Here is a 144,179-nt window from a genome sequence, read left to right on the forward strand (position 1 = left end):
TTATTTTCAGCCTGCTCTGGTATATCTGTGCTGAGTGAAAAGGGATAGCATCAAAACATATCCACTCCTCATTCTAACTTGGTGCCAACATTGCTAACAAGGGACAAGTTGGCTTCTGGAAGCCTTGTTAGCTTTCCCCAAAGAAGCCCACTACCTTAAAATAACTAGCTTTTTTTTAATTCCCCTTAAATAAGTCATTTTTATCTCCATAGTATGATCAGTTCCTCTTCAAAATTTGATGCAACCCTTAGTATTTTCCATCGCTTTCTAGCTGTGTCATATTTCCCTAGAAGACAGAAATGAAAGTGATGACTAACAAGATTGCACTTAAATTCAAATTTTTGACCTACACATTGATTCCCTCACCCACCCCTCCCATTCCTGACTCCTTGCCTTCCAAAGGGGGGAAATTACCATTTTTACACAGTGTAAAACCTTCAACTTGCACCATTACATGTAGACTTGTAATCTGTAAGTCCAAATTTAGTTCATTTAGTTGGAACTATACAAAGCAGAACCTACTCATAGAATTCAAACTTTTTTTTTCATTTCTGTGACAATCTTCTAAAAAGACAGGGTTACTTGCTGGAAGTGTACCAGTGATTGTCTATTTCCCCTCTGCCACTTAGAAACAATAAGGCATTTACTTATCCCCTCACATTGGCTCATATTCTACATCCCAATCTTACACCCATGTCAAATTATTTAAAGCACCATGGCTGGAATGGAGAAAAACATTAGGAAAAAAAGAAAAATAGTACAAGGGGAAAAAAATAACAATAATGTGGATTCTCTCTCCAAGCTATCTTAACTTGGTGTTATTAAACAGTTCCCTTATAGAGACAGGATGAGATTTCTCAACTGTGTTTTTTTTAATACCCCAAACTTGAGTAATACAGCCTGTACTTTGATGGATATGTAAGATAATTAAATGGTCACAGTGATGTGCTAACGTGGCTCATTTTCCAGGGCAGTCTGTTCCAGATATGCTCACTTTAAGGTCAAAATCACCTAGAGTTTAGCAGGCATTTTAGCCCCAATCTCATCCAAAAGGCAGATTCTCTAGCTTGCAAAGCTAGCAAAAAGGACCTGATTAGATGGCCTAAACTATCACTGATGGATATTTTACAAGGACATTGTAACTCTGGTGCAGTTCAGAGCATCCTGCAGAAATTCTATACTTCCTCAATGTATTTATTAAAAGCCAGACATACAAACTACAAAACTGATCGAAACTATCCCTAAGCAGAAAAAGTTCATGGTCTCAGGATGACCCATTAGCAGATAATTCTCATACAAGTCAGGTAATGACAGACATACAGGGATAGTGGCCAAGGGTAGAGTAGTGGTTACGATAGGAACTACCTGACCATATCTTAAAGATAAGCAGGAATTGGACAGGAAAAGGGAAGGAAAAAGGACAATCCAGGCAAAGAGAACAACATGAACAAAGAATCAAGACAAAAGAATGCCCTGTGCAGAGAAGCAGCAAACATTTTTATCCCATATGTATTTTTGGATTTTATTTTGTTTTTTTTTTTTTTTTGGTATCATCCATATGTGTTTTTTATGTGCAGCTACCATTCTGTGGAGTTGAGCTTTGTTCCTCTCTTGCTCCGGAGCCCCAGGTGAGGTTAGCCTATAAAGCACTACCTCTAACACCCACTGTGGGGCCACCTCCCTGAAGGCACTACTGCCTCAGTGACACCCCCATCACTGATCCCAAGGAACAGAGGTGCTAACACTGTGGGGGATCTTGGGTGAGCTGAGGAAGGAGGCGCTCATCTTATCCCGGCCTGCTGAAAAGAGAGGGTCCCCAAGCAGTTCTCAATGTCTTCCAGAGCATTCAAAGAAATAGCCCTTGCAGGCTTTACCTCAGCCTACTGGGTTCCCTTCAAACCAAAGGACTCAGAAATTACTCCATGGGGGGCTCTGCCATGTGAGTTGAGGAAATCACCACTTCTTCCTCAGAATCCTTTTCCCCACAAAGCCTAAATGTGGGGCCAAGCTCCTTCTCCCTCAGGCATTCATCTCCCCCAGATAACTCCACCCACCCTCTGACTTCTGAGTGGATGCCCAGCCAGTTTGCCAGATAGCCCAGATGTGACTTGATCCTGACAGAGGACACAGCTGAGGCCAGAGCTGGGGCTCCTGCTACATCATATCTTTCTACTTTAAGCACAAATGAGAAAGTAAACCTCCAAACATCATGTGTATGGATTGCCTATTCAAGAAGTGTGATTCTCTAGAAAATTACTTTAGAAAGAAAAGTACTTTTTTGAAACCCAGAGTTTTCAAAATATTTTCTAAAATTCAGTTTTCAGAATATTTCCTAAAATGCAATATTGAGGCCTTTCCTATGTACTTCAATGGCTTAATAATCTTACAGATAAAAAGTCAGGTTAAAAATAAAACGTGGTGATTGAGAAGACAGACCTCGGTGGGGGTAGGTGGGGGGGAAACTAAGGCAGAGTAGGAAGACAAGGTGGAAACCTCCTCCCCCCACATACCAAGGAAGCAACTGCAGTAAATATAACCAAATATAAAGACAATTGAAGACTGCAGAACAGATCATCTACACCCAGGGAAGAAGAGAAGACCACACAGAAAAGGGTAAATGGCAGAGCCAGGATCAATCAGGATCCCAGCCCTTCCCCACATCCCAACCCACAGGCTGGAGGAAGAGGAATGGAGTGGGGAGGGGATAAGGACTCAGGACCTCTGCAAACCTTGCTCTGGGGATTGGGAATACAAGTCCAGTTTGCACAGGGCTTTGGTGATAGCAGGGCTTGAACCAGGAGAGTTGGAGCATGCTGGGAGGCTGAGACTCCTGCTGCTTCTGTAGGACAGGAATGCTCTGTCAGTCCCCCTGGGGCCCCACAGAGAGGCAGCAGTTTGAAAGACTTACCAGCAGCAGAAAGGGAGCCAAAGGGGAGAGGGTTGGATGGAGCTCTCTCTGCAGGAGAAACAGCAGGTGGAAGACACTTCCCCAGCCCTCCCTTAGCCCACCTGATGGGGTGCTTGCAAGAACCCCAAATGCTCCATCCCTCACTGGCTCAGCCACAAGGCACTTCCCTGCACACCAACCCACTAGCCCAGCCTGCCCAGCACAGCAGTGTCAGACTTTGCTGCCTGGCAGGCAGAGGGTGGCTTTCACAGCTTTCTCAGCCCTATATCAGCTCAACTTGGGAGGCACATGCAGGAGCCAGCTCCAAGCCCTCCTTCCTCCTTGTGGGTGGCCCAGCCCAGTGCCATGCACTGACCCCAGAGCTACACAACCGCCCTGCCCACCCTGTTATCCCAACAGCATCACCGTTGCTGCATGGCAGGCAGAGGGCAGCCCCACTCACAGTGATCCCAGCAGAAGCACTGCTGCTTGGTTCACAAAGGCCCAGCTAAGGCAAACTGCCATTAGTGGCAGACTGAGATAGACTGTTATGTTACAAACAAAACTACAGGATAAAATGCCAGAAAGAGAGCTAAATGAAACAGAGATCACCAGTCTTCTTGTTAAAGATTTCAAAGTAACAGTCATAAATATGATCACTGATCTGTGGAAAAGTATTTACAATTTCAGGGAGGACTGCAGCAAAGAGAAGACTTGAGAAAGAGCCACTCAGAGCTGAAGAATACAATAACTAAAATGAAATATACAATGGAGGGAATGAACAATAGATCACTGCACATAGAGGAAACAGTGAGATGGAAATCAGAGAGCAGGAAGACAGTGAAGCTGAGGAAAGAGAGAAAAAAAGAATCTCTAGAAATGAGAGGATGCTAAGAGAGCTGTGATAACTCAAATGAAACAAAATTCACATAATAAGGGTACAGATGGAGAAGAGAGAGACAAACGGGTAGAAAGTCTCTTTAAGAAATAATTGCTGAAAACTTCCCCAATATGGGGAAGGAAATAGACACCTATGTCCTGGAAGTGCAGAAAGGAACAAAAGGAACCCCAGGAAGATACCACCAAGACATATAATAATTAAAATGACAAATTATAAGGATAAGGAAAGGGTATTGAAAGCAGCCAGAGAAAAAAATAATTATTTATAAGAGAAATCCCACAAGGCTATCAGAAGATTTCTCAGCAGTAATTTTACAGGTGAGAAGGGAAAGGCATGAAATATTTAAGGTATTGAAACAGAAGAACCTTCAACCAAGAATCCTCTACCCAGCAAGACTGTCATTCAAATTTGAAGTAGAGATTAAAAATTTCCCAGATAAACAAAGGCTGAAGGAATTTACCACCACTAAACCAGCATTACAGGATATGTTAAAGGGACTTGTATAGATGGAAATGTCCTTAAGCCTAAATAGTTTTCACCAGCAAAAATAAACCCACAGTAAAGGCAGTAGATCAATTACTTACAAAGCAAGTATGAAGTTAAAACAAAAGTAGTAAAACCATACAGAACACCCTACTCAAAAGCAGCAGGATACACATATTTCTCAAGTGCACATGGAATATTCCCCAGAATAGATCACATACTAGGCCAAAAAAAGAGCCTCAATAAATTAAAACAGACTGAAATTGCATCAGGTAGTTTCTCAGACCACAATGATATGAAAACACATGGAGGCTAAACAACATGCCTCTAAATAATCAATGGATCTATGATCAAATTAAAACAGAAATCAAGCAACACATGGAGAAAAATGAAAACAAAAATTCAACAGTCCAAAATGTGTGGGATGCCACAAAAGCAGTTCTAAGAGGAAGTACATATTCATGCAGGTCTACCTCAAGAAACAAGAATAATTTCAAATAAACAGTCTAAACACACAATACAAGAAACTAGAAAAAGAAGAACAAATGAAACCCAAAGTTAGTAGGAAGAGGGACATAATATAGATCAAAGCAGAAGTAAATAAAATAGAGAAGAATAAAACAATAGAAAAAAATCAATGAAAGCAGGAGCTGGTTCTTTGAGAAAATAAACAAAATAGATAAACCTCCTAGCCAGACTTATCAGGAAAAAAGAGAGACTACACAAATAAGCAAAATCAGAAATTAAAAAGGAACACTACAGAAATACAAAGAATTGTCAGAGGATTCTATGAAAAATTATATGCCAATAAATTGGGACAACCAAGAAAAAATGGACAAATTCCTAGAAAAGTACAATCTTCCAAGATTGACCCAGGAAGGAATATGAAATCTGAGCAGATCAATTACCATTAATGAAATTTAATCGGTAATTTAAAAACTCCCAACAAACAAAATTCCATAACCAGATACCTTCACAGATGAATTCTACCAAACATTTAAAGAAGAGCTAATACCCATCCCTCTTAAAGTATTCCAAAAAGTAGAACAGAAAATACTACCAAACTCATTCTATGAGGCCATCATCACTCTAATACCAAAACCAGACAAAGACACTACAGAAAAGGAAAATTATAGACCAATATCCCTGATGAACATAGGTGCAAAAATCCTCAACAAAATATTAGCAAACCAAATTCAAAAATATGTCAAAAGGATCATCCATCATGACCAAGTGGGATTTATTCCAGGGATGCAAGGATAATAGAATATTTGTAAATCAATCAGCGTGATATACCACATTAACAAAAAGAGGGACAAAACACATGATCATTTCAATAGATGCTGAAAAAGCATTTGACAAAATTCAACATCCATTCATGATAAAAAACTTTCAACAAAATTGCTATAGAGGGAACATACCTCAACATAATAAAGGCTACTATGACAAACCCATAGCTAACATCATACTCAGAGGCAAAAAGCTGAAACCTTTCCCTCAAAGATCAGGAACAAGACAAGGATATCCACTTTCACCACTTCTATTCAACATAGTACTGGAAGTCTTAGCCACGGCAATCAGACAAGATTAATAAATGAATGGTATCCAAATTGATAAGGAAAATATAAAACTCACTATTTGCAGATGGCATATTATATATAGAAAAACCTAAAGACTCCACCAAAAAATATTAGAACTAATAACTGTATTCAGCAAAGTTGCAGGATATGAAATTAATACACAGAAGCCTGCTACATTCCTATATACTAACAATGACCTAGCAGAGAGACAAATCAGGAAATCAATTCCATTTATAATTGCATCAAAAAGAATAAAATATTGAGGAATAAGCCTAACCAAGGAGGTGAAAGAACTGTACTGAGACACTGATGTAAGAAATTAGAGAAGACACAAATAAATGGAAATCTATCCCCTGCTCATATATAGGAAGAATTAATATTGTCAAAAATGCCATCCTGCCCAATTTACAAATCCAGTGCAATCCCTATCAAAATGCCAATGCATTTCTCAATGAACTAGAGCAAATGATTCCAAAATTCATATGGAACCACAAATAGACAAAGTCATCCTGAGAAAGAAGAACAAAGCTGGGGAAATCACACTCCCTTAGTCTCCCTAACTTCAAGCTATACTACAAATCTCCAGTGATCAAAACAGTATGGTACTGGCATATTGGCACAAGACCAGACCCATAGATCAATGGAACAGAGGAGTGAACCCAGATATAAACCCACACATGTATGGACAATTAATATATGATAAAGGAGCCATAAATAGACATGGAGAAAGACAGTCTTCTCCACAGTTATTCTTCAATAACTGGTGTTGGGAAAACTAGACAGGTACACGCAAGGGAATGAAACAGGATTAATGTCAAACTCTATACACAAAAGTAAACTTGAAATGGATCAAAGGCCTGAATATAAGACATGAAACCATAAAACTCTTAGAAGAAAACATAGGCAAAAATCTCTTGAACATAAGCAAGAGCAATTTTTTCCTGGACACATCTCCTTGGGCAAGGGAAACAAAATAAAAAATGAAGTAGGACTACATCAAACTAAAAAGCTTCTGTACAGCAATGGACACCATCAATAGAACAAGGCAACCTACAGTATGGGAAAATATATTCTTAAACAATTTATCTGATAAGGGGTTAACATCCAAAATAAAAAAAGATCTCATGCACCTCAACATCAAAAAAACACAAATAACCAGATTAAAAATAACCCAAATAGACATTTCTCCAAAGAAGAAATACAGATAGCCAACAGGCACATGAAAAGATGCTCCACATAGCTAATCATCAGGGAATTAAAAATCAAAACCACAATGAGATACCACCTCACAGCAGTTAGAATGGCCACTATCCAAAAGACAAGTAATAATGAATGTTGGTGATGATGTGGAGAAAAGGGAAGCCTCCTACACTGTTGGTGGGAATGTCAATTGGGAAGCATTATGGAGTTTCTTCCAAAAACTAAAAATAGAAATACAATATGACCCACTAATCTCACTTCTAGGAATTTATCTAAATAAAATAAATACCCTGATTTTAAAAGATGTATGCACCCTAGTTTATTGATGCATTATTTATTATAGTCAAGATAATGAAGCAACCAAAGTATCCATCAATAAACGAATGGATACAGATGTGGTGCATATATATAAAAGAATATTATTCATCCATAAAAAATAAAGAAATCCTGCCATTTGTGACAACATACCTAGGGAGTATTATGCTCAGTGAAATAATCCAGGTGGAGAAAGACAAATACCATACAATTTCACATATTTGCGGAATCTAAAACCAAAACAAAACAAAATGAACAAAATAACAGTAGACTCATAGACACTGAGAAGTGCCTGGTGGTTATCCTGGGGGAGGGGTTGGTATTGGTGGTTGGGGAGGAAGAGGTGGATAAAAGGGTGCAAAAATTCTCAATCATAGTATAAGTTGGTCATGGGGATAGTAGTATAGCATGGAGAATATAGCCAGTGATTCTGTAACATCTTTCTATGTTGACAGATAGCAACTGCACCAGTGGGGGTGAGGATTTAATCATGTGGCTAACTGTTGAACCACTGTGCCGTATACTTGAAACCAATATAAGATTGTTTATCAATGATACTTTAATTAAAAAAAAAAAAGACAGACCTCAGGTAATAAAGCTGCTGTGAGACCTTAATTTTCTTTATTACTCTGTGCCTCAGTTTCCACACCTGTGAAGTGAGGACCATTATAGTACTTATCTCACAGAGTTAGTGTGAGATTAAACAAACTAATGTATATGGAGCACTTGGTGTCTGCCACATAGTAAATGCTGTGTAATTGATTGCTAACACTCATTATCCTTATAGGTTGCTGCTCACCTGTCACCTGCTACAGTATGTGGTAAGGAAAGTCCAGAGAAGGCATGCTTTAGCATGCCTCTGAGAAGGATGACCCATAGACTGATGATTTAAAATGAAATTTGAGTACTTTCAAAATCCCTGGCACACTTCACTATATGTCTCCAGACTGCTGGAGAAACATTTCTTTCTTTGCAGCCCCCTATGGTACACAGTATAGTATCTGGGTCAGGGACCCAGGTTCAAGCCATTGTTCTTCCACTAACATGCTGTGGACTCTTAGGCAAACCAAGAAGTCTCAGTTTCCTCACAACAGTGTCATGGAGCCAAGCAAGCTAGTGTTTGTGAAAGGGATTTGTAATGGGTGCAGTTACTTCAAAAATACACAATTGATTGCCTATTAAATGGGATAGCTGAGTTAAATAGGATGAGTGTGCAGGAATTGGAATGACCCAGAAATTTCTACACCTCCATAAGAAGTTTACTTTTTGCTAAAACTCTACAATGGGTAAATCAACTGTAGAAGGAACAGCCCCCTCCCAGAATGCTCTTCTTGTAGGTTTGCTGGTACCCTCTCTTCCACCACGACCCCAGGGTAGAAAAGCCCTGAGACTCTGAGGGGTCCCTTTGTCTTCCAGATGCTTCCTCTAGGATCCACACTCTGGATCCTTTTCCTTCTCTGGAAATAACTTGTCCCCTTCAAATCCAAGGCACTAAAACACACTGCAGGTTGCTATAGATCAATCCACAACTACATGTAATCAATTCAAAGAAATCTCAGAGAACCAAGTTCACCAATTCTGTGACTTTAAAGTAAGTCAGTTAATCTTTCTAGGCCACAGCTTCCTTACCAGGAAAGGATTTCAGATTCTAAGAATCACATGAGCTTGGCACAGTGTAAACTTAGTTTCCTATCTCTCTTCTCTTCTGGTTAGTTCCATACCTTCCACTCCTAGACCCAGGCTGAAATCCCTCTCACTCTCAGCTCCCTCAGGTATTGAAGAGGGTGGGTCCTGGCTTGTTTGAGTTCTCAGGTGTAGAGGGTAGCTCTCCTGCCAGCCTGGCACACCTGGCCAGTGTTCTCACACAGCCTTGGCTTAATAAAGAGACAAAAGAAAGAATGCAGGGATGAATGGATTAGCTTGTTCATTCATTCACCAAATATTTACTGAGTGTCTATCATATACCACAGAGAGCAGTTCAGTGAAAACCTGGCTCATCTGTCGGAGAGGTGGAGGTGAAGGCACTGGGGAGGCTTCCCTGAGGAAGTGAAGTTTGGCTGAGATCTGAAGGAAGACTAGGAGGTAATGCTACAAGGAGCATTCAAGACACCAAAGGCCCTGCAGTAGGAAAAGAGGGAGAAATGGATGGCTGGATGGATGCATGAGTGATTTACTGAATGAACTAACAGAACGAGCCACCCTGTCTTACCCTGGGTTACTGGGCTCTGCCTCACACTACATGTTTTTTTGAGTTAGCATATTCCTGTTGCCAGTCACCTGTGGTTAAATTCCATCAGTGTACAAAGCACGGGTGAGCCCTGGACACCTACTCCCGTGGTTAGAAAAGAATTTTGCTGTATTTATATAAACATTTCCTTGGTTTCTACTGTGTGGAATTCGTCACCCAAATGGAGGGCTGAGAAATTTCATACTTTCAACTACGAAAGGATTCAGTCCTTTCAACTCTCCACTAATTTACCCCAATTTTTTGCAGTTAATAGCTCCCATTTAGCCCTTTCCATTATCAACATAATTGAAACACCTCTCCAAGTTGGCTAGGGCAATTCAGAATTTTTTATTTTGCAATAAAATCCAATAAATCCAGTATAGAATTTAACCAAAGGTGAAAATCCTCAAGGGAGATAAGTTTACTAAGCAGAAAGGAGAAAAACTTTTGTCATTCCTGAGAAGAGGGAGGGAGGACCAAAAACCCTGTAAATGTCACCACTGACTAATCTCACCTATCTTTGGAAGGCCCTGGGGGGTTTCAGGGTTTTCCATGTAGTAAATTCAACAGTGACATTCCTCTGAAAAGGAATGTGCAGCCTCTGCTCCCTGGAGCACTCAACTGCAGCAGCTGTAATTAAGATTAGGAGACTGAAAGGTGAATGGGAATTTGGGACACAAGTGCAGTTTCCAACTGTACCTTCATCTGCTCTTGGGTACTCCTGGTTACTGGCATTTTCAAAGCTCATTAATCAAGCATGTCCCTCACCTGGTAGCTTTGTCCAGGCCACTGTGGACTTGTGACGGTGCCTTTTCAGCACTTACCTCTCCTGCTGTGTTTATTACAATTGACTCCATTCACACTTGACTTCGGACAGTGAATGGTAAGGTCAGATGCCCAGATGCATTCCCATGAACATGCCCTGAGCTCTAGCAAATTGGTGTGAGTCCTAAGAAGTACGTCACTGTCAAAAGTGCAGAAAGCATTTTTGTTGTTAAAAAGCAGCATTTACATGATGCTGATATTCACTGAGAAGGAGTAGGCCTGGGCAGCGGAGGAAATACTCCTTTGCCTTGGTTATCAAGCTCCATGATGTTTGTGAGGACTTCTTATATTTGCCACTTTTTTCCCCAATATTAAGTGGAAGGCATTAGAGTAAAAATAAATTTTTGCAAGTGGTTAATGAACCATGGTTCACTTTGCAATGGCTAATGAACCATGATAAATGGTTACAAAAAGAAAAATAAATTAGCACAGCATTTCACATGCTCTGGGATCCTTGCTACTTTACTTTCTCCTCTCTGCCTCACCAAAGATGTCCACAGCTAGGGACCCTCTATCTGAGCTTTGGCCTGCACAAGTCTGCCCGGAGTTCCAGCTCAATTTGCTTAGTTGCTGAGAAGTGGGGCTCATTTTTTTTGTGTAGCTTTCATCCCTTAACTTCCATAAAGGAATTTTGTCTCACCTTAGTTAAAATTAAAGGTTCGTTCTTCTGAGAAGGAAATTACATATTAATAGGCATCCTGGTGTTATTCTTACCTTTTATTTAAAAGGTAAAAGTTCTAAGGACATTAATAATTGCAATACTATTTATTGGGAGTAAATCTTATTCCTATGTCTAGAAAACATATTAGCAAGCTATGATGTCATAGTAGTTGAATTTGGCAATACAAAAACAATTGAGGATTTTCTGACTACGTAAGTATAAACTATAGCACAGATAAGTAAAACATTAAAAATGAATTCTATAAATACCATTGCTACAAAAAAGTCCATTGAACATTTATGAAGTTAATAATAATAAACAGCATGCTTGCGGATAATCATGGGGTAAAAGTGCATGGCTTCCTAGGAACTGTTATAAAAACTCCACATGCCACCTACGCAACTTGTGGGTCACAAGTATTTTATTCCCAAATGAAAACCATTCTCTTAGCAGATGTTTTTTTTTTGCCAAGTCCAGGGTATATCAACATTCCCTTCCCTTCTGCCCTGTAGATGGAGACTGGTGGACACATGAGGGAGACAGGGCACAGACCTGAGTACTCGCTGCCAGCCTTGCCCAGGCATTATTCCCGCCCCACCCCACAACACCCGAGCTTTGCCCTGACAACAAACCAGCCTCCTGGGCTCTAGATGAGAACAACAAATTCTTCGTGCTCCATTAAAGCATCCACTTGTTATTCAAAAGAAAACCCTAGACCTGACAATATGGATCACTTTGAACCAGCAGGATGATGACCAGTCTGAATTAGTAAAAACCTCCTCTACACTTTAATATGATTTATAGGACAGTTTTTTAAAAGTTGTTTTATTACTCTCAAAATCATGATGTCACTGTAAGGTAGGCTAACAAAGGGTATCTCTTGCTTGGTGACTAGTTAAGAAAGATTTTCCACATAGTCATTCACTGAGTTCCAGAATGGCCAAATAGACCTTGTAAACTATTTGTGCTTTAAGCTTTTTATTTGTCTGTTTTTGAGATTTTTTAATAGAATTCTATCCCCATTCCCACAAACAGCAACGGCAGTTTGAATTGCCAGATTGCCTATTGTCCCCACTATCTTAAGTAGGTTATGAATTCTTGTTAAACCATCAGTTGCATGCAAGTTTTAAGAAGGAAAAGTTGCACCACCTCTGCTTTCTTCAGAAACCCTCCCTAGGACAAAGGGGAACCTGGCAACCTGTAACCGCAAATGCAGAGCATAGCATAAAGCCACGGAGACATCACAGCTATCCAAAGGCACACACCCGGTGCCAGGGGCCCCCAGCTGAAGATGAGCGTGTGCCGTGTGAGTTCAGCAGACACATGAGTTGAGGCCCCACCACATCCGCTGTGGCTGCACACACACAGCATGCACGCTTGCTGCTTCTGCCAATCCCCTTTCTCTTGCCCATAACTATCCTGAGGAAGTTAGCATATTGATCCAGAATCCTAAGGGAGCCTAGCCCAACACCTGAGCACTCTCATTCTTATATTAAATGGCAGAATCAAAATCCCATATGCCCTTTCAGATTGAACAAGATGCAGGGGAGTAACTTTCCACGTAAGCAATTACACAAGTTCTGGAAGAAGACATGGTTTAGCCAGAGTAGGTAAAAATAAACATAAAGGCAGAACTCTATTTCTACTTAAAAGAATTAAAGATTTGTGTTTATTTCCCAAAACCTATTAAAATGACATTACAAAAAAATTATTAAGGAAAAAAGAATCTAAGCAGCCAAGCGAGGCTGCAGGTGGGACCTCAGTCACAGGTGCGGGCAGAGTGACATGCCAACAGAAAACAGGGAGTTAGGGGAAAGGGTCATAGTAGATGATGAGAGACTCATGCAGGTGCACACACTCCCACACACATCGCCCCTTTTGCCAACCTTTCCAAGTCTCAGCTATCAGAATACCTGCCAGGCAGGTTTATGTCCTCCAGGCAAGAGAGTGGACAACTCCTCTCTGGGGAAACTGAATATACCAAAAGAAACCTGCCCCCACCCCCTACAGTATGACATTTAAAGGTCCTCCAATGGAAAAAATCAAGAGCACTGCCAGATCTCTCTTCAGAAAAGCCTACCAACCAATAAGCCCTACCTACATAAAATTTCCAACCAGCATTTCAGCACTTCTCCCTTAAAAATAAGTGAAATTTAAATATAAGATATTTGAAAAAAGGTACACCTTTGAGAGAAATAGACTAAAACAAACTAACAGAAAGAAGAAATGAAGGCGAAATGAAAAAATAAGGGGTAGAGAAAATGCTTTAAAGTAGTATTAGTTTCCTCAGAGCGATCAAAGAAGATATCATATCCATGCAATAAGACACTATTTTGAAAAAGAGTGCTCTTGGGAATTCTAAATATGATGGCAGAGATGAAAAGCTCAATAGAAGGGTTGAGTAGTAAAGCTGAGTAAATCTCCCAGGAAGAATAGAAGGAATAGAAGAAAGAGAAAGAGGTTCAAAAGAGGGAAAAAAAGGTGTTTTTTTTCTTTTAAATTAAAGGCCAATAAATTAAAGATCAATCCAGAAAGGCCAATATCCAGAGAGAAAATAAAGAAAACAGAGAGAGAGAGGAAGGGAGGGAGAGGAAGAAATATAATCCTACTTAATGTGGTGAGCATTTCCTAATGTATGTAATTGTCAAATTACCATGTTGTACATCTGAGACTCATGTAATATTGTATGTCAACTATACTTCAGTTAAAGAAAAAAAGAAATGCAATCCTGGTGTATAATGCAGCCTATATATAGTTAGGGCTGAAGTAACTTAGCACATCATAGAATGTTGAGTTCTAAGCCAACAATGGCAAAACTGAAAACCATTGAAATTTACAGTACAAAGTCCTCAAAGACTCAGAAACTGGCAGTCTCAGATACTGCAGAAAATGAGCATTAAGGTGAACAAACCTAAGAAGAGCTAAGTGAAGGCAGTTTGAGAAGCAATTAGAGCCTTGTATCCTACCCCTGCTCTGTATCTGCTCTTCCCCACCCCAGAGAAGATAGCAGGTTTATTTTTTGAAGAAACTCTTGATGGTTCAGAGATCATTTGGCCCAGTTGTTGGTTGGGGAACAATACCACAAACAAGGGCATTTAGTCATCACAAAATGCTGAGACTCCAAGCCCTATTTCCTTAATTGGCTACCATTACACTGGCAGCATACTTGTAACCTTGACAAAAGATAAGAAAAGTTTCTTTCTGAAAAATGTTACCAGCCCAAGAAAAAAGACCAGAAAAAACTGAATCAGAGATTTCCTAAAATAAACAGTGCTTCCAGATCATGTTACAGTGAAGCTCAGTCAACAAGCCCCATCTACAAGCTCTTTGGTCCTCTAATCTTGAACAGACATCCAAGGGTTACCAGATATGTAAGGAAGGCCCAGAAAGAGAAAACTAGGGAACAAAACAAATAGATAAAAGAAATTCTGAGGAAACAAAATATACAGGAATTAAACAAATTAAAAAGTGTCATTCAATACCTTCAGGGAAATAATAGACAATCATATACCCTTAAAATAAGGATAGGAAACTATAAAAAGGAGCAATCAGGTTATGGAAAAAAGAGGTATTGGAAATTAATAAAAATGATGGTAATATTGAAAAACTCAAAAGAAGGGTCAGAAAATAAAGTTGAGGCATTCTCCTAAAAAGAAAAGTAAAATGCAGAGAGAAAAGACAGAAAAAAAATGAAGGCATTACAGGACCAATCCTGGAGTTCATTAACTGATTAATATGAGTTTCAGAAAAAGGGAACAGAAAATAAGGGTTTCAGAAATAGGGAGAAAATCATCAATAAAATAATTCAAGAGAATTTCTTAGAAGTGAAAAATATGAGTTTCCAAATTTCCTCAAAGGGTCACTGAGGGTCCAGCACAATGTCCAGAAACATTATTGTGAATTTCAGAACACTGGGGACAAAGGGAAGATCTTTTTTTTGCCTGACTACTAGAGGATGTTCTCCACCAAAACAAAATCATAAACCAAGAAAGAGGAAGAAATGAGGAATCCAACTTGGGAGAAAAACAGGAAATTCCAAGGTTGATAGTGAAGGGAAGCCCCAGGATGACATTTCTGTCAACAGCATGGAGAGCACTGAACCCAGGTAGATAGGGTTGGAGGAAGGTGGGAATGGGGGGTCTATTCAAGAAAAAAGAGACTGGTAGATTGCCTAATGTTGGTTGACCTTGTGTCTATTAGGAGGTAGGTATAAAGACAATTAAGCAAATGGGGGGGTAAATGCAACAATTTCAGGAAATGCAAGAAAAAGAGAAATAGTCATAGTGCACAATGCTCAAATGTGGACTGTGTTTGCATAGACAAGTCACGTTAAGCACATAAGTTGATTTAATCAAAACATATTATCTGGAGCATGGAGCACAGAACAAAGGGGAATATAGTATATAAGTAGAATGCCTATCTACCAAATAGAAAGCATCTAAAAAGCCAGTATAATATAGGCATATTATTTGGAAGTGCCAAGATGTATACTCCAGAAAAAATGGCCTAAAGAATCAAAAGTGGTTGCCTTTAGAAAGGAGCACTGAAGGAGTGTGAGGAGGGCTGCAGGGAAAGACTGTGTGTTGCTATAAGCTTTTTAATATTATTTAACTTTCTAGACAATGTGTATATATACCTTTGATAAAATAATTCATTTTTCAACTGTTATGCTTTTTCTAAAATGAAAAAATAACAAGTGTAAAGGACTTTAGTTCCTAATTAACACAGTAAATCAACACGGTGATAGACTATGGGCTCCTTCATAGAGGGGGCTGGTCTTACTCTCCTCATTCCCAGCATCTAGCACAGAGCAGGTACTCAGTAAATATGTTGTTTGTTTGCTCTATTAATAGCTTTCTTGGGCTACACTGAGAGAACAATTCTAAGGAACAAGTTAATAGCTAACATTCACTGAATACCTACTATATGTCCGTCTTTGTTCTAAGTTCTGGGCATGTATCACATCATTTAATTTTCACAACACTGTGAGGCAGATACTGTATTGTCCCCATTTTACAGACGAGGGCAAATGAAGGACAGAGGAGGTTATATTACTCATTCCAAGTCACACAGGTAGGAGTGTCAAAGCTGGACCTAACCCACTAGCTGGCTCTATAGTCTCCATTCTTACCCACTAAGCTCTACAGCCAGGAAGAGGCATCCTGGGGTCAAGCCGCAGTTGGAATATTCTGTTCTGTTCTGCATGTGCAAGAACACACATACTCTTTAGAAGGAATGTAATCACAGGGAGTTGAACAGGATGTGAGAAGACCAAAAATCATGCAAATGGGTGTGTGAAATAGGAATAGTTTGTCATGCTGACAATCTACTAATTTTTCGGGGAGGCAATAAAGAAGTGGGGTTGGACTTGTCTTTTGTGTCCCAAGTAGTAAAACTAGAACCAACAGTAGAGATTATCTGCAGCCATATTTCAGCTTAAGGTAGAACTTTTCCCCAGATCAATGGGAAATAAATGGCTGCACAACTGAAAATCATTAGCTTGTCAAACTCCAGGCAGGAAGAAAATCTAAGGAAATTTCATCTAATCACCCTCAGGATGCCTGGGTCACATTTATGTCACTTTCCTAAAAGGTTTTCACCATTTCAGAGATAAAGAAGACTTCTGAGGCAGCATACTCTTTAAAAAAATTTTTTAATCAGTTATACATGCACACAATTTAAGGAATTGAATAGTTCCACAAGATAGCTAAGAAGAGTAGAAGTTCCTCACTGGAGGCATCCACTTTCAATTTTTTTTTAAAGATAATTCTTTTAGAAAACTTTACTTCTGTGTCTATGACTAACCTTATATTATCATTTCTTGATTTTTTCAGTATTTGGCATTCTCCATTAACTATCCACAATGTTAGATGGTTTTGTTCCCTTATTTCCTACCCAAAATATACACTTTTCATCTCATTATTCCAATATAGCTTATGTAGTGATTTTGGTTAGATCATCACTTTTTAGTGTTTAACTAAACACTATCCAGAGTTGAGGCATGAGGTAAACCATGGTTGCTTTTCCTTTCCTACACATCCTCTGGAATGAATAAAAAGTCTCGGCTTTTGCCTTTTAATGTATATACATACATATTTTAATGTATGTATCAGTACTTAACTGATTTTCTGTCAAATGTCTGAATTTCCTCTAAAGATATTCATACACATAAGATATTCTAGCCATTTCACCTCTTTAAATAAGCCTCTTCTAGAGCCTCCTGGCTCAGTCTAACATGAACTGGTTAGCCTCCCTGCCGATACACAGCTGCCGTCTAGGAACTTCCTTCAGCATCATCTGGAGATTCCCTTCATCTTTCTCCCGTTTCCTACATCTCCTGTCTCACTCTTGGTTTTCTCCACTGTTTTAGCGGTGCTCATTTCATAGTAGCTTCTTGAGAAAGGTTACGTGGGTGGTAAAATCTTTGAATGTTTTCAAGACTAAATATATCTTTATTCTACTTCACACTTGATTCTAAAAGTATTCTAGCATCTAGTGTTGCTACTGAGAAGTCTAGGGTCATTCTGACAGCTGTTCTTTGTATGTGAACTCTTTCGTCTCCCTTGAAACTTTAAAGATTGCCTCCTTGTCTCAGATGTCCTGAAATTTCACAATGCTGTGCCTTGGGGTGTGGGTCTATCTCCTTGCATTGTGCTGGGCACTCAACAGGCAATTTCAGGCTGGGAATTTATGTCCCAGTTCTGGGAAATGTGCTTGAATTACCTTGTTGATGATTCCCTCTCCTCTGTTTCTTCTGTTCCGTCTTTCAGACACTCTTATTCAGAAACTGCACTTTCCAGGCTGATCTTCTAATTATCTTTATGTCTTCTCCCCCATTTTCTGTATCATTTCTTCCTATTCTAATTTCTGTGATGTTTCCTCAACATTATCTTACAACCCTTCAATTGAAATAATCACTTTTGGTGTCATTTTATTAATTTCTGAGCTATTTTTGTTCTATTAATTGCTTTTTCCAGTATCTTATTTTCATCTTATGGTTAAAATATTTTCTTTCTCTAAAAACATTAATAGTAGTTTTTTTCCTTGAAGGATTCTTCTCCTTCCATAAATATATTTTTTTCCTCCTTTCTGAGTTAGCCTTCTCCAGTTGTTTATTTGACTATTTTGGTCTCTTTCATTAAAGGCTGTTCTCAGAAGTCTGGTATTCCTTGGTTTCTGCTCATACTAACTAGGGATTAAAAAACTGACTAAAATTGGTAAGATAGGTGAGGGGGAAAAAAGAAAAAGCATAGTGAGAATGTTTAATATCTCGATCTAGGTGAGGGTTATATAAGTTTATACACACATCAAAACTCATTGAACTATGCAACTGAGACTTGTGTGCTTTATTATAAGTACCTTAGTAATATAAAGAGAAAAAAAAATTTAAAAAATTGACTGGAAGCTCTGGCCTTTGAGGTATTTGTTCAATTTTGGTTTTATTGCAGTGTAATCTAGCTGGGTTGTTTGTTGAGAGTCTCCAACATTAGAAACATCAGGTATTTCTTCTTGGGCTGGTCAGACACGCCAAAGTACACTCTTCTGTTCTGTTTGGGCTGGTCAGATACGCCAAAGTACACTCTTCTGTTCTGTTTGGAAGCTGGGGTTCTGGATGACAGAATTCTAAGAGCCCCAGGGAGTCTTTGGACAATATCTCTACAACTGCCTTTAACTATGCTTGAGTCCTTGTCCAAAGACTGTGCTTTTATCATCTCCAGAGAAAAAAACTAGGCTTCTGCTAAGGTTGGAGTAGGGATGAGGCAATGACCTAGAATCACTGAATTGTTGGAAGGGTCCAGGACTCTAACTATGTCTCAGCTTTTCTATCAGTCACCTGATTTTAGGAGTCCCCCTTCATTCTAGTTCCATAGATATATGGTGCTGCCAATTCCAAAGTCTTTAGGGGATTCTGAAGTTTAGATAAGGGAATTCTCAACTTTTCCCACTACCAGCCTAGGTTTCACCTTTCCCAGGTCTGCTAAGTCAGCAACTACTTGTCCATCTGCTTTTCACCTTCAAAATATTTTTGCTTAGCCTCCTCTTTCATTCTCCCATGCTTGTAGGTTTGTGCCTTAAAAAAAATTTTTTTTTGTTAAGTGGTTTGGGGAGGAAGAAAGAACTGGAAATGTGGGTTCATTTGTCATCTTTGCCCAAAAACCTCCCTATTCCAGTTTTGGGCAGTTCTGACAGAAAGTTTTCCCCTATTGGTATGATCTTTTTAGGAGGAAAACTGGCCATTCTATCAAAATTTTAAATACAAATAATCTTTAGTCCAGTAATTCTACCAATAAGGATTATTTTAAAGATATATTCATAAAAGTGGGCAAAAATTGTAGGTGTTCATTACAGCATATCTTTCATTCAAATACACAAATAAAAAAAACACACAAACAGGAAATAATCTAAATGTCTATCAATAGGAATATGGATAAATAAATTATAGTTTATCCATATGATGTAAGACCTTCCAGTTGATTAAAGAATAAGACAGTTCTGTGTAGAGGCAGACCAGCAAAGTGATTCTGCCAGGGTTCATATACCAATCTTGCCATACATGACCTTAGGCAAGTAATTTAGCTCCTCTGTGCCTTTGCTTCTTCATCTGTAAAACAGGGTTGGATTATATTCCTCTGCTCTATAAGAAATTATCACAAACTTAGAGGCTTAAAAGAGTACACATCTATTATCCCAGTTTCTACAGGCCAGGCGTTTAGGCATGACTTAGTTGGGCTTTCTGCTCAGAGTCCCATACAATTACAATCAAGGTGCCATCTGGGCTGTGTTCTCATCTGGAGGCCTAAATGGGGGAGAATCTGTTTTCAAGCTCACTCAAGTTGTTCGCAGAATTCATTTCCTTATGTCTGCAGGACTGAGGACTCCTGCTTCTTACTGTTTGTAAGCTAGGAGACACCCTCAGATCCTAGAGGTTGTCCTCAGTTTGCAGAAAGTGGCTTCAGTTCCAAGCAACAAAGCCACTTTCTTCAATGAGCCAGCAAAGAGTCTCCAAAGCTAGTCTCCTAGCACGATTGAGCCTTATATAACATTATGTGATCATGAGAATGACATCCATCACCTTTGCCATATTCTATTTGTTAGAAGCAAGCTACAGATCCCACCCACACTCAAGAGGAAGAGATTATACAAGGGTGTGATCACAAGGAGGCAGGGATCATGGGAGAGGGGACACTCTGGGATCAGTCTACCACTGAGGTTAATAGCAGTACCTATCTCAGAGGGGTTGTTGCGAGAATTAAATGAGTTATAATATATAAAGCAATTAGGCAGTGCCCGGTTTATAGTGAGCATTGAATAAATACTAGCAATTGTTATTTTTATCACTATTATTATTATTACATCTGATGATATAGGAATATATCCAAGGAATATTGTAAAGTAAAAAAGCAAGTTGCAGAACAATGGACAAAGTGAGCTTTTTTGTTCAAAAATGTTTAAATGTGCAAATATATATAGAACTTATCTGTTAACTGTTAATATTTATATGGGGAAAATAAGGCTACAAAAAGAAAAAGAGAAAGTGTCTCTCTATATTGAATTGAAATGTATCTCATGTAAACATTATTCACTGGTGACCATCATCCAGTTACTCTTCCTATATGAGCGCCAGTTGTCAGTATTTGTCAAAGGGACAACTATTGGCATTTGAAATGACAATTTTTCATTGTGCACAACTTTCCTTTGCTTTGAAATCATTTAGAATCCATGGCCCCTGCCCACTAAGTGCCATAGATGTCCCCCACTCATGTGACAACACAAAATGCCCCAATGCCCCTACCACATTTCCAGATACCTCTGGGAAAAAGGCAGCAGTTTACTGTCCCTGATTGACAATCAATATGACCTGTTTAAAAGATGCCCAGAACTGCTGCACAGATGGGAAAGTGGGGTGCCCTTCTAACCCTGAAAGTGTAAGAAATTACTGATCCAGCCCAACTGTACTTTGGCTGGTCTCAGTTCAATGGTGTCCATAGGAACTAGAAATTTCTCCTAAATCCACACTTCTAAGCTAGATACTAATTTCTACCTATTCAATTGAACTCAGCAACTATTTATTGAGAATACTTTATGCACAAAGCAGTGGATTTCATGCTATGGAGAATAAAGCACTGGAAGATGTGGGCTCTGCCCTCAGAGAGTTTATAGCACAGTAGGAGTAGACAAGATGAACCCACCAGAAACAGTAGAAACAGTACAAGGCAGGGTATAATTAAGGCCCAAACTTCTAACACCAGTGAGGCCAATTGCTAACATTTCTTTATATTCCCAGAGCTCCTTCACAGTTTCCCATCTTGGAAGGCAGTTCCATATGGGTAAGAGTACATCCACCCCTCACTGTGGCAAAGGGGAAAGCTTACCCTGATTGACTTGGACCCATCAGGACCCAGTCTGTGGTCAAAGTGAATCTATCCCACTAAATGTCAGTAGTGTACCCCTCCAGTCACTGTGACAATCAAGAATGTCCTACATATTTTCAAAGACCTCTGGGGAATAACACCCATGGTTGAGAACTACTCTGACTCTCTTTTCTAACATAGCTGTGACACAGTGGAGGAGGAGCAGGAAAGAATTGGCGATAATAGTACAATACTCAGTATAGTATTATCATTCCTACTGTAGAGGTAAGAAAACTGGGGCTCAGGAAGTTTAAGTAACTTGTCCAAAATTACTCTTTGATCAAAGGCAAGTCACTTAACCTGTCTGGTGCTCAATTACTTTTATTACAGGAAGCTAATAATGCCATCAGCAAGTTTGCCAACTTTGTGCTTTACACAAGCTGAACATACATACACATGAATGTGAGCTGCACTTACACAAATTGTAATTTTTCACATCCAGAGGATGATAATGAACATCAGAGATGACATCAAATAATTTCCCAAAGTTTTCTCAGATACTGTGATTTCACATTCTTTCTCAGTTGAAATACTTTTGTGAATGAGTAAGCGTGTGTACACACACACACACACACACATATATATATATATAGTGGGAAGTGGGCAGAGTAAGCTTTTCCTGACTTCATTTCTGTCCTCAGTGGTGAAAGGAACTAGACACAAGAAATCTCCTCACAGTGTGCCCTGAATTATCTCGCCATCCCATTGCTTATCTGACTCTTGTGCTGCCCATCCTGCCTCTGCTTAGGCAAATCTGCTTTAACTGCCTTCCTCACAACATTCTACTCATGCAAAGGAGCCTCTTCCAAAAACATACCCAGTGCCTGGAACCCCCCCACCCCCACCCCAAAGAGGCTCCCTCATACCACCCCAGCCCCAGGGCCTGAAGGCCCAGCCGCTCCAATTGCGAAGTCTCCACAGAAAAAGGAGGTAATTTCCTGGAGTCTCTCCTATCACATACTAACTTAAAAGGCTCTTAATCTATTATTCAAAACCCCAAGGTTACTATTTCCCAAGGAATAGCTGTTTATTGCTTAATATTTTACCTTTCCAGTCTTCATTATTTTTTCCACAGACAAGTCCAAAGAGAGTAGAAATGATGCCCAACTTATTTGCAAAGTCCCCAGCACAATGCTACACTCTTTATTCATTCAACAAATGATTCTGAGCATCATGTTTTAGTAAGGCTGAACAAGAAACACTCTCCCTGTAGAAATTTGTATATGGGAAGGAGAAAGAGAATGGAGATAATTACAACACAGGAAAATGCTTGCCTCCATGGAGCTGCTACAGCTCATTCAAATTGTTTGCAGAATTCTTTTCCTTGTGTCTGTAGGACTGAGAACCCTATGCTTAAGGGATAGGGAATTAGGGAAGCTTTCACAAAGTAGACAACATTGAGGCTGCCCTACTCTTTCCATGTGGACGATAGGAAGAGAACATTTCAGGAAAAGTGAACCACAGCACAAAGACATTAGCATGTAGTATGGTCAGAGAATTTCTGACAGTTCAGCATCACCGGAGCTCCAAGTTTGAAGGGAGAGTGATAAGTCCAGGCAGGGACCAAATCAGGAAAGTCTTGCCTACAAAATTAAGAGGTTGAAATGGGATGTCACTGTAGCATTTTGAATAAGAGAGGGATATGATTGGATATGGTGTTGGAAAGATCCCCCTGGCAGTAGAAGCAGGGCAGGTGAAGGGAACAGAACAGGGAGGCCTTAAGGCATGATCTGGCAGGAGATGGTGGGCCCTGAACTAGAGAAGTAGCAGTACAAGCAGAGAGGAAGGGACAGATCAAGGAGAACTTAATGAGGCAGAACTCACAAGCAAGGGTATGGGGAAACTCCGTTTATCAGTACATAGACTACAGTAGGGTGAACAGATTTGGAGGAGAGGAGGGTCTGTGTCCAGTTGGGACCAGTTTGGAACAGGCTTTCAGATGCCATGGGACATGCATGTGGAGATATCCAGAAAGGGTAAATTAGGGTCAAGGGCTCAGTCCAAGATTGTATTGAGATGAACATATGTGGGGGTCACACCCATAGAGATGATGGCTGAATCCACAGCAATGATGAAATACCCCAGGGAGAATGTGTGGAGGAAGGAGAAAAGAGAACAAAGGGTGGATTTCTGGGAGCACATAAAAAGTCTTCTGGAGACTACAAACAAATTGAGATAAACAAGAAATGTGGTTGACTCCTCTGGATCCTGACATTGTATTTCTCTTTCATACAACATAGGCCCTAGACAAGTTGGACAATGATACCTTGTGCATTATTATATTGAAAGGCTTAAAGGAATATGCACAGTCGAAATTACTGTGCTTCCTTCTCTGCTCAAATCAAGGTATTACTATGCTTACCCTGCAGCTATGTAACCCTGTTTGCATTGGAGCTTGGCTCCCCACAAGCATCTTTTGTCCATAACCAAAGGCGTTTGTGTTTTGGCCCAGTTGCATTCCTCTTAAGCAGGGAGTCAGAGAAGTAAAGACACAGAAGGACTATTTTCCTTTTCTGGGATGCACCTGAGAACCAAGACACCAAGCCAAATGACACAAGATGCCAAGAGTGATAGAGGAGGGTCTCCAAGGACAGACAACTCTGAGGAAGGTCAAAAACCTCAGTAACATATGGAGAAAAGGATTTTTTCCCCTCTCTATTATTAGCTGTGAGTGTTTGTGTGTGTGTGTGTGTGTGTATGAAGCTAATGGAACACATTAAAAATCCAATGCTCACTATATGGGGACCAGTAGCAATTTATTTTAATCTTGATTTCTATGAAGCAGACACTTCTCCATTTATAGAAATCTTAAGAATAAGCAAAACTGATCTCTGCTAATTAAAGGCCATGATACTGATTACAGCTAGACAGTGGTTATTAACTGGAAAGGAGGTGGACAGAATTCTATGGGGTAATGGAAACGCTCTTTATTTGATCTGGGTGGTGGTTACATAGGTGATAGATACATATACAAAAATTTTTCAGGTTTTACATCTAAGATATGTGCATTTTACTGCATATACATTTTGTATCAGTAAAAACAGATAATCTGAAATAGAATAGATAGAGCATACATGCTAACACACAACACACACCAGATGGATACACAGTAAGGTCTATGTTGCCCAGGAAAGAAAGTGAAATCAAAAGAGGACTGAAACACTTGAAGCGGAAGGACTTGAAGGACCCAGTGAGATCCAAGAGCTGGCAGAATGAAGAAGTGATGGGGCAGGGAGGTCAGAAGCTGCAATCACAGAGGGTGTCGGCCATGAAGACTTCATGAGTGAAGCAGCCTTGCTGGACAGCGTAATCCAAAGTGGGGCCAGAAAAGCTGAAATGGAGATGGTGAGAGGATCACTGGACCTGAGGAGGTCTCCAAGAGAAGGAACACTGGAAGGATCAGCCATGTGATCACTAAGGCTCCCCAAAGAGAATGGCTGGGATAGGGATTCCAGGTGTCAAAGACCTCAGAACGTTTAGGGAAGTGGCCCAGATGAGTAGATGACAGCTTGAGGTGACAGCAAAACACTCAAGTGATTCATGAATTTTGTTTTATTGTGATAATAAAGGGGCAAAAAACAAGTGACTCATTTAGGGCAGGCTACTCTTCGAGAAATGGGATTTTTTATTTGAAAATGAGCTTAAAGGTTAGTGTTCTATTCTCAGGAGGGAAGAATTGTTGGTATTTAACAGCCCTCTGTGCTATGCAACCCTAAAAAACTGGCTAAGACTCTCCTCCAAATCCCCATTCCACTGAGTTCCTTAAGGACAGTGCAGGAGATGCAATGAAGTTTTAGTGAATGAACGAAGAAAGGAAACAAAGGAGGGAAGAAAGGAAGGAAGATACGGAAGGACTTAAATTCTAAAGGAAACCTCAGGTGACAATTTTTTTAAGTGCAATAAGCTACACCATAGTGGAATAAGCATGGTTTAAAAATTTTAATGCTGCAACTTACAGAGTTAGGATAATGAAAGGTTATTTAGAAACTAATACTTTAAAATGTTTTAATATTTAAAAACTTTCAAGCATTTTTATTTATTTGATGTGTAGACAACTGACTAATGAACTGACCAAGTGTCAACTGATCAGTAGGAAGTCATTTCCTAGCTCTTCCCCAAAAGATAAGTACTGTAATGAGCCCATCTGCCAAAAAGCAGAGTTGAAAGGAGGGTGGGAGCCATTTAGCAATTGCATTATATTCGATGACATGTTATTGTGGGTGGAGTGTCCTCAAATTTTCTTGGATCAGAGTGACCTAAAAAACAGCAGAAGCATTACCATTACACTCACTCCCCTGCAAAGAACAATCCTCAAAATTTCCAGGTGAGAACAAGTGGCAATCAGAATTTACATATGCCCAAAAAGGAAACAAAAGCTTAATTAGCCTGGAAGGATTTCTTCCAGGACTTGAGAAAACCTCTCAGAAATGACCATCTGGCTCAGGGAACACAGAATGGCAGAGTCAAGAGAAACAAGCAGCGGAGACATCAATTCCTAAAAGGCTGGCTCACAGAAACTAGGCAGGCTCCAGCACGGGTTTTTTCATACTTTTTCTAGGATCTTTCCCCTCATCAGTTCATCTTTCCCTACCTTCCTCCCTGATGGTCCCATCAAGGCAGAAGTCATTCTGATAAATCAAGAAATCAGAGACTAATTAAACCATCTACCCAAGGAACTGCAAAAAGAGGACTATCTTATCAGGAAAAATAATCTCTAATGGTGAATTTTAGACTCCAGGACATCTGGGCACCTACTGTGTAGAGTATCTGGATCAGCTCATCAGTACGGGAGGGTCTCATAAAGAGCTCAGTCATAATTGTTCAACCTCTTGAAAGCTGGGAACTGTGCTAGGGCAATTGCCAAGCCTCCTTTTCTACCAGGTACCTCCTGCTTTCCAGCCCCTGTGAATTAAGGTACATTGTGGTCAGAGATTTTTTCAAAATAAGATATCCTTTGAAGTAAATGAAAACAATCTCTCAGTGAACCCCACCAGGTGAAAAACTTTTGCTGTCACCGTCTCCTTGGGTATGCATTCCAAAAACCATAATAAAATCAATTCCCATCCATAATTTTAGAAATTGTGATTGCTTTTATTTAATGTTTGAAATTATGGGACATGTATGAGGAAGAGAGACCTGACCTAACATGTATATAAAATCTCATCTCTAACAGGAAAATTGTAGTACAAAGTAACACAGGCAAATTTGAGTAATTAATTATGATCAGGTAGTTAATAATTTCCACATGTACTCAGTCTGTATCTGTGTATGCCACTAGAGTATACGTGTCCTAGATATACATGCAAGGCATTTCTTCCTGATTAGACTGAGGGTTTAGTGGTTAGTTTATAATCATAATCTAATAATGAAAAATTACTTAACTTCTTTTAAAAGCTCCCAAATTTACAGGCTTAAATCATGTGTAAAAGGGAGAATCCCAGAAAAGAACTTGAAGTGGCAATAGACGAAGAACAAACAAATTTGAGAAACTCTTAAATTATTTTTGGATAAAATGAGGGTCCTAGCAAAAGATGCTTCAGAAAATCATTCCCTCAACATAATAGATAGTTAGCAAAATTTTATTCAATAAAATACTTACTTTTCACACAACTCAGCCAGGACAAGGGGTTTCTTCTTCCTCAATTTAAACAAACTAAGTAGGCTTGATGATTGATCTAGGAGAACTTTACTGTATAAGAATAGACCCTTAGTTTGTTTGTGTCTTTATAGAGGATCAAAGCCTAATTTGGCTACCCAGAAAGCGAATTAAGATATGATATGAAGAAGAACTTCCAACATCAACATCCTCTGGAAGAGTCATTCCAGAAGATGACCATGAAAAAGCTTCAACAAAGATCCTGGCGCTGTTGCAGTTGTAGTTGCATTCATCCCGCCAGTTCCTGACTAGTTGTATATTGTCGGAACTCAACCAAGAATTCAGAGAAGTGTGAGTTGCAGTGCTTCAAAATCGTGCTACTATAGACTATCTATTGTTAAAAGAACATATGGGATGTGAACAGTTTCCAGGAATGTGTTGTTTTAATTTGTCTGATTTTTCTCAAACTATTCAAAATCAGTTAGACAATATCCATCATATTATTGATAAGTTTTCATACATGCCTGGGTTACCTAACTGGTTTTCTTGGTTTCACTGGATATGGCCAGTAATTGTAGGTCTGCTTTTGTTATGTATCTGTATTCCTATTCTGTTAATGTGTGTATGCAATCTAATAACTAGTTTGTTAAAACCTATACATGCTTATGTTACTCTACAAGAAGTTATGTCAAAGAAATAATCAATCTTCTCATGTTTTCTTCTGTCTGCTACTTCTGTAGCTTTTCTTCTTCCTTCCTAATTACAGCCCTTTAGTAGAATTCGTGCCTCATATTTAAAATTACCGAGTATCATAATTCTTCCAAGCGGTAAAGATACCTCAAGACAAGTGCTGGGCATAGAAGCCACAGGGCATAAATCTGCAAAGAAGTAAAAAGCTAACCTTTTCAAAGAATATTGCTTCTCTCTCACTTACCAACTTTACATTTCCCTGTATGGCCCCGGAAGACAGCTGGTTAGCCGGAGACGGGTAAGATTCCTCAAGGGAGGAACAACCTAAGACAGGCACAGTCGCAGGGGGGCCATCAGGTGAGAAATTGGGGGTCAACAGAGGTGAGGCTTAGAACCTCATCCCCTCTGTTTTGAGAGAAATCTTCTGCATCTGTGGATGTTTTGTTGCCCTTGTCTAGCTTGGATTAATACTTAGTCTATAGGCACAGACCTGATCATCTACACTTGCCTTCTTACAGCACTAACTTATGCTTTCTATCTTTATCTTGCATCTACCTAGCACTTCAGCATTTTATTTAAAAAAATAATAATAAAATAAGGGAGAAATGTGGGATTCACATATAAATCAAGTATAAAAATAAAATGAATAATCATATCTGACTTGTTTATAGTTCATGATGCGTAATCAAAAACGAAAGTTTCTGTGATATGACTGCCCTTGCACTGTTCACTATGTAAGAACTTATTCACTATGTAAGAACTTATTCACCATGTAAGAACTTGTTCGTTATGCTTCAGAAGATTGGAGACTGTTGAGAGTTAGGCTTGGGGTTGATTAATGATTGTGCATTGAGTCCCCTATACAGAATTTTATTGTTGTAAACAACCATTTGATCAATAAATATGAGAGGTGCCCTCTCAAAAATTAAAAATTAAAAAAAAAAGAATAGACCCTTAGAAGAACTGGCAGGCCGTGCCTTATTATATTACATTAGGTCTGGGCATATGCAGATTCTGATTGCCACTTGTTCTCACCAAAGAGTTACAAGATATGATTGATTGACTGACACAATAGCCCTAATTACACAGCTATATTGTTTTTTAGAGGATGGTTTGTGGACTTCCTCTTTCAAAACTGCAAACCCCTGGGCTCCAAGCCCAGCCCCTAGCAACTGGAATTTCTGAAAGTAGGGCCCCAGAATCCATATTTGTAATGCTCTCCAGGTGTTTCTCATGAACAGTAAAATTTGAGAGCTACTGAGTTAAGACTACATATTTCTTTATATTCCTTTTGGATTTCACAAAGTGGTGCAATTTGTTTATAAATTCATTTATAAAACACTGGGAAGAAAACAAGTAGAATTACCTCAAAAGCCACTGTTGCCATATGGTAGCTGCATGACTGGGGATTAAGCAACTTGTATATTCTTCTGAATTTTGGCTTCCTCATCTGAAAATAGGGATAACAATATCTTCCTCATAAGGCCTTTAGGAGAATTAGATCATATAATACATGCAGATTAAGCCATGCTGGACACAAAAGGGTAAAAGAGTTCCACCCTTGAATAATTGCAACCACAAGGAATGTGAAATGATTTTATCACGGATATAATAGGCCTTCATGACTTTGCCAAGTGAAAAATCTATTCTTAGTCATGACACCAAACACGGCCTTACCTTCAATGAACAGCCAATATTCTCAGTAAAAACTGGAGACAAAAATGTTCATAGTCACTGCAAGGTTTTAGAAGTTTACATAGTAATGAGACCAGAAAAAAATGTGTCACAGAAGGGGCCACAAAAATATAATTCAAAGGATATGATTGTTAGTAAAAAACATCTCAAATAACAACATCTATCAGTATAAAGAGGACAGTTTGGTAAGACAACCAGTTGCAAAATACACAAAGAAAAGGTTCCCCTATACACAGTGTAAATTTTAAAAATCACAGATTTTATATATAGTGGGAAAATATTCTATTCTCAAGGTACAACAAAAACATAATGCATGTAGGAATTAATCTAAAATGAAATACAGAGGACTACATTTTTTTAAAAAAACCGAAACTTTTGTTATGTGAGCTTTGGTGGAAAAACAAAACAAAATGTTAGTGAAATTTGTAAAATATGTGTTAAATAGATGTAAATTAGCTTATTGAATGAGAAAAGTCAACATTGCAAAGATGTCAATTCATTTCACAATAATTACATGTTTAATCAAATTTCTGTTAAAAAAGATGTTTGAAATGTGAAAAATATTGTTCCAAAGGTATTGAGATGTACTAGCTTAAAAAATTAAAAGAAGTAATAACAAAGGAGGCACCTTCATTGCCAGACAATAAGATAATTTTAAAGCTACAATAATTTGTCATTGGTAATAGGAGAGATAGCAAGCTCAGTGAAATGGAGTACAAAGTCCAGAAACTCACAAGTACATATAAGTATTCACCATATAATAAAAGTGGTGTTTCAAATAAATAGGAAAATTAGAGATTATTCAATAAATAGTACCAGGATTTTTAAAAGCATTAATATTGGTATCTGATCTCACTCTATTTACCAAAATTAATTCCATGTTGGTTGAATAATTTAAAAAAGTTTAATGAAACAAACAAATGAGGAAGTAAACAAAACACTGGATGAAAATATGGTGACATTTACATAATACTGGAATAAGAAAGGGCTTAATATATATATTACATCATGGTAGAACTTAGAAAATATGGAAAATTTGATTTTGTAGGTAAAAAGTAATACACAAAGTTAAGAAAAATTGGGGAAAGTATTTGCAACATGTGTAATAAAGGGGCAGTATCCTTAATATATAGGTTATCTTAAGCATTTATAATAACTCACACATATTTAGCAATTACTGTGTTCCGGTTTGTTAATTGCTTTGCATATATTATTTAATCCTCACAATAACCCTCTAAGGTAGATGAGAAAATTGAGGCTCAGAGAGGCTAAGTAATTTACCCAGGGTTACACAGCCAATAAGAGATAGAATGGGATTTGGGTCCAGACAGTCTAGCTCCAGGCTAACAGCCACTCATGTTGCCAGTAAGTTACTGTTTATGTCTCAACACAAAGTTTATGTGGCAAAACAAAGAAATCAGAAGATGAACAAAAGAAAGAATAAAGAAGCAAATCACAAAAAAAGTTTATCTGACCAAGAAACGTGTAAGTATATTCAGACTCATAATCAAAGAAATCCCATATTAAAAACTGAGATACCATTTTATACCTATTGAAATGAAAAAGATTAAAAAGCTAAGTGCCCTCTCTTGACTACAATCTTGAGAAATGGCTACTTCCATACACTGTTCCAGGGCAGCAAACTGGTACCACCTTTATGAAGGGAAACATGGCAATACTTGTCAAAAGCCTCTAAAATGTGCATGCCCTTTGACTCTACAATTTCACTTCTAGGATTTATTTGGAAGAAAATGTCAAATGAGTGCAAAGTTGTTTGTGCAATCATGTTCATTGTAATATATTATATGTGACAGAAAAGTGGGAATGATTAATCTGTGCCCATAAAATTGAAACAATAAAATCTATTAATCAAAAATGTTGTAAAATATATTTTGATATAAATAATATGGGGAGATGAAAATAACATATTGCCAAATTTTTAAATATTATAACACAGGAAGCATAGTATAGCTCTTTTGTAATAAAAATTAAAATGCATATATATGTGTATATATTTCTAAAATACTTATATATAAACATAATATAGACATTAATACTCTAAAATATTAACAATGATGATTTCTGGGTAGTGGAATTACGAATAGTTTTTCTCTCGTGATTTTTGGTGTTTTCTAAATTTTCTTTATTGAACATGTTCTGTAACTAAGGGGACAACATCTATTCCTAAGAAAAAGGGAGAAAAAAAAGCAGGGAGTAATTTTTCCAGCCAAAGTGGGACAGAGCACAGTGTCAGATAGCCAGAGGAAAAGAGAATAGAGCAGAACAGGGCATACATAAAGAGAAAAGGACAAGCTATTTCTCAGTAATAAGTGACAAGCAACAGGCTTACCATGCACTCATTTGGTGAGAGGCTAAGCCTCCTTAGCCATGCAGTTGGCAAAACCTCTAGAACAAACTTGGGAAGAGGATGAGAATAAAATTCTTCAAGAATTTGGCCACCCAACCCTGACTAGCATAGCACAGTAACATAGACGAGAGATCTAAGCCAGAATGGAAAGAAGGCAATTCTCATGACCATCCTTGGATTAGCGCTTGATTCACTAACCTTAGGCAGGAGGAACAATGCCTAGTGCAAATCATTGATAATGTGTTGTACATAATTGTGCTGGAGTTAACTGCATAGTAAGTTATATCAAGCTCTGATTCCATGGTATACACTCCTTCAGTCTCTAATGACTTTTCATTTGTCTTCAGAATTTAGAGAGGATCCTCCGAGTGTCTGGATGAGCCCTACCAGATTTCCTAACAAATTTCTGGTGCCTGGACCAGCAGACTTTCACAGAGGGCTGTTGTAACAATGGATTGTTCTGTTTTGGAGTGTTCCACTAGAAAAAAAAACTTCTGGAACAATGAATGTTTGTTGAATTGATATTATAAACCCTGGAAAAAGGTTGTTGTTAAGGAGGCTGGAGCTGGAGGTTGGAGGGTAGGAGCAGAAGAGAAAAGGGTGAGGCTTTCAGCAATGACAAAAGAAGACCATATCTTTCTTTTTATCACTATTTACATTAAAATAATTAAACACTCAGTTGCAAATCTCAACACTCAAAGGAGAATAATTTTAGTGTCATATGAAAAGATAAGTCAGAAAGGAGCTTAAAGTCATTCAAAGATGTTGAGAAAAAAATGCATTACAAAGGATGATTCTTTTAGTTTGAAGAAGCCAGGTTAGAAGTGATAAAAGAAGCCTGTGGAAGATTATTAGGTTATAAATAGTGTTCTGGTCTGTTTGCATAAAGAATAGAAGAGGAAATGACCTTAACCAAGTGAAGCAAGACCCTCTGACTTGCAAGAGGGTTTGATACACAATGGTTTTCTGAGGACAGTCACGGAGCCCTCCCTGAGGCAGAGATATTTAAGAGCGGGAGGATCCAACCTGCTATCCGGGGTGACTGAGGAGGGACCTCCCTAGTGACAAAGCACGTATTCTCTGACATCATAGGAGGCTTTTGGTCCTGTTTGTCTACAAACAATGGAAAGAGATATTTCTTTTTAGATTGTATACTATTACTTTTCTGTGTTAACAAAGAGTAACATAATACTGGAATAAGAAAGGACTTAATATACATATTACATCATGGTAGAACTTAGAAAAAATGGAAACTTTGATTTTGTACGTTTACAAAATTTGGTTTTGTAGTACCTTACACAAGCATCCCATACTCTCCACCCCATGACACATTTTTCATCTTTATTTTTATGCAGACATATTACTATTAAATTGGGGGAAAGAGAAGTTATTTAGGTAAGTTATCCCTAGCTGCTGCCATGTCAGAAATAGCTTTTTTCCCCTGGCAGGATGATGATGACTCTTAACACCTGCATGTGTCCTTCTACCTTAACTCAGTAGACCATGCATATCTTCAAGTGCCTGAACCCCTGCAGCAACTGCTGCTCCTGAAGGCTGTCTGCTAGGGAAGAAAGGGGAAGAATAATGTGGAGGAGGAAAGCCATTTCAAAGTTTCTTATAAAAGCAGAATATGTGGGTGTGTAGATACTCAGACTGGATGAAACAGTACTTTAATAAGGTTAGGGCTGAAGACAAATTATGAAAATAGAATGAAATTAAAGTGTTCAGGAAAGAGGTAGTGCAGATCTAAAAACTAAAAATCAATTTGTTTCTTGCCACACAATTACTTTCCCTTTCAGAATCATCTTTTTGACCCTAATAATCAATCATGATTCTAGAAGGGTTGTTTGGTTGTTTGTGTTCCTGGGACCCCTGTGGTTCTATTTATTTTAATGACTTTTTTTTGCCAATTATAAAATGTCACCAACAGAAACATTCTTATGTGTTCCCTCATCAGACACTTCTGGACTTTTCTTTTAGGAGGACAAACATCTTTCCCATTTACAACAGCCCTCAGAATCCATCAAGAAAGTAGCTATCCATTCTTAAAAATCATGTAAGAAAAGAAAACCCAAAAGTGAGCATAGACATGAACAGAGTGAGGACAAATGGCCAATAAAACATGCACATGATGCTCAACATCTTAAATAATAACAAAAGAGTGAGGGCTAAAAAAATTTGATATTTCCATTTTGTCCAAAGTGTGTAGAAGCGGGTATTGTTTGTGTAAACTGGTGTAATTTCTCAGAAGAGAAATTTCATAGGTCTATCAAAACTTTAAATGCACATACCCTTTGTCTCAGAAGCCCACTTCTGGATATTTGTCTTACAGATATAATATGGGAAAGATCTATGTTAGAGAGATTCATTAAAGGGACATTTGAAATAGTAAAATAAACAAAGAATCTGGAAACAGTATAAGTATATATAAAAAAATAAAGAACTAATTATAACAATTACAGTGATTTTATATAATGGAATATTATACAGTTCCTAAAAGATCAGGTAAACTATATGGACTAACAGGGGAAACTGTCCAAATATACATACATGTATTAATTAAATTGTATTCAATAGTCATATATGCACAAATTTTAAAAGTCAAATGATATTAGAGGCTTAGAATAAATAACAGCAATCCCTGCTCCACCCCTCCACAATCTCCCAGTTCCTTCCCCAAAGACAACCACTTCTCACCATATCAGCTGTTTCTTCTGGCATCTATATTTCACCTTATTTCTAAACCAGTGCTGTCCAAAAAAATACAATGCAAGCCACATATGCAATTTTAAATTCCTTAGTACTACATTAAAAGAGTAAAAGAAGTGAAATGAATTTTTATATCTTTTATTTAACCCAATACATTCAAAATATTATCATTATAATATGTAATCAACATAAAATTCTTAATGAGATATTTTACATTCTCTTTTTGTACTAAGTCTTCAAAATTCAGTGTTGTTCTCAATAACAACATATCTAAGTTTGGGCCAGTCACATTTCCAGTGCTCAGTGGCACATGTGGCTAGTGACTATCATATTGGATAGCATGGCTCTAAACAATCAAAGAATACTGGTGTCTTTTGACTCATTATGGACTTCCTATTATGGGCAAATGAAGGTCTGTCTCTACTAACACTGCTTTTTCTTTCACAATGTTATACACATTATACTTTTTGCTTAACTATTCAATATTTATACCATATAAATGTTAATCACAGCCAATTATAACAAACATGTAATCATGTTTTCCTTCTTGGCTTATTTTTTGTTTTTCCTTAATTTAATAATCACCTTGTTTTTATTAGCTTGAATATCTTTTTACCTGTTATACTAACTCTTTCACATGGCCCACTTGCCTTTCAGTACAGTGTTCCACTGGTCAATCCCATCAGCTAACTTATCTGTTCGCAGGGGTCTCCCATTTTCCACTTCCTTACTTTATACCCTCATTTTGGTAAAATTCATCTTCTAGGGGTTTTATACAGTTAAAAAATATGGGTTTGATGTTCAAACTACCCAAAGCAATCTATGGATTCAATGCAATCTCCATCAAATCCCACTGCATTTTTACAGAATTAGAAAAACTCATCTAAAAATTCATATGGAATCTCATGGGACCCCAGGAGATTTTTTTAAAATAACAAATTTGGAGGACTCACACTTCCTTATCTCAAAACATAAATCTATAGTAATCAAAACAATATGGTGCTGGCATATAGACAGGTATATAGATCAATGGGATAGAACACAGAGCCCCAAAATAAACTCTCATTATATAATCAAATGATTTTTGACTAGAGTGGCAAAATTCCTCAAAGAGGATCCTTATATATACCTCATAAACATTTTCCAAAGACAATATACAAATGGCCAATAAGCATATGAAAAGATGCTCAGCATCACTAATCATCAGAGAAATGCAAATCAAACCACAATGAGTCATCACCTCATATGCACTCCGATGGCTACTATCAAATCAAAAAACAAAAACAAAACAACAAAAAATAACAATTGTTAGCAAGGATATGGAGAGATTAGAATCTTTGTGCACTGTTTATGGGAATGTTAAATGATACAGTTGCTATGGAAAAATAGTTTGCCAGCTCCTTTAAAATTTCAAAATAGAACTGTATGATCCAGCAATCACACTTCTGTATTATCCAAAAGAATTGAAAGCAGGGTCTCAAAGAGATATTTGTACACCCATGCTTATAGCAATTCCATTCATAAGAGCCAAGAGGTGAAAGCAACCCAAATGTCTATTGACAGATGAATGAAAACACCAAATGTGGTATGCACATACAACTGAATATTATTCAGCCTTTGAAAGGCAGGAAATCTTGTCACATACTAAAACATGGATGGACCTTGAAGTCATTAGCTAAGTGACCTAAGCCAGTCACAGAAGACAAATACTCTATGAGTACACCTACGTGAGGTATCAAAAGTAGTTGAATTCACAGAAACAGAAAGTGGAATGCTGAGGGAAGAGTAAGAGGGGGGTTGTAGTTTAATGGGGACACTCTCTCAGTAAGTAACATGAAAAAGACTTGGAGATCTATTTCCCAACAATGTGAAATACTAACACTACTGAACTGAACACTTAAAAACAGTCAAGACAGTAAATTTTAGGTCATGTGTTTTTTTACCACACTATAACACTTAAAAACATTTTTTTAAAGATACAGCGGCAGAAGAATTGGTGCTGAGAGTTTCCAGCCCACCTCCTGAGCCATGCCGTTCCAGTCTGGACTGGCCGCCCTCTGTATCCGCGGCATGCCTACCATCCTGGGGTCTCCCTTCCCCTCTCTCCAGATTCCCTTCCCACCCCTGCCTTGATGGGCCTTGTCTGTTCCACATCTTCCTCTCTCTTGGCTTATTCACTCACCTACATGGGGTGTATCCTCCAGGAGTTTCCTGAGAAGGGGGACTTTTTGCAATTTTTTTAGATGTGTCTGTCTGAAAGTAACTTTTTCACCTTCTAACTTAACTCATATTTTGACTTGCTATAGAAATTTTGGTTGGAAATTAATGTCCTTTGTATTTTTGAAAGTAGTGCCCAGGAACTCCTAGCCTCCAGTGCTGCTGTTGAGAAGATCAAAGCCCTTCTGATCGCTGATCATTTGTATATGATTTGTGTTTTCTCTCTGGGAGCTTGTAGAATCTTCCCAATGTAACAAAATTTCACAATTGTGCAAGGAGGTATCTTTTTCTTCCATTGCACTGGGCAATCATTGAGCTCCTTAATCTCAAAATTCATGTCCTTTGTTTCTGAAAAATGTTCTCCCATCTATTATCTCTGCTCTTCTTTCATTCTGGGACTTCTGTTGTTAGGTTGTTGGATCTCCTGGACTCATCCTCTCTTTTTTTTTTTTTTTGTTCTATTTCAACTCTCCTTTTTGCTCTACTTTCTGGGAATTTCATCAAGTTTTTATCTAGCCCTTCTCTTTAAGTTTTTCACTTCTGATATGTTTACAATATCCAAGGATTATTTTTGTTTCCAAATATTACTTTGATAGCATGCTGTTCTTCTTTCATGGAAGAAATACCTTCCGTGATGATATAATGGCAGGTATCTTCCAACTGCATCATCTGTTTATTCCAGGTTGCTTTCCTGTTGATTTTGGACTTTTTCATGTTAGATGCTGTCCTCACATGGCTGGTTGTCTGCTTGTGTTTTAAAGAAGGGGCAGAAAAGGCTGACTGGGAGCTTTAAGCTTGAGCATGGGGCTTACTGACTTTGAGCTTCACTGTAGAGTAATCTAGGCAATGCAGTGTCCGTATCTTTATGTCTCCCTGTTTGTACAAGTCAGAGTCCTAGGGTGTACTCTTCCAGCCACTACCTGGAGGATGAAGGCCTGACTACTGAACTCAGGGAGCCAAATGGAAAACAATTCTCAGTATTCTTATGCAATAGTGTACATAAAATCCCCCCATTTTCAGTACAGAATCCATACCTTCCACCTGTGCCTTGCATTCCCAGTCCAGATACCCTGATCCCTGCCTCCCTTACTATCCCCCAACCCCACCACCCTAATGTTCATGGTTTTGTCAGCTGCTGAGCCTTTGGGCATCCTGAATTAGAGAAGGTGGCTCTCAGCTTTCTCCATGGCCAGTTTAGGATTCAGTTTTCCTGGGTCTACTACATCACTTGCCAATCTTCTAACTGCCTTTCTGCTTCTAAAATGTTAAGAGCTTTTGGCTCTTCTCTTCTTTGCTTTATTTTTATAAATTTTTGTCTTAAAAGGAAATCCCTTTCTGTAGTTGTAGTGAAATTTTGGAGACAGAAAAAATTATGTGTTCAATCTACCGTATTAACCTAGAAGTCCCCCAAATAAATCTGTTTTTAAAAAGAAAAAAAAAAATTGCAACACATAATATGTATGTTCTCAATTATGTAAGAGACAAAAAAAGAGGGGACTATATGCAGACTGACAGAAACATAAGAGACTTCTGGATAAAAGTTCTCTCAGTTTTCACTTTGTGCCTTTCCATACTGGTTGTTTCCTTTTTTTAAAACTATAAACATAAATAATTCATAAAGAACTTGTTTAAAACTACATTTTGAAGACAAGCTCTACAAATTAAAGTCACCTTTAAGAGTGAGAAGCATGTCACAAGGCCAACATGAACCTCCCTGGACCCGCTGCCAGCTCTGCTTGTCGATGGTTGCAGAGAAGGATAGAAGCAATTAGGCAGCTAGAAAGTAGACAAGCTCTATGTTTGGCTTCAGTAATCTTGGAAAATACTTCCCCCACTTAGGCTGTTCTACTTCCAAGTGTAGAAATAATCCAGATCTTGACTTCCAATCCAGAAAAAGAAGAGTATAATGGAACAGAACAGAACAGACCACCTTGGCTCCTGGAGTACTCTGACCGTGCTTGCCTACACCCCTTACCACACCCTCACCTGTCCCCTTCCACACCCCGCACCCCAGCTCAGGCACATATCTAGGCCTTCCCAGCTAACTGAAACCTGAACATGTCTGTCTGAGTGATTTATATATCATATAGCCAAAGTTACACCGAATCTGCTCCCATAGAGCTTTCATTCTTTCAACAAACACTTATTTGTGGCAGATCATAAGGATTAATCCATTCAGACTGACTTTGTTCTACTTCAGACTTTGTTACCAGCAGGTAAATTACTAAACCTCTTTGGACCACTGCTTCTTTGTTTATAAATAAGGATGAGCTTTGTAGGCTCCTAGCAGGTCTAAGGTGAACTGATATTTGTAAATGGTTACTGAACACCTACCTTATACCATACAGATAGAAGGAAAAGATTCCTGCTCCCACAGAGCTTAAGATCTACTAGGAACAACACAACTCAGTTAAAAAAAAAAGACACAAATAACAAACAATAACACATTGTAAGAAGGTCCATTAAGAAAGAATAAAAGTGTGGTAAAGTTAAAACAGGGGACCTGTTTTACTAATTCTACTTAGGATTGCATTTTAAAAGAAAGGACCCTTTTTTGAAGTGTGACACCCACTGGAGTGTCTTAATAAACAAGGAGGCAGATTTCAGTGTGTCTATGCATTGGAGAAAAGGAGAGCCATGCACGTTATTTCTTTCCCCCAACTAAAGCATTTGTTCTCTATAGTAAAAAAAGAATTGTCAACATTTTCTAAGCACTAACTGCACAGGCACCATGTACTTTATCTCACATGGTACCTAGTTTTATAATGCCAACTTTCTGGTTCTTGGAGATACTCCCAAATGCCCCAGGGAAGATCTCAGAGCCTCAGGTAGATAGTTTGTTTGGCCTGTTAAACACACACTTGATGAGGTGCACCACACCATGGAACCCAACTACCTACCAATCTTAGATGCTATCTATGTATAAGTTATAGTTTAAAGCAATTTGCAACAGTGATTTATAATAGTATGAAATCATTTCATATAATCACATGAAATGATAGGATACAATACTAAAGGATCTATTCCCATCACCTCTCTCCTCAGGAACAGCCTAATGTTATTATTCCCACAAGTAAAGGAATTCAGTGGATTATGAATAACCACAGACTTTCATCTTCTTTTCTTGAGTTTTATCTAGGGATCAAGCTTGAGGCAAACCATGACAGTCTGTGGCCTTCAGCCTGACTCTGTCCCTGGCTTTCATGTTCAAAGGGATTTCCCTAGCAGTTCACTGAAAGAGAGAGAGGGAAGGTAATTTACCAAATACTTCCCTTCCCTATAGTCACAAGGCCTCTGTTATTTCCTATCTGAGACACTCAGATTAGAAGGTAGTGATGAAGATGTCTGAGATGAAAAGTACAAGTTACTTTATCATGAAAGATATACACATATACGTGTGCCAACTAAATGTAAATATATGAAAGATAGGCCTTGGGTGGTTGGAGCCAGATGAGATGGATCAAGGGGAAATTTAAGGAAGAAGTAAACATAAGTTTCCTTCATTTGTCACAAAAATTTTTATTGAGGACCTACTATGTGCAAGAACTGTGCTACATACTGGGGGACAATAGTGAGCAAAATTAGTCATATTATCTGCTCTCATGGAACATACAATAGGTTGGAAAAGGTTGAAATTAACCAAGTAGTTATTAGACAAATGAATGTATAAATTACAGACTGTGATAAATATACACACAGGGAAGAAAAGTGGTTCTAGGAGTACCTATAGCCGGAAACCGACAAACTGGAAGCAGTTAGGAGAGGCTTTCTTAGGAGAGTAAGCCTTGAGCCAAGATCTGAAAGATGAGTAGCTGACTGGGCACAGGAAGGAAAAGAGAGGGAAGAGTATTCTCCAGGCCAAAAAGCAGCATGCACAAATGCCCTATGGCAGGGAGGAGCCGACATGTTCAGGGCCCTGGAATAAGCAACACAAAAAGGAGAAGAAACGTTACAAGATAAACTGAAGAGCTGGACCCGGCAGGCACTGGAGGTCTTGCCATGTTGTACCTCCAGCCTAACAGCCATGGGGTGTCATTGAAGGTTTCTAAATCAGGTGAGAGACAGAAAATAAAATCTCAATGAACAGTTCAGTCTGAAACCAGACAGAAATTATGGTCCACTTGGGAAATGATGGAAACTTAGAGTGGGGTGGTCACAGTGGAGATAAGTCTGAAAGTTACGTACAAGGAAAAACTGACAGGACTTTCAGATGATCTCTTATGGGGTGAGGGAAAGGAAGGTATCTGCAATGACTCCTAGGTTTTTACCTGGAGTTTGAGAAAAAGGGAAATACAAGTGGGAAAAGCAGGGAGGAAGGAGAAGCAGGTAAGGTGGTGCACCTTGGAGCTGAATGGGTGAGTCTGTCTAAGGTCTGTTTTTCTGAAGAGAAACCCATGAGAGACACTTTATGATAGGATACAATACTAAAGGATCTATTCCCACACCTCACTACTCGGTAGGCCCTGCTTTTACAGACAAAATGCTGACACTTTGGATCAATTTGGGACTTTGGTCTTAGGCAGGTCACTTCTCTCCAGACATCAGTTACCTGAAAGATTGTCATCCCTCCCTCCTGAAGGGCTTCTGAGAATGCATACTTATGGACATTTGTCCCCATTGGACTATGAGAAATCGTAGATTGTTAAGAGCTCCCTGAGGAACAGAATAAGGGCTCAAACCCAGGTGTGACTCACCTGAAAGCTGTAAGAGATGAGTAATACAGGCGAGAATGGAGAAGGTCCCAAACAATGTTTCTACACTCTCGCTAGTGATATGTCGTAATGTAATAGGGCCAGACTTGGGGAAAAGTTGTAGCTGGCCTTCTATCCCCTGGTTGGACACAGCTAGAGTTCAGTTTCATTATTTCATCATTTCATCATTTCTTCTATTGACCCAGGGTGGGCACCACCACACTCTCAACCAGAGACACATACAAGACTCTGATATTTCATGAAATAATCCTAAAAAGAAGCTGAGATTTTCCCTTTGAAATCCAGTGAAAGAACCAAATCTACTTCAGCTTTACACTGAAGCTGTTTTTCAACCCAAATACCAGTAACATTTTTGTTTAAATTTCAGGATGTTGACTCTATAGAAACCATGACTACATAATTCAACTTTTGAAAAATGAGGAACCAATATGTCATATGACTTATAGGATGCCCTCAAGAGAGTCGTGTGAAATTAAGGAGAGCTCTCCAAAAGCATCAAACTGCCAAGAAGAAATTATTTCACTGGAACTGATTCTTTAAAAATTCTCTAAGTAAATTTTCAACATAAATAATCTCCAGGGTAGATCTAAATTTCTAGGGCACTCAGAGCTTTTGAAGGCTTCATTGTTTCCTAAACGTTTCCAGTGGACTTGCTGTATACTTCCAACTAGTCTGGAATAAATTCCAGTACTTGCTTTTGCATTTCCACCAATGCCTAGCACATAGTAAACATCAAGCTTAGTACCAGGCACATAATAATAGTACTGTGTGAATAAGCATTTATTGAATACTAAATGCTCTACATGAATTATCTGATTTGATCTTCACAACAACCCATGTAAATGGGGAAACTGAGGTCACACAGAAAATGGCAGAGCTGGAATTCCCACCCAGATCTATATGATTCCCAACATCCATTAATGAACTTTCCAGTCTCATATCCAAACCAAAAGGGACTCAAACTCTTTGAGAGTCCAAACACATTTAAATCCCATTGATACAGCAGTATCAGATTAAGAAAAAATTCCCTAAATGAGAGGCTTATACTTATGAAAGATTCATCTGTTCATTCATTCATTAAATAATTTTTTGAGAGCTTTTTATGTACTGAACACTTTTATAGGGACACAGTGATACAGTGATACACAAAACAGTGATACATAAAACATTGATAAATAAAACAATCCCACCTTGCAGAAGCTTCCATTCTAGGAGAGATGGACAATGAACATGTATGCAAATATATGAACTGATAGATATTTAAACAGATAATATGCCTCAGCTAGTGCTAAATGCTATAATAAAAATAAATCAGGGAGAAGCTATTGACCTATGAAAAGACATGGAGGAAACTTAAATGCATATTACCAAGGGAAAGAAGCCAATCTGAACAGACTACATACTGTCTGATGCCAATAACATGACATTCTGGAAAAGACGAAATTGTGGAAACAGTAGAAGGATCAATAGTTGCGATAGTTTGGGGGAAGGAAGGGATGAAAAGGTGGAAGACTTTTAGGGCAGTGAAACTATACTATGTATATACTATAATGGCAGGTACACATCACAAAACCCATAGAATGTACAACACCTAGAGTGAACCCTAATGTAAATTATTGACTTTGGGTGATAATAATGTATCAATGAAGGTTCACTGATTGTAACAAATGTACAACTTTGGTGCCAGGTGTTGATAGTGGGGGAGGGGCTATACCTGTGAGGGGGTAAGGATTACATGGGAAATCTCTCTATTTTACACTCAGTTTTGCTGGGAACCTAAAACTGCTCTAAAAACCTTTTTTTTTTTTTAGTTTTTCTTAAAAACAAATCAGGGTAAGAAAAACAGTGAAAAGGGGTGTGGATAGTTTGGAACTGAATTCTCACGGGACTCAGCAAAAAACTATTATTTAAAAATGTTTTCAGAAGGTAAAATACTCCACTTCCAGCCCTTTGTCTTTAAATGTTTTTCAACAGCACAAAATTGCAAAATAGAAGGAATGTGAACATGAGCCCTATAGAAGATTAACAAATAGTATAAATTATGGGGACATAAGGCACATTAGGAGTAACAGTTGATTTTGTGTCAACTTGACTGGGCCATGGGGTGCCCAGATATTTGGTAAACCATTATTCTGGATGTGTCTGTGAGGGTGCTCCTGGAAGAGGTTAACATTTGAATTGGTAGACTGAATAAAGCAGATTGTTCTCCCTAAGTGGGTGAGCTTCATCCAATCCACTGAAGGCCTGGATACAGCAAAAAGGCTGAGCACAGCAGGAGCTGCTTGCTTGAGGGGGAACGCTGGTCTCCTCTCAGACGGGAACTTACGGACATCCTGCTTGTCAGGGCTTTTGACTGTGGAACTATAACACTGGCTCTCCTGGGTCCCCCAGCTTGCTAATTACAGATCTTGGGATTTCTTAGCCCCCACAGTCATGTGAGCCAATTCCTCATACCCACATATATATGTGTATATATAAAATGATATATAAGTATTGCATATATTTTACATATATATATATATATATATATATATATATATATATATATATATACATTTCATATGTTTTATGTATATGTATTTATCCTAGTCGTCCTGTTTTCTAGAGAATGCTGATCAGTAGAGTACTTACCGGAGGTTCTGTTGGAATTTTGAATCAATGGAGCACAAAGTTAGCAATTACAGTTAGGTGAGTATTCTTAGAGTCTGTTATTTCTAAGATAAAGAAAGAGAGGCTCAGGGGTCCAGTGATGGGGGAAAGACAGAAGAGATGTGGCAGAACTGGGACTCAAACTCAATTTCAAATTCCAATTCTATAGTACTTTTAGCCACACTAGCTATATGAAAGAAAAGGTTTTATTTAAATTCAAATACATAAATGAGGATAGCGGGATGCTCTGGTTGTGACCTAAATGTCCTTCAGCTTGTATGGATACTGGTTTTTCTTGTCTTGTTTTAAGTACATACCCAGGAGATCTTGGGTCATAAAGGGCTACCTTATTTTTCAACACTGGCTCCCAGAACACAAAGAGGAGGTCCTTGGTAGATGCACCTCTGGGCATCCCAGACTTGGTATATTAAAGAAACTGTTGGATTCTTATGTCTTTAAGACTGAATTCATTCCCCATGGGTGAATGGCTTATCATTCCAAATAGGATCTGGGGTCTTAGCTTCTAAAACCTTTTCTAAAAGCACAGGTTTGGGAACCTGACAGACTTGAGTTTGAATCTGGCTTTGCTATCTCCTAGCTGTGTAATAAAAGTTGAGCTAACTGATCTCTCTGAACTTTAGTATCCCATCTATAAAATGTAGATTATTGATTTGTATGAATGGATTTGTTCAATAAATGCTTGTTGGCAGACACTGTGCCAGATACCAGAAATATGAAGATGAACAAGATAAAGTCCTCTGCCCAGAAATGTCCACTGTATTGGGGAAGATAAACACATAACCATCATTCTTATACCACATAATAATTCCAACAGACATGTAGAGGGCGGTCGCATCTCACCTGTGGTGGAGTCTTCTAGCACTCAGCTATGTCCAGTTCTCCTTTCCTTCCGGCCTCATTAGAAAGTTACACTTCTGCCCTATTGCAGGTAGTGTAACAGAGCAGGCCAGTAGACTGAGAATGAGAGTAATACGATCACCCTGGGCCAATACATTAAACTGCCAGCATGGTACCTTCAGTACTCTCTTCTGCTACATCAACTAGGGAAGCTAAAAGTTCTGCTTGGTACAATTCCAGGATGGTAGCTGTAGCTCTTTCAAGCAGGTCAGTCTGGGGAGCTGCCCAAGACAATGGCCCAGACCTGAAGCAGACTTTGATGGACCAAACAATAAACTTGTGTCAAGCCACTGAGATCTGTAGGTTGTAAGTCACTACAGCATGATCTAGGTTTTCAAATTCATATACCAACCTGCAAAAGGCATTCTGAAAACATTAGAAAATGACTGAGTACTAACTGATGAGTGAGATGTGAGCAAGGGGAAAAAGGGGAGGAAGGCCCATCAGAATGAAGAAGGCAGAGCAAAGGCAAAAGGTCTGGCATGGCAGCTAGTCACAAACAGTCCAGGGGTTCTGGCATGCAGAGAGGGAGGGAGAGGGGCAAGGGAGAGACTGAGGAGGCAGGTGAGACCAAACAGTGGAGGGCCTTGTGGGCCACATAAGCAGCATGGCCTTTATCCAGAGAGTGGAACCATGCAGACTTCTAAGCAAAGAAGCTACATGCTCATCTGTGGTTGTGCAGAGGAAGGACTGGGGTGGGACTGAGGCAAGAGACCAAGATGAAACCAAACAACTTATGGAAAGTACCTACTGTAGGACCTGGTGAACAGCCGTGCATCACTTCCCTTCTCTATTCCCCTGCTCATGTACTAATGTAGCTTTAGAAACTAGCCAACCCTGTACCTTGGCAGTCTTACTTTTTAGACTCTTTAGAAATAAATGCTTCATTAGGTAAGAATGTATGTACAAGGATATCCCCTACAGCCTTGTCTGTAGAGATAGAAACTGAAAACAATCTGGATATTCATCAGGAGTAAACTGGTCAAATAAATTGTGGAACATGCTATATTACATATTATTATAAAATAATAAAAGCTATGTTAACTGACTTGGATGGGGTATTCATGATATAGAGTTAAGAAAAACGAGTTGCGGAGTAATTGTATTATATGATTTGATTACCTTAAAAATATAAAATAAATAATTCAGCCCTGTAGGCATAATCAGGGTGCCAGTTTGTACCCATTCATGTGAGCCTGTGCTGGGGGTATAAGGCAATGCAGCTGTTAACAGTGGTCATCTCACTGTTAACAGGTTGGCAGTCTTGCCATAGCCATAATTAACATGTGTTACTTTTATAATTTATTTTTTTAACTAATAGAGAAATGAAAAGAACACTGTCTTGGAGAACTGCAACTGGTCATTCTCTTCTTATAGTGGTTGTTATCAACTGCAAAGGTATAAAAACCAATCTTGCACCCAGAAGATTCTTCTTCTGGTTGAAAGTTCCTCTTCCCACTAGAGTATAATTGTTTTTAAATCAAATGAGCTACCTTGAATTCTTCGTAATTACTAATTCCAATGGATTAGATTCAGACTCTCACGGGATTTAAATGGATCCAGGCCTTCAATGCTAATTACTCCAGGAGAGGAAGCTCTATTCATTTTAAGGAAATAAATGGGCCTTCCCATCAGGATAAGCAAATTACTTTGGGCTGTGGGGAAAAGGTTTATTCCACCTTCCAGAGAGACCTACATTCTTTTCTATGTATTTACAACAGGGTGTGGACAAGAATAGTTCACCTTATATGACAAACATAGTCAATGTATTGAAAACCTATTATTTAAAGACACTCAAGGAAAACTTAGAATAGTCTTATGATATCAGAATACACTAAGCCTTTTTTAGCATGTCACAAAATTTAGAAAGCAAAAAGAAAGGATGTAAAGTCTGCTTTACATCTTCATGAAAAAAAAGCCTATAAACTAATTTTTAAAATCAATGATAAGCTAAAAACACATGTGGAAACAAAAGTTTACCTTTCGGAATATGCCAAGAACTCCTTCAAATCAGTATGATAAGCATCAATAACCAACAGAGTATCAGACAAAAGATATGAAAATAGATTTCATGGAAAATGAAATAAAAATGGTTCTCAAATACCTGGCCAAAATCTCCATCTTACTTATAATAAGAGTTATAATTAAACAAGTTACAGTTAAAACTTTGAGATATGACTTCCCTCATCAGCCAAAGATCGACTGATCATATCATGTGCTGATGAGAGTATGAGGAAGAGGTGTTCTCACATCTTGCCAGAGGGAATGTTAAATTGGTACAACCTCTCTCTATCTGTCTCTATCAAAACTGCCTGCATCCTTTGAGTAGGCAATTCCATTTCTAGGAAATATCCCACTGATACACTCACAGGTGTGAAATCACACATGGGCAAAATTATTCATTCATTGTAGGTTTATCTGTAATAAAAAAAGATAGGAAACAAACTAAAATTCCATCAAAGGGGGAAGGGTTAATAAATGGAATACAAGAGCTAACAGGAAGGATGTAGGCCTGTATCTCCCTAAAAGGAATGATTACTAAAACAAGCTCAGTGAAGAAGGCAAGGTCCATAACATTGTAACTATGCACCACCTCTTACGTAGAAGAATAAAATTAAATCATGGGAAATATGAATATTCTGCTTAAGGAAACACAAGAAAAAAAAAAAACAGTAGAAGTATTTGCCCCTAAAGAGGTGAACTGGTTGACTCAGGAAGGGTGGACGTGCTGTATTTCTGAATATCCTTTTGTACCTTTTGAATTTTGTGCCATGGGTATGTGTTACCTATGCAAAAAATAAAAAGAAGTATAAACACACTATTTTAAAACAAAATAGAGTCTAAAAGTTCCTTTGTTTGTCTTTATTTTTGGGTGGCCATTTAATTTTTTTAGCATTTGTCTCTTTCACACCTTATCTACCTTGATCCTTTCTATTTCCCTTCTCTTCCATTCTTTCCCTTGCCTCATCGCTAAAATAACAACTAAAGAAAACAATAAAAATAGCATCTGCTGACAATTAAGTAAATGCCAAAAACTGTGCTTTATGGGTATGATTTCACTGAATACTCACAACAATCCCCAGAAGGGAAGTTTCCTTTGCCACAGTTTACAAGTGAGGAGATTCAGTCACAGGGGATTGAAGTGCATTGCCCAAAGCCAGACAAGCAGTAAATGATGCAGCTGGGGTTTCAACCAAGTCTGTCTCTGATATCCACAGTTCTTTTAGTAAACTGTACTCCTACACTAAAGAATAAATACACATACATACATATTTTTAAATTTTTGAATAAAGTATTACAGTATTTGTTTCTAATTTGAAAATCAAGTGAGCTTAACATTTTAGATGACTTTTAAAACGCACACAAAGAAAATTTTATGAAATAAACTATTTTTTATTTCTAAACTCTTGATTGTTTTTGACAAATCGGTTGAAGGGAGACCCCATGTTTCAGTCATTCATGAGCCGAGCACCTACCAAGTGCTCAAAACTGTGCTATTCCTTGACACTGAAAGATGGAGCACTTAGGAAAGTCTCAGTCCATTGTAGAGAGGGCAATATTCATGTTTATTGGGCCTCTACTATGTTCCAAGCAGGGTGCTAAGCACCTTGCATAGGTTCCAACAACCATATGACCTAAGGTAGAATTTTTACTTCCCCTCTTACAAATGAAGCCCCGACATTCAATAACTTCCCAGTGGACCACAACTTACAGATTACAGAACAGGGATTTGAACCCAGGCAGTTTGACTCCAGAGCCTGTGCCATCATGACACTGCCTGGAAACTGATTAGTACAGCACATGACACACACAAGGAGGGCCCAGAGAAGAACCCTCACTATTCCTGGAAATGGGTCGGTCAAGGCTTCCCAGAGGATCAAGGCACAGACTGTCTTGATAGAAATTCAGAACAGATAGACGTCATGGCATCCTGCATTGAAACTGTTATGAAAAGACTTACATCCTTTGAAGAGGGAAAAAATGTAGCATTAGCGCTTCACGTGATCTGCCTGGGAGCTGTGCCATGTAATGGAACCAGGCTCCGACAGGGAGTTTTATATTTTACTCAATATTCTGAAGTTTGGCTACGAGTATCAACCAGGTTCCTGTCATCAGGCAGTACTGTTAGAAGGAGAGGGGTTGGATTTAATAGCACTGTTTGTTTTTTTAATGCAATGCCCTAGAAATACGCAACAGAACTGTAACAGAGATGAATCAAAAGGAGGATGTATTACAATAAATGCAAATGCCAAAAATAACAGTAGGAAAAATGATTTCTTGTGATTCTGGTACAGTTAAGAGCTAAACTTATGACCCTAGAAGCAGTCCTTTGGAGACTCTGAAAATGCTTCAAGGCTCTCCTCATCCTGTCCATGAATGGCCTTAAAACTGGACTCTTGACTCATCAGCTCTGGTTGGGACAGGACAGTGACAGAAGAGAAATCCCTGGGCCCAAGGGCTGCTGCCTTACTGTGTCTGCTTACCTCACTGTGATGAGTCTTCTGTCCCTAACTTGGCCATGGCTCAAGAGCTGAGCTTAGCCTCTAAGCCACTGAGACACAGCCAGTATCTGGCTGGGGAAGCCCAAGGGTATCTAATTCTATGGAACACAAATTCTGCCCCATGCACCTCCTGACTCCCAAACCCAGCTGGTAGCCTATGTCTACTTTATATAAGAAGCAGCCTTCATTTTGAGACATAGGAGCAGCATGTTTTGACCAGAACAATTTCTTTGCTTAAAAAGCTTTATGGCCAATTGCTTTGAAATATAAGATCAAACAATGCCTTTGATACATGCTTTTCCTATACTCCCTAAACAGTACCCATATAATAACCAATCTGGATTACTTAAGTTTTTTTCCATCAAAACATTCCTCTATTCTCTAGAGCCCACTGGTGTGCTGGACAGTGTTTAACAACTAGTTTTCTGGGGGTCCTGGTTTACAGCATGTGCCAATTTCCATAGTGTAAAATACTCCCACCTTTCCTAATATGAAGCTACCAGTGGGAATCACTGAATGAGGAATTGGGATGAAATGAGCACAGCTGACTCACTTGAGCCTGAGCCAGCCAGCCACATCACACCTCTGCCTGGGCTCCCTCCTAATTTTATGCTGAATGGCTGCTTAACAGCCATTATTTACATCACCTCTACTCAGAATTACCCAGAATGTTATGCACACAAAGCAATATAAGAAAAGAAAAGCAGGTTATAAAACACTATGTATGGTATTTTTCTATTTCTCATACATTTACATACAAATAGCTACATAGAAAAATGGCAAGAATGATGACAACATAATGATAACAATGATTATCACTGGATGATAAGATTATTTTGCAATTTTTCCCTTTTTCCTGTTTTCTCAATTTTCTATATCAAACATGTATTGCTTGCATAATTCTTTTTTAACTTACAAGCAATTAAAAATTTTCAACACTGATCTGTTCCTGCTCCTACAATAACTAAGAACTTTGCTACCTTTTTACATTGATATGTCTGGGCTCTGGTATCTTCCAAATCAGTTTAGACTGCCTGAGGCCACCAAGATCCTGCCTACATCAAAATGGGAGGCACCCCAACCAGCCACAACAGGTCAGCAGGTGTGAGCTAGAAGACAGCATTAGACTTTTGGACTTTCAGGAATTATTTCTCAATTACACTCCCCATTCATATAACTTCATTAAAAGTAGGCTCTGGATTATTAAGCATGGTTAATGAAGAGCCACAGAATCACTGAATGCTGGGGCTAGGAGGGAATTCAAGAGAGATTTCTGTAATAGAGCTCTGAGATGGGAGAGTACTTTGCCTAAAAATCATCCAGTTATTCAATATCTTAAATCTCATATCTACCAATAGCGACAAGTACCAAACCACAAGAAGCCAAGGATTCAAAAATGTGATGAAGAGGTAAGCCTAATTCAGGGAAACCTTATATTCTGCCAACAGTTTTTGCTGGCAGCAAAAAGCCCCAAGCTCCCTCTGAGCCTTTCAATCTAAGACAAGTCAAGAAGGCTGGAGAGCTCTTTACAAGCCTGGCCAACAGAGTAGCCACACAACATCAGATGGATAAAGTCCAGCACCCAAATCTCTTCTGACACCTGACCTGCCCCAGAGTACATACCTGGTATCTTCACTAGCTTTACTGGGCCAAGGCAAACAAGCTGAACAGGTCATTAAGGAGTATCTATTACAGCCTCTTTGCTGATTGTCCTAGGAGGATGAGAGAATCTGAGGCAGTTAGCAGCAACTGCTTAGGCTTCAAAGCCTCAAACAAACCTTTGGGAATGTAGCCTCTCCTTTCAGAAGTTCATTACCTCCCAAGAAAAGTATCACCAAAAAACAATTTTGAATGACAGAATGGAGGAAACCACTTTCATGCATCCTGATCACTTGTCAAGCTGACCAGTATAGCGGCTCGTGCCTTCCCTCCCGTCACCACCCCTCACCCACAGTAAAGTAGAACATAAGAAACATGGTCCCCAGGACTGGGGATCTAGGACCACCAGCCCACAGAGCCCTTGGGGGACATAATACTGCTGCTCAGGGACAGACCATTGTGGAAACCCTGCAGCACAGCAGGAGCTACAGGTCTGGCAGACCACAGTGTCAGAAGACCACTCACCCAGCTGCCTGGGTATCCAGGCCTCTGAGGCCACCATACACAGTGAAGGCAGCACTCCAGGAGCTGTGGCTCTAGTCTATAGGTTAAGGACTCTGCTCTGCACCGCACACACCCACACATAGTGCATAGAACTCAACAGCTTGAAGAAATCACCTATGATTCTTTTACCTGCTTACCTGGATCTGAATTCTTCTGTAATATTTTTTATCAATCCAGGGGAACAGTTCTTCAGGAATAAAAAAACTCAATGTCTCAGAATTACAGCACTCAATATGTGCAAAGCATAGCATGGAAATTATTCCACCATGGAGACTAGACAGACCCTCCCTACCTTAATGGATTCGCTTGCTAAAGAGAACACACATGACTTTTAGTTCAGGAAGACAAAGACACTCTCCTTTCAGTAAGTCAAGTAGCCAGAAGGGAAGGGAAGGGAGGTGCAGTACGTCAGAGCCAGCCCAGCAGAATCCCCTGGTCTTACTGTTACATATGATACTATCAAATGGGTTCTTAGTACCTTAATTTTGAGGGAAAAGAGTGGAAGTGAACAGCCAATGGTTTTGCATGTTTAGTTTCTGCCTATGACACTGAGCTCAAGAAAACTGAGACCTTTGGAGAAACTAAAGATGGTGTGAATGACTTGATAGAATGAATTACCTCTGTCCTTGCTGACAGGTTGAAGTTTCCTAATTGTGAGGCAGAACCAGCAGCCACCAATATAGAAGTCCTACCATGCAGATGTAGAAGAGACAGAGCATGGAAACTCAGCCTGAGAGACCTCCCCAGCGCTCAGGCATGGGGCCAACTGGGCACCTTCAGGATCAGCAAAGCAAGTTCTCATCACCAAAACGGCTACAGAGCAGCTGTCTTGTTAACATCTGGAGGTCTGGGTACTCTCTTCCATTCCTGGACACCAAAGGAAAGGGGACATGGAGGGAGAGGCAATTCCCAAGGCAAAGGGAGTCTACACTATTGCCCCAGGAGAGGCCACTTCCCTCCTGAGATGCCTGGGATTTTCCACTTCAGCAGAGGAAGGTAAATCAGCACAGAGCAAAACAACAAGGGCACAGGACAGATGACTTCCTTGCACAGTTTTGGATCAGAAACCCAGCAGGCAGATGTGCCCCTTCCCTGGGATAGGGAGAGCAAGGCCCAGCCCTAGCATACTCTTGCCCTCAGAAAAGCTACAGCCAGATCAAGAAGGTACCAGGAACAACAAGAGGACATCAGAGCTGAGGTTGTGAGGCCCGGACTGAAACTGAGCCACACTGGGAAATGCCCAGAGCTTTGGTCTCCAAGGCCTGCCCTCCAAGATCAGCCAGCCCTTTCCACGTAGACATACCACCTGGCCTTAATATTTCTCTCCAAGTAACACCACCACTTTCCCCAAAGCAGAGACATTTCCCAGAGCCTTACAGGCCCATTATCTTCTCAGTGGGGCTCAATCCTGGAAGGAGCTGCTACATAACAATCTGTTTTCCAGTGTGCAAACTTCTTATGACTTAGTTACACATGCAACTCCATTCTGTAAGCAACTGCAAGTTTTCTACTACCCAATGAATTCTCTTTTGCTCTTGGGCTGCCCACTCCTGCTGAATTACAGACCCACCCACCTTCAAACCCAGGAATACAGACAGAGAACACAACACCACATTTTAACCTGTGAGATGTGGAGAACCCCTCTTCGCCTGAGCACTTAAGACCACATGGAAGCTACTTGTTCCCCTTCACCTCAAATCCACTGACAGGCTCTTTGAACTAGTCTCCACCAACATGTAGGAAAGCAGTCAAGGAAAGTCATTCTGAGGGGCACAGACAGGACCCACCAGCCCTAAATAAGGAAATAACAGAAGCAAAGCTATCTTGGTTTCCCTTCCTCCTCCCCATCCATCCTCGTTTGTCCAGTTTCTCTTTTCTCAGCTGGCAGTCACTTCAAATCAGTGATGGTGCCATCTGGCAACTGGGGGCATTAGTTAATAAATACTGACAGCGTGGCCTTTTTTCATCATTTGTACATATTAAGTATGAGGGATGAGCTCTCCAAGTGGAAAATTCAGTGAGCTCTAAAGGAAGGAAGCTATCATGGTGGAGTTATGGATGTCGCACTAATGCTGTGGCGCAACGGTGAGCCCATTTCTCCCCAAATTAAATGCCAGCCAAAGGCATTGATACTAATAAAGACCCTAGATACTAATGATTGATATGCAAGGTGGCAGACAGTGTCTTGCAACCTTCCCACACACATGCATTCCCATCCTCACACAACTTGCCCTTTCTGGCTGCCATGAGCATAAGGTCTGGGATTAAGTCAGTTCCCCATACCCTGGAAGACCATTTTCAAGATTTTGACCATGGACAGGGAAAGCTGAGGGCTTCTGTCACAAAAACACTTCACAGAGAGCCTTGGAAACGGTGTAGGAGCAAGACACAAGACACACAAGCTAGGCTCAGTGTTCAAGTTGAGAGGCCAGGTTTGGGGATCTTAATGTTCTCAGAAAAGAAGGAAAATCACTTTTTAAAATTCACTTTCCACTTTTACAGTAAAGTATTTTTAACAAAACATAGAACCTCATTTCTTCAGAGGAAAATGACTGGGAGACCAGCTGATCACCAGTGCCGCGGTCTGGCGCCTTCAGAGTGAGTATGCAGAGCGACAGAGCTGAGCAGTTCTCTGAGGCAGAGACCCCAAGCCCGGGAATGCTAGAAAGGTTAACTGTTTACTGCAGGATTACGGGTGCCAGGGGTTTTTTCACACTTCATCTTATTCAGTCTTCACAACGGCAATATGTGGAGAACTATACCTCTTCCAGTTTTACAGAGGAGCAAACAAGGGCAAAGATCCCTGGGTCAGCTTAGTCCAGGTCCAGCAGCAAGCGGCAGAGCTGGGCTTTGAATCCAAGCTGTGTGACTCAAGAACCTGAGCCCTACCATCACCTATGTGGCATCCAGACAATGGGAAACTATAGTGTGTGTGGTTTGTGTGTACACAATATATAAACAGATAATGTAGATACAGAGGTGAGTTCCAGAGTGCCAAGAAAACCTCACCCAGATCAGGGTAACAGAATTAAGCTAAAAATACTGTGGGTCAGGCACTACCTCTGAGGAGAGGAGCTGATAAAGAAGAAAGAAGACTTATTTTTCTCTGGATGCCTTGATGTCCTATTTGAACATTTTAGTATGTACATGTACTTCCTGTTTTAAAAACTTGTACTTGAAAAGAAAAATCTGTGTTGCCGAGTCACTAAATATTCGAAATTTGCTGTCATATTTTCTAAAAAATAGGTATGTGAGAAAAAGTCTCATACTAGAGAGGCCTATGACATGCACAGCAGGGGTGTGGGGATAAGTGGCTTCACTCAGGAAAGAGGACTCGACTGGAGGTTTCTGAGTTGCTCAAGACCCAAGAGCACTAAAAATGAAACCATTAAGCTATCCTCTCCCATTTTCATTTTCAAACTGAAATCCTCCCTACCTGCACAGGTTTAGAAAGTTAGTGAAAGAATGGATGACCTCACTTTCCCCCGACAGACCGGCCCTAAAGTGTTGTGCACAAAACAAGACTTGAGTAAATTGATTCATATTTTAAATACCCTAGCAGAGGTTCCCGGTTTAGCAATCCTGATTAGATCCTCTTTACAAAGCAAAGAAGCTGATTGTGGTGATAGCACTGTGTTTTGTAAAGAATTTGTGTGTGTGCTGTACAAGGGTCCTAATTTCAGCCTGGAGCCAATCTCCAGTGGTATCTGGGTGACTGGGAGATTGGTTTAGAATTATTTACATGAGAAAAGGACCCCTGGCAAAAGACGTCATAAGGGCAGAGGGGCCCCCACTGCTGGCCCTATAAGAAGGCTCGGGTCCCAGAGAGGAGTTAGGGAAAGTGTGATTCAGAGCTAGAGCTGAGTCTGTGAAGATTTCCTCCCAGCTGCCTCTGGACTTCGAGCAGGTCATACAGCAGAAGAGAGGTAAGAACTCCTTGGACTCCCCATCAGAGGTGACTGTATTCTCCCCACTCCTGCCCTGGACCTACTGGGCATCAGTGATGTGAGGGCACCAGCAGACTCAGCACTGGCCCGGCTCCTCAGGCTTCCCAGCAAGAGTGGGATTGCCTGGTAGCCAGCAGCACAACAGAAACCCCTTGGCCCCTTGAGAGTGTCCAGAGGTCATTGGGGGCCAGCAGGGAGCCAGCAGGACACACCTGGCAGATGTGGGCTGGAGCAGGAGAGGGTGATGGCCCAAAGGAGCCCTTTATGTCTACCCTGCCCACTGCACCTGGAGACTCTACCCAAGGTTTGGGAGCAGACAGGCCGTTCTGCAACAGCTGGTCACAGCGACAGGCAGGAAGAAAAGTCCTGCAGATGGCTCATAGTTTCCTCTTATTTGTAATCCCAGGCTGGTAGGTTGCAGTCCCGTCTGAAGAAACTGGGGCCAAAACATCTTAGGTTTTTACAAATACGAACAAACTGGAATACTAAATTCCAGCCTGTTAATCTGGTAACCAAAGTATTTTTTTAATCATAGTCAGCCTTAGCTTCTCCCCCAACCCCTGTTAAACTGTGCATGACTTCAGCTTTACTTTCCTTCTCAAGATATGCCAAAGTGCTGAGTCACCAAAAAAAAAAAGAAAGAAAGTAGAGTGATCCTGCTTCTTAGGGCTGGCTCCTCTACAGGGACCCAGTCCGCACGTTTCCTCCCCCTGGATGTGATTCCTGTGTGATGCTAAAAGACGTCACATTGCACAATCTTAATAAGGTTTCCAATCAGCCCCCACCCGCTCCGGCCCCACCCCCACCCTCCAACAAAGATTTATCAAATGTGGGATTTTCCCATGAGTCTCAATATTAGAGTCTCAACCCCCAATAAATATGAGACTGGGGATGTCTGAGGCTCATTCTGCCCTTGAACCCACCAGGAACGAAAGAGAGCTCCATCTGCCCTCCAGAAACCCAGCCATGAACTCCCTCTTCACAAGTAAGTGAAGGAAATCCCAGCCTTGGAACTGCCCTGCGGCTGAGGGAGGGGGTGTGTCCGCCCCAGGGCTGGCCCACGGCCAGCAGCCAGCAGTGCAGCTCCTCCAGCTGTGCAGGCTGCTCACTGGCTGCTCTCCCTTCCCTCCTGCACAGGTGCCTTCTGGCCAGCGTTCCTCTCACTGGGGCTGCTCCTGGTGATGGCTACTGGCTTTGTTACCCCAGCGCCCGCAGGTGGTGTCACCTCAAATAAGCCATCACTCACCACTCCAGGAAACGTGGAACAGCGTGTGAAATATATGCTCTCTAAAATCAGTGAACTGAGAAAGGAGGTGGGTAGGCTCAGCTGAGGGTGATGTAGAGCATGTGGGCACTCATCTCCTTGCCCCTGGATGTGGACAGGGCTCCTGCATGGGGAGGTCTTTGCTAGATTCCAGAGCAGTTTAGATTTGAGGCCAAATGGGCACGTTGTCTTCTGTATTTCTCCTTTGATGCTGGTCTCAGAGAGTTCCTTTCCCTTTTGAAAAGTACAGAATGGGGCTGAAATCCATGCCTCCTAGTCCATTCCCAGCTCCATAGTTGGCATGAGCTAAGGGTCACTGCCTTTCCAGACCCCCTTTTCCCTAACCAAAAAACAAGATGTGTCAATCTTCTTTGTGTCCCTTAGACTTTGGGAGGATTAGAAAAATACCACCTGAAATGAATGTTCAGCTTCTCAGGACAATTTAAAGCAACTTTCAAGCATTAAATATAAGGTAGTTTGCCTCTGGTAGAAAGTAAAGAACATAGGAAAGGGAATTCGGTGCTCCAAATCTAGTCCTGGTTTTGCTGAAACAGCTCTGTGATCTTGGACAAATTCCCTACCACCTCTGGGCCCCATCTGTAAAATTATGGAATTGGGCTAGATGGGCTCACAAGTTCTTCCACCTGGGACATTCTCGGGCTCAAATCATATTGATGCAATTATCATCCAAATTCCTGTCTTCTATTAAGTGCCTACTATGTGCCAGATATGTGGCCATCCTTCTAAATTGGCTTTACATTGTATAAATATCATGTTCCATCCTCAAACAAACTTACAGAGGTGTTTCATTATCCCCAGTTTACAGAGATAGGGACACTGACACTCAGGATAGGTAACAAGCCTGAAGTCACAGGTGAGCCTGGAATTGAACCCAAGTGTGCCTGTCTCTATTAGACCTGCTTGACTGGATGCTAATACTTATGACTTCATGTTTCTTAGAGGACTTGCTGGCCATGGTAGAACATGAATCAGCCCCCTAGTGGTGTTTGTTTTAGGGGCACTCATACGTTAACTGTTGTGGTATTCCTTCCCAGCTGTGTAGCAAGTTTGACAAGTGTAACGACCAGGATGCAGTTTCAGCAAACAACATGCACCTTCCAAAACTGGAAGACAAAGATGGATGTTTCCAATCTGGGTACAATCAGGTACGAGTGCATCACATTCGCTTTTACATATGCCTTAGCCAAAAGTGCTCCCATCTTTCATGCAGTGTCTATATACGTAAAGACTAGTTCCACAATAAAGGAGAGGATAAATGTAAATTTCATGAGGAGGACAAATTAAATCTTGTTAATGGCAACTTATTTTTGAATGGCATAATCAGAGACAGCCCTTCTGTGTTGGAATTTTCACAATCGTCCAGTGTTAGAAACTCCAGCAGGTGTTGCTAGTCCATTCTGGGTAAGGTGCTCCAGGAACCTTTCTCCTCCTCGACTGCCCTTAGCAGGACACAGATCTGCCCTCCCTGCTGAGGTCATTCTCTACCCCCTTCTCCTTCCAGACAGTGAGATGACCTGCACTGACTTCTAATTATTCTATAAGAGGTTTCAGCCTAACATTAACAAGGGCAGGAGTGCAGCCAAAGTAAAGAGCATTAAGGGGAGAATTAGAAAAGGACCCCCTTACCACATTCTAGCATCTGTTGGGCTTTGGGTAAAAGTGATCAAATGGTGTCTCTGATTGTCCAGACATTTAAAATGGGACAGCTGATGCTGTCCAATGTCTCGAGCATGCCTAAGAAGTACTTGAAGTTCCTTGGAGGGGCAGAGGAAGAAGTTACTGAATTACAGTAATTTTAATTTCTAAAATCAATTATATCTTCCTAACAATAACAAATTTTCCCAACATCTTTCCTCTTAGGATATCTGTGCACTAAGATTTACCAGTGGTCTTCTGGAGTATGAGATCTACCTGGAGTATGTCCAGAGCAGTTATGATGGTGATAAGGACAAGGCCAAGAATTTGGAAGACAGCATCAAAGCCCTGGTCCAGGCCCTACAGGAAAAGGTGAGTCTCTCCTCATCCCCTCACTTGGTGTGGGAAGACATGCTCAAAGAAACAGCCTCAACAACTTGGGAATGTAAAGCCAATTTAGAAGCATGGCCACATGTAAAGGAAAGGTTCTAACAAATACTTCCTGATAGTTACACTTTTTTTTTTTATTCTCTTCTGCAAAAGTCATCAATAACTACTGTATTGAAAACTACATTAAATGAGGTGGATTTTAACATCAACCCCTGATCGCTTAAGAAATAAGAAAAATCTGTAGAAGCAGAAGGAAACACATTCAACCCTCCTCAGTGATCCATATAACAAAGAACAGAGAGCACAAAACTTACTTCAATATTTCAATTATTGCCAAGTGATGTTTTTGTCATAATGGGTAGTTTCGATTCTTTCTCCCTATTTCTGCTAGAAAATTTACTGCAGAGAAATAGCTAAAGGCTGGAAGAGCAGGTACTTAAGCGTTTGGTCACTGCCAGCTAGCTGTTCAAATGCCGCATTACTAAGGTTTGGTGGCACAGCGTATGCACAAACCAAAGTGCGACGGGAAATACCCTGCACAGACAACAGGCGCATGGGGATTAAGCCTGCCTCTACCTTTTAGCTTTTCACCTTGATGCAGGGCTTCTCCCACGCTAATGTACACAGGAATCCCCTGGGATCTTGTTCCAATGCAGAGTCCAATTCAGCAGGTCTGGGGTGAGACCTGAGATTCATATTCCTAACAAGCTCCAGGTGGTGCCAATACTGCAGAGGATCTGTTCAATTTTAAGTAATTCTTTTTGTTTTCTTTTCACTTCAGATGAAAAATTTCAATTTAGTATGCATCCCTAGCCCATCAGCAAGAGAAGGCCTGTTGTTTAAGCTGAAGTCACAGGCTCAGTGGCTGAAGAACTCGACCATTTACTTGATCATGAAGGGCTTTGAAGACTTCCTGGAGATCGGCATACGGGCTGTTCGTAACTACTAACCTGGCCATCTAAGATTGTTATAGTTCATGGGCATTCCTTCCTCTGGTCAGAAATCTGTTTGTTCTCTATGAAGGACTTCAGGTGTGAATGTTACGACACTATTTTAACTATTTTTAATTTATTAATATTTAATTATGTGATGTTGAGTTAATTTATACCAGTGATTAATATTTATATTTTTCATGGAGTGCCACTTGAAACAAGTTTATGTATTAATTTTGAAAAAATAACGTAAAATGGCCTTGCAGCTTGAACACCCTCGATGTTTCAGAGCCAGATCATTTCTTGGAATGTGTAGGCTTACCTCAAATCAATTGCTAATTTATACACATTTTTAAATAAATATTTATAATTATATTTATATAATTGTTTAAATCATTTCAACCAATAAACAACTTTAAAAAAAATTAACAGCTAAGCCTCTATGTGGTCTGTGAAACTTTAAATATAAACACATTTCTGTCATCACCACCAGCACCCAAAAAAGCTACAATTACCTCAAGAAAGATCTAACTGAGCATCTCCCGCATGCCAGGCACCATGCTAAATGTGTTGCATCCATCATATTAATTCTGGCACTTGCACACTCTTACGGACGTGGGTGAGTAAGTGATTTCACCCTGCTGGAAAGTAAGGGGCAGACCCAGATTTGAAATCCAAGTCGACCTGCTTCCAAACCCCCTATTTTTAACCTTTAGATCTATTGCTTCCCAGGGTACTGAGAGATGATGTATAAAATCCCAAGATATGTTAATGTATTAAAGATGCAATCAAAAGCCTTTGAGATGATATAACCACTTGTATCAGACAAAGCAATGTACCAGTGTCCAAAAATAGCTAGAAGTTCTGCCTGCCTCTTCTGGGTTCTTTAACACTGTACATACCTGTCTGTCATAGCATCCACCACACTGCATCACATCTTAAAATGGATGGATTTTTCTTTCCAGCCAGCCTTCTTTCTTCAAGAAACCCAAAATCTATTGTCTTCTTCTTTGCATCCTGGAACTGAACACAGGAGGCCCCAACAAGCATTTTGTTCAATGAAAAATAACATACATAGACGATCAAATATAAGACACTTCAAATTGGGGGAACATACTATACTGTTGGTCAATGAACGGGAAATTACAAATACTGTGCACTTACATATCTTCATCTTCAGGAAAATAGCAAGAGTTAGAAACATTTTAAGAATGTGTAGAAGAGGCAGTGAATAGTAGGTGCATGTATATCTACCTCCATTTTTCCTTTACCACCAGCAACATTCTTCATTTGCCCTCTCCCATCACCTCCATTAAGAATGGTGGTAAGAGAGGCAATCTAGTTAATTGCACATGGCCCCTCCATCCCACCTCAACAGTACATTGTCATCTCTTCAGTACATTGTCATCAATGTACTGTACTTGTACTGTTAGGAATTGGTAAAGATTTCCCCTTTTCAATCCCAGCAACATAAAAGTGCTGCCTCCTAATAAAGCTTTCCCCACTCTAACCACTATAGACTTCTTCCTCCAGGGGAGGAGGTTTGCTGAGCAAGGGAAATTCCACAAAGGTCAAGAACTGAGAGGAGTCAAGCAAGATTTCTGATTTCTAGAAACCAAGCATCACAAGTGGGCTTCCCAAAATTAGAGCCAAATCAAAGAACAAAGAAACATAGCAGCTGACCAATGCATCCATTCTTCAAACAAAATTGTGCTGAGCACCATAAACAGGTCAGGTAACGCTGGGGACACAGAGGTGAACAAGTCAGACATGGCTCTGGCCTTCATGTGGTTTATACTACAGCATGGAAGACAGTGAACAAAGAATGTAAGTGTGGTGAGATTTCCAGAAGAGAAATGTGAGGGGCCCTGAGAGCCTACCCTGGGGGACTTGTTGACTGTTGATCTAGATTCAGGAATTCGAGAAGACACCTAGGCTTTGAGAGAGGAAAGAAGTAGAAGCTGGATAGAGGAGTAAAACACAGAGAATTCTGTACTGGACAGTTTTCATTTCATTCACTTCATTTCATTTATTCAAATATTCTCTGAGTATCTGCAATACATCAGATTCTCTGCTGGGAGCTAGGGATATAATGGTGAACAGATGAGGTCTCTGCTCTCAAGGAGCTTATAGTCTAACAAAATACAATTTAAAGAAATAACTACTACTATGATGTTTGCTAAGTATGTGTGTTACTATTATGAGTTGAATTGGATCCCCTAAAAAGGTATGTTGGAGTCCTAACCCCTAGTATCTGTGAATGTGACCATACTTGGAAATAAGATCCCTGCAGAAGTAATCAAGATAAGATAAAGTCATTAGGGTGGGTCTTATGAGAAGGGAAGGGGCACAGAAAGACATAGGAGAGAAGTCCATGTGAAGAAAGGAGGCAGAGACTGGAGACATGCATCTACAATCAAGGCTCACCAAGGATTGACGACAGCCACCAGAGGGTCTGAAAAGGCAAGGAAGGACATCCTGCCGTAAGGGCCTTCAGAAAGAGCATGGCCTGGCACACACAGTGGTTTCAGATATCTAGCCTCCAGAACAGTGAGAGAATAAATTTATTCTGTTTTAAGTCACCCAGTTTGTGGTAATTTGTTATAACAGCCCTAGAAAACTAATATGGCTACTATGGCAGTATACAGTAGTAGAGTCTAATGTAATGTAGAGAGTTTAAGAAAGGCTTCCTAGAGGAAATGACACTTAAGCTTATATTAAAAGAATGTGTAGGATTCAGCCAGTTAAAGAGACAGGGGAGGTGTTCCAAACAGTGAGCACCACATGTACAAAGCTTTGGACACAGGAGAGAACATGTTGGAGGAGCTGAAGCTATCCTAAACAGCTGAGGTACAAAAAGGGGGCTAATAGCAATGAAGCTGAAGCGGTAGGGTCTTCGTTATGAAAGGACATGGAGGATGGACTAAATAAAATCGTTAAAAGAACAAAAACATAAAGACTTTCTTGGAAAGAACTTCTGATTTGGATTTTTTTGTTTTTGTTTACATGCTTTTGTTTTTTAAATGTTGAGGGATTTTTCAGTTTCTCCTGGTGGCATGGGGTAAAGAGGTTGGGATCCAAAGGTAGCACAGTGCATTGGTGGGTTAGTGGTGAGCACAGCTGCCTTCCAAAGGTAGCAGAGTGAAGATTTAGAAGACGGAGAGTCTTCTGCAGCAGGTTGCAGCAACAGGGCAGACAGTACTACGGGGTGAGAGGCAAAAACCAAAGAAGACAAATTAGGAGTACCTGTGACAGGTGTGACTTAGGAACATCATTTGCTATGATATCTAGTATTACCTTTTCATTATCTTCTCCCTTACTCGCAAAACTTTCATGAGCTGTATTTACCAACATAAAGCAAATATTTGGCAGCCTTGTGGTAGTACAGCTCTGAAGAATGAAAGAAGGTTCATATCCACCTTTTGGAACAAAATGGACAATGGAAGTTTGAAAATACAAGATTCAGAGAAATGAGCAAGGAGAAACCAAAGGTTAAGAGTTCAAAGCAAGAAGTAACAGGCAACAAACAAGACATGCAAGATACCACCAAGAAAATCAAGAATAAATAATAATAATAATAATAACAATAATAAAATTTTTAAAAAGAAAATCAAGAACACTCAGGAAGATTTGGGAGAACTTTGAATTTCCTGTAGTGAGCTTGGGATGGTGATACTGGTTATTATAGTTGAATGCTAAAGGAGAGGATTATCTCCAAAGGCTGGGAGTTTGAGTACACTTAGGTCACACTATGAAAATGACCCCAAAATCTGTAAGAGAAAAAGCTAATAGAGAGATGGCAGTCCATATTCCACTCCTGATAAAAATTTCAAGTTTCTGATGAGTTAAGAATGAGAAGGAAGAAATAAACCAACCCACATGCTCTAAGAATAGACTAAAAATAAAATGATAATGTAACTGTTATTGAGCACTTACTGTGTGCCAACCATGGTTCAGTGTATGTATTATTTCAGAGGCATGTGTATTAACCAAAGAAGCAGAGTCTAAGAAACTTGTGCAAAGTCACAGTACGTGTAAATTCCATAGCAGACTGCTAGTTATCTTTTCAAATCCATTCTCTACTTCCTCCATAACAATAGAGTTTGAATTAGACATGTGGTTACCCATCTAGAGGCTATCTTTCCCATTCTCTTTTGCAAGTAGGTGTGGCTATACTGAGAAAAGAACATAGCAGGCCTAAGACTATCTTTAGAAAAGCCTGCTTATAAGCTTGGCCTTTGGTTGGCATCTGGGAACTTGAACAGTCAACAGTTTCCTACACCAATATAAAATTTTCCACAAATGATAAGAGTGCTTAAACTGTACAGACTATATGGGTCATACTAACCATCTGCTTTCCTTCTGAAAATCTGAAATTTTAATATGTGCTAAGCAGAGGATACCCCAGTAAAAACTTTAGACACTGAGTTGCTAATGAACTTCCCTGTAAGACCTGTGTCACAATCATTGGCCAGAGGAATTAAGGGCATCCTGTGTGACTCCACTGGGAGAGGACTCTTGGGAGCTTATGCCTGATTTTCTCGAGAATTCACCACATGTGTCTTTTCACTTTGCTGAGTTTGCTTTACAACCATTTGCTGTAACAAACCATGAGTTTGAGTCCTGTGACTAATTATCACTGAGTCCTGTGAGCCCTCCTAGTACATCACCAAACCTGAAGGTGGGAACTTGGCACAGTGACTAAGTTTCACCAATGAAATATGAGTAAAACTGATATCGTAATTTTTTTACTTTCACTTGCCTAAAAATATATTACTTGCCCCCCATTTCTAGTTTTTCACCTTTCTGTGGATTAGAAAAAAAATGTTGTAGTGAATCAGCTTTAATCATACAGAACAGAACACCATACACAGCTGTAATGTCCAATATGATACACAGTGGCCACTTACATGCATTTAATGTTGAATTTAAATTCATTAAAGTTGTATAAAATTAAAAATTAAGGCCTCCAATTCCACACATGCTAGTGGATACCATATTGGACAGTGCAGATACAGTACATTTCCACCACTGAAGAAATTTCTACTGCCCTAGAGGTAGTGGAGTAAAGAGATGAAAAGAACTTCAATCACAAAATAACCTCATGGAGCTCAGCAGACTCACCAACTTGGACCACCAATCACTGGACTGTTAGATGATAAAGAAAAAGACTTCTATCTTATCAAGCATAAATATATTTGGGGATATCTTTGCTACAGCAGCTTACCCTATACTCTAATTAACAGAGCTCCCAGTTTAATTTTAACCAAGGATTAAAATCATACAGAAAGGAATCATGCAAGACAGGAGCAGATTGAGAATATCTAGGAGCACAGCTTCCCTTGACTCCAAAGTCTGTAATCAGGGAACACAGCATTTGATAGCATTGCCCATAAGAAGTAGGGTCTCCTAGGATCACAAAAGCTCAATTTTTGCTCTACCATTGCCCTTCTGTATCACCATTCAGGAAGAACTTACAAAAACAGTCTATGTAATTCCTTCTAATGTAAGCACTTAATATTATGAATTCCCTTCTCAGTACCGCTTTGGCTTAGTCCCACAAAGTTTCACAGGCTGCATTTTCACTGTCAGTCATTTCAATGTATTTTCTATTTCTCCAGAGACTTCTTTGACTTATGGATTACTTACAAGTATGTTGTTTAGTTTCCTGTTGTTTGGAGATTTTTCTATTGTGCTCAGAGAACATATCTTATATGATTTCATTTCTTTTAAATTTGTTAAGGTTTGTTTTATGGCCCAAGATATGGTCTATCTTTATATATATCCCATGGATTTTTGAAAAGAATATGTATTCTGTTGTTGTTAGGTATTTTTATAGGTCATTTCTCCAATCTGAGTGAAGTATAGAAACTGTATTTCTCTTTACATCTCTTTCCTTTCCCCCACTTATAATAATTATGTTTAATTTTAAAAAATAGGACATGAGCAGACACAAGAGCAGTGTTGTGTCTGATAAATGTTTTGTACATAATATCCAGGGTTTTAGTTATACTTAGCTGGAGGAATAGGAGAAAGTATGTCTAGTCCATCTTCCTGGAAATTGATTATGCTTACTAATATCAGGTACTCATAGTTCTTAACCCAAAATGAGATTTGCAAGGCCACATCTTTATCATGCAGAATCTGTGCCAGTGAGACATTTCTCACAGCCACCAACTTTCCATTTCCCCTCAGGGATATATAAAAATAATATTCATAAAGGAAAAATAGAATACCAAACTAAAATTAAGAATCTAGAATGCACAATAGATACTAATCATATATTCTAAGTTCCGATGTAATTTTTATGGATAATATTTTCATATATTAAACTGGTTTTCTTTTCCTTTCTAGTACAGTTTATCCTTGGATGGGTTTAAACTGCATGGGTCCACTTACACACAGACTGTTTTTCAATGACTATATTGGGACAGTTTTTTGGGGAATTTGTGACAATTTGAAAAAAAACATTTTCTTTTCTCTAGCTTAGTTTATTGAATGAACAGGATGTAATACATATAACATTACAAAATATATTTAATTGTTTATGTTATTGTAAGGCTTCTGGTCAAAGGTAGGCTATTAGCAGCTAAGTTTCAAGAAAGTCAGAAAGTTATACACAGATTTTTTACTTCATGGGTGGGTGATGCTTCTAACCACCACATTGTTCGAGAGTCAACTATAATTCCCTTTTGCCCCGTGACCCTTCCCCGACTCAAACTGAATATTAAGGCATCTACTATCTCCAAAGAGGGATGCTTCTGTAGAAAAGCAGATATTTTCAGTTGTAGTAGCAAAAATTATATATTACCAAATGGATTGGAGAGAATGCATGATTATATAAAATCCTGTTTTTCCTATCCAAGAGAAAATACAAATTCCCTTACTTATGTCATGATAAGAAGACAGGGAGTCATCTTATGATAACTTATGAAGACTGAAGAGAGTTGCTTGTTATAAATATCTCTGAGAAGGGCATCCAAATACTCTATGTGTATCCAAAGGACACAAGTTAAGAATAACCTGGAGAGACCTTGGGGTGGGATTGGGCAGACATAAGAACAATGTTGTGTCTGACAAATGCAGAGTCAATTTACTTTCAGTATCTTCGGAACAGATGACTTTCCCCCACACCCACCCTGCCCATCAGGAAGTCTAGGCACTCCTGGGACTGGTTCTCAATCCTGAAGGTATGTTGGCGATAGGCAAAGCAAGGGGCTGAGTTGACTGAAGGAACGCTGATTTGGCTGAGTTAGACTTTTGTAAGATGAGAACTTGACATAGAACTTCTGTTTAGTTAATGAAAAAATAGACCTGGCTTACATACCTGTGTTGAGAGTGTAAAATTCATACCTACTACAGAAATAATGAAATAAGAAACACATCTTGCAAATGACTAGAAATATCCAAATGGGAAAGCTTAATTTTGCAGTAGATTTGTAAGACTAAGTACATTTTGACAAATAAATTAATTAAACTTTTGCTTAGGAAATTCACAAACTTTTAATTGTTAATGAAGTTCTATTTCAGTGTGATACCAATTAACTACCAAATGCCATAAAGACTAAGCTACAATAGGTAGTTCTATATATAGCAGAAAATTCAGGTTTTAGGAATCTCCATCCTTTGAAAAAGAGCCACAAAGGAAGGTAAAAATTGAGAGTTTCATGGTAAGAGTCAAATGTTCTGTTTAGGAAAGAGTAGTAATAACTGTGAAGGGCCCAACTCACGATACCTTTTTTATTCTTAAAGGCATTGATTCAATTTAATTAGATAGTAGTTGGGCTAGTGCAGATAAAGTAGTAACTGGAATTTTCCCATCTCTTTGAAATAGTACAGACCTAGAAAAGTAACCATATGCTCCTCTGTATGCGAAATGCCACACCACAATCACACGCTAGCTTTCCTTCCCCTTCTCTTCCCAGCCAGCATTTCCCAGAATGGATCCTCATGCATAGTGCCCAGGAATCTGCTTTTGCTTAAGTTCCTAGGTGATTCTGATGATTCAAAAGATAGAAAACAAAAGCATACTCTAAACAGACCCTAAAGCAGGCTCAGTTAAATTAGACCAATAGCCACAGCCCCTGCTGTTTCCAGAAATGCTTCCTTCACCCCTCTCTTCCCTCTGAAGTCTCTGAAGCTGAAGAAAATTTCTCAACCTGTAAAGTTCCAGCTAACTTTGAGAGCACCTTCCTTGAAGACTACTGTTCCTGGGGGACTTCTGGATAGAGACAATGCAGTGATACATTCTACTCCACTGCCCTCTCTCAAATGTTCCTGAAAACAACAAGCATGAAAATTTGAGGTTGAAAAAGAAAAACACTATTATCAGTGAAACAAGGAAACAAACACAGTCCAGTCCACAAGGGCAATGCCAAAATCTGGGGCCTGGATGTGGATGTGGGTGGAAAGGAGCTCCTGTACCATATACACTCCCCCTCCAGAGAGCTGTCAGCACTCTGAAGGGCCTATACAAGGATCTTTCAATTACAGCAACAAGTCCTGGGGACAGAAATGGCTCACAGATGTGAGGTGTAACAGTCTGTTCAGAGATAACAGATTTCTTTAATGAGAACTAATACAAACACAATTGTTAATTCGGGAGGTGATATAGTATAATGCAGAAATTGTATAGGTTTACATATGACCTTTCTCTGTCATTTCAAAGATACCAGTGACAAGATTTCTCACAATCAAAAAGAAAACCTTAACAGTATATGAAATCCTACACTATGGAAAAAAAGGCAAAATCCTTTACTACAAGTATTGGCTGGTTTAGTACTTCAAGAACCTCTACATTTTCTATGTTAACCATTTGAGGGAATGGAGAGTACAGAACTGCAAAGGCATTTTCACTGTGTTTTACAAAAAGTAAAGAAGAGACACTTACACCTGGGTCAGATCAGGTTTGTATTTTGATCCTAATATCTTTTAGAAGAAATGTTCTCAAGGACCTACGTTTAAGGCTGCAAAGGATCTGCTGAATGTTGCTAAATGCAAATGCACATGGAGATTTAACTGTGCTACTGGGTTTTTAATTGGAATTGTTATTGGTTTTGTGTTCCATTGATTATAAAATTACAAATTTTTGAGTAGTGTTCTTGTAGCCCATTTTTCCCAAAAGCCTTATTTTTAGAGCATGACTTTGCAGAACACAAGGTTTTTCAGGAATGTATAAATAGTGTTATAATGAAATGCTTTTAGGCCTGTGAAGAAGCCCAGTTCAACTCCATTGGATGACAGAGGAGAAAGGGCTGAAGGAGAAACCAAGCACATTGCCAACCTTCATACCCCAACCAAGGGAACTGGGGGTGATGGCTCTCCAAATAAGGGAGGTGGGCAAACACCATCTGAGAAGTTGAATGCTGAGTCCCTTAACCCTTGTAACCCACTCAGGTTCCAGAATAGTAGCAGCAAGGCAGGATATTGGAAGAGTCTTTTCTGGGAGATTTTGTAAAAATGTAAAGATGTAAAAATACTAATATCAGGAGCTCTCCAACAAATATCCACCCATTATTTTGTGAAATTCAAGAATAACAAGCCCTGCACACATGTGCTCAAAGATTCCAACCAACTTTTTGGTTCTTAACTCTTTGATATGAGCAAACAACTAAGTCAGACACCTAAGGAAACCTCTCATATAGAAGATGAGATAATAAAAAAGCAATGTGATGCCCCCCACCCACCACTCAGTATTGCTGAAGTGCTTGTCACCATTAGCCACACGTTTCAATGGGCTGTGAAAATTTGGAATGAACAGAGTGTATTAAATAGCATTTTCATCAGTCCTTGCATGTGTATCTGTGATGTGTTGGTTCAGATGAATTGTATCTTTGACTTTCACTAAATAAATCTGCACATTTAGCACACCTCAGGATAAGTCATCAGGGGATAAAAGACTGTCAAATCTGTAGAAAATGTGAAATAAAAATTACCTGTTTTATGTCTACCAAAAAAAAGCAATTTGCAGTAAACAGATAACTTTGCAGTAAAAAAAATAAAATCATCAGTATCCTCAGAGAGATAAGAGAGGACACTGCATCCATCAAATAAAAATAGAAGGCTATAAAATAGGGATTACTCCAATAACAAAAAGGAGCTAAAACATGAAAAAACTTAGAAGGCAACAGCCTAAGAGATACAACATTCAAAACAAACAAGAATTACAGAAAAGAGGACAGAGAAAATGAAGACACAGGAATCAACAAAACAATTCAAGAAAATTTCCCAGGATGAAAATCTAAAGTTTCCAAAGTAAAAGGGTCATGGCACAATTAATAACAAAACATCCAAGATCAAAAAAACAAAACAATATCAAGTCATAGTTGTGAAATTTCATAACTCTGGAGACAAACACAAGAGTCTGCATGCTTCAGAGAAGAAAACCAGATCACATATAACAAAACAAACCAGATGGCTGATTCTCAACAGCAACACTAGAAGCAAGAAGATTGAAGAATAAGAAGCAATGGAGCAATTTCTTCAATATTCCTCTATATTCAGCCAAACAATTAAGTGCGAAAAAAGAATGAATATATATTTAGACACTCCAGGATTCCAAAATATGTACATCCCATGCACTCTTTTGGAAGAAATTACTTAATGTTGAGCTTCACCAAAACAAGAAAGTAAACCAAGAAAAGGGAAGACACAGTAGAGAAAAGGGGAGAGAATTAAAGGTAACCTTGACATGGAATAATGAAGGAAGATCCTGGATTAATAACTGTACACCCGGTTTGGAGGACAACAGTTAAGACTGAAGCAGTGTCACCAGAAGAAGCCACAATGAAGGCTGTCATCCCTCAAATACCTGCTGCCTTGTAATGCATTTTAATGGAGGACAGAATGTCTCTTGAGCGCGTTTCCTATTATTATCTATTCTCAGCCTATTTTGACCATGTCCTAATTAATTGAGCTCCTGCTTTCCTCCACATGCCACCTGGATATGCAGAGTGTTACTAACTGAGGATACGCAGGGTACATGCTATTACCCAGTGTGTCTCAATCTTTAGCATGCATCAAAATCACTGATGGGCTCGTTAAAATAGATTGTTGGGCCCCAACTCCAGAGATGCATATAGTAGGCCTTGCCTGGGACCCAGGATTTCTAACAAGTTCCCAGATGTTGTGGGCCAAGGACCCATACTTTGAGAACCACTGCTTTTACCTACCCTTCAGTGCTAGGGTTGGTCATGATGAGCTGGGAAGCAACAAATACAGAGAATCCTACTCCCTTCACCCATTTTTCCTCTAAACATTCCTGGCCCACACGCCCAGCTTGCCAGGTGTTTTGACTTTTCCAAGATTCATTCAAGTCTTTACCCAAAGACTTCCCCAGAAGGGTTTTCTGTAAACCATGTCCAAGAGATTCTACTCAGCTCATTGTCTTCCAGGAAACTTCTCCTAACAATGGCAATATAGCTCTTTCATATTTAGCTAGGTTTGTACTGACTAATCATGTTTTGATGCATGCTTAGGAATACATGCATACATGGGTGGTCTTAAAACTTGTTTTTTTTGAGGAAATTCTGAACACAAAAGTCAGCAAATAGTTACCACCAGGGGGAGAACAGTGTAATCAGAGCAGAGCACACAGAGGATTCCTATGATACTGAAATGTTCTACTTGCATATGCATGTTCTTTTTATTACTAGTCCTTAAAAATTAATATGAAAAATCTTATTTATTCTCTTGTTTGAATTATACAGTTTATAATTTTTTAAGAAGAAGAAATAACACCTTTCTGTTGAACAGTCCTTCTCGAAAAAAGATCATGAGGGAGAAAGACAACTGAGGGAAAATGTTCCTCTTGGAGGAAGGCAACAACTTTGATTTGATGAGAAAATATTTGTGATAATAAACCCAAGTCGGAGTTCAGACTGCCCCAGTCCACTACCCTACCCACTCCCTTCATCCAGAGACCAGCCCATGCATTCAAAGATGTGTAATAATCAGATGGCAATCAATGTAGAACCTTGCCATAAAAATTGCAAAAACAGCAAGACAAGAAAAACAAAATGTAAGCAAAGAATAGATGAATAACAGATGTCACAAGATGAACCACTCAAAGACTGCTATTACTGGATGACTAAGTAGAATTGCTCACACTGACAGACCTTTTTGAAAATCACTGATCAAGTGTCTAGGGATAGGGCTGGGAACTCATGTAACTTCTCCAAGCAAACAATGGAACAAAAATACACCAAGTTCATTAAAAGAAAGCAGCTCAAAGATAAAACATCCTGTGGTAGATACCCCTTCGGGAGCTACCTGCCTCACTCCTCCAGAGCACTCAGTACATTGTCTGTACCTGAAAACACTACCCTGGCCATAGCTGATTGGTCCAAGATAAATTCAAACAATAGCTTAAACCAGGTCTATCCACTTCTCCAGGAATTAAACTGAGACTAGGGTTTGCCAGAGCAGAGCACATCAATAGCAGAGTTCTAAAGGTTCTGCTACTGAACCCTCAGTTCCTGTTCTTCAAACCCTCTCTGAGGTTTGGCTGGTCAGTAGTTTCTTGGATGAATTAGATAATTCTGCGTCTGTCCAATATATTTCCTTTTAGCTTAAGCTAGCCAGAGTCTATTTCTGCTACTCTACTTATAGCCCAAAGAATCTTAATTCATAAAGCCTTGTAACTGTTTTGATAAAAAGCTTCCCAGAGCCTGACTGCTGAATACTTGTTTAATTTATTTTTTTAAAAATATTCTAAGCCAAACCCTTGAGATTCCTGGAAGCTGTATGACACATACTATCCTTTTTATAATTAACTAATTTTCCCCTGAAGAGAAAGTAAGTCAACTGCACAGCAGATCTGATGGGTAAGGGCCTGATAAACCAGCTTGGACAACTGTACTAGCATCTGACCCCCTGAGCCACTCAGAGACAGAGCGGCAGTAGCATCCAGACAAGTGTCATTACTTACACAGTGAAAATATTCCCTGAAACTCAGTGAACCACCCAATCCAACTTGCTTGTTTTTATCAATTTTATCTTTACTATTAATATTTTCCTTTTATATATAGGAGTAGAATGGATTAATGTTCACAGTAATGTTCATAATTAGCTAGTTGAATAATGTTTTCAGATGCTGTAGTATATTGATATATTCACATAACTCACAAATTAACTATATCTAAATAAGAAGTAGCAATTCAGTAGTTGATAGAGTAGCCCTCAGTAATTCAGCATTTGAGCAGTTTAGATGTCCTGGTCTAAGAAATGCGTGTATATTAATCCCTCACCCACACCCACCCCACCTCTCTCTTATACCCATACGCACACACCTCTCCCTACAAGAAATTGAGGGTACAGAGGTACCAGGCAAAGGCGGAAAGTAGGTGCTAAGATCAAGCCCATATTTTCTTGCCAAGCCATGCACCCTAGTGCAGGTTGTGTACTCCTAGAGAAAGCTTACAGATCAAACACAACTGGAAAAAAATACTTCACACACATAAACCATTTTAGCAGCTCACACTTCTCAAAATGGGGACTGTAAGAGGAAGCTGAAGATAACATAACCTCCAATAATGATAATAGATTATGTTTCCCAAAAACTCATTCTGAAGTTCAGCACCATATTGGAACCCTCTGGGGTGACAGTTGGTGAAATTGGCAGGATTGCTGCAGACTGCAAAATGGAATAAGTTGCCCTCAAGGAAAGGGTACTTCTGCCTCTATGCATGGAAAGATAACTTGAGTATCCCCCAACAGCATGTGGACCAAGGTGGAGGTGGATTGCAGGTTGCAGACTGGCCAGATGAGGATGTGATTCTAGCACTCAATCTGCCACCATGAGACTAAAGTTTGGGTATAAGAACTTTTACCCGCAATGTGTCATTGTTATTATTCAGTCTCATCGAATCCTGGGTGAACTTGCCAGGAGCTGGAACCCTCCAATATGACATTGTTCAAAAGGGGTTATTAGCAAGGCCCACATTCTCTTATAAGAGATACAAAAGTTTACACACACGGAAGCTGTTGCAACTTTTCCAACTCTCCGTGTCCTGTGTGGCCAGCTCAGGACCAGAATAATCAGAACTATCTTCTGAAAGCTAGTTCATGGCTATGTTACCCAGCACAACTGGCAATCCAGTGAACTAGCCAGGTGAGAAGAGTTGACATGTGGTTTATTTCAGGTGGGTACGTACATAACTTTCACCTCATAGATCCAAATAAAAATTCTATAACTTTTCATGTGGCTTTATAAAAATATAAATATTATAATTTATACATACAAAGGGAGAAAGAGTATTAAGTGGATCCTCCCATACCGAAACCACCTCAACAAGTGCACTTGCCATGTGATGTTCAATACTACCTGGGGTCTGGGAGACTTGCATCATTCCTGCTGCCACATCTACAAACTGGAGCATATATTAGCATGACTGGGATAGCCTACCATTCATGCTCCAAAGCTATGTTACATCCAGCTCAGAAACTTACAAACACAGAAATTAAATACATGTGAGTGTGGACTAGTGTATGCAGTACCTCCAAGATCCCCCCTTGTTTAGATCCAGGATTTCAGTCCTAGTATCTCTGCCTACATACCTAAGTTTATTGAATGAATCTGTCTTTTCTCTCCACATATACCTCAGTTCAAATTAAAGCTCTGCCTATGTCACTCAACCCACCTACTAAGCAGGTGTCTCTCAGTATATTTATTTATCAGTTTGATCTCACTCATTTTTAGCTGTGTAATTTGAAATTTACTTAGAGACTAGTTAAAAATTCATAACATAAAAATCTATGGGATGCAGCCAAAGTCAATCATACATTCATTTAACAAACATATTATACAGTGAGTGCCTGCTTTGTGCTAGGCATTGTTTCAGATACTAAAAATAAAAGTGAACAAACCTGACAAAAATCTCTGACCTCATTGAACTTACCTTCAAGAGAGAAAAGTCAAACATAAAATAAGTGATCAAACTATATGGAATTTTAGAAAGCTTAAGTGGCACAGAAGAAAATAAAGCAGGGAAGAGAGGGAGTGGAGAGAGGAAGCTGTAATTTTAAATAGAGTCGTCAAGGAAGACATCACCAACAAAGTAACTTGAAGGAGGTAAAGGAGCAAGCAATCAGCTGAGAGAAGAGTATTCCAGAGCAGCTAGAGAATGAAGGAGTTAGTAGGAGATGAGATCTTGTTGTAAGGAGGACAGATCGTTCACACTAAATATGTTGTACAGGTTTGTTCACTGTACAGAGGTACCAGGCAAAGGGGGAAAGTAGGTGCTATGATCAAGCCCATATCTTCTTGCCAAGCCATGCACCCTAGTGCAAGTTGTGTACTCCTAGAAAAGGGGAGCCTTTTACCTAATTGACAGGAAGATATGTGTGGCTAGCACTGGTCCCTGGAAGAAGTGGGTCGAAGAGCATGAAGGTGTTTGAGCAAATGAAAGACATCTGACTTATGTTTTAAGAGAATTGGTTTAGCTTCTGCATTAAGAATAAATTACAGGGTGGAAGGAGTTGAAGCAGGGAGACCAGTGTGGAGGTTCATCTAATAACTGAGTGAAAGATGACAGTGACTTGGATCGTGGTGATAGCAGTGAAGGAGGTGAGGAGTGGATGAATTCTTGATATATTAAGGAGAGCCATCAGTATTTGGTGACAAACAGATGTAGGATAAAGAGAGAAGTCAAGGATGACTCCCAAGTTTCAAGCATAAGCAATTGGAGGGATGAGGTTGCTATTGAATGAGATGGGAATCCTACAGGAGAAGCAGTTTTCAGAGTAAAATCAAGAGTTCAGTCTTGAACATGTTAAGTTTGAGATGCCCAATAGATATCCACGTGGTGATACTGAGGAGCTAACTAATATGTAAGTCTGTAGTTCATTAGAGAAGACCAGACTGAAGAAATACATGTGAGCATTGTAAGCACCACAGATGGTAAGCAAGGCCATGAGGCCAGATAGGAAAGCAAAGCAAACAAGGACTGGGCTCTGGTGCTCTCCAACCCTAAAGATTGAGGAAAAAAGAAAGAATCAACAAAGGATATTGAGATGAAGCTGCCAGTGCAACAGGACAAAACCATAATGCCTGGGAACCAAGAGAAGGAAACGTTTCAAGGAGGAAGGAGTAACGAACTACACCAGATGTGAGAGGTCTAGCAGGAACTGGTCTAAGAAATGATACTGTACTTCACAATAAAGAGGTTTGGGAACATTCTAAGACAAAGAAAAAATCTATTTCAAAGAAAGATTAAGAGCAAACATCCAACTTAGGAAGCTAGAAAAATGGATTTTAAAAAATAGGAAAAATTATTTTTCTGAAATCAGAAATTAATCAAAAAGGAAAAGAAAAACCTACAACAGTAGAATTAATAATACTAAGAGTTAGTTCTGTAAAAAGACCAATAATGAGTAAATAAGTCTCTGGCAAGACACAAGAAACAGAAACACACACACATAGAGTGTTGACAATCACCTTAGTTTCAAAGATTTAAAAATTGTAAGAAAAAATATGAAATATATGACTTCCAGCCAATAATATTTTTGTCAACAAAGTGGATTCTATTTTAGGAAATTACATAGCACTAAAATTAACTTAAGGAAAGACGCAAAAAAGGAACAGCTCAAACAACCATTGAATAATTCCGAAAGACTACTATTAAAGACATGTGTCTCGAAAAATGCCAAGCCTAGGGATGGTCTTCAGGGAAAACTCTTTTATTAAAACTAAAAGAACACATAGTTCCTAAGTTACTTAATTTGATTAAAAAACAGAAAAGTATGGAGACTAATAATCTTGACAGCAAACTTTGACAAAGATAGCATAAAATCTAAAAAAGGATTTTCACTTAAGAATAAAGTTTAAACCTTAGCAAAATTAATTTACCAAATTATTAAAATAAAAATATATTACAAATAAGTATCATTTATTCCAGGAATGCAAAGATAATGAAATATTAAGAAATCCATCAAGAAAACTCCTTATATTAATATAGCAAAGAAACATCATATAAACATTTTGATAAATTCCAAAAAAGACTTTTGATAAAATTCAACCTCATTCCTGAAAAAAGAAGAGAAACTCTTAAGAAATTATAAATAGGAAAAAATTCACTTACTTTTAATGGCATCTTTTAGCAACAACAGAAAAATTATGTAACCTTTTAAAAAGGTAACTGGGCAGCATCTATCAACATTTAAAATGGGCACAACATTGGATTGGTGAATCTATTCCCATGAAATTATTCTCCAGTAATATTTATATGCATTTGCAAACACATGTATTGAGAGAGAAAAAGAGAGATATTCATTGCAACACTCTTTACAATAAAAAAAATGTCTATTAGGGGAATACTAAATAAATTGCAATGTATCTATATTCAGTGAAATCCTGCACCACCATTAAAGAGTGAGATAGTTTTGTATATTCTCACTTGGCCAGATGTACCAAATAAAAGTAAATAAAAAAATAAAATTGCAGAATAATATGCATTGCATGCTGCCATTTTTATTTAAAATGTGTATGTTACTGTATGTATAGGAAAGAATTTAGAACGCTATATACCAAGTCATTAGCATGGTTATCTCTGAGCAATGGGAGTGGGGAATATATTTTCTCTATTTTATTCATTCACTGAAGAAATATTTATTGAAAGCTTACCTTGGGCCACACAACAAATGATAGTTCTAAATTATCTGATTTTTTAATGCATTACTTTAGGGCTGGAGGAAACTATCTTATTCATTTTTTTTGAAAAGTAATAGATGCACAAGGTACAAAATTCAAGGTAGAAAAGGATAGAGAGTGAAGAGCCTTCTTCATGTCAGACCCCAGGTCATGAATTCACCCCACCCAGAAGTATCTACTGAATACCAGCTTCTCACACATCCTCTCAGAGATCTTTCATATATACAGGAGCATATGTGGATTGACAAGAGCATTCCCTTTAGTTGAGGCAGATTCATCTTTTTTCTGTGTGTCAGTCTGTGAGGACCAGAAAACTCTTGCTAAGGTGCCAAACAAGAAGCATCAGGCTTCAGTGGAATCATTCATAAGGAACATACCTCTTTGTCTCATTAATCATTCTCAGCCACACACCATCATCATTGTAAATTCATCAAAAACAAGAAAATTATCCTTCTGCAGACCCACCTTTTACCCCTAAACTCCTAGTGGGTAGGTTAGGCAGATGCTCAGCAGCACAGAATGGGAGAGGGAATACAGCTTTTTATAGGGTTCTCACCCATTACCCTCCTCCACAACTCACCCCAAGATCCAGATGCATCTTAATGCCATTTATACCACCTATGTACCTCAGGGTTCTCATCAACTTTCCCCACTACCAGCTCAGAATCTAACTCCACTGTCTTGAGTTACTCATTCAGTTACTACTCATCTACCTGCTTTCCTGCTTCTAGAATTTGATCATTGTTTTCTCTCCCTGTTCTTCAGCCCTTGTGAGTCTATGACTATTTTTAAATCCCTTTACATTAGGTCTGATGAGATTTTAGGAGGGATAAAAATTAAATAGATGTGTTAAAGTTGCCATCTTAACCCTGAAATTCTCAATCCTCTTTTTTTACACAACATACTTTTAAATAGAATGGAATATAATGAACTTCTACAACCCAATCCAAAAAGCAAACAATCCAATTCAAAAATGACAAAGGACTGAGTAGGGGAAAGGGAAGTTCCCATGGCCAGGATCCTCACATGACCCTAATCTACTTGCCCACTGTACATGTGCAATGATGTAATAATTGGCCTACTGCATAGGCACATCCTACACACATGATGGCAATGAGCCATTATTGTCTGTGTTGCTATATAAAGACCTCTGCCCAGTGCTCTGCAGGGAGGTGGAGATGCATTGCAGACTTGATTCTAGTGCTCAACCTACCACCAGGAGGATAAAAGTTGGTATTAAGACCTTTTACCAACAATATTCCATTGTTGTTATTTGGTCTCACCAACTCCAGCACGAACTTGTCCAGAGCTGAAATGCTCCAGAATACACTTGGCGTAGTCAACAGGATTCTCTGCTGACTGAAAAAAACTGAATAAACTGCCCTCATGGTAGGGGTGCTTCAGCAGGTTGTCCTTATGGGTTGGGAAATACTGTAGGAGCCACCTATGGGTGAGGAAATATTTGGGTGTTCCCTAATGGGCATGTGGACTGAAATGGCTTTCTTCCTACAGGAGTGGACACCTCCCTAGGACTAACGGGAAGTGGAGGTGACACCTGAGGCAATAGTGGAGGCCCTCCATGAGATCGGGAGATCCTTGGAGATACAGAGTGCCCACGTGGCAGCAGGAGCCATGGGTTGGTTATTTCTCACTGTGTTAAAAAAGGCTACGGATGAAAAAGATGGGCTCTTGTGAGACACACTTACCGTGCAAGGCACTGTGGAAAGGGTAAAGGTCAGGAAGGAGAAGGAGGTACTCCTGTGGGAAGCATGAGAACACAAGCTGCAAGGTGCTGTGGAGGAGGCAAGAGACGTGTTGAAGATTGAGATGATTTTGCTATGAGGTGCTGTGGAACAGGTAAAGGTCATGAAGGAGAAGGACATATTCCTGTGAGAAGCACAGGAAGTTCTGAGGGGACATGCTAAGCACCGATCTGTAGCTTTGTCTGTGCCTTGGCAGATAATTAATACCAAGCAATACAAATTGCCTGGAGGGCATAAAGAAATTGGAGAAATCCTCTAGGAACAGGCATCCCCAGAAGTGGTGGAGGATACATCAGAGAAGAAAGAGGAGGAGGTGGTGCTTCACCACCTCCTCCTCTATTGAAAGCCTGCCCAGTTGTAGTCAAGACAATAGACACAGCAACTGTGGGTTCCTCCGGGAGAGGTACAGCCCCCTGCCCAGGTTAAGGAGCACTCCATGTTATGCCCCTATACACAGGTGGAGCTGGTGGATTTGGGCTCCTAGTTTTGGCAGAAACCCTCAGAGTTCACATCAGCCTGGCTCCTGCATCTTTGGGATGTAGGGATGGATAGTATCCTCCTGTCTGAGTCAGAGGTGAGAAAGCTGGCTTCCCTGACAACTCATGCTGCCTTATGGCAGTGACTGCAGAATGCACACCAGACCCCAGGGAATCATTCACTTCTCGAAGGCTGAATGCTGCTTTTCACACTGTATGGCCAAATCAGGGTGACTTTACCACCTTCCCCTGCTAGATGGCAGAACTATGCCAAGCTTCATCACATGTTACAGGACTTTGGCATAAAAAATGCCATTTATAACTCAGTAAATTGTAGCTTGACTGAGGAGTTGTTTACTGCAGGGATGAGGAATGTTGTGCTGCAAATGGATCCTGTCCCTCTTTGGGCCCTTAATGACCATTCTTTCCCCACATAGGGCAGCCCATAAATGCAATTACATATATTGTGGCAGATTTGAGGAAGGCTGAAGTAATGTGAGCACAGAAGGGAGTGAGTGCAGTTTGCTACTAAAAGGAAGGGCTTATAAAGGGCTCCATGAAGGTCACAAGGACCCAGATATTGATTTGATATAGGCAGAAGAAGACAAAGAGAAATTGAATGGGAAGCCAAATAAAATCTTACTGAAGCTGTGACAATAACTGAAGCCAGAGCAGTGGTTTCAGCCACTGAGAACTAAGAAACAGAAGCTGGAGACAAAGCCACAAGTCCAGTCTGTGTACCTGCCAGACATCCTGCTGGAGAGTGAGCTGACCTCACCTGGACCCTCACAAAAAGACAATTGGGTGATGCAGTTTGACTGAGGGGAGAATCAAGACACCTGCCTTGAGGGACCAGGTAGGGACCAGAGGCTGTAAGCTGAAATATCAATTCATTGGTCCCCAGTGAATGTATAACATGTCCTGGCTCTGGTAGACACAGGAGCAGAATGCTCACTGATTTATGACAATTCTGAGCATTTCCCAGGACCCCCGCTATTATAGATGGATATGGGATTAAGGCTATCAGAGTTAAACAAGCCTGAATCCCATTGGAATAGGGTGTCTATCCCCAAGGAGTATACTATGTATATCTCTCCCATCCCCAAATATATTTGGGGGATAGATATCCTGCAGGGCCTATGGTTACAGACCACAGGAGAGTTCAGACTGAGGATGCACATGGTGAGGGCAGTTCTGAGGGTATATGTTAAGCACCTGCTGGTAGCTTTGTCTGTGCCTCCATGGGTGACTAATACCAAGCAAGATAAATTTGGAGAAATAAAGAATTTGGAGAAACCCTCCAGGAACTGGAGAGATTGGGTATTAAAAGCCCACCCATAGCCATTTTAATTCCATGGTGTGACCAGTAAAAAAGCCAGATGGCTCCTGGCATATGACGGTGGATTACAGAGAACTGAATAAAGTTATACCACCTTTGCATGCTGCCATCCCCTCTATTGCAGACCTGATAAATACCCTCAGTCACGAAGTAGGGACATATCATTATGTTGTGGATCTTGCTAATGCCTTGTTTTCCATTGATATAGCACAGGAAAGTCAGGAACAGTTTGCCTTCACATGGGAAGGATAGCAATGGACTTTCACTGTCCTTCCATATGGGTACCATCACAGCCTCACCATCTGTCATGGACTTGTAGCCCAGGACTTGGCAGCATAGGAGAAACCACCAACAGTGCAACTATACCATTATATTGATGATTTCATGCTTACTTTTTATTCTCTTACAGACCTAGAAGGTGCAGCATCTAGACTGCTGCAAAATCTACAGGAGAAAGGACGGGCTGTGAACAGCACCAAAGTTCAGGTACCTGGTTTGTCAGTCAAATTCTTGGGGGCTTCTGGTCCAGTAGGACCTAAGTTATCCCAGAAGCAGCCATAGAGAAAATCCAGGTCTTTCCTATTCCTACAACTGTGGCCCTATTGCAGGAGTTTTTGGGCCTTTCAGGCTACTGGAAAGTGTTTATCCTGCAGTTGGCACAAATTCTTAAGTTCTTATTCCATTTGGTATGAAAGGGCATCAGGTGGGACTGAGATGAGACATGTGAATCTACTTTTGCTTCTGCAAAGCAGGCAGTCAAGGCCATGAGGCCTTGAGTGTGATAGATCCATCAAGGCCCTGTGAGCTGGATGTCCATGTGATTGAAAATGGTTATGGCTGGGGTCTCTGGAAGTGGCTTAATGAACTTGCCAATCTATTGGATTCTGGTCACAACTCTGGAAAGGAGCAGAGGTACAGTATACTTTAACAGAGAAACAATTGGCTGCTGTGTTACACAGCTGGCTGGCAACTGAGCCCATCACCGAAACGGCCCCAACAAAGGTAACAACCACCTATCCAATTACAGGGTGGGTACAAGATTGGACTCAAAAGCCACGGAGTGGCATGGCACAGGTGCCTACACTGGCCAAGTAGGGCACATACCTACAGCAGCATAGCGCCCCCTCTACTAGCCTTAGGAGTGGAGAACTCCAAAGTTTACTGGAACCAGTGACATATACTAGTGAAAGGCAGGGAGAATTTGCTTTAGAGCCATTAGTAGTAGAGAGCCCTTATCAGGAGGGAAGGACCCCTATACCTGAAGATGCATGATACACAGATGGCTCTAGTCATGGGCAGCCCACAAAATGCAGGGCTATAGCTTTCTATCCTAAGACTGAGACCATATGGATGGAAGATGGTGAGGGGAAGAACAGTCAGTAGGCTGAGTTATAGGCAGTATAGCTTGTGATCACCCCAGAGCCCTCCCTTATAGTTGTCTGCACTGACAGCTGAGCTGTCTATCGGGGCTTGACCCTGTGGCTACCAACATGGTACCATGCCAACTGGATGGATGGTCACCAACCCCTTTGGGGGCAAGATTTATGGGCCACTGGCCAGACTAAAACAGTTACAGCATATCAATGTGACAGGCCATTTGCCACTGGTATCTGCAGAAAACAATGAAGCAGATGAACTGGCCCAGGTATGTTGGCTAGAAGGAAAGCCTGCCTCTGATGTGACCCAATGGTTACACCAACATTTGTTGCATGCGGGGCAGAAGACAATGCGGACTGTAGCCTGTCAGTGGGGCCTGCCTTTCACTTTTGAATAAGTCAGCAGAGCCTAGCAAGGGTGCACTGTATGCTCTAAAAGGGATTTACACCAAGTCCCACAGCAACCTGGGACAATAATCAAGGGGTCAACACTCCTCATCAGGTAACAGATAAACTATTAGATCTCTGCCCACATATGTCATGGCCTGTGTGGACACAGCTACTTGACTTCTGGTTGCTTTTTCTGCATGTTGTGCAGACCAGCAAATGACCAAAAGAGGCCAAGAGCATCTCCTTGCGGCCTATGGCTGATGGCAGGTAATTGAAAGTGATCAAGGTACACACTTTACTGGACACACACTACAAGAGTGGATGCAACAATCAGGGATAAAAAGGAAGATTCATGTACCATATAATCCTGCTGGGGCAGGCATGGTAGAGAGGTACAATGGTTTGTTAAAATCTAGCCTGAAGTCATATACTAATAGTCTACAGGGATGGTCAGTCTGCTTATAGACAGTGCTACAGCTGTTTGAATGAGAAAACCCAGAAAGGGGTACTGAGCCCTACAGACATGCTAACACACATTGCTGCCTCCCCTATACAACTACAAGTAAAAATCAAGGAAGAATTGTTAAAACTGGAGTTTGACCACCAGAATAATATCTTGCTGCTAGCACCGATCACAATAAACCCCGGAGACTCCATTCAGTAGATGTGGCCTTGGACGTTTCGACACATGCATCAGTGATGACTGGCCCTCCTGGCACCTTGAGGACAAGGCCTGGAAGTTGGCTTCCTGTGTATTCCTGGAGCAGCAGAATGATCCCCAAAGATCACTAGTATATCCTAAACAGCTGGAAGGTAGGAGCATTTTACTGGTGAGTTTTGTTTTATCATTATGGTCAGTGCATGCACCTCCAGTAACACTATACACAGACCTCTTGGTAACTCCTACAGGGAGAGGAGTAAAGATATGGTATACTAGACCTGGATGGGAGCCTCTTCCTGCTACAGTCCTACCACAGGACCACTCTCTTGCATGCATCCTACCTGATGGGTAAGATTTGTCTGTGTTGGTGTCATTAAAACATGTGTCTTATTACCCTTAAGGTTAATCTCCTTTAATGTCTTTATGGATTGGGTGCACACCCTAGTGAAAACTGCTAACACGTCTGCTCACTGGATGTGCAAGGAGCTCCCTGCCAATTCCGCTATTAGCCTCCCATGGAAAGTGCATGTCATGAACTCATCCAAGGAGAACTGGTTTGAATATGGCTGGAATGTCCACTTGGTGGCAGTGGATTTTCTCAGTCTTAAGGATGATGATTATTATCATAATTTCTATTGTTCTGTTGCAGAATCTGGTTACAATGTTCCAGCTTTCTCGCACAGGGACCATCAGGGAAGATTGAGGGCATGTAGATTGTGAGATAAGAATCATGGAGGCATGGAGTGTAGGGAAAGTGGAAGTTCCCATGACCAGGACCCGCACTTGACCCTAATCTACTTGCCCACTGCATACATGCAATGATGTAATAACTGACCTACTGCATAGGCACAGGCTTACATATGTGTTGACAATGAGCCATTATTGTCTGTGTTGCTATATAAAGATATCTGCCCAGTGCTCTGCCCAGAGGTGACAGATTGCAGGCTTGCCAAGTGCAGACATGATTCTAGAGTTTGACTTACCACCAGGAGAATAAAGCTTGGTATAAGACGTTTTACCCCCAATGTTCTGATGTCATTATTTGGTCTTACCAAATCCAGAGTGAACTTGTCCAGAGCTGAAACCCTCCGGCATTACAGACTGGATGGATGTTTCTCTAAAGAACATATACAAATGGCCAAAAGCACATGGAAATATGTTCATCACTAGCCATTAAACACATACAAGCCAAAACCACAATGATACCACTTCACATTTTTTAAGAGGGCTATTATCAAGAAATGGAAAATAACAAATATTGATGAGGATATGGAGAAACCGGAACCCTTGTGCATTGCTGGTGGAAATGTAAATGATGCAGCCACTGAGGAAAACAGTTTAGCATCTTCTCAAAAAGTTAAACCTAGAATTACCATATAACTTAATTCCACTCATAGGCACATATTCAAAAAATTTGAAAGCAAGGACTCAGATACCTGTATACCCATGTTCATCACAGCATTATCCACAATCACCAAAAGATTGAAGCAACCCAAGTGTCTATTAGCAGATGCATGGATAAACAAAATGTGGTGTGTATATTTATATACACAGTGGAATATTATTTGACCTTAAAAAGGAACAAAATTCTCATACATACTACAACATGGATGAACCTTGAAAACATTCTAAGTAAATGAGTTAGACACAAAGGACAATACTTATACAATTACATTGACATGAGGTACCTAGAATAGGCAAATTGGTACAGAAAAGAAGTAGAATAGAGATTACCAGAAAGTGGGGTGGGAGAACAGAGAGTATTTAATGAATACAGAGTTTCTTAGGGGTGATAAAAAGTTCTGTACACAGTTTAAATACACTTAATGCCACTGAATTGTACACTTAAAACTGGTTAAATTGGTACATTTTCTGTCATGTTTATTTGATCATACACACAAAAAAATGTTTTTAATAGGAAACACACACTCCATATACTAGAGTGATCAACCTGAGGGTGCTCTGTTAATTTTCTGGCAAAGCTACAGTTCAACACAAAAGCTTTTATTTCATCTCTTACTGAAAATCTTTTTAAAACTTATGACCTCACTTTCCTCCTAATGATCCTAAGTGGCTGAGAACCTTGAGATGAATACCATGATCTCTGAACAAGCCAGCAGTAAGTGATTAGCTGGCAGCTCAGCCCCCTGTAGCTGGGTTTCACTGAGCTGCACAGTGTTTTGAAATATCTTAATTTGCTGTCAAGATTTTTTTTTAAATCCTCAATAAAAATCTAGATCTCCAATTTTTCTTAAAATATCAGAAGATCTAGTGTCCCTGGGCTCACAGTCATGCCTGGTCTCCATGAGCTGAAGAACCAGCAGCTGCCCTATTTAAATACAGTGCCCTGAGCAATTCACCATAGTCCCACTCAACCTACTTCCCTCCTTACAGTACCTGCCTCACCCTGTGGGCATTTTGGGCTCCAACTTCTTTGATAAGAGAGGGTAAAAAAAAAAGTAGTGATTTTACAGCATCTTACTATTTTGATGGACAGTGACTGTGATGTGGGGATGTGGGGGGGACTTGGTGAAGGGGAGAGCCTAGTAAACATAATGTCGTTCATGTAATTGTAGATTAACGATACCAAAATAAAAATAAATAAATAAAATAAAATAAAAAAGAGAGGGTCAAAAAATAGAAACAAAAATATTAATCTGTAAATCTGCTGGAAATACAGCAATCCTAGGATACCTTTTTTTGACTTCCCATTTTTCACTCATGCAAACGATGGGAATGGAATATATTTTATTTAAGGTACACTGGGAAAGTTTACTAAGATTTCACTTTTCATAAAGTGATATTTTGTCAAAGTGACACTGACATTATTTTCCTAACTGTATCTTAGGAAAACAATAAATTTAGAGAACAAAATTGACTCTAGGACTTTTCATAGGCTCACAAATAAACTCAAATCTATTTAGAAAATGAGTCATCAAAAGAAACTGCTCATCCACCTAGAACTGATTAAAAGTATATACTGTTTAGGTACTTAGATATTGTGCAGATATTTAGGAATTGTGGAGGAGAGTGCACAGTGTTCTGAGGATCTGAATATCTGGGAGTGTCTACTGCCACTTCCTCACTGTGAGAGGTATTCCCCATTTTGAGTTATGCTGATAAGAAGATAGTGTGACAATGTTCTGTAGGCTGTAATGCAGTATTCAAATGGGAGCTATTACATGTCTACCTATATTACATGTATACCTATAATTTTCATTGGCTCAGTGCTACTTAAAGTGTGGTTTATGTGCTGATACTGACCATGAACTTTTTTGTTACAGGTCTGCAGTAAGATAAATACAAAAGTTAACTGAGTAAAGCTTCAGAAATAGCAATTTGGTATTGCTGCATCATCCAAGCATGTGATTAATGGTTCTTCTGAGCTAGATGCAGACCAGTCAGTATTACTGAACTCACAAAGTGATGTGCATGTAACATGAGTTTACTTCAGGAAAAGTAAGATAATTTATTTTAAGGTTTGTCAATTGAAACCCCAAAATATATAAAAACTTGAAAAGTGTAAGCATTGTTAATGACCTATTTTACAACTAATTTAAATGTTAGTCAAACCTTTTCTAAAAATCTGATGGTTACATAACCTTCACTAGACGTTTCTGCCCCCAAAATGACAGACTTTCTGAATGTGACAAGAGTCATTAACCAAATGATGACAATGGGGATGATTTCAAAGAAAGGAAGTTTAAAAGAGTCTGCACCTGTTCTACTTGGCACATGATCCCTCATACAGTACTGGCTTTGCTTGGGTCTGTAGTCACAGGTAATGGTCAAGGGCTAAAGCCAGTGTGTTATTTGTAAAAATGTATAGCTAATAAAGCAGTGGAGCCATCAATATTCCTAAACTTAAGTGGTATTTGCATTAAAAAATGGTTCAAAACCAAAAAAAAATCTATGGAAAAAATAGCAGATTAAAAAGATGACACAGAATGTCAATCAGTGTTTACTATTTCACACATAAACATTTGTGCTTTGAGAGTTTGTTATAAAATAGCACTTCAGGTTGCTAAAACTAACAATCCATACACAACTGACATTAGTCAAGGACATTAGTGAAAGACTGAATCAAAGGTACTTGCTTCAAACTGTTTGATGAATGTACAGCAAAAAATGTAACTCAGGTACCACTCTTTCTAATGGTACGATAGATTGATGTCAGAAACTGGCTAATGATATGTAAGACTAACTTAATGAATAAATAAATCTAGCAAATTTTTCATTGCAAATGATGAATGTACAAATGTAGCTATGATGTAAAGTCTTTTTTTAAAGTTGTACATATTTAATGTACAATATAACTTGAATTTGGAGATAAGTATACACTCATGAAACTAACACCACAATTAATGCCATAAACATATCCATCACCTCCAAAAGTGTCCTCTTCCTCTTTTTACATTTTTGCAATACAAACACTTAACATAGTCTCCTACTACATACGCAATTTAAACATGATGGTGATACGGATTTTTTTCTCTCAGCTTCACTGCCAATAAATACAATCAGCTCTGAACTATATAAGTCTATGAAAAATTACATTGTCCACAAATATGCCTCAGTTTAAGTTTCAAGGAAAAGTATGTTCTGATAGTACAGTTTAAATGACAGAAAACCACTCAAGGGTTTAACGCAGATTAAGGAGCTTGCACAGAATGTCAATTAATGCAATGCTTCCTTTACCAAACAAATTCTGTGACAAAAATGTCAGCAGAACTAAATATACTTAGTGGCCTCATGAAATTATATAAAGTTGAATATATTAAATTAGATATTAATCTCTTTATTATGTGAGAATATGAAAACTGATCATTAAAAACTTAACTGCTGGGTTGTTCTAATTTATCTGAATTCTCTCAGACTGTTCAAAGTTCAGTTGGACAATATCCACCATATCATAGATAAGTTTTCACAAATGTCTAAGGTGCCTAACTGGTTTTCTTGGTTTCACTGGAGATGGCTGGTAATTACAGGTATGCTTTGGTTATGTAACTATATTCCTATTATGTTAATGTGTGTGCACAATTTAATCAGTAGTTTAAAACCTATCCATGCTGAAGTTACTCTACAAGAAGATATGTCAAAGAAATAATCAATCTTCCCAGGTTTTCCTCCGCCTGCTACTTCTATAGCTTTTCTTCTTCCTACCTAATCACAACCTTTAAATAGAACTCGTGCCACATGTCGAATTTACCGAGTATCATAATTCTTCCAAGTGGTAAAGACACCTCAAGACAAATGCTGGGCATAGAAGCCACAGGGCGTAAATATGCAAAGAAGTAAAAAGCTAACCATTTTAAACAATAAGGCTTCTCTCTCACTTACCAACTTTACATCTCCCTGTATGGCCCCGGAAGATGACTGGTTAGCCAGAGACGGGTAAGATTCCTCAAGGGAGGAACAACCTAAGACAGGCACAGTCGCAGGGGGCCATCTGGTGAGAAAATGGGGAGCAGCAGAGGTGAGGCTTAGAACCTCCCCCCTCATGTTCTGAGAGAAATCTTCTGCATACATGGATGTTTATTGCCCTCGTCTAGCTCGGATTAACACATAGTCTACAGGCACACACCTGATCATCTACATTTGCTCTCTTACAACACTAAACTCTGTTTTCTACCTTTATCTTGTATCTACCTACCACTTCAGCATTTTATTAAAAATAATAATAGAGAAACGTGGTATCCACATATAAATCAAGTTTAAAAATCAAATGAATATTCATATTTGAACTGACTGTGTATAGTTCATAATGCATGAACAAAACCGAAAGCTTCTGTGATGACTGCCCTTGCACTGTTCACCATGTAACTTATTCACTATGTAAGAATTTGTACTCCATGTAAGAACTTGTTCGTTATGCATCAGAAGATTGGAGACTGACGAAAATTAGGCTTGGGGTGGATTAATGATTGTGCATTGAGTATTGACCCCCCTATACAGAAATTTATTGTTGTTAACAACTATTTGATCAATAAATATGAGAGATGCCCTCACAAAAAAAAAAAAAAATATATATATATATATATATATATATATATATATATAAACAGACTTCCAATTGTAAAATAAATAAGTAACCGGGATGTAATGTATAGCATAAGGAATATAGTCAAAATATTGTAACAACTTGGTATGGTGATAGCTGGTACCTAGAATTATCATGTATATAGTTGAATCACTGTGTTGTACACCTGAAACTAATGTAATGTAATACTGTGTGTCAACTACCCTTCAATAAAAAATAAAAAATAAAAAAAAACTTAACTGCTTCAGTGGTATAATAGTTACTGAGAAGAAACGCAAAAAATGTTTGAGTTATGAAAAAATTCTTACTGCTTCTGCAAGACAAAAAAATCAGTTTGGCCACAACATTTTACAGATGTGAATTGGATAGACAGACTTGTTTTTTTGCCTGGTATCTTCAATATTCTTAATGATCTCCCTACTTCCATGCAAAGAAGAAATGCTACATGTTTTTTGATGGCACATAGCATTACAGGGCAAAAAGGAAAAATGAGAGCTTATAAAAAACAGTTTCTAAAGGTTAATAACAATTAATACTGAAGAAAGTAATCATCTTGATATTTAACATCTGTGAAGTTATTAAATACCTTAATAATTTAATGTTTTGATTTTTTATTTTCCATCAAAAAAGTTCCACATATAGGAAGTTCATTAAAAATAGTCACCAAAAAAAAAAAAAAGGATCCAGAACCCTTGCTTTCAACAAAATATAATTTATACTTAACAAAAAGTATAATATAAATTGTTGGAACTCATTACCAATAAAAGATTTAGAATGCATTTTGAAAATAACGCATCATTTGCTTCATTGTGTTAAAAATGAATATCCTGACTATGTGGAACTTGTTTTAAAATCTCTTCTACTTCTGTCAGCATGTGTCAGAGACACCTTACTATGAATGATAATAAAACAAAATGTAGACACAGTTTAAAAATACACATCTCCTGTAAGTAACATTATTAGTGACCCAAGCTGGATTTGTCAATTAAAAACTTTAATGCTGATAAATATGTATACACTCAAAGTGTGCATATACTCTTTTAATGTAGGGAATCACTAAACTTTGTTTAGTTATGAATAGAAGATGACAAGAGCTTGCATATGCAGCAATTTCTGTATTAATTCACCTACCATAGTCCCCCATTATCTAGGGTTTCATTCCAGTTACCCACAGGCAACCACACAGTCCGAAAGCAGATGACAAGAAGTAGCCTAATACTACATCACAGTGCCTACATCATTCACCTCACTTCATCTCATCATGGAGGCATTTTACCATCTCACATCATCACAAGAAGCATGAGTACAGAACAGTAAGATATTCTGAGCAAGAGAGAGAAAGTCTGCATTCACATAACTTGTATTACAGTATATTGTTATAATGGCTCCATTATATTAGTGATTGTCAACTCTTACTGTGCCTAATTTATAAATTAAATTTATCATAGGTATATATGTATGGGAAAAAACAATATATATAAGACTCAGTACTATTCCCAGTTTCACCATCCACCAGGGGTCTTGTTGGAATGTGTCCCCTGCAGATAAGGGGGTCTACTGCATGTGTATACACTTAGTGAGTACATACAGTTTTTGTATCTTTTTTCTGTAAGATGTCATTATTATTTTTATTAAAATATAATTTCATGTCTTTGAATCTAATTTAAAAATGGACTTGTATTTTTTTATGTCTTTTCTTAATTTTTTTAGCAATCCATTTTTAGTGTCTTTTACAAAAGTCTGTTATGGATTGGAAATTACAAAAAAAAAGAAAAAGATATGTAATCCCAGTAGTTTGAGAAATGCTGATCTAGATCAGCATTATTTATTTATGATAAAATAAATAAAAATATTAGGTTTAACCAGATGAAACTGACAATAATTGACAATTTTGACCTTCAAATGGCAATTTCATACAGTTTAATCTAGTGCATTTCACAGAGCCTATGTTCTGACATTTATATACTTTGATTTCAGATAAACCCCTGAATTCTTCTTCTGGGCCTATTTATTTTTGCTTTATATACACATCTCTCAGGATTGGTTTGGTTCCCCAATATCCAACTAAATGAGAAGGGGGACAAGAGCTGCTACAGGCAGGCTCACTGGCAACAGCATGGAATGTCAACTAGGAAAGAGATGTGGAAACTATAAAAAGTAAAGAACAGCTATCTGGGGCTCTTTAATGACAGGGTAAATGGCCCAATACCTCTCAGTAGGCCCTGGAAGCATCACTGAAACCATTTACACTTAAAATGCTAAGTAATCAAGAAAATAAAAAATTATCCTATTACTTTGATTAGGGTGGGGGACAAGAATATGTAACACATTTTGGGTTCAAAATGTCTAACAGTTTTTTTAGCTTAAAGGTGTAATTCCTGAGTTCACCAGAGAATTAATCTATTTGGACAACTGTATTCCCAAATGGATTAAGGAATTTCTAAATGGCAACAGAACTCATAATCATCAGTATTCAGATATCAGACCAAGCATTATTTAAAACAACACACACACTTTCCCACACAAAACCATGAGTATAATATTAATCACAATTAGTAGTTTCCCTTCACACAGATTCAGCTTCCAGGAAGATTAGAGCTGGATAACAAGACTGATTGTCTTGCTAAAACCTGGTTAAGCCTGGTTGAGATGGTGAGACCCCTCCCTCTTATACATTCATTGATCCATTTGAAACTCCCTTAGTATGTCCTTCGTATGGAGAACATGATGATGAAGTTTGCAATAATTGAAAAGAATCTTACAGTAAAGGGAGGTCCACCACACCCAGGCCCCTTACACACATCCATATAGCATCCACATTGGGTGGTCAATTGAGAACTACTCTACCCAAATCCCAGCTGGATAAGCAAGTGCTACTGGCCTAGAGCCAAGTCATTCTGAATGCTGCATGAGGAAGAATAGGATTAGATTGGAGGACAAGACTGCAAGGGCAGATCACATTAGGTAATTTGTAAAATTCAGGTAAGAGACTGCATAGTGGTACTCCTAACTAAGGTGGGTAATGGAGTACAGAGTTGTCAGCAGGTTAAACCACAGAGCATGGGGATTGGATGAAAGAGAAGAGCTCAAATGATTTCCACATTTCTGGCTTAAGTAAATGGAAAGGTGGTACAGGCATTACTGATTTTTGGAGAAAAAAGAGTTTAGGGAGAAAAGTACGTTTCACTTTTTATGTGTTTTTAAGATACACTTGTGAGATATCAGAATATATTCAAAATGGATATGCTTTTCTTACTCAGAGAAGAAATAGAAATTTGAGGAATGTTTAGAATTACAATGTTTCACAGCTCACTCTTAAATTAATTTTATCTAGTGCAAATAGACAGAATTCAATATCCTGTATTTTAGTACCAAAGATGCTGCAAACTAGCTGTATAACTGGAGATATCACCTACCCTTTCTTAGTTTCCAGTTCCTCGTGGAGATAGAAATTATACTTCCTTCATAGGATACAGAATTCAACTATGAGCATTTTGAAAATAGGAGAGGCAAACCAATATCTGGAGTTACAGTTGCCTCTTATGCTTTTGAATAACAAAACGAAAAAGCCATTTATTTTGTTTCCTAAAATTGAAGGAGACAAGATTAAAAACAAAGAATCCTTTAAAAAAAAGTTTTAAAAGAGAAATTTATTGCAATCATTTTTAAAAGACTCAATATCGGTTTTTACAAGTACAACAAATCATAGATTTTAAATAAAAAGAACAAACTCTCCTGAGTTCTTGTTTTATTAAAGCTTTTTACGTTTTAAAAATTAAACAGTTCACCGCAGATTTTTCTGTTACTATTTTGCAAGATGTTGGAAATATTAAATATAAAAGCTATCATCATTAAATAAAATACTTTGTAACTTAAAGGGAGTAGCATAGAGTTACCTGCATGTGCTTTTGTGCTTTTTTTTGTGATCAATGCAATTTATTGATAAGTAACCAATATTTTTTCCTTTTATTATCTCAGAGTCCTACATTTTGTCTATTTTTATGATTTTTTGAAATATAGTTGATATAGAATATAATACTGGTTTCAAGTGTACAACATAGTGATTTGACAATTATATACATTACTAAATGCTCACCGTAAGTATAGTTACCATGTGTCACTATACAAAGGTATTACAAAATTATCAGCCATATTCCCTGTGATCCCCTCCTTTATGGCAACCAACAGTCCATTGTGTGTGTCTATGAATCTATTTGTCTTGTTTGTTTTATTTTTTTGATTACACACATAAGTGAAATCATACTGCATGTGTTTTTAAATCAGAGGATCTGAATTCTAATTCTGTCTCTACCAGTTAATGGTGGCCTGAACTTGGACACATTACTTAAATATTCTGAGCCTGGGTTTCCTAATCAGTAAAATGTAAATAAGAACAGTATCAACCATAAGTGGTTAGGAGGATTAAATGAGATAATATATGTAAAGCATTTAGCACTGTATAAAATGGCAAGAGATATGCCATGAAATCAGAAAGAAACATGGTTAGGGTATGTATAAAAAACTGATGAGCCTCGACAGTAATCAAATTAAAGAAGTTTTTGTTTTATTTTGTTGTTAATAGAACTTAGTGCTGGCAAGGACAGATAGGGAAGAATTCTACTATTACTAACACAAGAGCAAATAGATAAAACCTTCCTGGAAAACAACTGCATAATATGGTGTCAAAAGCCTTAAAAATATTGATACTTTTTGACACATCATCCCATTTTTAAGAATTGTTCCATAGAAAATAATCAGATAAGAGTTGCGGAACTATATGTAAATTCAGAAACTACCAGAGTGTTCACCTATAGAGGAATAGCTTAATAAATTATGGCACATCACTAAGAAGTTCTGAACAGATGCCCTGAAAAAAATTCACTTCTGTGGTATTCTTACACAAAATGCATAACCTAAATTTAATCATGAGAAAATGTCATATAAGTCCAAATTGAAGGACATTCTACAAAATAAATCAAGGTAATGATAGGCAAAGAAATTTGGAGGAACTATCCCAAACTGGAGGAGATTAAGGAGACATTACAATAAAATGCAATGCATGATCCTAGGCATTAGTAGAACAAATGGTAAAATTTGGATAAGATCTGGTTAATAGTACTGTATCATAGTTAATTTTCTGGTTTTGACCATTGTATATGACTCTGTAAGATGTTAACATTTGCAAAAGCCAAGTGAAAAGTTTAGGAAAATTTCAAACTACTTTTGCAACTTTTGATAAGTTATTTCAAGATGAAAGTTTAAAAATAAAAAGTTAAATAATGGTACATTCACACTGTGATTATGTGGCCATTAAAATGTTTATAAAACATCTTAATAACATTAGAAAATGCTCACTATATAGCATTGTGGAGCAAAAAGCAACCCAGATTGTGAATTTGATTATAAAGTATAAATTTGACTATGTAAATTACACAGAACATGCACTGAAAACTAAAGCCCAGAAAGAACCCACTAAAATGTCAAGAGCGGTTATCTCTGAATAGATTACAAGTGATATTTTCTTTATTCTTTTTGTACATTTATGTTTTCTAATTTTTTCTTCAATGAGCATCTACCACTTCTAAAATTAGAAAAATGTTATTTTTTAAAACACTCCCATGAATTCTGTATCACAAAAATTCATTTAGACATATTTCTTCGGCTTTGTTTTAATAAAAAAATTTTCCAATACTTCAAATTTTTACAACTATGATTTTGATAAGCCAACAATGATAAGTCTTGGTTTATGTGAGTTCCTTAATTTAACATCAGAAACCAAAAATGCTTAATGGTTTCACCAGCAATTTGGAGATAAATTCTTGGCACTATGCCCCCCCCAAATCCTGTGGAACTCAAATGTTGAAATAATTGCTTCATTTCCACTAAATAACTGGAACCATTCCCTGAGTCATCAGAGACTCAAATCTACCAGAAACAGAAACCTAATCATTTCTCCTCAGCCTAACACAAGTCAAGAGGAGAATGCATTTGTGCCAGAGATCTTACTGGGAGACAGTTCAAGGATGCCAGCCACCAGGTGTCTTGGACACCTATGCTTCATATGACAACCTTGTGAGTAATCAAGATATTTCACAATGTACAACTGAGGGGGTACATAGAATGGTTCCCTGTATCAAAACAACTCCTTCATGAGATAATGTAAAGGACTTTTGTACCCATGTGTCTGCTCCCTCCCTTCAGGCACTGGCCTTTCCACAGAATTTCCTAATATTCCCCTAAATATATTTCAAAAACTCCTCCCATCCCTACCCTGACAAAATTAATAGGCCCCAGTTCATCTCTCCAGACTTCCCACTCCCTGCCTCACAGCCAACTCTAGCCACAGCTCTGAGGTTGGTCCACTTTTGCATCCTTACCTCCCCATTAGTCTTAGTTTTCAACTACTACAACTGCATCCTTACTGTGTCTGTAATAACCTCTCTTTGCAGGCCAAACCTGATTTACCAGCTCCCAAAGCCTAAAGTACCAACTGCTTGGTCATTCAATCCACTGCTACTCTCCTGGACCCTCGTAACTTTATCAGCTGCCTCCTGACCCTTAGTACACCGCCCAAGACCCATCTGCATCATCTGTTCCCTACACTCTTGATGCCTGGAAGCCCCATCTCTCCACAGGTAACATGACAGGAAAGGACTAATTTGCACTGTCTCCTATTTTCTGTTTTTATTTATTTATGAGTGGCCTTGTTCCAGAAAGGAACATCTACTTTGAGCTTAACATGTTTTATCAGACAGGATTCTTAATCCGTGCAGCTTTTTATCTGCCCCAAGAAACATAATGGGGTCCTAAGACCCTTTCTTAGGCCAACAATAGTGGTAGAGGCCATTCTTTCACCAAAAGAAAAACAAAAGCAAAGCACTGATCTTGAACTACAAACTGGAAGCCAGGTAAAATACTAAGACAGCAAAGCCAGCAACTTGTGATCTTCCAGGGTCTGTACTGCAGATGCTACCACACAGATGATGCTCTCCTGCTCCCCCTACTGGACATCTAGATTCTGCTGCAGCTCTGCCGAAGTCCACAACCTGAGGCTGATCTGACACCCATTTATGACTGAGAAGGTAGAGCCTAAACATTAAGGAGAAGCCACACTTGCTAGTCACATTTCATTAACTTCAATGCCATAATACCTCACAGTGAAAAAAGGTGTGAACCACTTGTTAGACTGGTGTCTGAGTCCCATTCTGTTACTTTCTAGCTATCTGATATTAGAAAAGTTATTCTGAGTTTCCCTGGACTTAAGTTTTCTCATCTATAAAACGCAGGTGATAATATTTAACCCTATGTGGTTGATGTAAGGATTATATGAGATAGTTCTCCCATGACTTCCAAATGGCACCTAACTGCTTGGCACCCCACTAACTTCACCTATGAAATGATAGTAATACCTACACAGTCTACTTGTCTGAGCTTGTCGGGCCCAATGAGAGAACATGTGTGTCAAAGCATCTTACAAATCAGGAGGTGCTACGCTAATTAATTCATCAGTAACAATATGACCAGCCTGGTACTTTGATGAAATGCTAGTTTCAATCCTTACAGTTTTATAAGCTTGTGGCTGAAACAAGCCTGCACGAGAATAACTATGCTTCAAAGCACAAAGTGGCATATTCATTTTATAGAAAAAGAACAACAGGATCATTAAGAAAAGAGAAACTAGTTTTCACCTTAATTGGAGGGCATGATAGAATCACAGATGGCTTCATGAGCATGTTCATGTCAGACCAGGTTCTAGAGATAAGTAAGATTTGGGGCAGCAAAATGAGGAGAGAGTCTCTCAGACTCAGAAAAAGTGAGAGCAAAGATGCAGAGAAATGGACAAGAACTCTGGTTTGGCTGCAGCATAGGATGAAGTGCCACAGGGAGCATGAAGCTAGCAAGACAGGTTGGGGCATTCCAGTGTTCTGCCAGATTGAACTTTACAGCCAGCAATGACAAGCCAGCTAAGGTTTGTAAACAATGCATCTGAGGAAGTTTACTGAAAAGAGTGTGAAGAATGGGAAGAATGAGATGGGAAGAATAAGATGAATACAGGAAACAATCATGACAGTCAAGCAGAGATGAGGACCTGAAATGATTCATCAAGAGCTGGGGAAAAGAAAGGATGAAAAGGAAGGGCCTAATGTAAATGGAAGGCATTACAGTCATAATACAGAAGACAAGGGCCACACACTCTCTCTCAGGATTGCATATACCAAAGAAAGAATATTAGAAAGATCTCATGAACTCAGATGATCCTATTATTTTGTAACCTACAAAGACACAGAAACCATGAGATGAAGTTTTAAAGTGCTGCTCTTACAGACTTATAGAATTAAGAGGGCACAAATAGGAAGTGTGGTGAAATTACCTAGCATCTGAGTAGGTGAGTTTCAAAAATATATCTCAACAATATGCATTTAGTCAACATATACTTTGATATCTGCTTTTGACTGAAAGTTTGATAATGTCTCACAAATTACTTTATTCTTAAACAGGCTTACCTGAGAGCAGCAGCCTGTCTGCCGGGAGCTCTCCATGATCATCCTGCGCACACGAGCAGGTCACCTTGCTGCTTTTTCCAGGTAGACTGGAAAACAAGCAATGCAAATCAAGTCTTCTCAGTTCATCAGATATTATTCACACCATGGACTAAATCGAGAGAAGAAAACATGATATGGAATGGAATGATCTTACTTCTTCAGCACACTACCATGCTAGTGAAAATTAATAGAAATTAAAATAAGCCATCTCATTAAGCATCAAATTTAAATGCCCAATTGCTTAATTTGTAACTACTTTGTAGGAAAACATATTCTTCCATTTTTTACAAGTTTTTCTTTATGCTCAATGTTGAAAATAAAGAAAAAGAAAGAAGCATCACCTAATATGCTATGATCAAAATGCATCATTAATATTGGGTATGCTTCCTTCTAGTCTTTTTTCTGTGCTTTTTAAGGAGGCATGTTAAGATCAGATATGGCAGATAGAAAGATAGATACCTTGTTATTTTATTTTGCTTATCATTATAACAAATACTTTCCCATTGTTGAAAACTGGAAGAGTCTAACTCAGAACCCATATTGCTTTAAGAAGACAGCCTAAGATATTCATTAATTTAAAAGTGTAATGAAGATTTCCAGTTTCTAGTTCAACACTTAAGAGCTTGGAAGACATCACTCCAATCCTTACAACAAGTAAAAAAGCTAAACGAACCAATCAACAACCCTCCCTAGATCCATCAGAGAATTGAGGTCACAGAGCAAACCACAGACCTCACAGACTGGATAGACAGGCAAATACAAAAAAATCACAGCTTAACAGGAACAGAAACCCAGGAGCAGAAGCCCAGTGATGAAGCCAGTACCAGCAGAAGTACATAGACTATAACTGAGGAATTGCTGGAGGCTCAGTATAGTCAAGTTTGAGAATTAAAAACTCTGAAGGGCCCACTTTTAGGAAAGCCCCCATATTTTCTTGAGTTTTACCTCCAGGAGCCCCACTAGGTTCTCAGAATGAGGACGGGAGAAAAATGCCCTAGTGCTTCCAGTAGGGGGAGGGGAAATAGGACAGAGTCCAGGAAAAAACAGATAGAAGATTCCAGCTGTCTTCTCCCAGTGGAGTCACACCGATAATGCTTAATTCTCTCAGAAATGGTATGTGACACATGTCAAGTGTTGCCTCTTAGGGAAGCTCACCCATGGTTCACATCCAAGGTTTTTATGGAACACCCAATGTGACTGACCTTAGCTGCCTAGTCTCCAGTCCCCTCCAGAGGTCAAGTTGATACAATGCGGCCCAGGTTTCCAGGTGAAAAAAACATGCTCACCATAAATCACATTGGTAGAATAGACTACCAGGCATGACCCAAGACCCCAGGTAAAACAAATACATTCTTACCAGGCAGGATATTCCAAGGGCTGAGAATTAGAAGTTAACTTTCAGGTGATGATCAAAGACCAGTTCTAAAGACTTTTAGAATGTATGGGGTTTGGACAACCCAGGCCTGATGAGTTAACACTTTACTACACAGAAACCATCAAGGAAACATTGCCTAGAAAAGAAGCAGCTCAGCAGATGGTAATTGGAATTAAGCACAGAGCTCCTTATTTAGGTGCCCCTTTCTCACACAGGTAATGTGCCCTCGACAGAGAATACACTAGAATGTAGCCAGTGAAGCAGGAAGGGCATCAGTGTTCCTGCCATCCTTGCTGAAGTGTCCATCCGTGAACTTCAAGGAAGCTTCAAAGCCCAGGTAAGGTGTTAGGTAGAACATGGGATTACTGCCCTAGGAGGGAAGTGTGATGTAGAGAAAAGGATTGTGAGCTCAGAATTAGGATACCTGATTCTAACAATGCCATTTTAACTAGGTTGCTTCAGGGTTCTCATATGTAACATTTTCCTACTTAGAGTTGGGAGGCAATATTGCAGAGCTTTTAAGAGTACCAGCCAGAGCTGGCCTAGTGTGCAAGCAACTTGTAAGGCTGCACAAAGTCATACACTCGAAAGCCCTGAACTTGGTTGAGGCTCTGCTATTACTACCTTGAAATTCCTAATAATTCTTAAATAAGGAACCCCACGTTTTTGTTTTTCACAGAGCCAGACAAATGATGGAGCCTGTCCTGGTACCAGGTCTGGAGTGGGCCCTTGGTTTCAGACTCCCACTTAACATTTTTTAGAACAGTGAACTAGGGCATATTATCTAACCCATTTTAAACCTGTTTTCTGTAACCTGAAGATCAAACAGGTGAGGAGTAAAGGAGATAATACATGGACGGAAACAACATTGTACTACACATAAATAGTCCATAAGTGGTAACCATTATTTGTTCTCAACAATAATAAACTGAGAGTATATATCATTTAAACAGAGTTCATAAAGATACATCTATTGCTGTGCAACAAAGTACCCCAAAACTCAGTGCCTTAAAACATATTTTTTACCTCAATTTCTATGGGTCAGGAATCCAGGTAGAGCTTAGCTGGGTCTCTGACTCAGTCTCTTACCAGACTGCAGCCAAGGCGTCAGCTGAGGCTGCAGTCATCTTAAGGCTCAAATGGGAAAGGATCTGCTTCCAAGCTCACACATGTGGCTATTGGCAGGATATAGTTCTTACTGGGTGGCTGGACAGAGGGCCTCAGCTCCTTACTGGTTGCCAGCTGGCTACTGGCTGCTAGCTGCTGGCCAAGTGGGCCTCTCCATAGGGCAACTCCCAACGTGGTAACCTGCCTCCATCAGAACAAGCAAGCAATAGTCAGCAAGAGAGACTGAGCAAGACAAAAGTCAGCCTTTTGCAGCCTAATATCAAAAGTGACAACATATCATCACATTTGCCTTATTTGATTCATCAGAAGAAGTCACTAGGTCCATCCCACACTCAAGTGGAGGGGACTGCACAAGAGCATTGCTATGGACCAACTGGAGTCACCCTGAAATTCATACGTTTAAGTCCTAATCTCAGAATGTGACTATATACGGAGAGAAGGCTTGAAAGAGGTAATAAGACTAAATGAGGTCATATGGGTGGAGCCCCAATTCAGTATAACTGGCATCCTTCCTTATAAGAAAAGGAAGAGACACTAAGGATGCTCAGCTACAGGAAAAGCTCTGTGAAGACACAGCGAGAAGACAGCTATCTACAAGGCAGGTAGAATGGCCACAGGAGAAACCAAACCCGTTGACACCTTGACCTTGGACATCCAGCATCCAGAGCTGAGAGATCACATTACATGCAGCCAGTGGCATTTGTTATGGTGGTCCTGGTAACCCAATACAGGCCTGAGACCCAGCAGGCCAGAATCCTGGGGAGCCATTTTAGAAGCTGCTACAAAGGATGTTGGACTAGTTTATTGTCAAGGCCCTTTTATATAATAATCTTTTAAGAGGATCCTCTGCTTTTGCATAAAAGGACACATTCAGCAGTCTCCTATATGCAGTAGTAGTAGCCTGACAGCCATTAAGCAATCTTACATAGATCCATATTCAGGAAATTATAAACTGTGATTTATAGTCATCTGCAAAGATGTCAATTGCTAGAATTAACATTTTTAAACATTCAAAACTTAAGTAATCTCAGAGTGCATAACATTAAAAAGGCTTTTAGATTCACTCCCATGTGTCTTAATTTGTTGTATTTCAAAAACTCATTTTAAGATGAGACCTGTTTTGTTTGCCATAATTTTTAGCTAGGTATCCTCTGATGTACTCAGAAAGCAAAACCAGAGTAATGTATGTTCTTCCAATTGAGTTTTATAAAAAGGATTGACATATGCGAATTTCCTCCAGCTACAGCCTTTCAGAGGAGTCCTGCTCTTAAAGAAAAATAAACTAATAGTTCTATGGAGAACTTTCAATGTAAAATAACTCGTGGGAGTTCTCTTCAAAGCATTTGAAAATTCAAATAATCTAACTACCCTGTGTATTAGAGCCCACTGTGACACTGTGAATTAGAGCCCCCTTTTACTTATAAGGAAGTATAACAAAAAAAAAATCAAAAGAAAAATTAGACTAAGCCAAGCATATACATCAACTGTACTCCTCTTTGACAACTGTGTCAGTTAAAAATACAAAGTTGTCTTGGACTTCCAGTTCTAGCCATGACAGAAGAGCTGGTATTAAACTTAGCCTTCTTGCCATAAACTGGACAAAATATGTAAAACAATTTTCAGTATTGTAGAGCAATCAAAATAGAGCTATGCTACTTGAAAGAAACTGAAGTGAGCTTCACATTCACCTTGCTTGGGAAGTTGAGGCCAAACAGAAATTTGGTTTTCATAGGGTAGAAAAAACAGAAACTGGAGTTTGAGGTTGCCAGGTGGTTGGGATTCAGAGGTCAGGTGCTGAAGAGGAGGGAATTCCATGTGAGAGAATTTCAGAGAAGAAACACCCTAAATTTTATAGAAATTCTTCTCACATCGTTGGCCCTGAGCTATATGAGCCATATGTTCTCTGCTAGGCCTCTGGAAGTGAGACTCCCAGAGGCCTAGCAGAGAACAGCTGCTGGGAGAATGGAGAGCTGAGCAGAAATATCAGAGGCTGCACAGTGCTGAGAAGATGGTAGAGTTCTCAGTCAGAGTAGAGGGATATTGGATCCTAGACTTTCAGATGAGTCACAAACAGGTCATACCCTAGGAATATATAGAATATAGATCATGCTGTAGGAGTAAGAGCTACACTAAGGAGTAAGGTCAAAACTGAAATAAACCCATTTAGAGGAAGATACCATAATCCAGAGCTTCTACAAAGCATTGTTCACAATATAAAGCACAAAATAAACATTTTCCAGGTAAGAAGAATCAGGGTAAAGTGACTAATAAAGCCAAAAGCTAGAATCAGGTATACAGATGATACAGACATTGGAGTTAGCAGAGAAGACTTACAAGTAGAAATAACTACAGTTAATACATTAAAGAAAACAGAAGATTGACAATGAGAATGGCAAAATGGGGTATATCAACAGAGAATTCGAATCTTTTCGGCAAAATCAACTAGACATCTAATAACTGCAAAATACAACATCAGAAATTAAGAATTTATTAGATGGGTTAACAGCACAACAGAAAACATCATTAATGAATTTGAAGACAAATTAATAAAATACACCTGTACTGAAGCACAGAGAAAGGGAAAAAATAACAATAAAATAAGACATCTTAAATCCATTATTGGGAAGATATTCTCTCATTTACCTTTTTATTTTTTTATTATCAAATGTACATCACAGTGGTTCAGTATTTCTCCTCTCCCTACCCCCTATCCCCAACTACTCTCCTTACTCCCTTCCACCTTGGTAATCACTAGTCACTTCTCAGTGTCTATGAGTCTAATGCTGTTTTTTTTCCTTCTGTTTTGCTTTGTTTTTATATTCCACGAATAAGTGAACTCATATGGTATTTGTCATTCTCTACCTGGCTTATTTCACTGAACATACTACCTTCTAGATACATCCACATTGTTGCAAATGGCAGGATTTTTCTTTTTATGGCTGAATAATATTCCATTGTGTATATGTACCACATCTTTATCCATTCATTTATTGATGGATGCTTAGTTTGCTTTCATACCTTGGCTTTTGTAAATAATGTGGTGATAAACACAGGGGTGCAAAATATGTCTGTATCATCTGTATACCTGCTTCTAGCTTTTGACTTTATTAGTCACTTTACCCTGATTCTTCTTACCTGGAAAATGTTTATTTTGTGCTATATAATGTGAACAATGCTTTGTAGAAGCTCTGGATTGTGGTATCTTCCTCTAAATGGGTTTATTTTTTAAATCAGGGATTTTGTTTACTTCAGGTAAACTCCTCAGAGTGGAATTACTCAATCAAATGGTATTTCTATTTTTAGTTTATGAGGAACCTCCATACTGCTTTCCACAGTGGTTGCACCAATTTGCAGTCCAACCAATAGTTTAGGAAGGTTCCCATTTCTAGCATCCTCACCAGCATTTGTTGTTTCTTGTGTTTGGGTAGTGGCCATTCTAACTGGTGAGAGGTGATACCTCATTGTGGTTTTAATTTGCATTTCCCTAATGATTAGCAATGTGGAGCATCTTTTCGTGTGCCTGTTGGCCATTTGTGTTTCTTCTTTGGAGAAGTGTATGTTCAGATCCTCTGCCCATTTTTTAATCAGATTATTTGTTTTTTGGGTGTTGAGGCATATGAGTAGTTTATATATTTGGGATGTTAACTCCTTATCAGATGAGTCATTTACAAATATATTCTCCCATACTGTAGGATGACTTTTTGTTCTGCTGATGATGTCCTTTGCTATACAGAAGCCTCTTAGTTTGATGTAGTCGCATTTGCTCATTTTTTATTTTGTTTCCCTTGCCCGAGGATATGTGTCCAGGAAAAAATCACTCATGCATATATTCAAGAGATTTTTACCTATGTTTTCTTCTAAGAGTTTTATGGTTTCATGACTTACATTCAGGTCTTTGATCCATTTTGAGTTTACTTTTTTGTATGGAGTTAGACAATAATCATTTCCTTCTCTTACCTGTAGCTGTCCAATTTTGCCAGCACCAGTTGTTGAAGAGGCTGTCTTTTCCCTACTGTATACTCATGGCTCCTTTATCAATATTAATTGACCATATATGATGGGTGTACATCTGGGCTCTCTATTCTATACCACTGATCTTTGGGTCTGTTCTTGTGCTAGTACCAAATTGTTTTGATTACTATAGCTTTGTAGTAGAGCTGGAAGTCAGGAGGAGTAATCCCCCAGCTTTGTTAGCTTCTTTCTCAGGATTGCTTTGGCTATTTGGGATCTTCTGTGATTCCATATGAATTTTTGAACTATTTGTTCTAATTCATTGAAAAATGCTATTGGTATGTTGATAGTGATTGCATTGAATTTGTAAATTGCCTTGGGCAGGATGGTTATTTTGACAATATTAATTCTTCCTATTTATGAGAATGGGATAGAATTCCATTTTTTGGTGTCTTCTTTAACTTCCCTTGTGAGTGTCTTGTAGTTTTCAGTGTGTAGGTCTTTCACCTTCTTGGTTAGGTTTATTCCTAGCTATTTTATTCTACTTGATGCAATTGTAAATGGAGTTGTTTTCCTGATTTCTTTTTCTGCTAGTTCATTGTTAGTATATAGGAATGCAACAGATTTCTGTGTATTAATTTTGTATCCTGAAACTTTGCAGAATCCAGTTATTAGTTCTAGTAGTTTTTTGGTGGATTCTTTAAAGTTTTCTATGTATAATATGTCATCTGCAAATAGTGAGAGCTTAACTTCTTCCTTAACAATTTGGATGACTTTTATCTCTTCATGTTGTCTAACTGCTGTGGCTAGGACCTCCAGTACTATGTTGAATAAAAGTGAGGAGAGTGGGTATACTTGCCTTGTTCCTGATCTTAGAAGAAAAGCTTTCAGAGGAAAATGGAATTGTAAACTCCATTACAATTGCATCAAATAGAATAAAATAGCTAGGAATAAACCTAACCAAGAAGGTGAAAGACCTACACACTGAAAACTACAAGACACTCACTGTTAAGTATGATGCTGGCTGTGGGTTTGTCATATCTGGCCTTTATTATGTTGAAGTATGTACTCCCTATACCATTTTGTTGAGAGTTTTTATCATAAAATGGATATTGAAATTTATCAAATGCTTTTTCAGCATCTATTAAGATGATCATGTGGTTTTTTATCCTTCTTTTTGTTAATGTGATGTATGATATTGATTTACAACTATTGTACCATCCTTTCACTTGGTCATGATGGATGATCTGTTTGATGTGTTTTTGGATTTGGTTTGTTAATATTTTGTTGAGGCTTTTTGCATCTATATTCATCAGGGATATTGGTTCGTAATTTTCTTTTTTTGTGGTGTCTTTGTCTGGTTGTGGTATTAGAGTGATGCTGGCCTCATAGAATGAGTTTGGAAGTATTCCCTCCTCTTTCACTTTTTGGAATGAAGAAGGATGGGTATTAGCTCCTCTTGAAATTTTTGGTAGAATCTGGCTGTCAAACTGTCTGGACCTGGAGTTTTGTTTTGGGGGAGTTTTTTGATTACCAATTTGATTTCATTGCTGGTAACTGGTCTGTTCAGATTTCCTGTTTCTTTCTGCGTAAGTCTTGGAAGGCTTTATTTTTCTAGGAAGTTGCCCATTTCTTCTAGGTTGTCCAATTTATTGGCATATAATTCTTCATAGTATTCTCTAATAATTCTTTGTATTTCTGTGGTATCCATTTTGATTATTCCTTCTTCATTTATGATTCTATTTATGTATGTACATTCCCATTTTTTCTTAATAAGTTTGGCTTTAACTATTTTATTTTCTCAAAGAACCAGCATCTCCAAAATAGTCAAATAGAAAAATATTTTTCCTATTTTATATATTTCTGCTTTGGTATTTATTATGTCCCTCCTTCTACTGACTTTGGGTTTCTTTTGTTCTTCTTTTGCTAGTTTAATTGTGATTTTAGACTGTTTATTTGGGATTGTTCTTGTTTCTTGATGTAAGCCTGTGTTGCTATGTACTTTCCTCTTAAAACCACCTTTGCTGCCTCCCACAGATTTTGGGCTGTTGTGTTTTTTTCATTTGTCTCCATGTATTGATTAATTTCTATTTTAATTTGTTCATTGATCCATTTATTTAGAAGCACATTGTTTAGCTTCCATGTGTTTTTAAGTCTTTCTCTTTTTGTTTTATGTTATTTATTTCTAGTTTCATACCATTTGTGGTCTGAGAAGCTGCTTGATACAATTTCAATCTTTTTTATTTTATTGAGGCTCTTCTTTGTGTTCTAGTATATGATCTATTCTGGAGAACATTCCATGTACACTTGAGAAGAATGTGTATCCTACTGCTTTTGGATTCAGTGTCTGTAGATATCTGTGAAGTCCACTTGATCTAATGTATTGTTCAGTGCCTCTGTTTCCTTATTTATTTTCTGTCTGGTTGATCTATTGATGTGAGTGGTATGTTAATTTTCTTAAAATGAATGTGTTACAATCTATTTCCTCCTTTAATTCTACTGTTGGACTGATTAATTCTGGATTGTCCCTCTTTGCCTTTTGTTACGTTCTTTGATTTGACATCAATTTTGTCTGATGTAAGTACTGATAATGCTGGTTTTTTCCTCCCTGTTATATCTTTTTCCATTCCTTCACTTTTAGTCTGTGTATGTCTTTGGGTCTGAAGTGACTCTTGTAGGCTGCATATAGATTGGTTTCCTTATCCATTCTGCCTTTTGATTGGTGCATTCAGTCCATTTACATTTAAGGTGGTTATTGATAGATAGGTATTTATTGCCATTTTATTCGTTGTTTTCTGGCTGTTTTTTATATCTCCTCTCTATTCCTTTCTTCCTCTCTTATACTCTTCTCTTTTTTTTTTTCTGAACCATTTTTTTTGGTATCATTAATCCACAATTACATGAAGAACATTATGTTTACTAGGCTCCCCCTTCACCAAGTCCCCCCCACATACCCCTTCACAGTCACTGTCCATCAGCGTAGTAAGATGCTGTAGAATCACTACTTGTCTTCTCTGTGTTGCACAGCCCTCCCCGTGCACCCCCCACACTATACATGCTAATCGTAATGCCCCCTTTCTTTTTCCCCGCCCTTGTCCCTCCCTTCCCCCTGCATCCTCCCCAGTCCCTTTCCCTTTGGTAACTATTAGTCCATTCTTGGGTTCTGTGATTCTGCTGCTGTTTTGTTCCTTCAGTTTTCCTTTGTTCTTATACTCCACATATGAGTGAAATCGTTTGGTACTTGTCTTTCTCTGCCTGGCTTATTTCACTGAGCAGAATACCCTCTAGCTCCATCCATGTTGTTGCAAATGGTAGGATCTGTTTTTTTCTTATGGCTGTATACTCTTCTCTTTTTATTGATGGTTTTCTTTAGTGTTGTGAGTATATTTTTTTGTTTAATTAATTTACTTCAGTGTGTATTTACTGTAAGCTTTAGTTTTGTGGTTACCAAAGGTTCAAGAATAGCTTCTTTACTATAGAATAGTCTACCTTAAATTCCCTATTATTAGATTACTCTATTTCAAACACAATCTATGGTACTTTTTCCCTTTTCTCCTTCCTCCTCATTTTTCATATTAGATGTCATAATCTGCACTTTTTGTGTATCCCTTGACTGATTTTATGTATAGTTGATTTCGCTTCTTCTGTTTTGTTTTAATTTCATACTTGCCTGGTAATTAGTTGGTCTACTCCCTTTACTGTGGGTTTATTTTCACTGGTGAAAGCTATTTAGCCTTAGGGTCATTTCCATCTACAGCAATCCCTTTAACATATCATGTAAGACTGGCTTAGCGGTGCTGAATTCCCTCAACTTTTGCTTATCTGGAAATTGTTTAATCCCTGCTTCAAATTTAAATGATAATCTCAGCTGGGTAGAGGATTCTTGGTTGGAGGTCCTTCTGTTTCAGTACATTAAATATATCATGCCACTCCCTTCCGGCCTGTAGAGTTTCTGATAGCCTGATGGGGTTTCCTTTATAAGTAATCTTTTTTTCTCTCTCTGGTTGCTTTCAACATTCTCTCCTTATCCTTGATCTTTGCCATTTTAATTATTATATGTCTTGGTACTGTCTTGCTGGGTTTCCTTTTCTAAGGGGATCTCTGTGCTTCCATGACCTAAGTGTCTATTTCCTTCCCTGGATTGGGGAAGTTTTCAACAATTATTTCCTTAAAGAGACTTTCTTTCCCTTTGTCTTCCTATTCCCCTTCTTCCCTTATTAAGTAAATATTGTTTCATTTGGATTTGTCACAAAGCTCTCATCATTCTTTCCTAGAGATCCTTTTTTTCTCTATGTTCCTCAGCTTTTCTTGTTCTCTAATTTCTGTTTCATTTCTGTCTCCTCTACATGATCTAATCTACTCTTAAATCCCTCCATTGTATGTTTTTTCAGATACTGTATTCTTCAGCTCTGAGTGGCTCTTTTTCAGGTAGTCTACCTCTTTGCTGAAGTCCTCCCTGAGATCTTGAATACTTTTCTGTAAATCCATGAGCATATTACTTTTATTTTGAAATCTTTATCAAGATTAGTGATCTCTGTTTCATTTAGCCCTCTTTCTGGGGTTCTGTTTTGTAGTTTTGCTTGGATCAAATTCTTCTGCCTGCTCCTTTTGTCAGGGATTCTGTGCTCCTTCCTTTGTATTAGATGTGTCTGCTATACTTTCTGGCCTATAGAGTAACAGCTTTTTGAAGAAGGTGTACTATGGTGCCCAGAGCTCAAGATTCTTTACTTTCTAGTGCCTGGTTCTATTTTGCAAGGAATCCAGCTGTTGGTGTGCTGTGGCCAGGGCACCTTTCTGTCTGGCTTCTATAGTGGTCTAAGTCTGGGTGGGAAGTTTGCTTGGGCTGCTGCCTTTGTGATCAGCTCAGGAATCTCTGTTGAGCTCACTGTGGGTGGGGCCTCCCTCTGCCTGGCTAGCAGCAATGGTGGGGCTGCAGGGCTAATGAGGTGGGCAGACCGATGTGCTGCAGCTGGACAAACAGCACCAGTTTTGGACACCTGCAGGGAAGGAGCTCTTGGGGCTGGCTCCTCCAGGCACCTCTCCAGTTGGGCCAAAATGGAGCCAAGCAAGCTGAGTCTCCCTCTACCTGCCAGGCAGCACAGTCTGATGCTGCCACTGGGCTATGTGGGTTGTCTGTTGGCCACGCGCACAGGGAGGTGCCTCAGGGCTTCACTGCCAACAAGGATGATGGAGAATCTGGAGCTTCCCAAGAGTTCCTGATCTGTTGAGCTGAGGACTGTCTGGGAGGTATCCTCCACCTGCTGTTTCTCCTGAAGAGAGTTCTGTCCAACCCTCATCACTCTGGTACCCCTCCCACTGGTGGCAAGTCTTTCAGACTGCTGCCTCTGCTTGGAGTCTCAGGACTGGCAGAGCATGCCTACCTTCCACACTGGCTGGAGTCTCAGCCTCCCAGAATGTTCCACCTGCCCCTGGTGTCCAGCCCTGACAATCACCAGAACCCAAATATATTGTGGGCTCATGCTCCCACAGCAGATCTCCAGGGCCAGGTGTGCAGCACTCCTGGGCTCCTACCCCATCCCAACTCCATTCTTCTTTCTCCTGCCTGTAGGCTGGTGTAGGGGGAAGGCTTGGGTCCTGCTCAATACTGTCTTTGCTGCTTCACCCTTTTCTGTGTGGTCCTCTCTCCTTCCTCAGGCGTAGGGAGTCTAGTCTTCAGTCCTTAGGTCATTTTCAAGTCTAGTTGCATTTGCTGTATTTTCCTCTTTTGTGTGTTTTTGGAAGGAGTTTTCCATCTCGCCTTCCTATTCTACCATCTTTAATCCTGTAAATATACCTTTTTCTTCTTTCTCCCAGTTATTTTTCTAATAAAAAAAGAAGTATGGTGGGAATGGTATTTAAAATAACACTTACCTAATAAGAAACATCTACATAGTGATTAAGGATTATCCTTGGGCACAAAAATTAGACAGAAAGAATGCCTGGGCAATTTGAATCTCCCCCTTTCAAGGTCCTCACCGTCTCCATACCCAGAGTCCATATGCCATGCCACTGCCATTCAACAGGTTCAGAACCTCTACTGGATTGCCTGCTCTCCCAAAATTGGGTCTCAAACCCTCCATTGAAAAGGTGGCCATCCTGTATACCATTCCCTCAAGCCTTCAGTATTGAGCAAAGGGACACACTAATTAACATAATACAAGTTGTCTGTTAGCCCTTATAGATTATCATTTAACATGATAATCCTGGAAATAACACATAATGCAGAGGAGTAAATTTACTGAGGTTGGAATTCAGTACTCTGAGACAGCTCATGCAGTATGTCTTAGATTACCAAGTATCTGTTCAGCTCAGTCCTCAGGGTTTCCCAGCAAGTGCTGGGCCTTCTGGTCCAGAGTCTCACCCTGTGCTCATACAGCTTAGGGCTAAGGACCTGAAAAGAGTGTCTATAAAGATTTATCACTGACGTGTTTTTGTTGAGAGGTATATGCAACAAACAGGGACTGCTCTGATGTAAGAACTGTATGTGGGGGACTGTAGTTGGAGAAACATGGATAAGTTGGATGGAAGCAGATAATGGGGATGTCTAGAATGTCAGAAGAATTTGGGTGTCTTCTGATAAACAATGGAGGCTATTGTTATTTAGTTGAACACTAAAAAGATCTACAAGTGCATTTAATTATAAATGGAATAAAAACTTTATGAAATTCTTTATTCAACATGTTTGATTAAAAATTCTATAACCATAGTAGGTACTTATATTCTTTGAAGAACTCACTCTTCTGTGATAACATTAATATCAAGTATCTTTAACAGGACCATTCTCCAAAATTTAATTTTTCTTTTAATATTTGGATCTTCTGAGTAGTAGATTGAAGGGAGTTAACCACCTGAGATTGTGCCATTTACCTTTTTTCTGACATTAATGAGTTGTTTAAGTGCCACGCGGATCTAGATCTTACATGGAATTAGCAGAGTGAAGTAGAGTATTACTATCATTTCCATTATCATCCTCATTCTCATCATCATTTTTTACAGTAAAGTTTCTTTATTCTAAAGTATTGCCATCTTCCACTGGCTATATGAGCACAGGATGAGACTCCAGGAGGCCCAGCACAGAACAGTTGCTGGGAGACCAAAGGTCTAAGCTGAACAGAGATTTCAGAGGCTGTACAAAAATGGATTTTGTATAGGCAACTAACATTTTATGCCATGTCTACTTCTTTGCCTATGTTCCATGTACTATGTCAGGTGTTAGAGATATGGCAGTGAATAAGCTTGCAAAGCAAGTACCTAGTAAGCAAAACTAGCAGCCCCAGAAGTTGTTTCCTAGAAAGCACAACTGAAAATTGTCTGCCCCAAATCTGAAGACCAGGCCCTTGCTCTTATGGTGAGAAAGCTGGATAAACAGGGAGAGAGCAGAAATAGTGAGGAAGAAATAATGGGCATTTGTTGAGGCCCAAAGGCAAGAGTATGACTCCTACAAGAAATGATATGATCCTTTTGGAATTTATTATTAAAAACCTCTCTTTATTTCACTTCACCCATACCTTCTCTAGTTGATCCTTTCTACTCCAGATAAGATCTATCTGGTCTTATCTCCTCCCTGGAATCTGGAGTCAGGGCAGTAGATAAGATAATCATTAAAAGAATTGTGAAGTAAATGAAAAACTGTCTTACAGTAATAAATTACAGTATTAAATTACAAATGGAAAAAATATAAAAATGTATACCAAAATATACCAAAGGAAAGCTTGGGAAAATATTTTTTTCTAATATCAAGATAGAAAAAGACTTTGTAACTATGCTGTAAAACCCTTAAGGCATTTTAAAAAGTCAGTATGATTAAGAAAATTCAAGAGCTTCTACATGGCAAAAAGAGTCATAAGCAAAGTCAAATAACAAATTACAAACTGGGGGAAATATCTAGCAATTCCTATCACAGATATAGTTTCCTAAAATATCAAGTGCCCATCAATCAATATTGAAAAAGATCAACACTCCAATAGAAAATGGGCTAAAGGAAACACAAATGGTTCTTAAATATATGAAAAGATGTTCTACCTCCCTAAGAAAAATATTTCATCTGTTTGGAGAGACCAGAAAATTTGATAACACACAAGTGAAGGTGTGAGCAAACAGGGGCTTCTCATTAGCCTTCAGAGCCCTAGACTAAACTCCACTAACAGTACACTGCTTTGCACTCATAGGGTATGGGCTTTATCCTCATTGTGCAGAATAGCTATGACCCTGTCATTTCATGTCTGTCCAAGAAACATACTTCCATTTTAGGGAGACTTCTCAACACTTCTGCTTGCACCTCAATTATCAAATATTAGTAATAGGGTGACACTTAACTACAAAATAATCCAAGACCCTTTTAGGCCAGCGGCAATATGAGTAGATAAATGTGACAATTTGAGAAGCAGAAAATGTATTTTTGATAGGCAACTAGCATTCTCTGACATGTCTACTTCTTTGCTGACCAAATATTCATACATACTAATTCTCACACATACAACACAATGAATCCTTTCTCAGGGATACAATTTTCAAGTCTCACCTAGACATTGCATCCAAAACAAAGTTCAGGAATTCTAGGAAATGTGCACCTCCCATGTGGTCCAGGATGGCTCCCATGGTACAGCAATCTAAGAACATAAAGATGAGTTTAACTGCCCTCAACTTACCCAATATACAAAGGTGGAGTAGGAACAAGATAACCACATTAACAATGCAATTCAGAAAAGGGGAAAAGGGAAAACTGGCAGTGGTCACTGGTCTACTGCAACATGAATTCCATGGGGCAGAAACAGGGGCTCCTTTCTTGGGGCCTTCTGTTGTGCTTTCTAGGTAAACTCCTTCTGGGGCCTCCAATGTTGCTCTCTAGGTTCTTTCTTGTCATTTGCCTCATCCTCGATAGACATTCAGGAACACCCAGGGAGCTGTTGACATTTCATAGCTCACCTCTTATTAGTGGTACATGTTTTCTTTAGAAATAAATGTGTTTTTCCCTGTCTCTCTCCTTGCCATTTCTGTTCCTTCCCCCTCTGAACTGTCCTTGATGCAACAGGCAAGAAAGGAAGTGCTGCAATACCCTTCTTTTTCATCACCCCAGTTCTAAGTAAAACTCGTAAGACTGTTACTTATAACTTTTAGCATATTTGCCTCTTACAGACAAAAAAGCAACAACATACAAACCATCCTGCATTTATGGAACTTATATTCTAGAGGTGAGAGTCAAGGTTATTTATTTATTTACATAAATATATAAAATCAAGTCAGTAAAAGTTCTTTGAAAAATTGAGGTTAAGGGACAGAATGATAAGGATACAAGACAGGTATAGGACTTGCTATTTTACATAAAAATGAGAGAAGCCCTCTTTTAAGGTAAGATTTAGAGGGAGATTAGAATGAGAGCAAGCCAAGCATGTGACTATCTGGGAGGAGAGCTCTCTATTCATTGGCTTCCCCAGATGGGAGATCAGGGAACTGGTCCCTTCCTATATAATTCTGGATTCCTTAGTTTAAAATCTACTGTTTTTATAACAGCTATAAATTAACCTCTAAAAAGAACACAAGACTAGTTATGTTTACCAGTCATGTTAGTATTTCTTTTCAGAATGGGCAGCAATTGCTTTACTTTCAATTTCTAGAAATCCTAAGAGGAAAATGCATGCCAAAATTCTAAGAAAAAATAACAGACACTAAAATTTAGCAGAAAGGATGGGATGGTAGAAAGAGGAAAGACCAGTCTTAAGCAATTCTATGAAATTTAGTAATAGCTGTTTTTTAGCAAAATCACATGTGCCTAGATTTGTGGAGATAAGCAATTACATGAAGTGCTTACTGAAAATGGTTTTCCTAGTTAGCTCTCAAGAATTCCACTTTGAAGTCCCCTTACACAATAAGCCTCCTTAAGTCTCCTAATGTTTCTATGGCAAGGTTAACAAAACTTGAGCAAAGTTAAAAAGCTAAGACTTAAATAGCTTATTTCTAGTTTTAAAATTAGAACTTTTCTGCTAATGATAGCTCCACTCACCTGATCATTTATCAGTCACCTGATTCATGATCATTCTCTACTTAAACACTGGAGGTTTCAAACATTCAACCCAATGGGGGCTTCTCCCAAACTATGCCATATCTTGTTTCATGCTGACTTTCTTACATTAATTATAATACCAAAACTAGGTAACTAGAGCTATTGTGTTAGAATTATGGAAAAAATTAAATAATAAAAAGACTTCAACTACAGGTAAAGGGCTCAGCAAACCAGTATCTAGAATTGAACACCAGTTCCCATTAACTGCCTTCTCTTCTATCAAAAAATAGAATGTGCTACTACTCTGTGTAGTTCATGCCAGCCAGCCCATTTCTGACCACCACTGAGGGAAATCTCAGACACATTTAACTCACTAATAAATGATACAGAACTCCCTAATGCCATCTCCATCTTCTAACAACAGAGCCACAAAACCCCTATTTCTTTCAATCAGAACTTCACTCCAATGCAGTGCAAGCCCATCTGTCAGAGCTCTACTTTTAGTGCCACAAAACATCCCAGAGGGAGTTATTAATTCAATACAAAGGGAAACTGGAATCCATTCATTAAGTGAATGGCCAGGAATTAACTTGGAAATTATTTTAATTGTAATATAGTTGATATAAAATATTATATTGGTCTCAGATATACAACACAGTGATTTGACAAATATATACATTACTAAATGCACCCTGGTAAATGTAGCTACCCCTTAACCATACTAAGATATTACAGTATTATCAATTGTATTTTGAGGTGTACTTCCATTCCTATGACTAATTCATTTTATAATTTGAAGTTTATATCTCTTCATCCCATTAGCCTGTTTCTCCCATCCCCTTACCCCCTTCCCTATGACAACCAACAGTCTGTTGTCAGCATTTATGGATCTATCTCGTTGGTTTTGTTTCCTTAGATTCCACATATAAGTGAAATCATATATTTGCCTTTCTCTGACTTATTTTGCATAGCATGATAGCCTGTAGGTCCACCCAAATTGTCACAAATGGCAAGATTTTCTTCTTTCTTATGGCTCATTAATATTTCATTGTGTAGATGTACCACATCTTCCATATTCATTCATCTATCAATGGGCATTTGCATTGCTTTCATATCTTGGCTCTTGTAAATAATGCTGCAGTCAACATTCTTGTATTTTTTTTAAGGTAGCATCTAGGCACATATGCAGATTCACTGTTTTGAAAAAATACCAAAAGACTAAATTTTTACCTATTAGTCCTATTATGATCCATTCAAAAAGGACTCAAGACATAAAACTGTTTAAAAAATTTATTTTGATATAGCCTATCATAAATAAGTCAGGAGAGGTTCCACTCTGCCACAGATGCATCGATGAAGAGCCCTGTGTCATTCAATAGGTGATGTCTGAACAACACTCCATCTCTTCCCATCCAGATGCACACCTTCCATGTTGTTCCTGTCCATTGCCTGCTTCCAAATCCCGATGAACAAATAGTTCTTTATCCCCAAAGTAAGCTAAAATATTTGTGAAGAGGAGAAATAAATTAAACCCCCAGCAAAAACTTACTAAACACAGTTTAAGAACTAGAACATTTTATAAATTTATGTTTGTGTTTATTCTTCTATGAATTCAGAGACTAGAAGAGCAAAAAAAATCTGCTCAATGAGCAAAAAAAATCAAACATAGAGAACTATAGTTAAAGAAATAGTTTTGTTGCTTTTGAGTGTGATTAACTATTATAAACCAAAAAGACAATGTCAAGTTGAGGTCAATCAAAAGGTAAACAATTAATGATTTTCATTAACATGAAGGACTGATAAACTCAGAAAATAAAGCTATATCCATATTAGACACAATATCAGTGAAATTAGTAACATTTATTGAATGGTTTCTCTGTGTCAGATGCTATGCAGGAAGTTCACAACTCCCAATTATGATCCTGATTTTAAATATGTGGACACTGAGGCTTTAAGGTGGTTACATATAGTAAGCAGCAGGGTAGGAGGTGACCCGAGAGTTCTTAACCATTAGTCCACATACATCATAGGTGCAATTAGACTTCATTTCTGCTTCAACTAATTCTTACCCCAAACATTCCAGCCACCAACTAGCCCAAACTCCTGAACCATTTACTGACTAAGCAACAGGATCCAGGAAGAAGACAAGCGGTGTTTTATTTCTAAGGTCTGCTGATTAAAACTGATTTCCAGTAGTATGCCAACTTATATAAAACTGCATTACAAAATGACAATTTGAGCATTCTGTAAAGCTCATTTTTAAAAAGAATTTTCCTTTTGCCTGGGGGAAAAAACCAACATACATCTATATCCAATTTTTTTAAGTTTACTAAAATCCCTCATTAAACCCCAACTATTTCTGCATACAGTTAAGATATGAAAATAAAGTATTCACCTATTAAGGTTTCCTCCTCATTGCTAATGAATATCCAAAATATCCAAAATAAAGAGAAAAGAAAATCTTGCATCACCTTACACAGACAATGGGAACAATTAATTAAGCTTAGTAATTATAGTTTGCCTAAACAATGTTTTGCTAAACTAATGCCTCTTATTCATTAAAGTATTGCATTTCAAATAACGCATCATATCACCACATTTGCTGACAATGCATCCTCCCAGGTCAAAGAGGAGGACACTAAGACAAATGTGATCCTAACTCCAAGAAACCCACTAACTTGGCATGGGAAATAGACCAGTAAATCATGAACTGTATTATTTACATAAGTATTATATAAATAAATATATAAACAATAAAGTTTACATTAACAATACATAATGATTTATGTATAAACAAAAAATGTTATATCAATAAAACATTTACACTAATAAAAACCCTAGCAGATACAATTCTAATAATTCTGTTCCTTTCAGTGCACAGATTAGGCAGCCTAGGAAGACCTCTCCAGTCAGTCTCCCCAGCACAAGCAGCATGGGACATGAAATTCTTTAAATGGATAGCCCTTTTCGAGTGTTCAGTCCACCCTCTCCTAAATCACAAGTACTCCTAAAGGAAACCAGAAGAAACCCCTAATGATAGAAAAGAATGAGTCAGCACCAGGAAGAAGAGCACTGAGAACACAATACAGTGAAGAAATGAAAAAGCAGGGAGGTGGCTGCTTCATCTAGTCGCAACTTTGAAGGGTCAACTCCTGGTGGGATAATTGAAGCCAAAATGAAGTACAACAGGACACATTCTATCCCCACCTCTGGATCCTGGATCACCTGGGGCACACAAAAAAATGTTTTTTCCCAGCATGAAGGCAAGTCTAAAACCCATACCACAAGGAGCAATGCTATATAGATACCTGTCCAAAGAACCACCAAGAGGTTAGGTCATTTAACCAAGGCAATTCAACTCTTGCTGGCAGCTATTTTAGGTGCTTACAGAACAAAATACAGTGCAAATAAGCAAGAGGGATAATACAAGATAGAAAATGACAGACACAAAAGAACACGATGGGATCACGAAACATGGAGTGACTTCAGCTAGGAGGAGAAGTAAAGAACTTAGGGAATACATGACGTTTGAGATTGGGCTTTTCCAGGAGCTGGTTTTCATCAAGTGGAAACGAGGGGAAAGAGCATTCCAGACTAAAGAAGCACAAGAATATGAATAAAGGCATGAAAATATAGTTTATTCTAGGATTAGCATGTAGTATCTTGTAGCAAGAGCACAGTTTTCACAGAAGAAATGAGGTAAAGGAGATGACACAGAAAACATTAAAAATTATTTTAATAGCTTATTATTCACATATTGTCAAGTACTGTTAAGACTTTACATACAATATTCATATTCAATCCTCATAGCCACCCTATGCAGTAATATTATGCCAACTTATAAAAAAGGAAACTTTATCTTAGAAAGGTTAATAGCCTCTTGGAGAAAGGCAATGGTGATAATTGCCAATGCTTGGAAAATGTTCACACAGCTTGACCAGTTAGTCCCATCTCTTGATAATGTTTCCTAAGGTAATGTTTCCCTAAGGAAATAACTCATCTAAGGTCAGTCAGCTAATAAATAATAGATATATTACCTCATGCACTCAGTTTACAGAAAAGGAACTTGACAGCTAAATAGGTAAGACTAAGAAAAATGGAATTCAGTGGGGATCTCTGAAAACACTTTTAAGAAGCCATACTATAAAAGGTTCAAGGGAGAGAGCGAACTGAAGAAAGGAAGCCATGAATGAAGACTGTTTATTGAAGAACTTCATCAGGGAAAAGAGAATAACTGCAGAGGCGGGCAGGTGAAGGCACGTGTAGTTGCGGCCTTTAAGGAAAATCCCTTCCTCTGAGAAAGGACAGTGCCAAGGCAGAGGGAGTGGAGGAAGCTCTTATCAGACAGCACTGTGCTAAGTAAACTAAGGTACAATTATCTCAGGGAGGCCACATGACCCAGTGGAAAGACTGTAGGCTCTGGAGACAGACATACTCTACCACCTGCCGACTGTGACCTGCTTTGAGGGACTAAAGTGACAATTAGAGATATTGTATATAAAGCACCTAAAACAATTTCTCACACTGTAGGTGACTGTTAGTAATATTACAATTATTATTTCCTGACCATTCTAGAAAAAAGTGGCTTAGAGTAGGAATTCAAAGAAACTGAAGACCTAGCACAACCAGTGACAAGTGTGTTAGGGCAAGCCACGAGAAATATCCCTAAGACAGAGGGTCCAAATGAACTTCCACAGCAGCTGGGTAGGTGTCCTGGTCATTACAGTACCATGAGTATCAGTCCTTCCACAGAGCAACCTGTTCATTCCAGCCTCTGCCTTTATATATATGTTTGTGATCACAAGCATATATACATACATGTGAGTATATGAGTATGTATACTCTGTATCCATGTGTTTGCAATTTTCACAAGTGCATTTCTAACACTGGCAAGGTTGTTTCTGAGAAAGGAATCTGATCATGCATTTTCAAAGCCATAAATGTTCAAACACTTCAACTTACTAAATCCCATGAGAATTTATCATAAAAAATAAACCACAACCTACAAAATTTCTGTGCATAACAATGTGTAATATATTGTCATATAAAATACTGAAAAACCTAAGTAATCAACAACTGGGAAATATATGAGGTATCAACTCTAATTTTAGGTGAAGAAAATAAAAGCTTACTCATGTTAGAATGATATAAAAGATTATATTTATCTGAATAAGAGTAGAGTGTGACAAATTTAAAAACAGTTCACCTTTAAAAGTGGAAAAATAATAAATCACTTTTTTTTTTTTAACATATGCTTCATTATGGTTATAACATGACACAGTAAATAAAATTAGGAAGAGGAGAGAAAGTAGTTACCTAATAACATAAGCTAGACTGGTCTGCAAACTGCTGCAGTTTTCCAATAGCCCAAAACTACACTGACTTATAACCTTCATTACAATGCCTACCAGTACAACTCTCTTGCTTCCTAATGACTCAGTACTAATACATGAACATTTGCCCTAAAATGTTTATTTGTAAGAGCAGTACCTCAAAACAGTTGGTTCAGGCATTCCAGGATCTGCACCCCTCTTAAATCCTGTGGGAGAAGAGGAGGGAGGAGAAAGAGAGTAAATACTAATTAAAATCTAGCAGACAAAAAATTTACAATCCAGACATTTTTTTTAAATTTACCTATGGCAGCTAGAATATCCAGATTCACCAGCATTATCAAGATTTACCTGTGCTACAGAGGAGTCTTGAATCTTCACTACAGTGTGAGATTCTGTCCAGGACTAACCAGTAAGGAGGGCAAACTACCTTCTTCGCATTACACAGAGTAGCACAGTAGCCCTTAGCATGCACCATCTTTCATTATTAGTTGTTAACCAGAAAAAAGATATCACTACCAAATCACACTGGATGAAAATCTGCAGGGTAAGAAGTTGTCTTTTTTTAAACTAAACTTGAAAAAAAACAATTGAGGTATCTTATTGTATCCCCTATGAACCTTTTTATAAAGCAAAGATTGGTGATAGAAAAAAAGAGGGAAAAAAACCATTTATTGTTTACCAACCTAATTAATTCAATACTCTTATTACAAGTATGATCAAATAAACCCTTTACCATTTAAAATATATTTATTAATTAACTAGATGACATATAGTTGACCTTTGAACAGGGTATGAACTGTGCATATCCACTTATACAGATTTTTTTTTCAATAAATATTACTAGAAAACTTTTTGGAGATTTGCAACAATTTGAAAAAAACATTTCCTTTTCTCTAGCTTACTTTATTCTAAGATTACAGTAAACAATACATATCGTATACAAAATATGTGTTAATCCACTGTTTATCAGTAAGGCTATCAGTAGTCAAGTTTCTGGGAAGCCAGAAGTTATACATGGATTTTCAACTGTAAGCCAGCACCCCTAACCCCTGCATTGTTCAAGGGTCAACTGTATTTCCCAATTTGGCTAAAATAATTGATTAAAATTAGAACTGGTATCAAGAACTGTGAGATGTATTTAACTTTACCCATTTTCAAGAAGACAAACTAGCCTTCCAGTTCACAGACAGAAGACACAAGACAAAGAGTCAGAGACAAAGGACAGGGTATTACCCCCCGCCATAGCTGTAGTTAAGAGTATAATCATTTAGGAGAGGAACCCTGAGTTTAAGGAACCAGATTTAATAATGGGTAGTGAGCATATTTCCCCTTTATTCTGAAGGGAAGTACTATTTTCCAAGCCTACTCACTCTACAAACATCCTTAAAAAGATAATATGGAACAAAGGGTGGTCAGAGCCTCTGCTCACAACATTTGGAGAAATTCAACACCATGGAGAATTGTCTGCCACCAGGTGCCTCATTAAAATCTTTTTGTTGGTAACTGTCCAAACAAATTCTTTATCATCATGTTACTGTCTGCCCTATTTTACAGAACTTATATTCCCTGAAGGCCTAAAAGGTACGTATGAACCTGAATTACCCAAGAAATTCAATCTGCAGTTGCAGGTTTTAATGATAGCTGAGGCGGAGAAGTAAAAAAAACAACGCCTGGGAAGTAAGTTTGATGTAAAATTAAATTGATATACAGTGTAAGGAAAAAGATAATGATTAAAAGGAAGTAGTACTAAAAAGATAGTTTTAATAGCCATATCAACCTTAGCTGGATGCTAGGGTGAAAATCACCATAATGAAAATCCTAGGAAAGAAAATACAGCCAGTGACACAAAAAAGGAAAATAAACTCTAAGGTGGAAAAGGAAAACATATCTACTCTTCAGACCAAAGACTCTGACACACAGTTGGGAGCAACCAACTACAGGTTTCTGATCTGCCAGAAGAGGAGGAGGAAGAAGACTCTCTCCTCAAAATGGGGAAGAAGGAAAGGTTGAGAGCAGCAAAGAAACCACAGGAACAAAGAAAGCAAGAGCATGCTAAACAAGGACCCCAGACACAACAGTGGAAAAATGAAATGAATCCAAGAAGAGGAAAGGTCAAAGCCCACATACCTTCCTTAACTAAAGGGAGAACTAGTCCCAGAGTCTGACTAGCCCAACTGGGCCCTCTACCAGTTAAGTGGAAGTTGGGGCGTGGGAGAACTCGGGATGCAATGAAGAATAACACTGCCTATAAGAGCTAGCTGCCTGTAAGAGCAAGCTACCGTAATTATTTGCTCTAATCATTAATACCTATACAAAGTCATCAAAATCAGGGAAGGTGATGCTTCTTTAAATAACTGCATTTAAAATAAAAGAGGAAAAGATCTCTTCACATCCTGTATACTGAAGTATCCCCAGGTTATCGGCTGGCTTGCAACTCATGAAGTGGGAGCCACAGGTGCCTAGAGAACATCCAGCATTATCAAAGGTTATGTTAACACTAAGAGTGAGTGTGCTTTATCTTAGACGATGCATGACACCAAAAACAAATAGAAAGCAGCACCTGGCTAAAATCACAGCATTTTAAAGTGTGACACTGAGTTTTAGAAAATGTCAAACTTTACGCTCAAACTGACAGAGAGGGGCCTTTTTCCTTTCCACCATATTACCTGAGTAGGGCAATATGATTTTTAAAAAACTACCCAACGCTACAAAAAAGGTGAAGTCCCAATGCGCAATCCTAAGTGAATGTATCTGCCTGAGCACTTAACAGATGTTTACAGTAAAGCACAGTGGTCAAGAGTATGGGCCCTGATGTTTCACTGCTTCAGTTCATAGCTCTCCCACTTAACTAATAGTTGTGTGGCTTTCCTCAAGGAACAAAACTTTTCTATTACTCTCTTACTCAACTGTAATATGGGGTCTATGATAAAAATCAGCCAAACCCTTCACTGTACAGATGAGAAAGCAGAGGCACCCAACAACTACTGTCATAATCATGCTGCAAGGCACTGGGCACATCCACCAGCTCTATAGGCCTTTCAAGGTAGGCCCATCTAAAAGGCGAGGACAAATGCCCTGAAAATCCATCTGGTGCCAAAGAGTGAATTAGCCATTTTTTAATACATCAGGTTGTCTAACTCTCCCAACAATCCTGAAAAGCAGGTCACCTCCATTTTAAAGATGCAAACATAGAAAAGAGAGGGATTACGTGACTTGTTAAAGACCATTAATATAGTAAAGAAGAACTCGAAGTGAGATTAGATCGAGTCCCCCAACCCCCACCCCTTAACTAGACATCTAAGGACAGGATCCCCGTTTCAAAGGACGTGGCGAGGTCCCGCTTCTCTCTCCGTCCACTGAAAGCCAAAAATGGAGTCGCAGCCTCTACACCGCCATTCCTCCCGTCTCCTCCCGGGTTCTTCTCCCACTGACCCAGATAAATCACGAGAGGAATAAAACCCCAGCGGATGGCAAACTGGCCTCCCTTGAAAAGCTGCTGCAGCCTCTGCTTGGCCTCTTTGCTCAGCTTCACCATGACGACGACCGGGACTGCAAAGAGACGCGGCACCGCAACAACCGCGTCGGGAATCCGAAAAAATAAAGAAGATGCGCAAGCGCAACACACGGCCTTTACGGCAGGAGTCGTGAGCGTCACCAGCGGAGGTCGTAATTCATCGTCCTTTACCCGCTTTTCCCCTCCGCGACGCCCTGTGAAAAACGCGTGCGTGGTTGGTTCTCGTCCGGGACTGCGTTCGCTCTCCTTATGTTTTAGTAATTGCTTAGGTTCTCTGATTGCAGGGTAGTGAATTGGAGTTCCTTCAGCCTGGAACATCCTCTCCCTTCCCCCCTTTTTAAAAGTGCATCTCCAAGTGTTGCTTACCTGACATATAAGAACCATTAAATTCAAAGGGACTGGGTTTTAGTCCCAACTCTCACTCTTGACTTGCTGTGTTATCTTGGACAAGTTACTTAACTTCTATGAGCTGCAGTTTGCTTCTTCAAGCCAGAAGTTGAACTGCAAGGAAGGTTACTAACTGACGCCCAAAAGGACGTCTATCCAAGTTTTCTTTGATTCACAGTTGTTTGCCAATGTGTTTCAGACCCCGACAAGTTTCACTATGGATTCAATGAGACCGAAAAATGACAATGGAACGTTCTTCAGGTGAAAGTGTTTATACACAACTTTATTCCCATGGTGGCAAATCAATCACTAGAATCCCATCCACCTCAGAGTGAGTCTGCGTTCAGCAAGCTGGTCTCTGCCTCTGGGCCTCTCTGCCCCAACAGCCATCTCAGCCTCTGTCCTCGGTGCTGCCACCACTCCAATCTCTGCTCTCCTGCAGCCTTGCAGCCCTGCAGCCCTGCAGCAGCCCAGAGCATTGGGCAGAGTTCTTTATATAGAGAGTCAATAACAATGTATTGCCCACACGTGTGTAGTGAGCTAGCCGACCAGGGCCAGGTGAGAATCCTGGCCATAGGAACCTTCACTTTACCCACAGCAGTGTTTGGTTGTTTTTTTGTTTGTATGTTTAACATGTAAACATTTCAATTATTTGGCCCTCATTGGTTTAGAATTGCAGCTATTCTCACCCCTGGCTGCACCTTGAATCACTGGTTGAGATTTAAAGACAGACTTCTATAGGGCACCTACTGCTGCTGGGGTCTTACTCCTAGAAATTTGGATTTGTTGGGGATAGGGCTGGCCATTGCTTTGCCTTCGAAGTTCCCCAGGTGATTCATCTGTGTAGCCAGTTTACAGCCTTTAATTCAGTAACTGCCTGGCAGTTGGTGGTATTGTAGCTTTTGACCCCAGATCTAGGACTTACTGATTTCTAAGGCTGTAAGAGATTTCTAAGGCTTTGACCTTAAAGCCTTTCCGGGCTCATCCCCAAGAGACGTGATGACATTTTCCGTTAAACTGTTAAAGTGCTTGATGGCACCTGACAATTTCCCCTGGCTTTATAGCTATTCCTGTGCTTGGCTCATCTTCATGATAGTATCAGCTTGAGTCTACTAATGCCTGTCACTATGCTAAGTGTTTCAAGTATAATAGTTCGTTTTAATCCTTAAAAGGATTTAAAATTGCATTGCATTAAAGTTTATTTTATTATTTCTTATAAGGAGTTGTGGGTAAAATTGCAATATTTCCAGAATCTCTCACCTGGTCTTAATGCATCTCCATATCAATAGGTGTTTCCAAGGCGTGGAGAAAAGTAGTCTATCACCATATCAGTAGGTGATTACAAGGAGGAGTGAGAGCATATCTAGACCAGAGCAGTTGGGTGGGGTCCCTTTTTGCATCCCAGTCACAAGAGACATGGGAGAGCAGAAGTGGATGACCACTTGTAAGCAATAAATGGGTTTCTCCCACTTTATTACTCCCTTTGACTGATTTCGATTTCAAAGGTAATTTGTTGTGGGCTGGGAGACAAATTCCCTACCCTGCCGCTCCCCAGAGTTACAGGAGTGTAAAAAAAAAATACACACACACACACACACACATATACATGCCCACACATAAATGTATCTATTCTATATAAAATACACACACACACACATATACACATGCCCACACATAAATGTATCTATTCTATATAAAATATATATTTATATACTATAAAATATAACAATGTTTTATATACTTATATGTTTATATGTAAATATGTAAAAATGTTTTTATATATATATATATATATATATATATATATATATAAAACAGGCCTCATCTTACATATAAGGACATTTCTTTCACATATTTTTATCTATATGCCTGATACAGAGTAAGGATGCATTTCTGTCAGTTGGGCTGATCAATACCAAGGTCATTTGCCTTCATCAAGCATTCATTGAGCCTTATGATATGCTAAGCACTAGAGCTGTAAGATTTTGCCTAAAGGCACTGTCCTTAAGAATTTCATGTTTGAGTGGCAAAGACATGAGTAAACAGCTGATTCCAGGGCAATGTGAATATGCTAAATCCCACAATAAAGTTATACATGAAGTATGATGGGAAGGCAGATGAAGGACACCTAACAAGAGTTAAGCAACTTTGGAAGAAGCCAATGGCAGTCAAATTGAAACGGTGGAAATAAATTTGAGAATCATTAAGGAGGTAAATTAAAAGGACTTGTTGGCCAAATAAATGTGGAGGGCAAAGTTGATAGAGATGGTCAAGGATGACTGCCCAGTTTTGAACTTGTGTGGGTTACTGAGTTAGTAATCTCACTCCTAGATCTCCACAAAGTCTAAATTATATAGATTCACCTCCTCAGTGATTCCTACACATAGGGTAGATTATTCAGGCAACATTTTAATGGCTGAAGGTACGTTGTGCTCCTTTGCTACATTTGTTATTAAAAGTTGAGAATCTCTTACTTTTGATATGCCCTCCTGGTTCAAGTCCTCTTGGTCTTTAGCCTTGAGGAGATTATGATAATAGCAGGAAGCTGATTGGTCCACCTCCATCTGGTCTCCACCTCCATTATCTACACTGAAGTCAACATCAATCCTCTAAATCACAATTCTGCTCATGTCACTCCCCTTTTCAAAAACCTCCACTGAGTTACCAAGGGCTACCTCTCCAAATCCCAGTTCTCTTCTGAAAAATCAGTGTAATATTCATAATATTATTGTGAGAAATTAAGCCAGTTAATGTTTATAGAAGGTCTTTGCAAACTTGAGAATGATGTACATGTATTAAGTAACATCAAAGTCAATGACAAAAGATAGTACCTAGCAAATGCTAAATGACTAGAACCAACAAAGAAAATTAAATGAGTTAGAAGGTGAGAGTTAGCTTTGTGAGCTGAGATAATCAGGAAACACTTTATAGAGAGCATGGGACTTAGCTGGCTTTGATTAGTATCTACAGGTCCAAAAATCCAACCTATCTGGACAAAGGCTGACTCCTTTCCTTCAGCCTTTGCTCCTCCAGTTTTTAACTCCAAATTTAACATCCAGCTACAAAACTTCAGTACAAAATCATTAAAAGATATATAAAAATCACACACAAGAGATTCCTCTCCTATTATAATCATCATACATTAGTTACTATGTGCATAGAAAGAAATACAGAGAAATATACTTCAAACTGTAGTAGCAATAATCTCAGGGGACAAGGAGGGAATTATTAGTAATCTTCACTTCCCACATGTATATCTCTACAATATAATCATTCTTATTTTATAATGAGTATATATGACTATTTTATCAAAAGAAAAAAATAAAGGCAGATTTTAAAATAAAATGAAACCCTCCAAGTACCCCCTCCCATTGCCTTTAGGGTAAAAGATTAAAGATCCATTGCACAACTTACATGGTCCTTGAAGTCACCCTATTGTCTCTACTTCTGCTGTTACTTCTGTCAGAAATGCCTTTCTGTATCCCTCGTCTTTAAAGTCCAGTCAGGTATCTCCTACAAGATGTAATCTCTCCTAACCTAGTCCTGCTCATGTCCAGAGCAAATTCAACACTTCCTCCATGTGGCCCCAGTCAGAAGTTGATTTATTATTACTTATTTATGTGGCTATTTCCCCAAGTAGATGACAGGCAGAGACTCTCTCTAATCTTACACCCTCCATGGCTGTATATGTATCACTTGTGGAATTGGTGAATGAATTTAATCAGGAATTAATAGCCTTAGTTAATCATGCCACTTAACGACAAAATGGGTATCTGAAATGCTTATTTGTAAATTTACAATTAAAGATATGCTTGGCAAAAGAACTAACATTCTCCTTTCTCTAGAACTAATATGTTAATCACAACACTAGACTGCCTTACAGGAGAGAAATACAGAAGAAGAAAAGCCATTGTATCTTCTCAAAGAATATTTTCCTCAAACTATGATTAAAGAAATATTTCTATTGTACTGGAACAAAACATATGATTAGACCACAAGCTGGCCAGTAACCTTAAAGGATGCTAACTGACTGAAGCAATCAGATCCTCTCAAAGTGAGATTTGAACTCAAGACAGAATGAAGTAACAATTTGACTGTAGCTGGTAAGACAGAGAGAATAGAAGACCTGAAGCAGTAGGAGGCACATGTAAGCAAAAGCCATGAAGTAGAGAATATTGAGTGGTAATGATATCAAAGGCCTCAGATAGAAAATAACATGGTTTCTGCGGAGGGGGCAACAAGATAATCCCACCTAGAGTGTGCTGTATGCTGAACAACCTTCCATTTCCCAGCTGTGTTCCAAAGTTGGTGAGCCTGGCAATGTGGTGGTTCCTGTTTTCTGATGAAGAGGAAAATGAAAGTAATCGCTTACATTATAACCTCTATGGTCTCAATTATAAAATAACAGAAGAGAGGTGAAAGCATAAATGTGATAAATTCAGGAGGGAAAATCAACTTTCAGGGTTTCACCAGCACCATCCAAAGACACTACTGACTCTGTTTTCTTAGAAAAAAATTCCTCTAAGGAGGATTAGATGGTTGAGCTCCTTTAGGTTTAAAGGAGGAAAGAAATGTATGGAAATGTGGGTGGTGGACATTTCTGACAGCACAGTCAGTCTTCATGGAAGAACAGGAACTATTCCTGTGAATATCTATTTCCACATCTGTAAAATGGGAAGGGAATAACTACTTGTTATGGACTAAATTGTGTCGCCCAAAACACTTATGTTGAAGCCTCAATCCCCAATGCAGGGATTTGGAGATGGGGCCTTCAAGGAGGTAATTAAGGTTAAATGAAGTCGTAAGTGTGGGGTTCTAATCTGATAGGGCTGGTGTTATAAGAAGATGAAGAGACACCGGAGCTCTCTCTCCACAAGCACACACAGAGGAAAGGCCATGCAAAGACACCCACAGTGAGGAGGGGGCATCTGCAAACCAGGAAGAGAGGCTCTCCTGCCTGCACCTTGATCTGGGAACTCCAGAACTGGAAGAAAATGAATTCCTGCGGTTTAAGCCACCCAGTCTGTGGTGTTCTGGTATGGCAGCCTGAGCTGAATAATACATGACCTAATGGGGTTATGTGTAAGAAAAATTAAATCAAATAATGTAAACGTATTACTAAAAGTCCCATGCATTGGGCACTTCCCTGTGCCAGGTGCTTCATGGCCATCATCTCTAGACCTCCAAAATTCGTGTTCTTTGTTCTGTCTCCCACCACCTAATACACATAGCTGGTCTGTTGAATTTGAACCTAAACATGAGGGTCTTATTAACACATTTATAGGCCAGAACTGTCCTTATGCACTTATGCATTCTGAAATATTGAGTACTGGCAGTGTGCACGCAGCTCCTTGTGCCACGGGTCATAATGTGTGAAGAAACATGAGAAAGAAAGGCTGAAGAAACATGAGAGCTACCATAACTAACATCAAACACTGTGTAGGGCAGACAAAATGAAAAAGAAAAATGTTATCATGCAGCTTGTTTTCCAAAAATCCACGTGAAGATTTTGTGATCTAGGCAGAGTAAGACAAGTATATTAAAAAGTTACTTGGCCAGGTGACTAATCTTTGGGAAAACTATACCCAGAAGTCACAGAGTAGCTTCCCTTTGGATGGTGCTGGTGAAACCCTGAAAGTTGATTTTCCCCCCTGAGTTTATCACCTTTATGCCTTCACCTCTCTTCTGATATTTTATCATTGAGACCATAGAGGTTATAATGTGATTGATTACTTCCACTTTCCTCTTCAGCACAGAACAGGGACCACGGCACAGCCAGGTTCACCAACTTTGGAACAAATAACATAAGCTCAGGGACTCGGGCAAAACCTCTGCCTTTGAATCCTGACTCTATTACTTAGCTGTGTGATCATGGTCAGGTAATTTAACCTCTCTGAGTCTCTTCTCTCACCTGCAAAGAAAGCTAACAATAGTGCCCACCTCAGTCAGTTATTGTAAAGATAAAGAGATAATATGCCTGAAATGTAGTGCCTAGCTAATTAAAGACTTAAGGGTAAGCTATTACTGTTATTGTTCCTTGCATGCTTCTTCATTCTTGCTTATTTTGGTTTCAAAGATCAACCTTTTTCAGAAACTTTTTTCTCTGATTCTAAGGTTACCTATCAGGAGCCTCCCAGGAACTGGCTGCACCTACCACACAGCCATAAGGTGGGCAAGGGACAGACTAATGCAATATGTGATAGAACTTAAGCTCCCAGAGGAATTTATTTTAACTTTGTCTCCATTAAATCTCAATACATTGCTATGCAGTGCAGGAAGCCTAACAAATATCTGTTGCTATGAAGAATGCAGGCTGAGAAGTCATGTGGCTCCGAGATCAGACCTTTCAAGATTTGAATCCAACTCTGTCATTTACTCAAAATGAGAACCTCAGAACCAGTTGATAACATATAGAAAAGCTATTAATTCACCATGGTTACCAAGAAAATAGGGCCTATATTTCAAAATGTAGCCAAATATATATGCCAAAATGAAAAAGAAAAATGTTATCATGCAGCTTGTTTTCCAAAAATGTTATATTTAAAAATATATCAATATTCCAACACTGTGTGCTTTCTTAAATTTTAACTCTTACTTTACCCTCTTTTTTTTTCCTGCTAGGGTGTTTCTGAGTGGATACACGGTTTCTTATTGCCATGATATAGCCTGGGATTCTTAAGCACATCAGGCAAGCATATGCGTGGAATAAAATTTCCACAAAGAAGACATTAATCAGAAAGCATCACTGGGACATCAACTAAGTTTAAATCTCTGCTAGGTGGACTAGTACAAAAGAACTGTACAAAAGGACTAGTACAAAAGAATCTGTACTAGGTGGACTAGTACAAAAGAACACAGTGCAAAAGGAAAAAGGAGTTTCAGAAAGTGTCATACCCAGCCACTGTCCACAGGATTTGGTAATCTTATTTGGGGACAGAGCACACATATCCTTGATACAGTATAAAGACAAGAGAATACAGAATAAAAGCCGTATAGAATAAAAGCCACCTGTGTAGGGCAGACTAAATATTGTTACAGGAGTTTGTCAGACAGAGAAATCACAGAGGGCTGGAACTGTTTGGGAGAAACTTCACAGAAGTGAGCTTAAGCTGATTTCTGATGTCTGGGGAAGAGGAAGAGAACAATAAAGAAATGTCAGAAAGTTCATGATTATGAGAAGAGAGAGTGAGCCACTTTAGGGGGAACAGAGAGCTCCAGGCAGGAAATAATGTGACCAAGTTATAAAAAGAAGCTAAATGTTAAGAGATTTGGATTTTAGCCAGAGAGTAGCTGGAAAGCCACTGAATATTTTAGAGGAAAAAAAAAATACAGGGTGAAAGGAATTTATTTTTAGGGTTTAATTTTTTCAATTTATTTTGTTGAAAAGGAAATATATTCACATAGTCTAAATTTAAAAGGTACAAAAGGGTATAAAGTGAAAGGTCTTCCTCCCACTTCTGTTCTAGGCTGCCTGTTTTTATCCATGGAGGTAAATCAATGCTATCAGTTTTGTATTCATCCTTCCAGAGACATCTATGTACATGGAGGCAAAGATACATATATCTCCCCCACCCCCATCACCATTTTTTTGGTAAACTGGATGCACACACTTACCTTATGTTTTTCACTGAAAAATATAACTTAGAGATTATATTGTATGAATACAAAAAAAGATTCCTCATTCCCTTTTTAAAAATAGGTGGACTAGTACAAAAGAACACAGTGCAAATGCTCTCTACCTCTCTGGCACATTGCTGCCCAGTTCTTCTCCCTGCAGGCAACTCAGTGTGTCTAGTTTCATTCTTACCCTTCAGAGATATTCTAAGCATATGCAGGCAAATACATTCATATTTTTCCTGTCTAGTTTTAAATAAACAAACAGTATGCACGCTATACACTCACTATCTCACTTCTTTTTCATTTAAAATATATCTTAGAAACTCAAATAAACTACTTATATGAATTAATAATAGTGTACCAATGTGAATTTCCTGGTGTTGACAATGTATTATGTTTATAGTGCTATCACTGGGGGATATCCAATGAGAAGAGGCTTTCTTTCTGGCACACAGGAACTCTGTAAAATTTTTGGAACATCTTAAGTTCCAAATATTTTGTGTAAGTCTTAAAATCTGTCAAAATAAAAAGGATTAAGGTGTACGAGGCAAGATGGTGGCGTGAGTAGAGCAGAGATAATCTCCTCCCAAAACCACATATATTTTTGAAAATACAACAAATACAACTATCCCTAAAAGAGAGACCAGAAGATACAGGACAACAGCTAGGCTACATCTACACCTGCGAGAACCCAGCACCTCGTGAAGGGGGTAAGATACAAGCTGCAGCCCAGTGGGACCCGAGCACCCCTCACCCCAGCTCCCAGCAGGAGAAGAAGAGTCAGAGCAGGGAGGGAGAGGGAGCCCAGGACTGACAAATACCCAGCCCTAGCCATCCCACTGGGAGTGCAGACACACAGTGTGTGGTGTGCTGGATACTAGGGAAATGGGACAGTAAAACCTACGAGCAGGTCCCTGCAGCCAGCGCCCCTGGGACAAAGAAAAGAGTGTTTTTGGAAAGTCTTAAATGGACAGGAAGCCCACTGCTCAAAGGAAGGGTCCCGGGACACTCAGCCCAGCAGCTGGGAAACCTGGGGAACTCCGGGCGCCCTAATCTCCTGGGCAGCAGGGCAGCTAAGAGGCCCCTCACAGCGATAAACAGCCTCCTGCCCGTTCCGCCTCCAACGCGGCTCTGCCATAGAGGAGCAACAGCCTGAGACCGGCCACACACCCCCCCCAAAAACTGCACGGAGCTCCACAGTGGCCAGGACAAGAAACAGAGACCACATCTGCATGCAGCTGCCCAGCACAAGCCGCTAGGGGTCGCCATTCTCCCAGGAGAGGAAAGCCACAAACCTGCAAGAAGGGACATTCTCCCAGCCAACACATGCACCAGCTACCCACAACTACCTCTATCGCCACGAAAAGGCAGAATTTGATCCAGACCAAAATCACAGAGACAACCCCTAAGAAGGAGCTTGGAGAGATAGACCTAACCAATCTCCCTGAAAAAGAATTCAAAATAAAGGTCATAACCATGCTGATGGAGCTGCAGAGAAAAATGCAAGAGCTAACAGACAAAGTAGGGAGGGAGACTACAGAAATAAAACAATCACTGGAAGGATTTAAAAGTAGAATGGATGAGATGAAAGAGGCCATTGATGGAATAGAAACCAGACAACATGAATGCATAGAAGCTGACGCAGAGAGAAATAAAAGAATCTCCAGGAATGAAACACTATTAAGAGAACTGTGTGACCAACCCAAAAGGAACAATATCCACATCATAAGGGTACCAGAAAAAGAAGAGAGAGAAAAAGGGATAGAAAGTGTATTTGAAGAAATAATTCCTGAAAACTTCCCCAAGCTGGGGGAGGAAATAGTCGCTCAGACCACAGAAGCACACAGAAATCCCAACAGACGGGACCCAATGAGGACAATACCAAGACACATAATAATTAAAATGGCAAAAATCAAGGACAAGGACAGAGTTTTAAAGGCAGCAAGAGAGAGGAAAAAGGTCACCTACAAAGGAAAACTCATCAGGCTATCATCAGACTCCTCAAGAGATTTTGTGTTAAGATTAAGGTAACACAAATGTGTAAGAGAAACCTTACAGGCTAGAAGAGAATGGCATGATATCTTTAATGCAATGAAACAAAAGGGCCTTGAACCAACAATACTATATCCAGCACGATTATCATTTAAATATTAAGGAGGGATTAAACAATTCCCAGACACACAAAAGTTGAGGGAATTTGCCTCCCACAAACCACCTCTACAAGGTATTTTAGAGGGACTGCTCTAGATAGGAGCATTCCTAAGGTGAAATAGATGTCACCAGAGAAAATAAAATCACAGCAAAGAAAGCAGACCAACCAAATACTAACTAAAGGCAAAAAAGAAAATCAACTACCCACAAAAGCAGTCAAAGGAAACACAAAAGAGCACAGAATAAAACACCCAACATAAAAAGAATGGAGGAGGAGGAATAAGAAGGGAGAGAAATAAAGAATCATCAGACAGTGTTTATAATAGCTCAATAAGCAAGTTAAGATAGACAGTAAGATACTAAAGAAGCTAATCTTGAATCTTTGGTAACCACGAATCTAAAGCCTGAAATGGCAATAAGTACATATCTTTCAATAATCACCATAAATGTAAATGGACTGAATGCACCAATCAAAAGACACAGAGTAATAGAATGGATAAAAAAGCAAGACCCATCTATATGCTGCTTACCAGAGACTCACCTCAAACCCAAAGACATACACAGACTAAAAGTGAAGGGATGGAAAAAGATATTTCATGCAAACAACAAGGAGAAAAAAGCAGGTGTTTCAGTACTACTATCAGACTAAATAGACTTCAAAACAAAGAAAGTAACAAGAGATAAAGAAGGACATTACATAATGATAAAGGGCTCAATCCAACAAGAGGATATAACCATTCTACATATATATGAACCCAACACAGAAGCACCAGCATATGTGAAACAAATACCTACAGAACTAGAGGAGGAAATAGAATGCAATGCATTCATTTTAGGAGACTTCAACACACCATTCACTCCAAAGGACAGATCCACCAGACAGAAAATAAGTAAGGACACAGAGGCACTGAACAACACACTAGAACAGATGGACAGAATAGACATCTATACAACTCTACATCCAAAAGCAATAGGATACACATTTTTTCAAGTGCACATGGAACATTCTCCAGAATAGACCACATACTAGGCCACAAAAAGAACCTCAGTAAATTCAAAAAGATTGAAATTCTACCAACCAACTTCTCAGACCACAAAGGTATAAAACTAGAAATAAATTGTACAAAGAAAGCAAAAAGGCTCACAAACACATGGAGACTTAACAACATGCTTCTAAATAATCAATGGATCGATGACCAAATTAAAATAGAGATCAAGCAATATATGGAAACAAATGACAACAACAACACAAAGCCCCAACTTCTGTGGGAAACAGCGAAAGCAGTCTTAAGAGGAAAGTATATAGCAATCCAGGCATATTTAAAGAAGGAAGAACAATCCCAAATGAATAGTCTAATGTCACAAATATCAAAATTGGAAAAAGAAGAACAAATGAGGCCTAAAGTCAGCAGAAGGAGGGACATAATAAAGATCAGAGAAGAAGTAAATAAAATTAAGAAGAATAAAACAATAGAAAAAATAAATGAAACCAAGAGCTGGTGCTTTGAGAAAATAAACAAAATAGATAAGCCTCTAGCCAGACTTATTAAGAGAAAAAGAGAATCAAGACACATCAACAGAATCAGAAATGAGAAAGGAAGAATCATGACGGACCCCACAGAAATACAAAGAATTATTAGAGAATACTATGAAAACCTATATGCTAACAAGCTGAAAAACCTAGAAGAAATAGACAACTTCCTAGAAAAATACAACCTTCCAAGACTGTCCAAGGAAGAAACAAATCTAAACAAACCAATTACCAGCAACGAAATTGAAGCAATAATCAAAAAACTACCGAAGAACAAACCCCCAAGCCAGATGGATTCACCTCAGAATTTTATCAGACATACAGAGAAAATATAATACCCAATCTCCTTAAAGTTTTCCAAAAAATAGAAGAGGAGGGAATACTCCTAAACTCATTCTATGAAGCCAACATCACCCTAATACCAAAATGAAGCAAAGATCCCACCAAAAAAAGAAAATTACAGACCAATATCCCTGATGAACATAGATGCAAAAATACTCAATAAAACATTAGCAAACCAAATTCAAAAATACATCAGGAGGATCATACACCACGACCAAGTGGAATTCATCCCAGGGATGCAAGGATGGTACAACATTCGAAAGTCCATCAACATCATCCACCACATCAACAAAAAGAAAGACAAAAAACACATGATCATCTCCATAGAAGCTGAAAAAGCATTTGACAAAGTTCAACATCCGTTCATGATAAAAACTCTCAACAAAATGGATATAGAGGGCAAGTGCCTCAACATAATAAAGATCATATATGATAAACCCACAGCCAACATCATATTGAACAGCGAGAAGCTGAAAGCTTTTCCTCTGCAATCGGGAACAAGACAGGGATGCCCACTCTCCCCACTGTTATTTAACATAGTACTGGAGGTCCTAGCCACGGCAATTAGACAAAACAAAGAAATACAAGGAATCCAGATTGGTAAAGAAGAAGTTAAACTGTCACTATTTGCAGATGACATGATATTGTACATAAAAAACCCTAAAGACTCCACTCCGAAACTACTGGAGCTAATATCGGAATTCAGCAGAGTTGCAGGATACAAAATTCACACACAGAAATCTGTGACTTTCCTATACACTAACAATGAACTAATGGAAAGAGAAATAAGGAAAACAATTCCATTCACAATCACATCAAAAAGAATAAAATACCTAGGAATAAACCTAACCAAGGAAGTGAAAGACTTATACCCTGAAAACTATAAGACACTCTTAAGAGAAATTAAAGAGGACACTAACAAGTGGAAACTCATCCCATGCTCTTGGCTAGGAAAAATTAATATCGTCAAAAAGGCCATCCTGCCCAAAGCAATATACAGAGTTAATGCAATCCCTATCAAATTACCAACAGCATTCTTCAACGAACTGGAACAAATAGTTCAAAAATTCATATGGAAAACACCAAAGACCCCAAATAGCCAAAGCAATCCTGAGAAGGAAGAATAAAGCGGGTGGGGGCGGATCTTGCTCCCCAATTTCAAGCTCTACTACAAAGCCATAGTAATCAAGACAATCTGGTACTGGAACAAGAACAGAGCCACAGACCAGTAGAACAGATTAGGGACTCCAGACATTAACCCAAACATATATGGTCAATTAATATGTGATAAAGGAGCCATGAACATACAATGGGGGAAATGACAGTCTCTTCAACAGATGGTGCTGGCAAAATTGGACAGCTACATGTAAGAGAATGAAACTGGATCACTGTCTAACCCCATTCACAAAAGTAAATTCAAAATGGATCAAAGACCTGAATGTAAGTCACGAAACCATAAAACTCTTAGAAAAAAACATAGGCAAAAATCTCTTGGAAATAAACATGAGTGACTTCCTCATGAACATGGCTCCCTGGGCAAGGGAAACAAAAGCAAAAATGAACAAGTGGGACTATATCAAGCTGAAAAGCTTCTGTACAGCAAAGGACACCATCAACAGAACAAAAAGGTACCCTACGGTATGGGAAAATATATTCATAAATGACAGATCTGATAAAGGGTTGACATCCAAAATATATAAAGAGCTCACACACACCTCAACAAACAAAAAGCAAATAATCCAATTTAAAGATGTGCAGAGAAGCTGGACAGTTCTCCAAAGAAGAAATTCAGATGGCCAACAAACACATGAAAAGGTGCTCAAGATCGCTAGTCATCAGAGAAATGCAAATTAAAACCACAATGTGATACCACCTCACACCAGTAAGGATCGCCATCATCCAAAAGACAAACAACAACAAATGTTGGTGAAGTTGTGGAGAAAGGGGAACCCTCCTACACTGCTGGTGGGAATGTAAATTAGTTCAACCATTGTGGAAAGCAGTATGGAGGTTCCTCAAAATACTAAAAATAGAAATACCATTTGACCCAGGAATTCCACTTCTAGGAATTTACCCTAAGAATGCAGCAGCCCAGTTTGAAAAAGACAGATGCACCCCTATGTTTATCACAGCACTATTTACAATAGCCAAGAAATAGAAGCAACCTAAGTGTCCATCAGTAGATGAATGGATAAAGAAGAGGTGGTACATATACACAATGGATTATTATTCAGCCATAAGAAGAAAACAAATCCTACCATTTGCAACAACATGGATGGAGCTAGAGGGTATTATGCTCAGTGAAATAAGCCAGGCAGAGAAATACAAGTACCAAATGATTTCACTCATATGTAGAGTATAAGAACAAAGAAAAACGGAAGGAACAAAACAGCAGCAGAATCACAGAACCCAAGAATGGACTAACAGTTACCAAAGGGAAAGGGACTGGGGAGGATGGTGGAAAGGGAGGGACAAGGGTGGGGAAAAAGAAAGGGGGCATTACGATTAGCATGTATAGTGTGTGAGGGGGCATGGAGAGGGCTGTGCAACACAGAGAAGACAAGTAGTGATTCTACAGCATCTTACTACACTGATGGACAGTGACTGTAATGGGGTTTGTGGGGGGGACTTGGTGAAGGGGGGAGCCTAGTAAACATAACGTTCTTCATGTAATTGTAGATTAATGATAACAAAATTAAAAATAAATAAATAAATAAAAAGGTGTAAGAATATTTCTTGGTGATTATTCTATATCAATACATAAATAGCTTCTCTTTTTACAAATGCATCAGAGAACTTTTAATGAATATTTTATTTTACTTGTCCCATAGGAAGGCAAAACAGTTCAGAATTGCTTCAAATTCCTGAAAATTAATAACACTGTTCATTTGTGTGTTCTCAGTCTTTGATTCCATGATTAAGTTTCCTATGTACCAAACTCTATAACCACAATAAAGATTTGGCAGGAAAGCAGTGGCTGGGGCATCAGGAGCACCAATTCTCATCCTAGTCCTACTGCTTACTAGCTATTTGACATTGAGCACTCCCTTAGCCCCTCCGTCTTGGCTTCATCTGCAACATTGGGATTACCTGCCCTGGTTACCTCCCAATTACATTCTGAGGGTCAGATGAGATGATAGATGGAGCATTAATTGCTTTGGTGGGTGTGACTATCACCTAGGGCCTATGTCATGATTCTCTGTCTACAATCAGAAGCAGTAGGAGTTATCTCATGGCAGACTCAATCTCACTTTAAGGAGTGTCAAAGAGAGCTACACCCTTATCCATATTATTTTTCATTTAAGATAAAACGATTTTCTGGCCCTTCTGTTTTCTAAACCAGTCACTAGTGACTGTCAGAAAGTATGCACACAGTAATAATAATAAATAAAACATTTGCATTTAATAGCCATTCTGCCTCACTTAAATGGATAGTTTAATAACCCATCCAAAAGCTCTTCATAATAGTACATTTGGACACATCCTGTTGGACACATAACAATTTTATGTAAAAACCAGACATTCAAAAGGGATCTGACTCAGGGGTGATAGTCAAAATACTGGCTTCCAACAATCAGAATGGCACCAAAGACACACCTCCACTGTATCATCTGAGTGGGAAAGCAGAATGCAGATTTTATTTTTTCCCAAAGGAAACTTCACATTGAATTTCTCTAAGAACAAGACAACTACATAGACAACACCTGCCTTTAAATTTTTTCAAGTTGACCGTTTTCTCTTCAGTATTCTATGGCTTCAGAACTTGGAAGGATTCAAATCCTTTTTTCTAAGGAAACATGTGTCTCCTCCTGCAGAGTTGTTTCCTACATACACACCACTTGCTCAAAGGGGGCACCTACTATCTCAGTGGCAATATAGGTTTATTTAAGTCATCAAGGCCTGCTGCCCACTGGGCCTGCTGTAGGCATGGGTCTCACATCTATTTCCTGTGGACTGATAACAAATTTCTAGTTTAAAAATTCAACAGCCACATCTTCTTGAACCCAGTTCTGCAAAGGGGTGTGCTGTGTCCAGGCAGAGAGGAAAGCCAGCAGAGGAGAGACTGGTGATAACAGAATTCATCATAAGTCAAATTCCATTCAAATGCAAAGCAATTGCTTTGAATTCCAAGACTCTTATCAAAAATGGAAGCTTATCTCCAGCAGCATCAGCTTCTGTCACTAACTGGGCGGCCTGGGGCATATTTAGAACTAGAGCCTCAGCTAGTGTGCAGTAGCTAGGGCATCAAGAGGGTACAGGGTTTAGTTCACAGGGCCCTGAGAATGCTAGCTTTGCCTGGACCAGGTCTTTCTCAAACCAGAGATATAAGGCCAGAAACTGAAAAGAGACCATCACAGGAGGATGAAAGAAGGCATAGGGAGGAAATGTCTGCTGATAAATGGTAAGAGCTGCTCACTGCTGTCTGCCTTCCTCACTAACACACACACATACATATAGACATGCACAATCAAAACATGACTGTTTAAGTACCCAGGCACACCCCTGACTCCCCATAGCAGAGGAGAATAGCATTGGGTCAATGTTAGGAAATAGCCAGAACTTTCAGAAAGAGAGGAGCTCCCAAGTATCAAGAGGTGAGACTTTCCCCAGGACCAGGTTACCCAACAAGCTTGGCTAACTTGGGGTATGGGAATTGGGGGATAGAATAATACATCAAAGACTGAAACCTAGTTCTCACATTCCTGGAGAATACCAGAACCCCAAGCAGAAGTAAATAATCCTGAGAGGGACACAAAATTTTACTAAAGGGAGTGTGAAAAGGGGGTGATATTTTTTGAAATGCATTTTCTCTTTTTTGTTTCTCAATACATTCACTTATTTATTCATCCAACAAATAGTTGTTAAGTACCTACTATGTGTCAGAAGTGGCTTAAGGACTAGGAGATTTAACGATTAAAAAGAGGCAAAGCTTCCACCTTCACGGACTTTATATCCTAGTAGGAAAGACAGTCAATAATAAAAATGCGGCAAATACACTAAAAGAGCCTCAGTAAATTCAAAAAGATTGAAATTGTACCAACCATCTTCTCTGATCACAAAGGTATAAAACTAGAAACATATTGTGCAAAGAAAACAAATAGGCCCACAAACACATGGAGGCTTAACCACATGCTCCTAAATAATCAATGGATCAATCACCAAATTAAAACAGAAATCAAGCAATATATGGAGACAAATGAACACAAGAGCTCAATGCCCAACTCCTGAGGGACACAGCAAAGGTAGTTCTAAGAGGAAAGTATACAGCAATTCAGGACTATCTCAAAAAACAAGAACAATCCCAAATGAACAGCACAAATTTACAATTAATGAAATGAGAAAAAGAAAAAATGAGGCCCAAAGTCAGTAGAAAGAGGGACATAATAAAGATCAGAGAAGAAATAAATAAAATTGAGAATAAAATTGCTGGTTCTTTCAGAAAATAAAATAAACCCTTAGCCAGACTTATCGAGAAAAAAAGAGAGTCTACACACATAAACAGAATCAGAATTGAGAAAGGAAAAATCACTTTGGACACCACAAAAATGCAAATCATTATTAGAGAATACTATGAAAAATTATCTGCTAATGAATTGGATAATCTGGAAGAAAGAGACAACTTTCTAGAAAAATACAACCTTCCAAGGCTGACCCAGGAAGAAACAGAAAATCTGAACAGACCAATTACCAGCAATGAAATTGAATTGGTAATAAAAAAACTAGCCATGAAAAAAAAAAAACTAGCCATGAGCAAAACCTCCAGACAAGGTGGCTTCACTGCTAAATTTTATCAGACATTTAGAGAAGACCTAATATCCATCTTCCTTAAAGTTTTCCAAAAAGTAGAAGAGATGGGAACCTTCAAAACTCATTCTATGAGGCTAGTATTATCCTAATACCAAAAACAGACAAAGACACCACAAAAAAAGAAAACTACAGACCAATATCCCTGATGAACATAGATGCAAAAATACTCAACAAAATGTTGGTAAACAGAATTCAAAAATACATCCAAAAGATTATACATCATGATGAAGCAGGATTTATTCCAGGGATGCAAGGATATACAATATTCGAAAATCCATCAACAACATCCACTACATCAAAAAAAGAAGGACAAAAATCACATGATCATCTCTACATGCTGAAAAAACATTTGACAAAATTCAGCACCCATTCGTGATACAAACTCTCAACAAAATGGGGATAGAGGGCAAGTATCTCAACATAATAAAGGCCATATATGACAAACACACAGCCAACATCATACTTAACAGCAAAAAGCTGAAAGCTTTTCCACTAAGATCGAGAACAAGACAAGGTTGCCCACTCTCTCCACTTTTATCCAACATGGTTCTGGAGGTCCTAGCCTCAGCACTCAGACAACACAAAGAAATAAAAGGCATCCAGATTGGTAAGGAAGAAGTTAAACTGTCACTGTTTTCAGATGACATGATATTATACCTAAAAAACCCTAAAGAATCCACTCTAAAACTACTAGATCTAATATCTGAATTCACTAAAGTTGCAAGATATAAAATTAATATGCAGAAATCTGTTGCATTCCTATACACTAATGATGAACTAGCAGAAAGAGAAATCAGGAAAACAATTCCATTCACAGTTGCATCAAAAAGAATAAAATACCTAGGAATAAACCTAACCTATACTCTGGAAGTAAAAGACCTATACTCTGAAAACTGCAAGACACTCATAAGAGAAATTAAAGAAGACACCAATAAATGGAAATACATCCCATGCTCATGGGTAGGAAGAATTAATGTTGTTAAAATGGCCATCCTGCTAAAGCAATGTCCAGATTCAATGCAATTCCTATCAAAATACTAACAGCATTCTTCAATGAACTAGAACAAATAGTTCTAAAATTCATATGGAACCACAAAACCCAAATAGCTAAAACAATCCTTAGAAGGAAGAATAAAGCAGGGGGGATTACACTCCCTAACTTCAAGCTCTACTACAAAACTACAGCAATCAAAACAATTTGGTACTGGCACAAAATCAACAGAATAGAATAGAGAGTCCAGATATAAACCAACACATACATGGCCAATTAATATATGATAAAGAAGCCATGGACATACAATGGAGAAATGACAGCCTCTTCAACAACTAGTGTTGGCAAAACTGGACAGCTACATGCAAAAGAATGAAACTGGATTACTGTCTAAGTCCATACACAAAAGTAAACTCAAAATGTATCAAAGACCTGAATGTAAGTCATGAAACTATAAAATTCATAAAAGAAAACATAGGCAAAACTCGCTTGAATATAAACATGAGCAACTTTTTCATGAACATGTCTCCCTGAGCAAAGGAAACAAAAGCAAAAATGAACAAATAGGACCACATCAGATTAAAAGCCTTCTGTACAACAAAGGACACCATTAGTAGAACAAAAAGGCATCCTATAGTATGGGAGAATATATTCATAAATGACATCTGATAAGGGGTGGACATCCAAAATATATAAAGACCTCACATGCCTCAACACCCAAAAAGCAAATAACCTGATTTAAAAATGGGCATAGGATATAAACAGACACTTCTCCAAGAAGAAATTCAGATGGCCAACAGGCATATGAAAAGATGATCCACATTGTGAATTATCAGGGAAATGCAAATTAAAACCACAATGAGATATCCCCTCACACCAGGTAGGATGACCAACATCCAAAAGACAAACAACAACAAATGCTGGTGAGGATGAGGAGAAAGGGGAATCCTCCTACACTGTTGGAGAGAATGTAAATTAGTTCAACCATTGTGGAAAGCAGTATGGAGGTTCCTCAAAAATCTAAAAATAGAAATACCATTTGACCCAGGAATTCCCTCCTAGGAATTTACCCTAAGAAAACAGAATCCCAAATTCAAAAAGACATATGCACTCCTATGTTTATTGCAGCACTATTTACAATAACCAAGACATGGAAGCAACCTACTATCCACCAGTAGATGAATTGATAAAGAAGAGGTGGTACATATACACAATGGAATATTACTCAGCCATAAAAAGAGAACAAATCCTACCATTTGCAACAACATGGATGGAGCTAGAGGGTATTATGCTCAGTGAAATAAGCCAAGCAGAGAAAGACAAGTATCAAATGATTTCACTCATCTGTAGAGTATAACAACAAAGCAAAAACTGAAGGAACAAAACAGCAGCAGACTCACAGAACCCAAGAATGGACTAATGGTTACCAAAGGGAAAGGGACTGGGGAGGATGGGTAGGAAGGGAGGGATAAGGGGAAAAAGGAGCATTACGATTAGCACACATAATGTAGGGAGGGCATGGGGAAGGCACTATAACACAGAGAAGACAAGTAGTGACTCTATAGCATCTTACTATGCTGATGGACAGTGACTGTAATGGGGTATGTGCTGGGTACTTGATATAGGGGGGAGTCTAGTAACCACTATGTTGCTCATGTCAAACCTTCATAAGATTGTGTACCAATGATAACTTAATAAAAATAAAACTAGGGAGTGGAGCCAAGATGGCGGCGTGAGTAGAGCAGTGGAAATCTCCTCCCAAAACCACATATATCTATGAAAATATAACAGTGACAACTCTTCCTAGAATAAAGACCAGAGGACACAGGACAACATCCAGACCACATCCACACCTGCAAGAACCCAGTGCCTTGTAAAGGGGGTGAGATACAAGCCCCGGCCCGGCGGGACTGGAGC

At 38.9% G+C, this 144,179-nt stretch overlaps 2 protein-coding genes and 1 long non-coding RNA gene across 3 annotated transcripts; 1 reads left to right on the forward strand and 2 right to left on the reverse strand.

Moving 5' to 3' along the window:
• Positions 1–24,373: 24,373 nt before the first annotated feature.
• On the reverse strand, positions 24,374–98,399 carry LOC130684292 (uncharacterized). Its single transcript, XR_008998510.1, has 4 exons — positions 98,096–98,399; positions 60,802–60,922; positions 29,144–29,227; positions 24,374–25,747 (listed from the first exon to the last, which is right to left on the reverse strand). It is a non-coding gene; the product is annotated as an uncharacterized LOC130684292 (long non-coding RNA).
• On the forward strand, positions 56,511–60,328 carry IL6 (interleukin 6). Its single transcript, XM_036877450.2, has 5 exons — positions 56,511–56,642; positions 56,795–56,970; positions 57,977–58,087; positions 58,803–58,949; positions 59,749–60,328. Exons 1-5 carry the CDS (start codon positions 56,537–56,539, stop codon positions 59,914–59,916), a joined length of 708 nt encoding a protein of 235 aa, XP_036733345.2. The 5' UTR covers positions 56,511–56,536; the 3' UTR covers positions 59,917–60,328.
• A 17,464-nt stretch (positions 98,400–115,863) lies between the features above and the next one.
• On the reverse strand, positions 115,864–123,526 carry TOMM7 (translocase of outer mitochondrial membrane 7). Its single transcript, XM_036877465.2, has 3 exons — positions 123,354–123,526; positions 120,079–120,127; positions 115,864–116,085 (listed from the first exon to the last, which is right to left on the reverse strand). The coding sequence occupies exons 1-3, from the start codon at positions 123,454–123,456 to the stop codon at positions 116,070–116,072; spliced, it is 168 nt and encodes a 55-aa protein (XP_036733360.1). The 5' UTR covers positions 123,457–123,526; the 3' UTR covers positions 115,864–116,069.
• Positions 123,527–144,179: the final 20,653 nt, after the last annotated feature.

The sequence above is a fragment of the Manis pentadactyla genome, chromosome 7, assembly GCF_030020395.1.
Source record: "Manis pentadactyla isolate mManPen7 chromosome 7, mManPen7.hap1, whole genome shotgun sequence".
Taxonomy (NCBI): Eukaryota; Metazoa; Chordata; class Mammalia; order Pholidota; family Manidae; genus Manis; species Manis pentadactyla.

Bases quoted from the DNA above. Each gene is read 5' to 3' on its own strand.
- TOMM7 (XM_036877465.2), bottom strand. From the start codon at position 123,456: ATGGTGAAGCTGAGCAAAGAGGCCAAGCAGAGGCTGCAGCAGCTTTTC. The intron at 120,128-123,353 runs GTCAGTGGGAGA...CTTCTCCCACAG, and splicing joins TCCTCTCGTGATTTATCTGG to GATTTAAGAGGGGTGCAGAT.
- IL6 (XM_036877450.2), top strand. From the start codon at position 56,537: ATGAGACTGGGGATGTCTGAGGCTCATTCTGCCCTTGAACCCACCAGG. The intron at 58,088-58,802 runs GTACGAGTGCAT...CTTTCCTCTTAG, and splicing joins TCCAATCTGGGTACAATCAG to GATATCTGTGCACTAAGATT. The intron at 58,950-59,748 runs GTGAGTCTCTCC...TTTTCACTTCAG, and splicing joins TCCAGGCCCTACAGGAAAAG to ATGAAAAATTTCAATTTAGT.